The 128,023-nt window shown below is 36.7% G+C and overlaps 1 pseudogene; it reads right to left on the bottom strand.

The window, feature by feature from the left end:
- Nucleotides 1-11,349: 11,349 nt before the first annotated feature.
- On the bottom strand, nucleotides 11,350-87,598 carry LOC102433710 (annotated as a pseudogene).
- Nucleotides 87,599-128,023: the final 40,425 nt, after the last annotated feature.

The following is a 128,023-nucleotide window of genomic DNA, read 5'->3' on the forward strand; positions in this document are numbered from 1 at the left end:
TTCAGCTGCCTGGCTGCTGGCCCACCATCTTTGGTTTAATATGCAGTTAATTTGCATATTGCCCTGATAACCAATGGGAAGCATAGCGGAGGTACAGGTAATTACCCTTTTTGTCTTTATTAGGTAGGACTAGAGGCCCATATATGAAATTTGTGCATTCAGGGGGCAGGAAAATGGTCCCTCAGCCTGGCCTGTGCCCTCTTGCAGTCCAGGAGCCCTCGGGGGATGTCTGACTGATGGCTTAGTACCATCAGACATCCTTAGTGCTGCTGCAGATGCAGGGAAGGCTCCCGCCACCACCGCTGTGCTCACCAGCCATGAGCCCAGCTTCTGTGGGAGCACTATGACCACCAGGGGGCAGCTCCTGCATTGAGTGTCTGCACCTGGTGGTCAGTGCGCATCATAGCAACCAGTTGTTCCACTGTTGGGTCGATTTGCATATTAGCCTTTTATTATATAGGATGTTTATTATCTACTCAAAAAAGTCACTGATTAATTTTTTTAAATTTCTTATAAAGATTATACTATGACACATGGTGTAAGGCCAGTATAACTCTAGAAAATACATATTTATATCTAACTTTGTAGGTTTACAGTTGTAATATAAATAAATGATGCCATAATTAATAAATAATGAAGAATAAACTCTGTGTTTCATGTACTTGCAACTGTATACCTACTTTTGCCCACCTCTGTACTTTGAGATGGTAGCTTGCTGGTTTATAGACATTTATATTGTTCAGTTTGTTCACAAACTCATCATTGAGGAGCTATTCTTTCTTGAAGCAAGCGGGTTGAAGGATCATGAAGAGTCTGAAATGCACTCCTACACAAGAACCTAGAGTACACAATTAAACCCAGAAACTGAACTCATGCCTAAGTTCAATAAAAAAGTCCCACAGATCCAAACATTTACCAACATTTATACCTCCTTTAAAGTTATAGCCATTTTATACATAAAAAGAAGAAATGGGAATTTAATATAAACTATGGTTAGTGATTTTTTTTCTAATTTTGAAAGTGTCCAGGAATCCAAATAACTTATTAATTAATTTGATTTAATATTAGTCTAAATTCTTAAAGTTTATTAAATATTTAGAAATGTAATTTTTGTATGGCATTTAAGATATTCGCAATATCCCTATCCCATTTGGCTAGAGCCTCAGTCTGAGGAGCAAAGGGTCCTGGGTTCAATTCAGGTCAAGGGCGTGTACTTTGGGTGCAGGCTCCTCCCTGGCCCGGGCCCTGGTCAGGGCTCCTGCAGGAGGCAAGCAATTGATGTGTTTCTCTCACATCAATGTTCTCTCTTTCTTTCCCTCTCTCTCTAAAAATCAATGGAAAAATATCCTCAAGTGATTATTAACAACAACACCACCAACAAAAAGATATTCACAATAATAAACATTTTAGAAGATACCCCTGATTATCAATTTAGTCAATTAAACCCAATTTGATTTTTTAATAACCTGTAGAAATAATGTTGATTTACCTTAGAACTGAAATAGTTTAATAATATAAATCATGAGAACCTAAACTGAAATCTTCAAGCTAAAATGTGATAACTTTTTGTTTATGTGCTATGATTTATAGAAGTAATATATTCTGATTGCCATTAATTTATCTGATTTTTTATCATAAAAATCATCTGTGAGGGAATATGCATGTGAGGAATTCAAACTATTATCTATCAAAATAATATTGATATATCAGTCTTTAACAATTATTATATCAGGGATAATTCAAAGCTCTCACAGACAGGTTGAAGCATATAGAAAAAAACCTTATTAGTTTGTATTTAAAAACATTATTCCAGTATTCTTCTTAGACATTTTAGTAAAGTTGTATCTATTTGTTGAAAAGATTACATGAATAATATACACATTTTAAAAAGCCTAAATAAAAGTTAACATTTTCAATTTCCACATTAATCATGGCTTATTTTGTCTTTCATGCTTTTTAGTTAGCTACAGAATTTCACATTGTTTTCAAAACAAATTTCAATGAAATTTCAACCCAGAAGTCTATAATTTCAATTAATTTTGAGAAAAACTCTGATTTTTCATTCTTTTGTGTAATCTAAGGCATACTTACAAAATAAGAATCCTAGTCAGAAGGAGCTGGAAAAATATTTTTTTAATCTTGATCTAGGATATAATTAGTATTACAGATGTATTACCAACTTTTTGTGAATTACATAAACTACTTAACAAAGAGGTCACAGAATGTTCAGTAATCCAAATTTTGAAAGATATCAAATTTTTACAAAGATACCATTCTGGATGATACAATTATTCATCTAAAAGATTTAAGTGAATTTTTTTTTCTGTTAGCATTTGGAAGTTTTTCACATTCCCTATCAAAATATTAAATTCCCACTACTAGCCATCTTTTCATGGCCAATATACTAAACTCTGCCATTTCATCATCTTTAAAAATAAATACAATATTATTTCAGAAATATTTGTTTCCATTCCAATGTGGACACAGAATACTATTATCTAAAAGGGGGAGGGGACTTATTAACTACATTTTGGAGATATGAATTCAGTACTCAGTAATTTGACTTCTCCATTCAAGAGGTAATATTGAGATATAAACATGTAAAACACAGTTTGTCACCAAAATTAATATATGAAAATTTAAACCACATTTTCTTTGTTACATTACTTTGGCAACTAGTTGCCACCTAATCTTTTCTGTGAGAAGGTGTAATTTTAGGCAAGATCTTTCTTTTCCTCTAATGTCTTAGATTTGCATAAATAAAAATTTTATTTAGAATGTAAGCACAACTAATTGTATTATCTCTCAAGTAGTAATTTAAATTTGCTAATAAAGCATTTATATATAGTATATACATATATATTTAAACACACACATACATACACAACATATGTATTACTATTATTTGCATACCAAAACAGCGATCACAGAAAGAACAACAATAAAAGTATTTAAGTTCTGAATCCATCATAGATGTTGTAGTTTTAAGGAGTTTGAAGAAGTAGCTTTGTGTGAAAAGCCATCACGAAGTTATCTTACAATGGTTTTAATACCATCTTTTGCACTAAACTTTGAATATTTCCATTATAAAGTGAAATTAAAATGTTTTACATCATGCATGCTGAATAAAATAGTGTAAGCCTGACTCACTTTGTCAAAAGAAATGTCTTAAATGAGCCTGGCCGGGTGGCTCAGTGGTTGAGGATATACCCATGGACCAGGAAGTCATGGTTTGATTCCTGGTCAGGGCACATGCCCCAGTTACGGGCTTGATCCCCAGTGTGGGGCGTGCAGGAGGCAACTGATCAATGATTCGCTTTCATCATTGATGTTTCTCTCTCTCCCCCTCCCTTCCTCTCTGAAATCTGATATATATATACATATATATATATACATATATATGTGTGTGTGTGTGTGTGTGTGTGTATATATATATTAACCCTAATGTGAAAATAGACTGAATGGCAGAACAACTGAACAAGCAAACAGGTCGCTATGACGTGCACTGACCACCAAGGGGCGTGAGTGGAACATTGCAGGCTTCGGCCATGGCGGGATGATGGAGCAGGTGAACAGGACGCCAGACCTAGGAGGGGTGCCAGTCACTATCATTGGGGCGAGCCTCTGGTGGTTACTGAAAATTCTTTGCTTCCGTATGCAGCAGTCCTGCTTGGTGCTCACACCTGCTGCTGGCGCTTGTCCTGATCACTCGGCGCCATCAGCGGGTATGAGTAGGGCTGGCGCCACCTTCAACACATGGGACCAGCACAGGCAGGAATGGGGCTGCTGGCAAATAGGGAACCAGGGGCCATGGCGGGAGGGGCTGGGCAGGGGAGCAGAAAATGGGCCGAGACCCGCCCCTGTGCCCACCACAGCCTTGCGACCCACAGTTCCTTTCAAGGTGCACAAATTCGTGCATTGGGCCCCTAGTATATAATAAAATAATACGTAAAATTTTTTTAATTGCTCCTTCTTGAAGCAAAGCATTTTTAACATAACTGTATCATTGTATATCTGTATATATAGACCTGGTTAAAATACTATTATAAACTTCAAAATTATAGGTGATGCATAGGTATTTATAAATCCACATATTTCCCAGTAGGGGACATGCAGGACATGGCTAATCAGTTTCTCTCTCATCAATGCTTCCATTTCTCTATTCCTCTCTCTTCCTCTCTCTCTCAAATCAATAAAAACATATTTTTTAAAACCATGTTATTTTTAATAACTATCAAACATGTAGAATCCCATTAAAATGTTTTATAACTCTAGATATGTCTTTTAAAATTAAACTAACATGTTGAAATTTGAAAAGGATAAAAATATCCTTTTTTCTGAAACAAAATATATGACATTTTCAGAAGTTCAAGATATGAAAAAGAAATGGCATCCATGGCAATGACAGCCAATCAGCCCACAAGAGATATGCCATTTCTAAAGGCAACTCCAAGTCCACTGGACAGCTTGAGTAAACTGCTACAACGTCTCAAGTTTAAGTTTGACATTAGAATCTTGAAATGAGGTTAAAGAAATCCATGAAAATTAAAGATGTTTTATTCAGCTTTATGTCATCAAATTCTAAAATATTGTCATGGAATATTATCTGGAACATTGTCATGTGATTTAGGAAATTGTGTAATGACTTCCTAAAAAATTGTACATATGTGGATATATAATCCATAATTTCATGGTCATACTACATAATGCATAATTGGGAGTTAAATAATAAACGCATTATAAATGTTTCCTTAGGATATTTATTTCCACATTTTGAAATAAAATAAGCCTTTTGATATACTGTAACTATATACTGATATTAGGATGCTCTAGACTTTCAAATGCTGAAATCTTATATTTTATGACCAGTGAGAGAGTACAACTATCTATAACTATCACTTTATCTATGTCCATACTCTTATCTATATTCATATCCATATTAATGATATCTGTTTATGTATCAATAGCAATTATATTTCTTATCACCTATAAAAATGTTATTTAACTAGACCTATGATGCCAATATTTCTCCTTGAAAAAGAGGAAAATTTTTAAACCTATTGATATACATACTAATACATAGTTAAAAATATTTATATCAATCCAGATTCAGTGTCGGAAACAGAAACCTCCGGGGAAAGTGTGCAGCCTGGGCCTCGGACACAACCTGCCAGGAAGAGCGTCTTTCCCCCTTTTCCATCAGAGCAGTTTCCCTGTCCGTGCATGTCATGCACAAAAACCGCCACATCTTATCTAGAATTCTAGGACCAGAATCTGCATGCAAGGCGGTGTTTAGCTTTCCAGCTTCTGAGATACTGAAGTGAGCACAGAAGGGATTCAATAGTTTGCCAAAACCTAGTAGACGGCATGTAGTGCGGCCCATCTCTTTACCACTGAATATCAACATCCGCCTCTCTGCAAACACGCTGCCTTCCTCCCAACAAATGGCAAACGTCCCGAACATCCAAAGGAGCCCTCGCAGGTGCTTTCCCTCATTTGCTCTCTCTCCTTGAGACGTGAAATCCATCACCACTTCTTTGTAGGCATTATTTATGTTTCTTTCATTCTCTGTAGGTCAACTTCATGTAAAAGATGGTTTCCCCAGCCCTATGATTTCCTTGGCTAACATTTAGTAAGTTGACTCAATATCCAAGAGCCAATTCCTAAATTCCAGGAGTGAGACCTGATTAGCCAGCATAGGCCAAGTGCAAGCTGCCATGGTGCCATCCCTCTCAGAAAGGCAAAGAGAACTAAATCTCCAAATAATTAGTAAGCAAGAGGAGGGTGTCAGGTCAGAAAACATGATTGGAATTCCTACTGGGGGTAAAAATTATTAATGATTGGATCTGGAAGCACTATTAGACCTACTTAGAACCAAAATGTCAGTGCCTGGTAAAGAAATTCCAGTTAGATTGGAGAAATAAAAGCAAAATTCATAAGAATACTAGAATGATATAATCTTTCAATCTTGTTTTACAATTAAGAATATCTTTCTAGGCATAAAAATAAGACAACAAAATATATGGCCACATAAAATTCTCCAGTTTACAAAACAACATAGATGAAAGTAAAAGCACCATGGTGTTTTTACAAACTTACAGGATAATAAGATTCACAAATTATGTATCAAGTAAAAAGATAATATTCTCACTGTTAAGCCGCATTTACAAATCAATAAGGCAAAGTTTGAGGCAGATAGGAGAAAAGAAGAAATAGCACATTTCAAAAAGCACAAAATCCCATAGATGGCATATAATCTTATGATGATATTTTCTCTCACTTTTGATCTGATATTGTGATTCTATTACCAAGCAGAAATAAGCACAACTCCACAAAGCAAATAATAATATGTAGTTTTGTATTACATAAATACATAGAGTAAGAAGTCATATACTGTTGTTTAAACTGGTAATACATTTCAGGTAACACTTTAGGAATTTATTTAGAAAGCTATAGAAACATGCATGAACTGATGAAATAATTTTAATAGAGTGAGTTATTCCAATAACATGATAAGAAATGCAAGTGAACAAAGTTGTAAGTACAAGAAAATTATTAATCATAATACTTATAGTAAAAAAAAGTTGTCAAAAACAGGAAATTATTGACCCTATCACACATTCATACAATGGAATGACATAAAAATATAAGAGAAATATCTAATCAGTTTGAATTGAAAATATTCAATTAAGTATAAAGACTTGTCACAAAATAATATGTATTATCACCATATTATAAATTATGTAGTCAAACATAAATTTGGAAAGACATACATTGAAATGTTAACAATTTTTTGATTTATTGAACATGAGTGACTGGGTTTTTTTCAATAAATAACTTCAATACAGTTGTGTTAGGTCTAACAAAATGTTAAGAACATAGAGACTCTGTGGCATTAGATAGTCTTATGTTTGAATCTCTTCTTTACAACTCATCATATACAGAACTCTGACAAAGTTATTTAATGCTTTAATGGCTACTTTACTGTAAAATTGTAATATTAATGCCTTCTGATAACTAGTATGAATTATTGTGTGGCTTACATGGATTAACATATGCTGATTACAATGTCTATAATATAGTACATGTTAAATATATATTATTACTAATTTAAAAATACCATTTACATTACTTAAAATAAGAATGGTGTTGCTGCCTAGCTGATTTGGCTCAGTGGATAGAGTGCTGGCCCATGGACTGAAGGGTCCCGAGTTTAATTCTGGTTAAGGGCACATGCCCATGTTGTGGGCTCAATCCCCAAGTAGGGAGCATGCAGGAGGCAGCCAATTAATGATTCTCTCTCATCAGTGATGTTTCTGTGTCTCTCTCCTTCTCCCTTCCTCTCTAAAATCAATTAAAATATTTTTTTTAAAAAAAGATAGTGAAGATAGTAAGAGTAACATGTAAAACTTGGTTCTCCATACTGCATTATATTTGTATATTAAAGAGAGACAGGGCCCCTTCTTAGAGATGTGTAGTTCATAGAGTCACTGAGTCCAGTGGGCAAGTGGATACTGTTATTTAATTTGTACTTATTGTCATAATTATACCCTCACCAGAGGGCTGAATCCACTCACAGGAAAAGGAGTCTTTTTCTGTGTATAAGCATATTATATAGAGACCAACCTTGGTGAGTGGGTTTAGCAACAGTACATTAGTGGAGAGATTGGCCTTTGACAAACTAACAGGAGTGAAGGCTGAACATAAATGTTAATAGATACATAGACGTGAGGACAGGTGATTGGACTTCGTTTCTTAGCGAATTCAGAAGCCAGTTCATCAGCTAAATGTGAGTCTGAGAGGGGAGATGAAAAGCATTTGTAAAGAGCAGGAAAGATGCAGAATAGTCACTTAAAGGAGCAGGAAAAATATAAAAAATGAATTTTCTTTAAGGTCTAGAGAGAATTTAAAATGAGATCAGGTAGCATGGTTATGTATTTTTCTTGAGTTATGTCACTGCTTAGATTCAGGACTGAATTAGCAGAGTTATCTAACTAGGATTAGGGTATAACCAAGCTGTATATCAAAATTACTGAAGAGTGTTGTAGTTAATATATACAAGGGAGTCACTAAAACAATTGACCATGGAATTAGCTTGGTTTTGATGGAAGAAAAAAAAAGTTGAGGAAAAGTGAAAATATTGTGTTCTTAAAAAATACATATATACATCCTGGTGGCTATGCTGGCTTGGCAGGCTATTTATAATTCTTACATTTTCCATTTCATGTTAACACTCTCTTTTTCTTGCAACAAGACAAAATTACCTTAATTTACCAACCGTCATTTCAGAATATTTATTAAGAAGTTTACTGATTATTTTATGAGAGTTAAGAAAGTAGAAAACATCCCTCTTCACAACTTCTCAGTAAGATTTCAAATTTGTTAAAATAATAAGTCTGTTTCATCATCTGCCTATGAGGACAGAGATGATGAAAGAGCAAAGATGCACATTCCCCTAAAAAATTAAAACTCCATGCCTCACCTGGGATGTAATCCAGGAAAATAATTCGATTAAGATTAGAGTGATTGATGATGCATTGCTACCTGTAGGAAAAAGATAACTTATAATAACCAGATTGCCTGTGTAAAGCTAGGACTAGAGAAAAGTAGAATGTGGCTGTTACTCATACTCTTTAAGAGCTTATTACAAAGGCGATTTTAGTGATTGGAGGAACAATAAAATTTTGAAGTGTATTCTAATTATTAACCCCTAGCCTGTATGTATTTATTCGAAACTATGTAAAATTATTTGTTGGCTCTAAACATTATCTGAGATATAACTTTATGATATCTAATACATTATTTATATAGCGACAGAGAACTCAGATTCAAATAGCACTGCAGGTCTGCAAGGTTTTATTGATTTTCTGATAAAGAACTTCCTAAACTCTTAGAATGGTAGAATCATGTACTGCCCATTCCATTTCTGTATTATAATTTATGGCCTAATAAATCAGTTTACTTTCAGTAATTACCTGGAAATGATCTCCCTATTCTTGACATTCATTAGTCATTGAGAGTGAAAATGCCAAGGAAACCAATAGTGCCTAATTTAGAAGATATTTAAATGTTTATAGATTTCTAAGCATGATTAGAAAATGGGAAAGCTGCCTTGCCTTCAAGACGATCAATACTGACGTATATTAGAAGCCAGAACATCAGACCTCTCAAGGGCCATGATTTAACACCCCTGTAAGTGTGACTGAAACCACTGCTTTCTCATATCTTTATTAGCAGATGTGGAACCACAATTACAGATTTAAAATTAAAAGTGCCTAGTAAAATAGTAAATCACCTGGCCTGCACGGTTTGTCACCTTAATTAACAATTGGTATTTCAAATTATTGATTCAAGCTTTAATTCCTCAAGTTCATTGTATTCTGCATTTTATTGTAGTTTAGAGACTTGTAAAGACAGTATTTGAATTTACATGAAAGCAACATTGGAATTAAAATTTGATTCAAGACATTAAAAACTTTATAATAATTTCTCAGAGAAAAATAATTAATGATCAAAATAACTGTATGTTTTCTCAGATTGCATAAACATAAAAATATCCATAATTTGGCATGTGGGTTTGGAGAACAATGTTAAAATGTTTATTAAAATTAAAGTAATGACAGAGCCCTTCACAATATTTTATTTAGTTGTAAGAGTCTGTAAAACTATTTCTAGAAATCACACTAATTAATGCAATGATTTATTGCTTTATTCATAATTAAGACAAGTTTTATATAAATTTTTAAAATGACATTATAGAGATGTCATTTACATTTTAAATTTGAGTTTAATTTTTTAAACAGAAGTCTGTGCTAATACAATATTCAAAAATAAAATATTTCTGTATTATTACCTATAGTTGCAATCTTCCATAAGGAAAAGAAAAGGGAACATAAGACTAATTTTGTTGTTTTTGGTGGTGGTGGTTTTCAAATGACACTCCGGATGTTGATTATGCTGTTATGATCAGCAGCTGTTCTGCTTTCTTCTGAATTCTTATTGCAATCCTGTCCCATCTCCAGATTGCACTGATTGACCCTTCTTTATCTTCTGTCTTCCCTTCACTGTTTCTTCCCTTTATGCCTATAAGTATCTCCTTTGGGTTTAACTTATTTCTGTGAAATGTGGTCCCATTTTCACTGTCTGAGCTAGTTTATATCATCTTGTCCCTTCACAGACTTTTGGAAAGCATAATTGCACTCAGTACCATTTTGGGTCTATTTTCTCATTGTTATTTGCACATCTAAGATTGCACTACTTATTTACCACTGGATTGAAGCTGCTGTCAAATGTTCACCAACATCCAACTAATTAACAAACCCACTGTCTTCTCTCCCACTCTCACTTCACTTATATTCTTTAGAATATTTGACACCTGACTTTCTTGTCTGAGTTTACTAGCTTTTCTTTTCTCTCTCTCTCTCCGTCTTTATTCTCTATAAAGGTTTTACTTCTTCATTTTAAAGTTCAATGTAGTTATTTTTCAATGTTTTATTACCAGCACTCTTCTTTGCTCCTTCTCACTTTCCATAGATTTTCTCAATCATCCATCCTGTTTCAACAGTCTTCTGAATGTTGACCATCTTTAGATATGTCTCCTCTTACCTGGAATCATAAAGCACCCTTATTACTGTCCATCAAAATTTGGCACATGGATGTCCCACAAGGACTTTAAATGAATGCAATATATTCTCATTACCATCATCGGCCTATATGTCTATTCTCTGCTGAGTGACTGCATTTTCATCATGACTTTTTCATCTTTTTTCACTTTTCCATAAACCACCCATTTTTTATTTAGCCCCTTTGCATCTTTTATAATCACATTAAAGAAAATAAAACACAAAGACATAGCAGATGGTTTGGTAAAAATCCTCAATGAACTGAACCTTACTGTTTCAAAGGAACACATGATTGTCTACTTATTGTCCCTCACTGATTATGTTGCACACACTTCCACTAACAAACATTCTATCCATCAGCATGCATGTCTTTGAACACAACTACCACTCATTTGCAAAAATGTTTGCACTGTGATCAAATCACAGAGAAGGCACTAGGCAATTCATTTACACTCACATGCAAATTTGGCTCTGTTTCTTTTCCCTGTGGTTTGCTAATGTCTAGTTGGTCTGTTGGATACTGTTTTTCCTCATAAACTTGGCATTCTTCTGTTTCAAGCTCATCAGTTAGGATTCTCTATGGCAAGTTAAGGCAAAACGCAACTTGGACTGGATTCAATACTACAAAAATGCTCCTGATTTGTATACATCCAAACAGTTCTGGAAAAAGGCATGGTGTTTGCAACAGAGGCTTATGCTATCCAACCTTCCCCTTGCTTGTGTAGTTTTACTCATGTTTGTTCTCCTCCTCTACCAGTTTGTCCTCTAGTTGGTATTCTTCATGTAACCAGGTTTTTGTTTTGTTCTGTTTGCTATATAATGTGTTCCACAACATATTTGTGACCTGGAAAGTAGTCATATTGATACCCAAATGGCCAACCGATATTCTTCTTGGATCCTGTCTCACAAGCTTGAAGAATAAAATTTGCAGACCAGAAAACATGAAAATCCTATATAATAAAAGCCTAATATGCTAAGTGTCTGGTGGACTGGTCGGCCATTCAACCAATCAAAGCATAATATGCTAATGCTATGCTAAGGCTGCTCAACCGTTTGCTATGATGTGAACTGACCACCAGGGGGCAGATGCTCTGAGCTGTAGGTTAGCTTGCTGCTGGGGTCTGGTTGATCGGGACTGAGCAAGATGGGCCAGGCATACCCTGGAGCCCTCCCCTGGTCCCTCCCTGGCTGGTCAACCTCCTGTATCTCTCCCTGTCCCCAATTGTGCACCGGTGGGGTCCCTTGGCCTGGCCTGCACCTTCTTGCAATCTGGGACCCCTCAGGAGATGTCAGAGAGTGGGTTTTGGCCTGATCCCACAGGCCAGGCTAAGGGACCCCACTGGTACACAAATTCGTGCACTGGGCCTCTAGTTTATTATAAGTAGATACAAAATCCCTGCATGAGGAGGGGTTCCAATAACGGGTTGCCACTAAGGCTCACTTGTCTAGGGGTTTTATATTTACCCAAAGCCTGTTCTTTGTCTACCAGGGTTGCTTTCTGATTATTTCCCTCTATCTTCTTTGTCCAGCAACAATTTTAAAATCCACCTGGTGCTCCCCCTTCTCTAAGAATACTTAGTTCAAATTTTGATTATATTATTTTACTAATACAAGTCACTTGCCATCCTTTCTCATGTTTTTTCTGTGCAATATGAATTTGCTGGAAGAGGTCATTGAGAGGATATGACCACCAGTTGACCTGAAAACTGGAGTCAGGCAATAAGAGGCTCCTCACCACTCCCTATCCTTGAAATGTACATTCTGCCCAATGGTCTTATAGTTGGAGCTAAAGCCTTAAGACAACAATGTGTTATTGAGACTTTCTGGATGGTATATGTGACTGAACCCAATTAAGGCCTTTATATAAACAATGAAGATTCTGAAAGGGTAATGCAGAGATCTATTCTGTGGACCCTCAACAAAACCTTGTTTGTTGTAAGTTCTCTTGTGTATTAAACCTGCTACTTACCAATCTAGAGTAGCCTGCCTCTTTTTCCCACCTCTCCTTATCTTTTATGTATAGGGCCCAGTGTCAGACCACCAGGAAAACTCCTAAGATTGCAAGACAATAGGATTATAATAATATATTAAGCGCAATATTACTTTGAATATCCACGAATGCAAATGTGACCCTTGAACAGTGACAGACAGTAAGCATTCACAAAAATTGGTGACTATTATTATGATTGTTAATATTCACTCTTGGGAAATACTCTAAAAGCCAAGGTTAATTGATTTGCAAATGCTGAATTGCAAAATCTAGAATTAAATTTAAAGAATGGAATTTAGAGGTCTGAGCATAAAGGTAGACATAGAATGAATAATCATGTACTATAGTTAATATCATTCCTTTCACCCAAAATTAAACAAGATATTATCCAGCAAACAGGAAGAAAGGTTTGGAAAGCACAAGAACAGCATCAGGGTAAGAGAAGAAGCCTGAACGTCTGTCTTCACCTGCTTCTATCCAAAGATGAACCACAGGAGTGATAGCTTTAAACAGGTTTGGGGAATCTCAGTACATCGCCTCAGAAGATTAGATCTTTCTAGAGATCCTCTCCATCCCATATGGCACTAGACTTTCATGACAACTAGATTTTAACGTAGCTGAAGCTAGAGAAGATATCTAGAGGGATAGATATGGAGATACTGGGAAATGAAAGCAAATCTTTGCAAGATGACAAAAGGAAGTAAATAACTTCTGAGCTATAATCAGGAAGAGAACAATGCAACATACATAAATCTCATACCAGAATGCCATGGTGAGACATGGTGCAAATGTGTCAAGGCATGCCTGTCAAACACCCCAAGCTAAGCCTAACTGCAAAATGTAGCAGGGGCCACAGAGAGCAGGTGGTGGTCATGCTGATCCCCCAGTGACCTTCGGAAATACTTAGAGTCCCAAGGCATTCATTTTAACCCAGAGAGAATGGGGAAACTGGCTCCTAAATGTCTGTATTTTAAACTGGAAATGAAGGGGGTCAAATATATTGTGACAGAAGATATGACTTTGAGTGGTGGGCACACAACACAATATACAGATGATGTATCATAGAATTATACACTTGGAACCTATATGATTTTATTAATCAATGTCATTAAATAAATTTAATTTTAAAAGAAACTATTAGTGACAGTAAGAATTTATGTGCTCAGTTAAATAGCTCAGGTCCTTAGAACGTCATCCTGATATTCCAAGGTTGTGAGTTCAATCCTTGGTCAAGGCATATATAAGACTCAATCGATCTCTCTCTCACAAACTCTGTTTCTCTCTCTTCCTTCTCTCTCAAAACAATCAATCTATTAAAAAAATTAAATGCCCAAGTACCAAATTTGGTAAATCTGGTTAGAATTTAATGGGTGTTTGTATTATTAATTATTTGAAATATAAAAAAATTGAACATCACCATATGTAATACATATGCACCAACATTTTGCAGTATTAACTGCGTATTATCTGGTATAAGAAAAAAAACAGTTACAAATAGATTACATTCAAATTTTGCATGAAATTATTTTAATTAATGCAAACAAAAACCTTGAGCTGTGTCAGGCACATAATAAGCATTCATAAAAATTATGACTATCACTGTGATTATTGTGACGGTATCCACTCTTAGGAAATATACTAAAAGGTAGGGTTAATTAATTTGCAAGTGGTACCTGCGTAGCCATGAGTGAGTTATTTAGCTTAGTTGTGTCCTTTCTCATCTGTAAATTGGGATCCTATCAGGACCAGACTCTTGGCATTTGGGGGACATTAATAACTGGAAGCATGTAAAGGTCTGATAACAGTGCTCAGCTTATAGAAAGTATGTAATAAATATCATTTTATGTAACCTGAAATTATCTCCTATGCAAGTCAAAATTGTTGGTTATCGGCAATTTTATATGGCTTGACGTGAAACTTGTTTAATCGTCTTTTTAACTTGGAACGTTTCCTTGAAGTAGTAAGTAAAGTATAATTATGGAGTTTTGAAGGTTGCTTTCTTTTGCTGACTTCTGTTTTGTACATTTTCCACGTACCCTTCCAGATTCGCCATTTTCCTCACTTCTCTATTATATGCCCTTGGAAGTCTCCATATCTCTTCCTTTTATTTAAAATTAGGTTTGGCCACTCAGAAACTCCAAAAGATCAGAAGGAGGGAGGAAAATGAGGTTGACATATTTTTTATTGCCTGGAATTTTTTCCCATCCAAGTCACTACTAGCCATGTCCCATAACAGAAGGTGACTACTCCTTGCAATTATCCATCTCTAAATCCAAATCTACTTTCTTGGCCCCAGTAACTATTTCTGCTCCAAGTATGCAGTTAGAATGGTAAAAGCTCACTTATTATTAGTTCAAGGATACTATGATACTCTTCCTTACACTTTTGTAAATAGTTCTTTTATGAAATTTATCACCAATTATCCAAATTTGAGTAGGCCATCTGATTCTTACTGAGTCATAACTCTTACTGCTATATTTGTAACAGATGAGAGAGTCACTTTTCATAACATATAGACATGATTCTTTTTTACTAGTCAGATAGAACAATCGTTGACACTAGGTAACCACAATATAAAAACTTACGGGATTTCCATAATTGGAGATTCATTTATTCTTAAGATTATATTTTAGAACTAATACATGCTGAGGCTTATTTTGGTTTGTTTTTCTTTGTTGGTTTCTAAGGATTTCATATAAAAAAACTGAGGGATAAAATATCTCCAAAATTATGTCACTAAATGAGGTGGCTGTATTCTACAGTAATTCATAACAAAGTATTATTATATAAGGAATACTTAATTTTGAATTTAAAATAATTTTATTGAACTCTAATGCAATAATGATATGAATAAAGCATCAGCCTAAATACAGAATACACACACACACACACACACACACACACACACAAAACATATATTCCTAGATGATAAAAAATCTATATTTAGCCCATTGCTAACAAATTGCTAGATGAACAGAGAGTTTACAAGTTTGTGTGTCCTACCTCAGGACATTGTAGTAGCAAATTTCTTAAGAAAAAGAAAAGAACCAAGTGAAATATTTGAGATAAATATGATGGAAATGCAGTTAGCTTTATTTAATATGGAGACTATATTGTCTGGCATTTTATAGAATTTTGTAATCCCCATAGCTACCTGCTAAGAGTCTAAAAAGAATTAATTCATAATTACTAAATGTGATTTAATTTAGTAGGGTAATATCTTTCTTTAAAATATATTATATAATTTAGAAAAATATTAATAATACAATTTGTTTTATACCACAGAGAAATTATTAGTAATTATTTCATGTTCTAAGAAAGTTAATAGATAAATAATTTGGCTAATTACTGTTCTTATGTATGAGTAAGGTGACTGACTTCAGAGTATATAGAATAATAGAGTTTCTTCCTTGTATTTTTTATGAGTGGTCCCACATTACAAGGAAAATAATGTTTGAGCTGGTCATTTAATGCAAACAAGATTTGGGGGTGGATGGGGGACATTTGTAATAGTGTCAACAATTAAAAAATAAGTCAGTAGTTGGATATGTTGCTTGGTTGGTCAGCTAAAATGAATATATATATGTATGTATATATATATATACATATATATATATATATATATATATATATATGTATATATATATACACACATACATATGCAGATATTATGAATTTATATATATCCCAAACTCTATGGAGTATTCTTTCCTTTCACATTTGTAGGTCATCCCAGCTCAGTAGGTGACACTTCTCCCCGGGTAAACCAGTGCACCCCTCAAGTCCCCGTGCCTGCATTCGACTGCAGAAGAGGACAAACTATTTGCTTTAAAAGTCTTGATTCAGAAATCACTCATATCACTTGTATTCCCGTTTGCATGGCCAGAATCAATGATGTGAATACATGTAATTGAAAAAAAGCTGGTAAATATAGTCTGAAAAATAAAAAAGAATTACAACTGTGGAGAACAGCTATCAGCTTTCCTCACATTGGGAAATGGAAAAAAGGCATTCCAAGGCAGAGAAAATGGTGTTCAGATGAAGGCAGAAAGCATTATACAGAAGGAAAATAAGAACATGTTTGGTATTGTTAGAATTTTAGTGGATGGCTGTTGATTGAGAGATTCAGGGACTGAGAAAGTGCCATGGGCGATGATGCTACCATACTGAGAGAGGATGGGCATGATGAACCAAGGCCTTATTTTGTACTGTGGAGTGTGAACTTTGCCTCTAAGTGATGGGAGCAAACCGAAGATACCTAAGTGAGGTATTTAAGTGAGAGAGGAGCAACACTAGATTTTGTTGTAGAAATACAATATGTGGCATCTATAGAATGACCTGGTTTGGAACTATGACTCTTGTTTGAGACAGTAATTCCCCTACAAGTCCAGAAACTTCTTGAAGACAAATTCTTATTCAACTTTGTATTTAATATGGAACTTAGCATAGTGACTGTTATGAGTTGAATTGTGTCCTCCCAAATTAATGTGTTGAAGCCCTGAACCCCAGTACCCTCAGAATGTGGCTGTATTTGAAAATTGGGCCTTTAAGGAGGTAATTAAGTTAAAATTGAATCCTTTTGGTGGGCCTCAATCAATATGACGGTGTCCTTGTAAGAAGTGGGGATAAAGACACAGACAATATAGACAGAGGAAAATCCACAGGAGACAAAAGGAGAAAGTGTCCAACTGCAAGCCAAGAGACAGGCCTCAGAATGAAACCTGTAGACACCTTGCCCTCTGGCTTCTAACCTCCAGAACTGTGAGAAAATACATTTCTGTTATTTAATCCACCCAGGCAATGGTATCTTTGATGGTAGCCCTAGCAAACTGATATAGTCACATTTACTTACTATGAGTTCAACAAATGATCATTGTAACTGTTTAACCTAAATCTGATCTGTACTAACTAGTTTTCCCTTTGCTCCCATCCCAAGCCATCACAAGGGCTCTCACTTTCCTATCTGATTACCAAATTCTCTCTCAGTCTCAAATTCAAATCAGTATTAGAGTCCAAATACTAAGATCAAACACTGGAAAATTAATGAGTGGTTTAGGAAATTTGATTGTTGGTAATTAAGGGACTAACGCCTTGACTAATTATCGCTGTAACTTTCCATCTGTTTCTTTTTTTCAATGTGGTTCAGTAAACACCCCGAGTATCATGTGTGCTTAAGGAAATCGGATTGTATTCTAAAACAGGGTAATGTCACAAAGAGAATTTTGAGCCAATGTGTCTAGATTTTAGTTAGCCTCTATCATGTAATGGTTACAAGTTATTGAGCTATTTAGTTAACCTTTGGAAGCATTCATTTCCTTTGAATAAACATGATTATTTCACAGGGCTGTTATTCGATTAAATAAAACATATTGGTGGAAATTTCTAGCACAGTGCCTGGTATATGAGATGCTTTCTGGCAGACACCCTTTTCTCTTTAAATTGTACCAAACTGGTTTTAAACATTTTTCAATAAGAATTGTTAGAAGTATATTTAGCTATAATGTATGAGAAGTAAGCATATATATTAATGGTCAAATGGCATGTCTTTCCTTTAAACAGGGTTTATGAAAAAGTATAAATGTATCAAGAGAAATGAACACAGAAATTTATTGTCAATAAACATTTTTGTAACAATTAGTGTTTCTTCATATTGTATTTATAGAAACTTACCATATGGTATTTCTCATAAATGAAAGTATTTTGTTATTATTAAATAGAAAATTTAAAAATGATCAAAATAGTTAGAAACTAAGAGAGAGAGAAAAATAATTACTCGACATGACTGCCATTGTGGAGTTCAATCCCTAGGCCTAGAGGGTCTCGATTTATATTTTGGGTGTTGGTGCTATTTGCCAATTTTATATTCACTTCTGGCTCTCCATCTGTTTAACTTTTTTTTAATAACCTGAATTAATAAAAGGTTACTTATTCTAATTATATTAAGAATTAAATAGTGTCTTGCTTCTTCACAGGCTTGCGATATGGATTAAATCTGGGTTACAGGGAGATATTTTACACATGAGGAGCCCAAAGTACATAGATGACAATTGACTGCTTAAGGCCACAGAATGGGTAAACTGAGAAACATCCCAAGACACATGAGTAATCTCCCCTCAGCCTCACAGTCTTAGCACACTTCTCTCTGTTAGAAAACCATGTCTAGAGATGGCAGCCATGTGATAGAATCTGGAATCAAAGAGCCCAGTGCTGCCTGACCACAGCTTGTCCGCTTAAGCCTTCTGAAATTCACTTTATTCATTTGTAAATGGCAATGATGTCACTCAGCTCAGGCCAGGAAAACTGTACCAGTCAATGTGGGTAATGGGCTTAATGATACATTTACCACATAAAAAATGCCCAATAAGTTGAGTCTTTTATAACATAGCAGGGATTAATTACTAGTTTTCTTAAACTATAATTTAAAGAGCGAAGTGACTTCTTGAATCCACCTTCTCCCCCTCTGTAGGAGAGGAACTGGGAAGCGCAGCTTTCCCACCTGGCAGAAAGGCAGGCTTCTACAAGAATTTTGAATGAAAACTGTGCTGAGTGAGAGACTGCAGAGGGGAATATCAGTCTCCCTTGAGGATAAAGATTGGGTGAGAACAGACTCAGAAAAAGGAAGCAGAGCGATCAGGGAAGAGATGGAAGAGCACTGGTGTTATTTTACACTTCCCTCTAGAGCATCAATATTTTATAGGCTTCTCCCTTGGGAAATGATAACAGATTCTAGCTCCACTAAGTAAAAATGTGTACAGCTACCTTCGAGGGATTGCCTGTTACCTGGATGGAGAGGAAAATACTAATGCTTACACTTTTCAAGGAAATTCCTTTTTATTACTTGTTCTTGCTCTATTTTTCAATACATCTGAAAAACAATGCAAAAGCAAAACAGCAAAACAATGACTGAATAATTAATAATATTTGGGCACCACTATACTTACATGGTCTGTATTGGGAAAAACTCTGTCTGATAGTTTTCTAATTATAAAAAGTGGCAACTTTCAATTAATAGATTTAAAACTCCAAAATAATACTATTGCATTGTGTATACAGTTTTATTTCTGAAAGATTAGGATTGGTTAAATAGTGTTACTAGATTTAAGCCGTGACCTTGTATACCTAACACTAAGCATTTCTTAAAAATTATTCATATACTATTACTTCCATTGTCACTTAGTTGGTGCCATAGACTAATTTTAATTATTTACATTTTTAAATCAATTATTGAGTTCAGTTCCTTTTTCAATATCATTTTCATTTAGAGTAGGAACCCAGAACTATGTGCAAATCTTTTGCTGTTCACAGCCTTTGCTTACCTAAGAAATAAGCATAAAATATTCTTACTTAGTCATAGGAACTCAGTAGAAAGAGTAAAGTGGAACTACTATTGGGAAAAAAATTGCAGACTTGGAATTTAGAATGATGTACATTCTATCAGTAATGCATAACCATTTTTACCAATTGCTCGTAACAGTTCTTCTAAGAAAAAATACCAAGTATTAGTGATCAAAGAGTGAATATCTGTAACACTAGAGAAGAAAGAAAGTCCTAGAATTCTTGTTCAGAGCATTATGGGCACCTCTCACTGACACCAGAGAGGTGTCACCAGACAGGACAGCCCCCTGAGCCAGTGGGAGAGGGCTGTCCCCAATCTCCATTCTTTTTTAAATTTTTTTATTGATTAAGGTATTAAAAATGTGTGGTTATCCCCCCATTGCCCCCTACCCCCCCAATCCTGCCTTCACTCTCACCCTCTGTTGTCTGCATCCATTGCCCAACCTCCATTCTTGTCTTCTTATATAAATGAATTAATACAAGGGACCTTGACTGCGTTGTGAAAAGCCCATTTATTAAAGCAATTAAAGCATGCATCTTTATTGAAAAAAGCAAAAGAAAAGCAAGCAAACCTATACACCTGGCTCATGAAGCACAGACGGGCTCTGTAAACAGTTCCATCTCTGTAAACAATTTTCAATGTTTTATATATATAACAAAAGATCTGACATGTGTCATGCAGAGCATCCTGGGTGGGGGTTTGAGTGGTTATACACCCTCTTGTCCATAGGCTTCAAAATTCCTCCGCTGACTGTTTGGGTACAGATCAATCCTCAAGGTCCCTTCTTTTACTTCACTGTGGCCTTCCCAGCTTTATCTTGCCAAGCCTCGAGACTGCTGGCTTCTCTGCTTAGGGGGTAAAATGGCCCCTTTTCCCTTTCCCTTTCCCCCCTCCCTTTCTGCATTCTCTCATCAGGGAGTTTTTTGTGTGTTTTCTAACCATTTGCTCTGTCCTTAGCTGGGACCAATAATGTCTTATTAGTTACAAACTGGCTGTTATCGACAGTCCGGAGGATGAGGCCCAGAAATCAGGATTTTAAAAAGATTCTCAGGTTGAGAACCACTGGCACTGTTTGGCCTTCTTTTAGCTTTCCTGTCTCAGTTTCCCTGTTCCTCCTGCCCTGGAATCCTGTAACATTCTGCACCTGCAAAGATAAACATCCTTGCGGTTATTAGGAGCTCTGCCCTGCTGGGCCCTGCAGTTACCCCGGTGCTTTCTTCTTCCACCCCTTACCCTGTCTGCCTAACCCTGTTTCTAAATCTTCTCAATAGTTGAACATTTTCTTGATTATAGGTTCAATTTAATCTATCATATTTTTTTCATATAAAATGCATTCCTGTTTCCCAAATATTTATTTGTGTAAAATGAACTTTGCAAGATGATGTGCTGTGTTGATTCTAATTGTCCTGCCTGTTTTATGAGAGTTTTTGCCTTTGTAAAATTAAAAAACGGGATACTATTTGAGGTACTTTATTTTCTCTACTGTGCAGTTATTCTAAATTCTTAGTTAAGCCTCTTGAACTTAGTGTAAATAGAACAAATTTAGAATCGTGTTAGTTATTGTACCATAGAATTTGTAAATGACTTTTAACTTCTTTTCTTGGCTGAATATAAACTTGAATATTAAATGAAAATAATTAAAGACCTTCCCAGAGTTTTCATTGCTATAGCTTTGTGATGGCTATACTTTAATCTACCAGTTAATGAGCAATTACTATTGTCTGAGCACTATTCTAAGCAGTTTCATCACGATCTCATTCAATTACTGTAGCAATTCAATGAGATAGAATATGCGCTAATCTCCATTGTCTAGATCAGGAAGGTGAGACTTTAAAAGAGCTAAATAATTTCATGAGATCACTGACCTAGGAGTTTTTCCATGAACACCCATACTCTTCGGAGCTCTGTAAATTGTTACCAGTCTATCTTTCTAGTAGAGGCCTGGTGCACGAATTCATGGCCTGTGGGGATCAGGCCAAAACCGGCTCTCCGAGAGCCCCTGAGGGGTCCTGGATTGCGAGAGGGCAGTTCTTGGGTGATACACCCCAGAATCAGGTTCCCTCCTCTCTGGTTCCGTATGTGTCACCAGAGAACTGCCTCTGCCAAATCGCCACAGCTCTGCAGTTCCTGCGTTGAGCATCTGCTCCCTGGTGGTCATTGCACATCATAGCTACTGGTCAGACGGCCGAACTGTCGGATGGTTGCTTAGGCTTTATATAGATAAGAGGTGAGGAACTTATAAAAAGCTATATTGCTATTTGGTTTTATTTGAAGGTGTTACAATAAAATTCTATATATATCACTTTAAAACAGAAGTGATAGAATGATGGAAATTCTACCAGGAGTTAGAAAGCAACATGCATAGCAGTTGATACATTTCCTGGGAATGTACTCAAGACTCAATTAATTGATTAAGTAATCCTTCAGAGTGACCTATACTTAGGATTTTGATTTTCATGGTTTTAAGTTACTATGAATCCTATCCTATATAATGAAAGCCTAATATGCTAAGTGTCCAGTCGTCTGGGCATCTGTTCAACCAATCAAAGTGTAATATACTTAAGATATGCTAAGGCCACTCACCCGCTTGCTATGATGTGCACTGACCACCAGGGGGAAGGCAGTGGACTAGTCAACCAGTTGCTATGGCATGCACTGATCACCAGGAGTCAGACGCTCCAACCAGTAGGTTAGCTTGCTGCAGGGGTCCAGACAATTGGGACTGAGTGAGACAGGCCGGACATTCCCTGGAGCCCTCCCACAGTCCCTCCCCATCCCTGATAATGCACCCTCAGCCTGGCCTGCACCCTCTCGCAATCCAGGCTGAGGGCCCCCCTCCTCCCCTGACACCAAGTGCATGAATTTTGTGCACCGGGCCTCTAATAACATATATGTGAATATGTGTGTATATTTAGTACATTATTTACAATTGATTAATCATTTGAGCTCAAGAAAACCATCTTTTGTTTATTTTTAACATTGTTTTATTTTGTTAATCTTAATACATATTTATGAAGGAATTGAAGAAGTAAGTAAATATAAAATGATAAAACAGAAAAACAGTAAGAAGGATAAAAAGTGTAATAACTTTTCAATTTTCTCAAATATCTCTTTATCAGACTCATAAAATACCTTGTCCTGGGAAGGATAATAATATGGCTAATAATCATAAATCTCTTACTACTGCCAAGTGTAGTTTTAAGTTATTAATGTGAATTATTTAATATCATTCCCACAAAAACTATGATTTAGGTCTATTAACTTTGTATTATTAAACATGAGAGAAGTGAGGCACAAAGAGGCCATGTAACTTGGCTAAGGTCACATAGAAAGTGAGGGCACTGGAATCTGATACAAGAGTCTGAGTTCAAAGCAAACAAAGCTCATCACCAATAAAGTACTTTGCTTAACATGCGATTAAAATTATTGGGTAGCACATTTATATGTTTTTCAAAAATCAATACAAAAGAATTATTATAATTATGATTGTATCCAATTTCATTTTTCATGTCTTTGGCATGAATTCTATACACAACGAAATATGTTATTTGGAGGAGAGTGCTTGTAAACAGCAGCCTAAAACCATCTGTTTTATCAAACAACTTAAAAATAAAACTTAAAAATGAATCACTTGGTTCTTTAGAATATAAAATATTAGTAGTTACAGCCAAATTTCAAGCTAAATATAATGGATTGCATCAATCTCTCTTTATATCAATGTAATGTAATAATAAACCGTGTAAAATGCAGCAGCCAAGTGTTAAGAATTATAATATGAATAGCAAAAATCAGTTTTGTGCTCCATCTCCAGATTGCTGCATATTAAAAGCAACTACTACAATTTTTAAACTACTATATCTATTGATTTGCCAATTTTAGACATCATTTGTCAACTTCTTGTGGTAGGCAGAGATATTGGCTATTTTAACACATATGCTTCTGACTCCCACATCCCACTCATAAATTTTTGGTTAAAACATAGTCAAGGTTTTCATTTACATGACTATATAAAGGTTTAAACTTGTAGCATATGTTATCATTATTTTCCCTATAAATTTTATTGTTTTATTTATATTTTCTGCAAAGAAACAAGATTTTTACAAGATATGGAAAGATTCCAGAGTGTCTTGTAGACTGTTTAAATGACATAAGACAAGAAATTTAAAGTAGTTTTTATTTTATTTTGTGTCTAAGACTAAGACATAATACAAAATATTATATTTATATTTTGCAAAACTGTATTACTACAATTAGCATATTTTATTGAGGAAACATTGCATCTAAAAACTATATCCTGAGTATTTATCAGGAAATATATTTTTTACAAAAACAGGTCCTGAGGATAAACAGAAACTTAAATTGTCTTATTTTTAGTGCTCTAACATCTAACAATTAAATATATAAACAAAAGCAAGGTGGAATACATTGATTTTTCCACTGGTTGACCACTGCTTATTTTTGAATTAACTATGAATATTTTATCAAGAATAAATCCTAAACTCTTGTCATATCTAGTATTTGGATTTATCCTTCACAAAAGCAAATGCCACAAGTGTGTAAAAAGTTTTGAGATGTTAGTTACCATTTGCTTCTTGAGGGGGCAGGTCAGCAACTTTGGTGTCTTAACAACCAAGGCTATTTAAAAACATCTTCAAAGAAGTAAGGTTACAGTCACTGATTTTATTGCAACCACCATTTTCCTAGGGTTAAACAAATGGTAGCCATTGGAGGTGAGAATTCCCAGCTGATATAATTTGCTGTCTTGGATAATGTTCAGTATTATTCTAAGAGTGCTCAAAAATCATAAGAAAGCAAGTGAAGAGACAGTAATTGCTGCTTTGGGGGTTAAACAAAAATATATTACAAGAAAATTTCTTATTTAATTATCTCATTTTAGAAGGAAGGAACTGTAGAGCATTATGCTAAGTGAAATAAGCCAGTCAATGAAAGAAAAATACCACATGATCTCACTCATTTATGGATAATAAAGACCATTATAAACTGATGAACAAAAATAGATACAGAGGCAGAGCAGAATCGAACAGACTGTCAAACTACAGCGGGAAGGCCGGGTAGGGTTTGGCTGGGGGGTAAGAGATCAACCAAAGGACTTGTATGCATGCATATAAGCATAACCAATGGACAAAAGACACTGGGGGGTAGGGGAGGCTGGGGGAATGTCAAGGGCGGGAGAAAAAATAAAGGAGACATATGTAATACTCTTTGTAATACTTTAAGCAATAAAACAAAATTAAAAAAAAAGAAAGAAGGCAGACTTGTACCTTTTTTCCTGGACAACCAGTATATAAATAAAAACAATAAAAGGGGTTAAAATTGTGATTTTAAAATACAAGTCATGAAAGTGGATAGGCTATGACAAAACATATATACATATGCACATATACATATACATACACACATATATACACACATGCACATACACAAGCTTAACTCAATGTTATGATTAGTTATTATTAGCTGTACAATATATTGTTGAAATCTTCATTTGTAATGAATAAATCACTTGTGTTTTTGTAGGCTAAATTCAAAAAAATAAATAAAAGCACCAAGTGAAAACTCAGCTAAAGGCTTTACTCAGAATTTCTATATAAAGAAATAAAGAACTATATTCCAGTGTATTTACATAAAAATGAAGTTTTCCAAATTTGTACACATGTCCATGTGTTTAACAGAATCCCCCCTTAACCAAATATATAGGAATAGGCCATGAACATTGTAATATTATTTTATAACAAGACTCAAATAAGTGCAGAATTTTTCATACTAATTTTTATACATGGATATTTGTACAATGTGATCTGCTATTATATGTGCCTGTTCTAGGATATATTTGCATTGAGACAGCCTTTTTCTTTTTATATAATTTAGTGACTAAATATACTACCAAACTCTGTGATTAATGAACTTTGTTCTATTTAATTTATTCAACCTAAATAAAATCCTAATGCCTCTTTCATTCTCTCAGATTGATTTTTATATGTGGTATGACCTTTCTGAATATAGGAACACTCTATTAATTTTACATGCTTTCTTTTTCAATTTGCTCTTTTCTTCCAACCTAATTATTAGAACGTGTGTTTTCATTAAATTTTTGAAATTTCAGAATATTAAGATTTCTTAGAAGGAAGGTGAAATTCATAAAATTAGTTCACCATCTGACAAACTCATCTCTCTCTCTAGAGATGGATTAGACTGAATTGTCTTCCAATAGCTTAATGACAAATTAAGATTCATTTATGAATTTGTAAATTCACTTTTTATGATGACTTTATGATCTACTTTCTTGGAGAAGTTACTATTCACTTCAATAAGATCAACTCTCGCCCGGCTGGCATGGCTCAATGGTTGGTCATCGACCTATGAACCAGGAGGTCATGGTTTGAGTCCCGGTGAGGGCACATGCCCAGGTTGTGGACTCCTTCCCCAGTAGGCGTGCCAGAGGCAGTCGATCAATGATTCTCTCTCATCATTGATGTTTCTATCTCTCTTTCCCTCGCCCTTCCTCTCTAAAATCAATAATAAATAAAAAAGTTAAAGACACTTCTTTGTTGTTGAATAATAAAGATAAATTTTAAAAAGTATTACAGATGTACTTTTTCTATCCATTGAACCCCCGCACCCAGCACCCCCTCGCTCCCCAGGCCCACTGCACTATTGTCTGTATCATGGGTTATGCATAAATGCATATACGTTCTTTGGTTAATCTATCCTCCCCAAACCCCTGCTTCCCTCTGAGATTTGTTAGTCTGTTCCATGCTTCCATGTCTCTGGATCTATTTTTTATTCTTGATTGTTCCTATTATTTTTAAATAACCCATTGCATTATTTCTTTTTCTACTTTGCTTCTGACTTATTAAAAACATTTTCTCGGCTAAATGTCATAGCAGTTTTGAGGAAACTACTTAACAAAATATTTATTTAAATAGAAATTCTAAATTGCATGTATAAGTGACATATCTCATTTGTGACAACATCAATCAAGGGAGAATACAAGCTCCTTGATTTTTTTTCCAGAACTTATGCTGATTAATTTTGGGGTGCCTTAAGGGCTTTTTTGTTTTGTTGGTTGATTGTTTCTTCTTCGTATGAATTATTTTTTTCATTATTCTTTGAAAACATAACTTTTCCTTTTAGTGATGTGTTATTTACAAAACGACTCTCTTGAAACTTCTTATTTTAATCTTTTATATTGCCTTTATTTTATATCAGGCTATATTATAATCATGAATGGGTGAGGGCAGCCTTCTGAGTAACAGGTATTTTATTTTAGGAGCTGTAAAAATAAAACAATTATCTGTGTTGACTGTAAATTTTAAAATCAGGGTCATAATAGCAGTTTTATTAAACACAAGCTCTAAATTTCAATGAAAGGATATATTGAATTTCAAGTCACTTTACAAGGGGTATGTGTTTGTGTGAATGTATGTATTTGGAAACTGTTAATTTTTAAAAATCTCATCAATCTACTTTTACAAGATAATAGAGGATTATCAATGATAAGTGTTATTATTTCAGAAAGTAGAAATACAAATACATAAAAACACATACAATGACAGACAGTCTTACAACATGATTCCTAGATTGATAATGACATATCAGCATTGTTTCTTGTTCTTATATTTTTTTCTACATATTTGGAACTTTATTTCCTTGAAATTAATAACTTACTTTTTGAAATTCATAACTTACTTGTTTTTACATGTTGTGTCATTGTGTAGAGTTTTTAATTATGCATATTATCAAATGTTAATTTTTAAAATCACCCCGAAACCATTTTAAGATATTGGGTGAGGTTTAAAGAATCAAATAAACAAAACTTTCCCTTAGGAGTATATTTAGAAGACATATGTCATTGGAATTACTATAGTGTGAATCAGATAGTGGAAAAATGCATGTGACTATTAAGTACTGAGCAAAATGCTCATGATTGTCAAGCATTCGTTACTTTCACATGCCCTTGTCCAAACTTTACTAGTGCAAGTTCCTTGCTTTGCTATATAGGGAATGTTGATTTCAACTACAACATTAAATACAAAATTTTACACCATTAACAAACCATTAATATAAGTTATTTATGAATCTGTTACCCTATTTGAACATATCAAGTAAAAAATATCACCTCAGTACTGAGTGTTATAATTACAATATATACTTACATTTGTAGCAGTACTTCTGTGGTAACTTTTTTGGTACATATAAGTCTTTTCCTGTACAGAAAAATCTTTTTCTCAGACTAATTTTACCTCTTAACTAATTACTAAGTATTGATATGTAGCCTACTATATGTTGGGCTCAGTTCCAAGTGCCTGCAAGAAGAAATGAACACTGGGTTTCTCTTCAGGTAAGCAGAAATGTTCCATAAAGAAAAAAGGTTATGTTATATAAATTTATAAGAAACTTATGCTTATGCAATGCATCTTTTTACTGCATTTGATGCTACTACATTTGTTTTGGTTAATAGCTCTTGCATGGGTTTTATAACCTTATCTCAGAGACATAATATAATATCTACACTGATATACACAAATATATAGATGAGTTGATATTATTACTTTATTTTCATTTTATTCATTTTAGGCTATGGTTAAAATATTTAATTATTCAATATAATATTAAACATCCCTCCTGATGTTGAGTATGAATTTGCACTAAATTGCAGTATATTTCAGAGCAGGGTGTCCATGTTTGAAGGAAGCCTTGCTGTACAACATTATACTTAGATGATTTTGTTTGACATTTACTATGTCTGAGGATAGATTTCCTTGTCTCAAATGTGGAAAAATATTTCAATCTTGTGAGCTACTTGAAAGCACATAATTAAGAATATATATTCAGAGCTCAATTATTAGACCTAATGTATTGTTAAACAGACCTACTATTTATTTAATGGCTCTAAATGTTCGACGTTATTTCTATCCCCAACATACTAACCTTCAAATAATCCCATTTTACAGAAGAGGAAATCGAGGGTCAGAGAGACTGAGTGCCTTTCAGTAGCTATATTAAGTAAAATTCAAGTCAAAGGCTTTGATTTGAATCAAAGAATTGTTTTTTCCTCCATGCAATTTAATTTCCTGAAAGTAGTATATTGTTTCACATTTTTATTAATTTTAAGTTTGGCTTGAGTAATCCATTCCCACTACTTGTTCCAGTAAATTATTCTTTGTTCTCTTGCATTGCTGTTTCCAACTTCTCTCTTGCTAGTGTTTCTTTATTTCTTTCTCTATATGGAATTAAATTGATTCCATATTTTAGCTTCATTTTTATGTCCTTTGACAAGAACTTATATTGAATTCAGAAAAACAATTATAGAAGGGCAAACAGAAATGTTTTAATATTCATTTATTTAATTCTTAATTTTGTTTCCTTGATCTTTTCATTAGTTCTTCCTTCTAGCACAGAGTTCATATCAGATGACTGTATTGTTTGGGTGGAAAGGGGAAGCTGTGATCAGTGAGTTTTGTGTGTTTTGTTTAATTGCTTTCTCTGCTAACTGCCATGCTTTTCCCTTCTGAAAACCTGCTAATCTTATCGTAGACAAAGCGAGGCCCTCAGTAATGTTCTCTGCTTCTGTCGCATACCAGTATTGAAATGCATTTTCTTGTTAATTGAACGTGAACATTTTATAGATTGAATCTCTGAATAGTATTTTATTAATATAATTTAAACTAGATTATTCAGAGATCATTGAATTAGTCACTTAAAAATGACAATTATGTGTCTGCATATATTTTTAGAAAGAATGAAAGGCTATGGTGTTATCACAAGGGAACCATTCAGGTTTGTAGTGAATATTGATGCATTTCAGAAACTAACATTGTAGAAAGATCTTCCTAAACTTACAAATATTGCATCTATGATTGTATTTTATTACAAATTATACATTATTTAAGAAATAGACTCACATCTTTTTAAGTTACATTAATTAAAACTGTACTGTCCAATATGGTAATGCATAGTACAGTAGTGGGCATGTAATTGAAATGTGGTTAGTGCAACTATATGCTGACTTTTTACCTTTATTTAATATAGATTAATTTAAAATTTAATGTATTAACTGAAGTAACATAATTTTTTTTTCTGTTAATGCAACTGTATTGTTTTGCTTGGACCTCATTTCACTTGAAGTGTTGAAAATTTAGTGTATTTAGATATATATATATATATATATATATATATATATATATATATATATATATAATGAATTTTAGTGAGGGAGAGAAAGAGAGATATAGAAACATCAATGATGAGAGAGAATCATTGATCTGCTGCCTCCTGCATGCCACCTGCTGGGGATCGAGCTTGCAACCATGGTATGTGCCCTTGTCCAGAAATGAACCCAGGACCCTTCAGTCCACAGTCCAAGGCTCTATCCACTGAGCCCAAGTGGCTAAGCCAAAAATTCAGTATATTTTTAAATGATAAAAATTTGTTATTTTTATACTTAAAAATAAAACACAACTTCCACTTTGGGAAATATATATTTCACAGATTGTGTATATACGAGATATGCATATAGTTCCAGTTTCTGCTATATTTCTATAATTATATTTTTGCAAAATTTACATAATGTATTTTATACTATGGGAAATAGTTTGTGTATGCACACATATACATATTAGAAAAAGTGGGAAAAAAATGATTATTTTCTCCCCTTTCTAAAACATCCAACTCTTTATATTTTCAGATGCCACTAGTTTGGTCAGGTGATTGTCAGCAGGACAAAAGTTTGCAAAGCCCTGCAAGCCATAGGATTTTCCCGTCTGTATTACTGGCGAGAGTGGAAACATGAATCATTCTGTTGCTCACTCTGCAAAGCCCAAGATCCTAGTTAGCAACAGAATTCTCAAAAGCCTGCCAGCTTAGCCTAAAGAGTTCCCAGGATCCTCATGCTAACACAGTGCTTATTATGAAGGTTTTGGAAATCATTTGACCTCAGTCTTTTGGGAGAGAGAGAGAGGTGGTACTAGAGCTGAAAACTCTTAGATCAGGATTATTCAGAACAAGCTAGGGTGGGCTCTTAGATTTTTAACAAGGGTTGTTGCATTTGTTCCCTCTATCAGGTTTGCTTATTACACACACATCTATGGGAATTTTTAGTCTATAAATGTTAATAGCATATAATATGGAACCTTTGGTGTTTTCTGAATTTCTTGATTCAATATAATCTGAAGAAGACCTTAATGGAAAAAATATTAAATTACATGTAATCAAGAATAATGCCAATTAATATGGTAAAAGAGGTAATATAAAAATATGTGCAGCTTCTAACAGTTCTTTTCATAAAAGTAGTTTTTAACTTTAAGTAATTTTAAAATTAAAAAATATATATTGTTAAACATTTTCAATCAAAGACTGTGTCTCCCAGGTAACTGTTATTTAAATGTTCAACAAAATTTCATTTAAATTTTAAGTCTGTTATCGCATATAGTGTGTCCAGATGGTGATGCTCCCTGTAACCTACATACTGATTTCTGTGACATCATCCTGTTGATAATGATGGCACTATTCTTAACCCTGTCTTATCATGAAAACTCATTACCCTTTCTACACACTAGTTAAACATTGTCATGCTCTCCACTATGCTCACAAGCGCATATCTGTTATTACAAATTACATTCTGCAATTATGTGGCTTGTCAACATATTTTCAATACCTTGCACTTTTCATTGGTCTCTAGGAAAACAATATATTCAAAAGAGCATTGCAATAAAATAGTAAATTAAGAAAGCCTATTACACCAGTTGATCAGCTAGAATCCATGCTCCAGCCATGCAGAGACCAAAGACATCTGGAAAATTCAGCTAAAACAAAAAAGGAACACACATGCTCGATGTTCCACATTTCAGTAGTTCCAGAGGATCTCTAGCCATTTCCAAGTGAAGCAGGATTGTCAGCCTTTGAAATCTCTGAAAAAAACCCTGAAAAAATTGATTCTTTGAAGTACACCCAGGATGTTTCCACACATGTATGGGCAGTTACAAATAATGGTTAAGCTTTAATTTTTAAAGTACTTCAATGACTGATGTTTAGATATAATTTTGCTTTGAACATTTTGTCTTTTAAATGAACTCAACAGTGCTAACTTAAGCAACCAAACATAAAACTATCACAGGTAAAAAATATTTTCTATCATCACTCAACTTTTAAAACCCAAGTCTACCTTAGAATATTGGCTATAATATAGAGAAGGGTGAATACAACTAAATGTAGAAAAGGAAATCCTAAAGTTAATAATATTTGGGTGTTTTAAAAGAATTTTTAAAAGGCAGGCAAACGATAGCTCATCTAGAATGAGAGGTAGGACAACCACACCTCCTAGTTTGCCTGGAATAGTCGAGTTTATACCTGATGTTCCAATATAATTATTAATGGTAGTATCTCTGTTTGGATGAAAATTAAATGGTCACAGTAGCATTGATTGCGAAGGAATTGAATGTCTTGTAGGAGAATGGGAAGTAATGGGAAACTGCTAGTGGGTTGATAGTAATGGGGAAAAGACAGTCCATAGTGCAGTTAGAACACACAGAGTCATGAACATATGACTGGCGTTTGATTTAAAAAACAGATGAAATCAGTGCTGTTTGTAGTGGTTTATCTTTATTGTCTGATCTTGATTGTATTCACTCAGTAGGCCCTCCTGATCTCACCCCTTATGCTCAGTTCCTCCCATTCACTCTTATATGAAGATGATTCCTTTTATTACATACCTCCTCTGTACTAATTCTTCTTATTGCACAATACTATTATGTTGGTCTTCCTATAGTGCGTTACAATGATTGGTATCCCTTAAATAATATTCTACAATGATAACTACCCTGTACAGTGAAACTTGTGTCTTTCATGAATCGGTCAGTTACTTTTCAGCATTTTGTGCCTCTCTTCTCCAACTCTTTCACTCCATCTGTCCAGGACATCCCCATCTTTGCTAGTGTAAAAAATAATAATAATAATTCTCCCTCCTCTGATGAGGCAATTTCTGAAATTTAAATTGCCTACTGACAGTTCTACATCATCTAGTAATTGGCTAATTACTTGGTCAGGCTCCAGTGCCTTCATGTTTCCTATTTTTTGTCTGAACTAGATTAAATTTAGGGGATGCATAATATTTTTTCTTTGCATAGCTTAGGTTTTTAAAATTAAATGCATAGATGCAAACATTAACATAATTATTTCAATTGACATATTTTTACTGCATTGTATTTTATCTCTTATTTTCAAAATTATTTTAATATAAACTCCTTTATAAATCCTTAGCACTGGAAAAGTAAGAGTTAAATTTCTTTCTGCTAGCTGATCAGTAGGAATATTTTTCAAAATAAGTCTTTACTTAGTACAAGCCATTCTTTGTTATAGTTGCTGTTGATTCTACCTTAGTTGAATGGGAAAGTTCTCTCCCAAACTATACAGCACATTCAATTGTTTTTTACTTTCATGGTCACCCCTGTAGTTGTCTATTGTCTCTGGGCCCTCACATTTATTCTTTCTTTTTTAAAAAATCTTCAATTGCATGCCAGTGTGCCATGGAACTATTCTAGGGACTGAACATATAACATTGAAAGGAAGTTAGGCAGGAAAGAAAACTTAACATCCAAGCTACCCTTGTTATTGGGGGGTGTGGATACAATAGAAATGCAAATAAACCCTTTATGTAGTATGTGGTTAATGATGTGAAAAAGCTACAACAGGGAGTGGAGGATTGGGAGACAGGAGAGGTACACTTTTCATAGGTTGATTCAATGACCCTTCCTTCTTTAGACCCTATACTCACACCTCCTCCATATCACTGTATTCCTGTTCTTCCCCAGAACACAATTTCTGTCCCACCACCTCCCATCTCCTTATCTTGATCTTCTGGTAACATTTGGTTGTGTATTAGTTTGCTTGCCACGCCATAGGGAAATGCCACAGTCGGGGCGGCTTAAACAATAACATTTCATTTCCTTATATTTTTGGAGGCTTGAAATCCAAGATCAAGGTGTGGGCATGTTGAGTTTCTCCTGAAGCCTCTCTGCTTGGCTTGAAGATAGTCACTCTCTCACTGTCCTCAAATGGTCTTTCCTCTGTGTGTCCATATTCCCGGTGTCCTTTTGTGTGTCTAAGTTTTTGCTTTTTCTCAGAACACCAGTCAGATTGGATTAGGATCCACACTAATAACCTCATTTTAACTCAATCATCTTTTAAAAGGCCCTGTACCCAAATTCAGTCACTTTAAAAAGTATATATATTGTTATTGATTTCAGAGAGGAAGGGAGAGGGAGAGAGATATAGAAACATCAATGATGAGAGAGAATCATTGATTGGCTGTCTCTTCCACACCCCACATTGGGGATTGAGCCCGCAACCTGGGCTTGTGCCCTGACCAGGAATAGAACCTTGACCGCCTGGTTCATAGATCGGCGCTCAACCACTGAGCCATGCCGACAGGGGGAAATGCAGTCACTTCTTGAGGTGCTCTATGGGTTAGGGCTAAACATAGGACTTTCAGCAAGACACAGTTCCGTCTATAACAGGTCCTTTCAGTGTACAGTCAGTCATAAAGAATTTACTTGTCTAGGGTAGAATAATTGGCCTGAGTCAATTATTTACATAAACATTAACATAATCCCTTTGCCTGTTTGAGCTAAACTGTTGTCTTTTTATTCCATTGTGAGTTTTGTTTAAAACAGTTCATTTCTGTTATGTTACATTGTGGATGGATTTGTTCAAGCACCTATAATTAGGGGGAGGACTAGAAATTTTTTGTATTTACAAAATATAAACACTGTTATTTTTAAACAGATACCTTAACTTCTCAACTAATTAGTGACTATGTACTGAGTGCATACAATTAACTCACTATGGTTTCTTCCTTTAAGGTTGTTTTCAAGCTTTGGGTGAAAATGATGAGTCATTTTATTATCAAGCAATGCAGTGACATATGTATTATTATTGTAGTTTACAGATGATGGAAGTGAAGTGTAGGGTTTTTTAATACCTCCCTAAATCTCAAAACTTTAGATTCTTGGTAATAAATTTAAACTCAGGTGATTCTTCCTTTAGAGTCTCAATACTTAGCTGTGCTGCAGCAATGAGTTCAAAGATTAATGTCTAACACAATTTTGATTCATCCATCAAAATGTTACTAAATTGAAAAATATATTCTTAAGAGATGTTACCTTTTAGATTCAGCTATTTTCTTTGTGTTATTTCTTCCCTCATTTTGCAATGATATCCACTTTGTGCCTTTAGCCATCAATCATTAGAAGACACAGTCTATCTTTCACAGAAAGAAAACAATAAAACCCTTGAGATACTTTATGGAATTCACATATTGGAACATTTTGCAATTGCACCATCGTATTACCTTGCTCTTTTCAGGATCCATCCAGGAGGCCAATTTTGCTCTGGTGATTGGGGTCATCACCTAGGATTGGCTGGTTCTCCCTGTCTTTTTCTTTCTAGTTTTTCATACCAATTCTTCAAAAGTGAGGTTTAATTTAGTATTGATTTTCTGTATTTGTATAAGTACTATTAGAAATGTAACTTGTACATTTTTACTCAATGATCTTCAATGGCTATATATAGGACAGTGGTCGGCAAACTGCGGCCCCTTGAGTGTGGCTTTTCCACAAAATACCATGTGCGGGCGTGCACATACAGTGCGATTGAAACTTCGTGGCCACACTCAAGGGGCCAAAGAGCCGCATGTGTCTTGCAAGCCGCAGTTTGCCGACGACTGATATAGGAAATTGTTCTTTAAAATAAAATCCCATGTGCAGGCATGTAAGTAATTTTAAAGATACATTAAAATATAATCTTTCCAAAGACATAAGTATATGTGACATTAATAATTTTTTAAAATTTCCAATTATATGTAAATTGAATATATTTTCTCACATATTTGCTGAATATATCTTTAGTGTTTATGAGTGTCTTAGTATCTAAGTTCTATTGTCTAGCATTACCTAAAATAAGAAAGGGATATGCTAATTAGCCCAGATATGCATACGAGCAGTATGCAAATTGACCATCACTCCAACACAATAAGAGAGGGGTATGCTAATTAGCCCTGATATGCTAATTAGTTACGACCAGTATGCAAATTACCATCCCTCAAACACACAAGATGACAGGCCCCATGTGGTCAAAGATGGCCACCCCCATGTGGCCACAAGATGGCCGCCACAAGATGGCCAGCAGGGGAGGGCAGTTGGGGATGACCAGGCCTACAGAGGAGGGCAGTTGGGGGTGACCAGGCCTGCAGGGGAGGGCAGTTGGAGGCGACCAGGCTGGCAGGGGAGGGCAGTTGGGGCAACCAGGCCTGCAGGAGAGGGCAGTTAAGGGAGACTGGGCCAGAAGTGTTGGGCAGTTGGGGGCGATTGGGCCGGCAGGGGAATAGTTAGGTGTCGATCAGGCTGGCAAGGGAATGTTAGGGGGTGATCAGGCTGGCAGGCAGAAGCGGTTAGAGGCAATCAGGCAGGCAGTCAGGCAGGCGAGCAGTTGGGAGCCAGCAATCCTGGATTGTGAGAGGCATGTCCAACTGCCTGGTTAGGCTTGAGTGGGATCGGGCCTAAACGGGCAGTCGGACATCCCTCAAGGGGTCCCAGATTGGAGATGGTGCAGGCTGGGCTGAGGGGACCCCCCCCCCAGTGCATGAATTTCGTGCACCAGGCCTCTAGTAGTATAATAAAACTAACAGTTTCCCTGGCCAGTATATCTCAGTTGGTTGGAGCATTTTCCTGTATACCACAAGGTGTCAGGTTCAGTTCCAGATCAGGCACATATCCAGGGTATGGGTTAGATCCCAGGTGTGGGCATGTGTAGGAGGCAACTGATCAATGTTTCTCTCTCCATTCCTCTCTCTAAGATCAATTTAACACACACACACACACACACACAGACACACACACACAACCCACACAAAAAAAGTTTTTTATTATCCTATATTGTAAAATGTTTTATTTTTATAGTTTTTTAGCTTTGATTCAATAAATCAACATTGAATATTTTTCAAACAAAATCACTAGGCTTGACCCACGTTGATAGCATTTAATAATAATGCACTGATGTAGACTGCCCAAAGATGTGGAGTGGGGGGTATAACAGTGCCTATTTGTCTAAATGAACCATTGCTGACACTCAGCCAAGTTGTAGTGTTTACAGAGTCCTATCTGGAAAGTTCTTAGTAGGATAATATTTCTGGATGCTGTAAGAAAATTGAGTGGTGACAACTTTTCTATTGCTTTTATATGTTTAACAAAGTCATCTCAATTCCTTATTGATTGAATTTTTACTAGGACAACCTCAGGGTAAATGAGACACCTAGGCACTGAGAGCAGTGAGCAGTGTGGTTTCTTCTTGCAGATCTGCAGTGGGCTAGTCTAACTCTCATGATGGCTGTAGGATTGCAGGGCAGTGAACTGCAGAGAAGACCTCACTGTGAGATTATATCGCATGTGCGTTCTCGTGTTATTAATTTCAGAAAGTTTTGAAATTGCACACACACTTAATTCTAAGTGTTTTATGGCTTTGCAGAAATTAATGAACATTGCAAAAATTGTTTTCTCATATATAGACATTGGTATTCTGACATGACGCTGAGACCAGCATAGCTCCCTCCCTGTCTTCCCACCACAGAACAGGGAACCTACAGCTCACGGCAGAACACTTTCTCATGGGGTGTGTCTGCACTGAAATCTAAAAATATCTAGACTGGTTCAAAAAAAAAGAATTATCTTAATTTATATCCAGCAGGAATGAAATTATGATCTGTGGACCCAAAAATTAACAAGCACTATTGTTATTGTGTTGTTCTCTTGTTTGTCTTTTTTTTTTAATCTCAGGGAATTGATATGAAGGACATAGTCTCTAGTGAAGGCCAAGGTGATTCTGTTTTTAAAGAATGTTCACATACATGCATAGATCAAAGCATTGGAAAACACTTTGATAAACTATTCCTGAACTTTTGTAGTCTCTAATACGTTGCAATTTTTCTTTCACTTTTTAAGTAATGCTAGTCTAGAAGAATAATGAAAGTATAGAAATCCTTTAGCTTACTACTATTAGTGCCAGTCTTATTGCATGTCGCAACTCTGCTTGCCAAACAACGTAAGATTAATTCTGACATCCACCCATAAAGTACGTGAATGCAAGTTTAACAAGAAATACCATTGTCTCGGTGCATAAATTAATGAACAGCAAAAGAAAAAGGTTACAAAACCCAGAACTTTGCTTTTCCCACTAAATGTTTTCCAGGAAACCATTTAGCTTAATTAGTAAGAGCACAGACTAACCGTAGACACTTTCAAGATATCCAGTCCTGTAATCTTGCAAAAAATTACTACTCAATTCAGTTCCCTGGGCTTCAGTTTCCTTATCTCTAAGGTAGCAATTTTCAACCTTTTTCATCTCATGACACATATAAAATAAATACTAAAATTCTGCAGAACACCAAAAATATATTATATTTTTTATTGATCTGACGAAACAAAGAATAAACTTTATTCATTCACACCAGACAGCTATTGTTGTGTTGGCCATTGTTTTTTTGTTTATGTTTTTGTTTTTTTTAATTTGACAATCTAAGGGAAAAGAGGTCAATGCCCTTGACTAAAAAGTTAGGTATTGCATGTTTTACAAATTCTTGTAGCCCAACAGTTGGAAATCACTGTTCTAAGGTAATAACAGTAACTATGGCAAAGGTTGATAGAATAATTAAAATAATTAATTAAACAGACAAATCCATTAGAATGATGCTTTTTACATATGATGATGGCAATGGTGCTGATCATGCTGATGATCAACCAATTTATCTGGAGATAAAACTTTTGCCCTGACCGGTTTGGCTCAGTGGATAGAGCGTCTTCAGGCCTGTGGACTGAAGGGTCCCAGGTTCGATTCTCGTCAAGGTCATGTACCTTGGTTGCGGACACATCCCCAGAAGGGGGTGTGCAGGAGGCAGCTGATTGATGTTTCTCTCTCATTGATGTTTCTAACTCTCTATCCCTCTCCCTTCCTCTCTGTAAAAAATCAATAAAATATATTTTTAAAAAAACTTTTATCCATGTTGTTTTAAGCAGAGACAGCATCAACTACCTACTGAGAAAATATTTTAATCATCCATATCTCCATAAATAAAAGGCATTAATAAAAACCAGAATTTCCACATTAAAAAGATATTTTACTTTTTTTATTTATTGTTCTAGGGCATTTATTTCCTTCTTACTTCTAACATCAAATTATTTCCAAATTAGTGATGACCACCTGGTCTATTAATAGCCAGATAGGCAGGCAGTACAAGAAGGTCTCTGCTACTTAGGCAAGGCAGGGAGTGACCGAGTGTGGCATCGGATGAGATACTATCAACACAGAAGCAAGCATTTTATTTGCTTTCCTATCTCGCCTCCTCATATCTCTGCATTGGCCTTCTTTTCCCAGTGGAATAGGGCACACTTGGAGTGGTATTTTCCATCAGAAAAGATGACTGTGTAACATAACACTTCACAATAAGTGAAGCAAATGAAAAAACTGGTGCCTGACATTGGAAACTAGCATTTTCTGAGAAAAGAACAACAATTTACCTCTGCAAAGATGTTAAGTGAATTGCCCTTTTCCATTTTATTGGAATAACATCTCTCTAAATTTTATTTCTTTCTTGTTGCTGTCTGCAATTAGTGTAGGATATTTATAGTGACATTTGAGAGACAAATGTTGTCAGCTAATCTTTCTTTTCCCCCTGCGTGTAACAGCCAAAACAATTTGGATTCAATTCAATAGAGACTACATTTCCTTATTTTTTTAGCCATTTAAGCCTACATTAGAGTTTAAAAGACCTTCAGTAACTCCCCCCAACCTCCCTCCAAGAGAAAAAAAATCAATTTTCCAGGATTTCTATAGCTCCTTTTTGGTTTCCATAGCAGTCAAGGGCAAGCTGAGAAGGAGAGAGAGAGAGAAAAAAAAGATTTATTTCCAACTCTAGCGAAAGCTGAGTCCCAAGATAAAAGAAAAAGCCAAGCATAATGAGCAAAAGGGAAAGTAAAAGAAAGCAACTCCTATAGATCCATGCAGACTATAACCTTTGTTCTGGAAACTCAAAGAGTAATAAATTATAAGAGAACCGAGGACATCATCTGTGTCATTGAAGCTCTACCTATGGCTTGACTAGGGAGCTGAGCGGCAATACACAGATGGAGGGCAGTGAATTCATGAAGGCCTGTGCCAGCTCCCAGCATCGGGCTTGAAGTGTGCACTTGCTCTTGGCGCCGGAACTGAGGCTTTGTTTGCTCGGATGCCAGAACTGCATGCTCACACTCTGCTTTTGGTGCCAAAGTTAGATGCTCAGATTTGAAAGCTAAAATTTATCAAGTGTTAGCACTGCTCTCCAAAGCCAAATGATAATGGTATAAGAAAGGTACATGTTTTTCCCTTCAATTTAAAAAGGACTGCCACATTAAAACAAATTCACTCTCCTTGACAAACTTAGGTATGAGATATTTTCCTGTCAATGAGCTCATTTGCAAAATGCTAGAAAGCTTTTTCTCTCTGTTTTGGTTTTTCAGCAGGTCATACGGGCTTGCGCCAATTTCTTCTGGCTTTTAGATTTAGATATATATTTATTCCTATGTCCTAGACATTAGTCACATTCCCTGATCTTAAAAACTGCTATAACACAAATAATAAGTCTTTCAAATAAATTAAGGTGACCATTTTTGGTAAAATAGTCTACAGACATTTTTTTTAAATGTGGTTCTGTTGTAAGCCACAGCCTCACTATTTCATTTTTTCCTGTGGGCATACAATTATTTTTTTTTCATTTTATTGTACTGAAGCTCTGATACATGGGCACATCATGCTAATAGTATAAAAGACCATAAAATCATATAATATTCTCTATAATAAGGAATACTTATAAAGTGCTCCCGAATGACATTTCTGAAGTTCTAAACTTCATGTCAGCATTTCTCATTCCCCTGCTGCACTATCACCATAGAACCATCTAAGGAACCATGTAAAAAGTACCCCAGCCCACCCCAGACCGATTAAATCAGAATCTCTGAAGGTAGTGCTTAGACATCACTGCTCTCTACAGCTCACCAGTTGATTCTAATGTACAGTTGGAGTGGGGAACACTCTTGTATGTAAAGGTCTATCCTTTGTCCTTGTGAAAGCAAAGCGAGGCTGTATTGAGGAAGCACAACCAAGTAAAGGGTAATCCTAAAGTCAGTGATCCCAACAGACAAGAATAGACATTGCATTTTATTTATTTATTTATTTATTTATTTATTTATTCATTTATTTTTAATATATTTTATTGCTTTTTTACAGAGCAGAAGGGAGAGGGATAGAGAGTTAGAAACATCAATGAGAGAGAAACATCGATCAGCTGACTCCTGCACACCTCCTACTGGGGATATGCCCACAACCAAGGTACATGCCCTTGACCGGAACCGAACCTGGGACCCTTGAGTCTGCAGGCCGACGTTCTATCCACTGAGCCAAACTGGTTAGGGCAGCGTTCTATTTATTTTTATTGATTTACTTAATCTTGCTTTCTTTTTTATTTATTAGATTTATTGGGGTGTAATGGTTAATGAAATTATGTAGGTTTCAGGTGTATAATTCTGCAATACTTTATCTGTATACTGTATTGTGTGATCACCACCCCAACTCAAGTTTTTTTTTTTCCATTTATCCCTCCTTTATCCTTTTCTACTTCCCTCAAAATTATCTTTACAAATAGTATACATTATGGGTAACATTTATACTACAGGAATAAGATCTAGATAAATTGGTTTTAATATGGTATATATTCAGATATAGGATGTCGATGCATAATCATTGTCCAATATTTAGTATTTAAAAGTCATTGAGTTGAGAATCTGAAAACATGTGTTCTAGTGTCTGGACCCTCAATTTTAAGTCCCTTAGGGAAAACAACTTCCTCTTCTTTATTTTCAATTCCTGTACAAGCTAAGTCCATATTAATACTGAAGTTGCTCAACAGTTCTCTCAAATATATACACCCACATATGAAGTATATATCCTTGCACAATATATTCTTTAAAAAATATATTTAAAAGTAAAATAGTTGAACTGGCTGAGCTATAGAAACCTTTTTAGGCCTACTTTTTTAAAATTTCTGAGTGCATGTGTGTGCACACATACTCTTATAAGCCTGCTGTTTGTTTACTTTCCTACCATGACTAGGTAATTTCAATAATTATTTATTTAGGTTACAAATGATAATGATATTAATTTGTGTATTATGAAAAATACTAAAAACGATGAAAGTATATCCTGATGCCAATGGTGCCTACCCTTCATTACAGAAGAAACAAGAGGATGGGATCTTGGAAAGGATGGCTAAAACAGGGTTCTCCCTCAGCCCTATGAAATATGAGCTGCATCACCTTTATAAAGTTACTTAGGGTTTTTTATTTGTTTGTTTATTTTTAGAATTTTAGTGTCCTTATCTGCAAACTGTACATGCCTAACTCAATATTCTATCTGAGATTTTTTTCAGGTGCCAGGCCCAGCAGCTGGCACATAGCAGTAACTCAGTCCTGTTCACCATCATGTTAAAAAATGGTCATGGCACAGAGTGATGAATGAAGGGATGTAGGTACATAACTGGTGCTTCATAAACTGAAAAGGGGAGCATTTATTTCTGACTAAGATGAAGAAGGATCTGTCTTGCATTAGTCAGAGTTAGGCATACAAAGGAAGGGTGACTTGTTATGCAGAGATGGCTGCCTAGTCCCATGATATACAGCAGTAGGAAAGGTTGGGAAGCAGGGACCATGGGAAGAGCAGGGATGATACCAGGAAAGGTAAAGTTGTAGTGTTGCTCTGGAAGATAAGAGACACAATGCAGACTTTTAAGCAGGGCAGTGACTTCATCTGAATGCAGTCACAATTATTTTCACAGTCACTGAGACAAATTAGAAGTGTTGAAATAGAAGGCAACTGAAATAATCCAGGCCAGGGAGAAGTGGACCTACACCATGGGTACAGCATCTAATATATAAAGAGGTCGTCACATCCGAAACAACTGAACGGATGACCAAGCAGGCTGAGTGGGGCAACAAAGCTGGCAGGGGGGTTAGTGAGGGACAACCAAACGACTGAACAAGCAGGCTGTGTGGGGCAACCTGGCCGTTAGAGGTGGGCAATGAGGGGCGACCAAATGACTGAATAGCAGGCTGTGTGGGGCGACCAGGCCAGCAGGGGGGTTAGGGATGATCAGGCAGACATGCAGAGGGGTGCAGTCAGGGGCAACCAGGCCAGCAGGGGGGACAGTTAGGGATGATCAGGCAGACATAGTTGGAAGACAAAATAAAAAGTAAAGCCTCCCTTGGTCACATTTTCACCATAAAACTGTATGGCCCGGTATTGTCACTACTCTTTCTTAGTACTCTAAGCTCCTTCTCACCCCCTTTTTTTGCCTTGTGCATCCACTTAAGTCCAAACTTAATTTATTTCAGCAACTTTTTATTTTTCCCAATTCTATCTAAAGATTGTAGGATATCAAGGCATATTGGGTTTAAGGGAAATTTTTGGACTAAAGATAAAGACGTACAATACTCAAAATAACCATTAGCAAGGGGAAAATATTCTTCTCCAGATCTAGATTTCTTCGTTAGATCTATATTTATAATTTCTTTCCAGGAATCACTATAGCAATGTACCTAAAAAGAAAATCATTATCATTTCTCCCAAGACAAATTTTCTCCTTTTTACTTACCAACAATTTATTCATCCACCCAAGTTGAAGGCAATACCGTCATATTCAACATATAATTTTCAAATGTAATTTGATGGCCCTGTTAAAATAAGAGGAAATGTCAAATTTTTGCTATTTGGGGAAGCTTGAGTAAGAGGAAGGGAGGGGACTATAATTTTGTATTTGAGTATTTACTTCAAATGCTTTCCTGGCAGTGTATCAATGTATGATTGATTATTCTTTCCTCATATTATTTCTCATCTACAAGCTTCTTTTCTTTATCCCCATTCCCATTTAACATTAGAAATGGTTCTCCAATGTGCTATGTATTCTGTTTTTGTTTGTTTATGCTTGTGTCTTTCTATAAGTGTAGTGAATGTTACAAGTTGTATGGCTAGCTCTGAAAAGGGAATTGTCTCTAAACTGAACAAGAAAATTTAAGGTAAAATAAATGTTTATTATTTCTATATAACTTAATTACATTCCTTGATTTTTTTTAAATTTTTTGCTAATATACCTTTTGGAAAGAATACATAGGTACAGTTCCCTTATTTATTAGATTATCAAATATGTATAATTGGCATTGGCATGAAGGCAAATAATAATTTATTTCTCTCATATTATTGGTCTATAATCATTTATGATTATCTTTGAGCTACATTTGTATTAAATGATTTGCTGGTATTTTTTATTTTTCTAGTTTATTCATGCTTAGTAATATTTATTGAGTGTATACTATAAGCCACATTTATATTTTTAAATTTAAACTACTTTATTCACTGTAAATAACCTAAAGTAATGTAGTTTAAAATAATTTGAAAACAGGCATGGTTAGATTTAAAAAACTATATACTGGTAATGTTAAGAATAAATTAGAAAATCTACATTTGTATTGAAAACCAAAATATACCAATTTAGATCATTGTTTTCAATATATTTCCTTTTCCAAATAGCTAGTTTTATGAGGGTAATATACAATCAAGGTGATTTAATTATTTGTTCTCTGTATTAAAGGTAAAATATTTCCAAATTAAGCCACATTTTTACTAAGTATAGGTACATTTTTTTACTAAGTATAGGCACCTTCAGTGTATTTATTTATTGTTTTCATGGTTTGAATATGAACATATATAAAATCTATAAACAAATAGCTCAATATCTTATCAAGTTACAGCAGTAATCTACTTGAGGACATTAAATTTTCCATTTAATTTTTCATGCTACATGTATATGCTATCATCTTCTTTTGACTTAGAATGACTTCTTATTTATAAGCTGCTCTTTAGTAATTAATTAATATACTGATTTTTTAGTCTAGAGTCTGATAACATAAAACTCAATGTTATCTATCTTATACTAGCACAAAACACTTTTGGAGTAAATCCTTCAATTTCTTACTAAATGACTGAACAATTTGCAATCTAAGTTATACTGATGAAGAGAATTGTAGAACTAAAATTTGATGTAATTCCTCTACTTTCTCTTATTAGTACTGACTTCCAGATCTTTAAATACATATTCTTACTATATGCGAATTTTAAAGTTTCTTAGTGTTTTGTTGTGTGCTAATGTAGTAAAATACATTTATTTATAATTATATACTCTATTAGGGTGTAAAAGTATGTCTTTGAATGGGTATGATAGATTTAAAATCCATGTGGGTGGGTAGGGCAAATGCTATTTTTGTGGTTTCTGCTGTATATTTCCTAATTTTAAAAAAGTCCTACAAAGGTCTCTATACAATTTCTAGCTATATAAAATAACAATAACAATAATAATGTAAATTTTGAAGCAATCATCTATAAAAGTGGCAGACTTTGACAAATAGAAATTTGATAGCATATTTAATCTGCTAATTGTGTCATCTTGAACACATGCCCAACTGTTGTGATGAAGGAAAAAAAAACAGGCTTGATGTTATTGTTTTGATTCCATTTTAACAAATATTTCACCCAGAGCAGGGATACATGATGCACATTGTCTTATTTAATATCTTGCCATTTGGCATCTAAGCCCTGAGGCAGAATTCCAAGCAAATTGTAAGTAGGAATGATGCCAACCTAACAGATGAGCGGAAGGTGCCAACGCCACGAGTCCATGTTCACATATCAAATGTGTTTACCTAGGGCAGGATTCCTGGTGATAAATCTTTAAATAAGTTCAGAAAAACTGTGCCAACATAAGAGGCTTCCCCATCTTGAATCCACCCAGAATAAGGAATAACCTTGAATGTATATTTAGAGATGCAAATTAGCCACAAAGGTCTGTTATCTTTTTAAGTTGGCAAAAGACTAGCTTATATTTTATGCCTTTAATTGCTCAGTTCATTTTTTAAATATGTTTTGTTGATTTCAGAGAAGGAGAGAGAGAGAGAAACATCAATGATGAGAGAAAATCATTGATTGGCTGCCTCCTGCACGCCCCCAACTAGGAATGTGCCCTGACCAGGAATCAAACCATGATCTCCTGGTTTATAGGTCAATGCTCAACCACTGAGCTATGCCAGCCCAGCAATTGCTCAATTCTTATTCTGCTGATCATCTTGTGGTATATTATGGTTACAATAATTTAATGCCATGAACCCAAAATTTGGTATTAATTGCATTCATGCTAGACCATTGTTCATCAGTGATAAGGTGGCATAACATATAGGACTAACTTGTAATGGAAGGGATTAAGAATTCCCTAAATATTCCACCAATATTCACCCAAACTTGTAAGCATGGCTATAATTTCTAACAAACATTTGACCTTTACAAGAAAGTGAAAATTCATGTTTCATTGGGTCATTTTATTCATAGATGATTATTGGTGAAAAAGTATGAATGGGACAGGTTGCAAATATTTTATAGAGAGACTTAGTACTGTGGTTCTTAAAATATTTGAACTTTTTAAAAACATGTAACTAGGAAATGTTTTAGAAAAAACTATTGGACAAATACTGTGTTTGATAAAATGGACTGATATGTATTCCTATTAGAAGTTTAATGGATGTATATTAAAACCTGCTGAAATTGAGCCTCTCTCACAAAGGTAGTTAAAACAGACATTTACTATTCTCTTCATATAAGTCAGCAAATGACAGGGGCAAATTTCAAAGATGGCTCAGTATTTATTTATCTATTTATAAAAATGTTTAATGTTGACATAATGGTGTTCCCCTTTCCCCTCCCCCATTGCCCACATCCACCCACCCCTATCTCCCACCTCCCTTGGCCTTTACCAAAGTATTGTCTGTGTTCATGGGGTATGTATACATGTACTTTAGCTATTTCCTTCATCTTCTTTATTCAGTCACCCCCACTCTCTCCCCGCGGGTACCCGCCAATCTACTCCATGTGTCCATGCCTACAGTTTTATTTTGTTTGTCAGTTTATTTTGTTCACTAGATTCCACATATTAGTGAGCTCATATTGTATTTGTCTTTCTCTGACTGGCTTATTTTGCTTAGCATAATGCTCTCTAGGTCAATACATTGCTGTCTCAAAGTGTAAACGTTTCTTCTTTTTACAGCCATGTAGTTTTCCATTGGGTAAATGTATTTAAAGGTCACAGTTCACAAAGAAAATATGCAAAAAGAGGAAGATCATTCATTTAGCTGTTTCCATGTGGGAACAACAAGAACTATCAAATGGCAAAATGCTATAAAAATAACATTTCCAAAGGGTTCATATTCTATATGAAAGTGAAATTCTAATCTCTAGATTCTATTACTAGATTACCCCAACATAAGATATAATTCATATAAAAGCATATTATTATTACATTAAATAAGCAAGATATGCTAATAATATAATGGTAGACAACATAAATATTCACAAAGAAAAAAGACTAATACATTACTTCAACTCTAACATTTGCCTTAAATAAGACAAATATTTTGTGCATATTTGTATATGTGTGTGCATTAAAATGAGACCACACTAGATGTTTAGTATTGAAATACGTTTTCTTTAAAAATTACAATACATTGGTACCATCTTTTAATTAAAAATACCCATCTGTTGCATAAATGTCAAATAAACAGTATATTTCAAGACATTTAGGTTACTTGCAGTTATGTGCCTTTAAAACAAACAAACAAACAAAAACTTTGTGCCCTAGCTGGTTTGGCTCAGTGGATAGAGCATCGGCCTGCAGATTGAAGGGTCCTAGGTTCTATTCCCAGTCAGGGCACATGCCTGGGTTGTGGGCTCGATCCCTAGTAGGGGTTGTGCAGGAGGCAGCCGATCAATGATTCCCTCTCATCATTGATGTTTCTCTCTCTCTCTCTCCCTTCCTCTCTGAAGTCAATAAAAATACATTTAAAAAAATACTTTGTGATCTCTTTAATATATAGCTTGGAGTATGTCTGAAGGTTTTCTGATCCTGCAAGTGGCTTTAGGTGTCCAAATGTTATGCATTTCTCTCAGTATTTTGAATTTCCCTCTAGAACGTTTCTTCTAATGAAAACTCACAGCAACAATGCTTGATGAGGAGTTCCTCCACAAACCAAAACATGATAATCAGAAAATGTTATCATTTATCATCCCATAAGAAACAGTAAAATGCCATTTACAATTTTATTTTTTCTGTGATAATAGATGACTTTGAGTTATTTGGCCTAGATTTGATTGCAAATTTGTCTTATGTGAATTTCTTATTTGAGTGTAAGATTCAAGGTTTATTAGTTTGTTAGAAAGTTTGTTAGTTTGTTCAATTTTTATCATCAGTATCTAAAACAATTTCTGTGACATAGGGGGCACTTACCTTCAACTATTTTGTGTAAGGTAATAATTTTAATATATTTTGAATTGTCATTTCTGTTCTTTGTATGATTTTCTATCAAAGCATTTGGTGCTTGTGCATGTGCGAGTGCGAGCGTGTGTGTGTGTTTGGTGTGTGTGTGTGTGTGTGTGTTTATGGCATTTTGCAGGCCTCTTTCCTTCCTTCTCCTTCTAATTATATTTTTAATATCCACTGTTAAATAGCTCAATCTGTTTCTTTCTACGTTGGAGTAATACATACCTTTCAGGCAAGGGTATTGTAATTGAAAGAGAAAATAACCTCCCATTTATGTACAGGGCATGCTGAATTCACACATGAAATGCTGCCTGCAAGTGAGTGTGACATTTTGAGGAAGATAGGTCAAGTTTGGAAAAGCCCAGAGAACAAACATGCAATGATCAAAGGCGTGAACATAGCTGCTTTCATAGGAATGTCACTGGAGTTGCCAGAAGTGTGTTGTGGAGAGAGCCAGACCACTCCCCCCGCCCCGCCCCACACACACACATTTTAACACAGACAAATGACAGCTTCTCAGTCTTTTATGAGGTGCCACATTAACACTGCAAAATCTGTCGCTTATATTAGTCTGAATTGTCTAAGATGCAGACCTCAATAGGGAATTAGATCTGCAAGGAAGAGGGAAAGAACTGGAGAAGTCTGGAAGATATTAGACCATGGTGGAGCTTGAACCCTTAAGAAAAAATAGAGGAAGTGCAGTGTGGTTCTTAGAACATTCCAGCAATACTCTCAGTCAATTTGGGGGAATGGCCCATCTTTAGTAAACCAGTCATGAGTAGTCATTACCTAGGAGCAGCTGTGGGAAACATATTGTCCATGTGGATGGGTTCAGATCTCACAGGTCAGCAACTGAAACTGGTCATGGGTGTAGGAAATCTGATGGGTGAATTGTCATGGCAACCATCTCATTTCACACACTGCTTTTGTCCTTCCAATTATGATACCACCACTACATTTCTTCTATGAATAATTTCTGATTCTTTACTGAAGGGTAAATTAAAGAGATTAAAGTGAGAATGAATACATGATGTTATATGACTAGAGCCTGTCCACAGTGTGGATAATGTAATAGGTAGTTTGGATAATATATGTTTTGAATAATTTTAACATAAATGTGTTTATAATGCATTCCAAGTAAGGATGATTCCCTCCATTTAAATCAGTTAATGTGAAATTTAAAAGTAAATGCGTTGCCCAACCGGTTGTGCTCAGAGGTTGAGCAACCATCCAGGAACCAAGAGGTCACCTGTTTGATTCCCTGTCAGGGCATATGCCTGAGTTCAGGCTCAATCCCTAGTGTGGGGCATGCAAAATGCAGCCAGTCAATGATTCTGTCTCATCATTGATGTTTCTATCTCTCTCTCCCTCTCCCTTCCTCTCTAAAATCAATAAAAATATATTTAAAAAATAAAATAAAAGTGAAATCTCTTTATGTAACTAGTTAGTAAAGTGCCATTAACCGCTTTTATGCTAAAATTTTAAAAGCTTATTTTACTGTATTATTCAGAATGTTTTGTTTTATTGGGGATTTTAAACAATTGTAAAAGCAATTTTGAAAGCTCTGTGTCCAAAGTAGATGAGTTACTTTAACTTCTGATAAAAAATGTATATAGCACACACACACACACACACACACACACACACACACTCTCACACACACATGCGGACACATATACACATGCACATGCACAATCATACACATGCACACACGCTCACACACATGCACTCACACAGATGCATACATACACATGAACAACTCACACACATATACACTCACACATGCACACATTCTTACACACATATGCACACACTCATGCACATGCACACAATCACACACATACATACACATGTATACACACACAGTATGTGCTCTATTCTGTCAAGCTTCATTCACTGAGTAAAATGACTTTGAGATTTATTCCTTTGTCATGTGTATAAATAATTCATTATTTTTAGTGCTGAATCATATTCCATTTTCCATTTTCCACATCTACCAAATTGTGTTTACACACTCTTAAATTGTTGGGCAGTTTTTAGATTTTAGATATTGTGAAGGATTCAACTTTGTAGCTCAAGGAATCAGAACACTAAGCATGTTTCTCCTGAAAAATAATATATTTAAGTAAATTGACCAAGAAACACTTAAGAGCTGCTGAGTTGTAATCATGGTGAGCAGGGGATGCTGTGCTTCCGGCCTAGTGAAGCCTGGCTAGTTTCCATCCATTCTTCAGCCCCGTGGGAGAAGGGATGAAAGGATTCAGGACTCAAGGTGCAGCTGATACAAAGTGCCAGAAAAGACAAATTATAGCTTTGAAGAGCTGGGAAATAGTCACAGAAATGAACCACCCATGCCTAGGTGGTAAAGGCTGATTGCTGCGCAATAAGCAATTCCAGAGAGACTTTGTCACTAAGAGGCTGAAGGTTGGGAACAAAACATTAAGACAACTTCTGACTGACAGCTGAATTTCAGGTGAGCCAGAAGAGAACATTCTAATAAAAGACTATTTTATGATTAAAGTAAATTATATATATGTATATATATATACACACACATATATATGATTTAAAGTTAATGCACTGCATATATATTTATATTTCTTTTTAAAAAAATATATTTTATTGATTTTTTAATAGAGAGGAAGGGAGAGGGATAGAGAGTTAGAAACATCAATGAGAGAGAAACATCAATCAGCTGCCTCCTGCACACTTCCCACTGGGGATGTGCCCGCAACCAAGGTACATAACCTTGACTGGAATCGAACCCGGGACCCTTCAGTCCGCAGGCCGACGCTCTGTCCACTGAGCCAAACCGGTTAGGGCTATATTTGTATTTCTTTGTGACCTTGTTCTAGGGGGATTATAGTTTCTTTTTATTAATTTTAAGTGTACGTAATTTATTATATATTTTAATTAAAACACAAGAAATGGTTCACAACACCCTGTTAATAACTTAAATTATAATAAGTTCAAATATCTGACTTACTGAAAAACAATCTCTGAAAAGGCTCATGCTACTAACAAGCACGTGTTTGCAAACTGGAGTCTTGAACACACAATTGGGCACCTATAGGAGAGATGCCAAAAGTCATGTATGAGGGACAAAAGTATGCATTCCAGTGCAGACATACAAGGCCTAGATAAATCACATGCCTTCTGTGTATAATATTTTCAATGATTAGGGTAAAAGTAAATGAATTGAAGAGAAAATTTACCTCATTACTATTTGTGGTGTATTTAAAGAAAAAGCCGTAAGGGCTTATAAGAATTTTCATCCCCATTATTGCTTATAAGTAGAATTAATTTTCTTTATCCAAATTTGTAAATTCCAGCTTATTATAGCAAGAAGATATTCAACCAGAAAAATGCCTGAATAATATAAATGTATAAATTACATTAATGGCATTGATTTAAATTAGAACATTAGGTGCCTATGTATATATAAAATATAATATTAAGATAACTATGTATTTATACACTTAAATGCATGGTTAATGTCAATTTTGACTGCATATTTTTGGTAACAATGCAGTGGAATATGGTGAAAAGGACATGGTTGTTGAAGTGGCATTGATATGGTGTGAAATTTTCTATTTACTGTCTATTCACTTTCTGGATCCTGTCAAAACTCTGGTTCTCTAAGATTCTGTTTCCCCATCTACACAATGTAGATAATGATAACATTATTGTAAAAATTGGAGGAAGATGTCGATGCCGGCTTCTGAAGACATCAGCAGTCATGTAGTAATTATCCAATAATTGCTTTCCTCTATATTGCTAAAGGAGATTAAGTGCCACTTCATAAGCTTCTTTTAAAGTCACTCTCTAGTTAAGTTTTGAGCTTCAGCTTCATAAAAGAGGTGAGGAGTTTTCCTTGCTTCGCTCTCACTGCGAGTGTAACTTCTTTAGAAAAGATCCCTTCAGAGAACTTGCTGGGTTCCATGCTTTCCAGTGCTGCATAAAAATGTTTGAAATATCATAGCAAACTGGCACCAAAATTAATATATTATCTCACTAATGGCCATCTAGTGCAGCAAAACGAAAGGGCAGCCCAGCCACTGAGCCCCATGTTCACACGGGACTTCACGTCATCACCGTTATATGTTGACACTACTAAGCCTTATCTTTCATTTGCTGTAACTGAGTTTTCACATATCAGCTGCTCTCCCCCAAATTCTAAGATACCTCCTGACATATTATTCTTCTGTCAGAGTTTAAAATGTCTGCTTCCACAGGATCCATGAATAATAATACAGATTCTTATAGTGATCTCACATAGGTGAATCCACAAAAGTCAAGAAATTTGGCAATGTCAAGTCATCAGTGCATGAAGAATACTCATGGTATGAAAGCCTGCACAAGACAATTGACCATGATTGGTTTTATATATATTGGCAAGCTAGGGATATGTTAACCAAATATTAGTACCTTAGTTAAGTGATATTATCTTATATAAGAAAGAGGTAATATGCAAATTAACCCTCATACCCTCACAAGATGGCTGCCTACACCCAGGCCGGCAGGGGGCTTAGTGAGGGACAACCAAATGACTTAACAAGCAGGCTGTGTGCGGTGACCAGGTCGGTGGGGGGACCCATGAGGGGTGTCCAGGCTGGCAGGGGGGGAAGTTGGGGATGACCAGGCCAGCAGGGGGGAGCAGTTAGAGGTGACCAAGCTGGCAGAGGGAGGCAGTTGGGGGCGACCAGGCTGGTAGAGGAGACAGTAAGGGGTGACCAGGCCGGTGGGGGGGGGGACAGTTAGGAGCATCCAGGCTGGTAGGAAGGGGACAGTTGGGGGCAACCTGGCCAGCAGCGGGAGCCAGTTAGGGGCAGCCAGGCAGGCAGAGGGGGGCAGTTGGCGGTGACCAGGCCGGCAGGGGGGTTTAGTAAGGGGTGACCAGGCCAGTGGGGGGGCAGTTAGGAGTGACCAGGCTGGCAGGGAGGGGACAGTTGGGAGCAACTTGGCTGGCAGCAGGGGCCAGTTAGGGGAGAGACCAGGCCGGCATGGGGGAGCAGTTAGTGGTGATCAGGCAGGCAGGCAGGTGAGTGATTAGGAGCCAGTTGTCCAAGATTGTGAGAGGGATGTCCGACTGCCGGTGTAGGCCTGATCCCCAGTATCAGCCCTAAACCGGCAGTGGGACATCCCCTGATGGGTCCCTGATTGGAGAGGGTGCAGGCTGGGTTGAGGGGACACCCCCATGCACGAATTTTGTGCACCAGGCCTTTAGTAGATAATAATGTTATTGGCATTGATCATCAGAGAGTAGAATATAGTCTAAATAGGGGAGTGTTATTTTTCTGGTTCTATTATTTACTAACAATGATATTTTTGGAAATTAAAATATTGGGGATTTTGATTGCTCTGGATTAAATTAAATGAAACATATCAGAAATTGTATGCATTAAAATCACTGATTTTTATTTTTCAATGGGTATGCCAATAAAAATTCGGGTGCCTTTAATTTATAACCAGTATAAGGTATTATTATGAGATATTTTTTAGCTTTAAAATGCATTGTTTTCTAATATAAAAATAAACATTAGAAAAGGTCAGTTAACAAGGACATCCCTTTATGGGGCCTTGTCTTACCTTTAGAAACCACTTATCTAAGTGTAAGAACTCAATGTAAGAGCTCAATTTTTTATTTGGAGCTAGACTTCACTAATTCTTCTCCTGGGCTGGATGAAGTATATCAGAAGGATATATCAGGCTGGCTTGCTTGAACTGCTATGCATGACACTATATGTGAAAATGTGAGAATAGAATTTTCTGTTTCACATTTCAAGCTTTATTATATTGGCTTTAGTTCATTTTTTCATAAAGGATCCAATATTGAGTTGAAAATATGGTGCATACACTAGTTCAGTGATGGCGAACCTATGACACGCGTGTCAGAGGTGACACGTGAACTCATTTTTTTGGTTGATTTTTCTTTGTTAAATGGCATTTAAATATATAAAATAAATATCAAAAATATAAATCTTTGTTTTACTATGGTTGCAAATATCAAAAATTTTCTATATGTGACACGGCACCAGAGTTAAGTTAGGGTTTTTCAAAATGCTGACATGCCGAGCTCAAAAGGTTCGCCATCACTGCACTAGTTGTTCTATGTTAATATTTCTCTAATTTGGTTTCATAGCTTTGATATAATGAATTCTGAATTATCTTTGGAAAATGAGACATCTGCAATAGAGTGTTACCTGTGAAAAAAATAACACCTATTAAATTTATAGATAAGCAGCTAAAACATTGTATCTTGTCATCTTTGTGAATTCCTGAAGCTTGATATACTGATATTACATCCTTTTCATGTCTTTGCTTACTATGAATACATAGTCCAAGAACTTCTCTGCAGTGATCTGTTTTATCTTGTCTCTAATGCCTGCTGGATCAAACACTTTTTTCATCAATAAGATGAAAAGATTTTTCACGTATTATTCTCAATCTAAAAACAAACAAACTAGTATATTCAGAAGATTAGAGGCAAAAGAAAAAAAAAAGCAGATACTCCAGAGCATTCAATGAGTGCTGCATATTTATCAGGGTGTATATTGCATATGAGTTTGAAGCCCATCACACTAAAATTTGATCTTTTGTCTTGAGAAAGGCAGAGTAGCATATGAAAATACTTATCACCAAGGTAGTGATGATTAGTGTAAAATTTCGATGATAATATCAAAGAAAATAAATTGAAGATGACCTTTAGAAGTTATTTTTGCTCCTTATGACACCATTAAACCCTTCTATTCATTTATATATGACACTAAGTATAAAATCATAGTATATAAAAATATCAATTTTTAATTTTTTAAAATTTTTGATTATTGCATGATAGCTAATTTTAGTCACTAAGGTTTTTATTTAAATCTCCAAAATAGAATATAATATTAGTATAGATGAAATATCTTCTAGAAAAAAACAAAAAAAATCCATTCATTTGCGGAAAAATATATATGGTTTCTAGACAGTCTGTCAGTAAAATAGTAAAAGTTCCAGGGTATGTGTCAGTGGTGAGTTTTTGTTTTGTTTCTGTTTGTTTTCTGGGGATGAAGAGCCAGGAAGGATGGCTTCTATGCTTTCTGCCTCCCGAGAAAAAAGGGCCTGAAAAGTATGTCCCATTTAACGTCCTCGAAAATGTACTTATGTCCAGAGGCTAGCAATGTCCTGTCTCTGCATGTACTGGTTCCACCCACTTTGTGTTGTCTTGTATTTCATATTTCACTGTGAATTCTTACCTTTTTTAAAGCAGCTTTTTCAGGATGGTACAGGTTTCATTTCGTCCATTACACTTCAATCATCTGTTCAGTTTCTTCCTGGGCTCATTTTATGTCAGGCTTATCCTTTATTTGCCATAGCAAAAATGGTCTCCTCACACACATATCCAGCCAGCAATCTCACACCTAGCAACCAACATAAACGGATAAGAAAATAAATTTTACCTTGCTGCTCATGGGCACCAAGACTTCAGTGATCTTGTATTAATTCATTTGATTATTTTATGTCCATGTCTTCTTGCCAATCTATATTTTGCATCATTATTTTCTCTTACATTGTCATTGTGTACAAGGCAAATATTTTCCTACATGTTTATCGAGTGTTGCAATTAAATAAATAATTGATGTTTTGTCCTTGATGAGGTTTTTGCTCCATGTTATCTCACTTCATATTCAAACTAGAGGCCCGGTGCTCAAAAATTTGTGCACTCGGGGGTCCCTCAGCCCGGCCTGTGCTCCCCGGGGGATCGGGCCTAAGCTGGCAGTCAGACATCCCTCTGGCAGCCCGGGAGCCCTCAGGGGATGTACACTAGCCAGTGGGGAGCAGGCCTAAGCTGCAGTCGGATATCCTTAGTGCTGCTGAGAAGGTGGGAGAGGCTCCCGCCACCACCGCTGTGCTGGCAGCCGTCAGCCTGGCTTGTGGCTGAGCAGAGCTCCCCCTGTGGGAGCGCACTGACCACCAGGGGGCATCTCCTGCATTGAGCGTCTGCCCCCTGGTGGTCAGTGTGTGTCATAGTGACCAGTAATTCCCAGTCATTCTGCTGTTAGGGTCAATTTGCATATTACCCTTTTATTATAAAAGAAGTGTTTGAGAGCTGAGGTTAGATGTAAAAAACACGGTACCCGTTGTTAGGGTCAATTTGCATATTACCCTTTTATTATAAAAGAAGTGTTTGAGAGCTGAGGTTAGATGTAAAAAACACGGTACCCGTTGTTACACATTTATTAGTACATCTAGTTTGAATGAAGAAGGAGTTCTTTTTTGTCACACAGCAGCAATACAATCTTATTCAAAGAAACAGTTGGTAATGTATGTGTTTATTCATTATGCTCTTCATTATGTTAATATTATATCTATTTTGGGGGGGGGGGGGCTCTAAAAAGCTCCCATGCATAATTCAGATCTTTTTAAGCACCATGCCTCAGCTTTCTCATTTCTAAGATGGGGATTTGTTAAAAGTATGTATAATCACTTTTTAAATATTTATTCATAATATAAAATAATGTAGAAAGGAAAACTGATGTTCATTTCATATTTTGTTTTGGTAAATCTCTTTTAACCTTTTCCTACTTGTGTTTTAGTAGCTTGATTATGCATTTTAATTATCATTTGTTTGCTGTACAAGTATTTACTAATATTCTACTATGTTTCACTCCAGTGGTAAAACTCAGAACAATAATTTAAAGACTAAATTGAAGTGTGTCTATATCAGATGATAAGAGAAATAAAGAAAAATAAGGGAGCTATGAGGCTTAGAGACTGATAGGGCAGTGAAAGCTTTTCATTTCTAATAAGAAGAAACCAAAGAGGAACAGAGAGGAATCAAGGGTATCAGTTTGGAAGCTGCCACCCATTGGCCGTTGAGAAGGAATGATGGTATGGACCAAAATGTCAGTTGGGTCAATGAGAAAGGCTGATTGTCAATGTGTTTTGAAGATAGAGATGACAATATGTGTTGCTGCATTTAATGTTGGTGAGAGGAAGAGAGGAGCCTAGAATATCTGTAGGTCTTTAGATCTGAAAAAAAGGAAGAATGGAGAGGCCCATTGTTGAGATACTAGGGGCCCAGTGCATGAATTCATGCACCTTAAAGGAACTGTTGGCCACGAGGGCCACCAAGCTTTGGTGGGCACAGGGGCGGTCTCGGCCCATTCTCTGCACCCCCGCCTGGCCCCTCCCACCACAGGCCCCCAGTCCCCTGTCTACAGGCAGCCCTGCTCCCGCTGCCACCGCTCCCACACACTGATGGTGCCAGCCCTGCTCGCACCTGCTGATGACATGGAGTGATTGGGGCCGGCGCCAGGAGTGGGGTGTAAGTGGTGGCACCTTCAGTGGGTGTGAGTGGCTGCTGCTGCCCCAATTGCTACTCAGGAGCAGGGGTAGGTGGAGAAGCCCTCAGGCACGATCAGGGCCAGTAGCCGCTGCTTGCACCTGCTGACAGCGCCGAGCAATAAGGGCTGGCGCCGGACACCAGCAGTGGGTGTGAGTGCCCAGTGGGACCACAGCGCATGGGTGCAAAGAATTTTCAATAAACACCTGAGGCTCACCCCGATAACAGCAACTGGTACCCCTCCTTAGTCTGGCGCCCCTGCTCATCTGCTCCACCATCCTGCCACAACCGATGCCCACCATGTTCCACGCTCTGCTGCCTACTGCTGACACCCGCTATATTCCATGCACGTTCCCTGGTGGTCAGTGCACATTATAGAGACCGGTTGTTTGGTTATTCAACCGTTCGGTCTATTTGCATATTAGGGTTTTATATAAATAGATAGAAGAAGCCATATTTGTGTGTGTGTGTGTGTGTGTGTGTGTGTGTGTGTGTGTGTGGATGGTGGTGGTGTGTGTGTCCTGGGGGAGGAGAATTGGTAGAGTTTCTTTTAATAATAACTTTAATCTAATTATTAGATATAAAAATCTGACATCTATTCTGCTATCTTTCTTTTCCTTATAAAACATTGGATGTCAGGGCTTTTGATTCTACACTTAGCTCTCTGAAACCCATGCCTCCTTCCTATTTTTTACTGACCTTACTTTGTAATCTTTCTTGCCTGAGTTATTAAAATAGCTTCCTGTTCATCTCTTTCTTTCTCATCATTGGTCTATCCCGTGCCTCTTAAAGCACCAAAGTCAATATTAACACTTTTAAAATGCAGTAGTGATTCCTCCCACTATTCTTCTCACTATTCCTCCCAAAGAAGCACAAAGACTTTTCTTCTCTTTCCCTACCCATGTTCTATCCTGGAACTCAATGTACCAGTATGCCAGAATTGGACCCCCAAGAGATGAGTCTTTTAAATTCATTTGATATTCTTGCTCATCACAAATTAAAATTCTTTAAGTGAATTGTACCTTATCACAGAAATCGCCAACATCATCCTTACCCTTCCATCTATATTCATTTTACCAAACTCCTTTTTATTCAAGATGTAATTCTAATTCTCTCTCCTTAAAGATATTGTCTACTTATGTCCATGAGTTTTAAATTTTATCCTTCATACAAAGTAATTGTTTCAGAGAAGTTCCTGCTTGGTCAGAAACTTTATGGTAGAGATGGATCCTTTAGGGCCAAGATGTACAAATTACTGCACAACATTGTAGTAACTAGTGGCCCTTACAGGCCCTTAAATATAACATATTTAAATATTTAAGTGCATTTAAATATTCAAATGTGTTACAGAGATGATCAGATGCATAGGGCCAATGAAATTGATGCCAAATGAATTCTTAAAATATTGAATCCTTTATCTTTTAATCTCACTTGTCCCATCTGACTTGAAGAAATGATATTGTATATAATATCAATAAGACAATATTACCTTTAAAATGTAAAAGGTATTTTGATCTCATATACCTGTATTTATACTCATAAAACAATACATTTTCTATAAGTGTTGTTATGGCTAACAACATATTTTCATACCTACTATATAGAGGTCTAACCAATTTTGGTGCTGATTTATTTTTCTTAGATAATAGGCCTCATGGTCAAAGGGAAGCATGGACCTAAGTGTTTGCCAGGCACAACCTTTTATTACAAGAATTATTTTAAATGTCTATTCTTATCATGAAAGAGTCTAAAAAGAGTAAAAATCAATAAACCCATTTAGGGATGGTGAAAAGACAAATCAGGTAGTACAGTTGGGGCAGTTGGGGAAGATGGAAAGACTATGTTATTCTGAGAATAAAAATGTCAACTGCCCTGTAGTTTGAAATGTCACTAGGACCAAACTTGAAGTATATAACCTTTGAGCAAAATTCAAAGTTATATATTCTAACTTAAAAATAATATAGTTCTAAAAATGATTGAGATCAAATTTATTGGACAAAAGTCAAATATATAATCATGTTTCTAGATAAACTCAGATAATAAGAATGTCAACTAAGGGTTTGATTAAACAAAAGCAAATGTTACCCATTGCAGACTAGACCTTGTGGGCAGTAGGGCTTGCAGATGCCTGCCATCCTCATTCTCTAGATCCCTCGGAGGTGCATGCTTCAGCAGAGAGACTTTTCCCATTTTATCTCTTTGTATGAGACAATTTCAGAGTGTTCTTAGCAATCCATCAAAATATTATGAATTTAGGCATCAAATAACCAGAGCTGGGGTATCAAATACTTAAATGTGTTACGGAGGTTACCAGATGCATAGGGCCTTGAGACTGGGGGGGAGGTGGCTCAGCTGCAGTTCCTCCAGGAGCAGGGAGGGAGAGCCCCAGTCTCAATGATCACATTGTCGGGAAAATACACCTGGAGTCATTCTGGACAACCAGCTTGTCTATCTACTAAGTGCTCTGAAAAATGTCAGAGTCAAAGTTGTGGCTTGATATCATGACCATGCTACAAGATAAAGGAGAAAAACATCAGTGTGCTGGAATGTTGAATCTACATTAGGCCTTTCAAAAAAATATATATATATATATTACATATTTATTGGCCCAAACAGGTAAAAAAGCTAGCAAATGGTCATTCGGTGATCAAATCATAGTCAGAACATTGGCAAGAAGTCAAATTACTTTACATCTATATATATAAAAGGCTAAGTTGATTCGTGCATGTGTGATATATAGAAAGCTCTTGCTGGCACCAATTGCACGAATGTGTTTCAATCTGTCATTGTCAATCATGAATTTGGTTGACACTTCTATTATAGAGAAAGGGCTAATAACGATATTAAAATAGTTCTTCTAATTAATTTGCTTTCAATGTGTATGAATTCGTGCACCAGGACACTAGTTATACTATAAAAGAGAGAGAGAGTGATGGGGTGGAAGGAAAAGGAATACAAAAATAGCTATTAGGAAAATGCAAATCAAAATTAAAATGAGATACCACCATAAACCTATTAAAATTGCTATTATCAACAATAAAATTAAACACACATTTTGGAGAGGTTGTGAAGAAAAATAAACCCTCATTCACTGCTGGTGGGAATGTAAATTGGCACAGCCACTATGGAAAACAGTATGGAGGTTACCATGTGACCCAGCAACACTTCTTCCTGGTATCTACCCCAAAATTTGAAAACATTTATTTGCAAAGATATAAGCACCCCTATGTTCACTGCAGCATTTTTCACAGTGGCCAAGACATGGAAACAACCAAGTGTCCTTTGATAGATAATTGGATAAAGAAGATGTAGTACATATACACAAGTCATAAGAAAAGATGAAATACTGCCATTTGTGACAACATTAATGGACCTTAAGAATATCATGCTAAGCAAAATAAGTTAGACAGAAAAATTTAAGAACCATATGACTTTACTCATATGAGGGATGTGAAACTAAAAGAAACAAATGAACAAACAAACAAACAAAAAGCCCAGCCAGTGTGGCTCAGTGGTTGAGCATTGACTTATGAACCAGGAGGTCACAGTTTGATTTCCAATCAGGGCATATTCCCAGGTGTGGGCTTGATCCCCAACATGGGGCATGCAGAAGGAACCTGATCAATGATTCTCTCTCATCATTGCTTTTTCTATTTCCCTTTTCCTCTCCCTTCTTCTTTGAAATCAATAAAAATATATAAAAAAATAAAACAAAAATTCATAGACACAGACAACAGCATGGTGATTACCAGAGGGAAGGGTGTCACCAGTGATAATAAAGGGTAAAAGGTAATCAAATATATAGTGACAGAAGATGATTTGACTTTGGGTGGTGGGCACACAATGGAATCTGTAGATTGTGTATCATAAAAATGTACACTTGAAACCTATATATTCTTATTAACCAATGCTACCCCAATATATTTAATAATAAAAAAAAAAGTTCTCACCATATAGGTACTGTGGGGCTAAAAAATACTTTTCCTCCAACTTTCTAAGTTCTTCCAGCAGGGCTAATCAAATCAACATATAAGGATAACAGGAGAAAATGTATAAAGTTTTTTATGGATGTACATACTGGAGGTATCATAAAAATGAGACCCGAAATGCATTGAGCAGTTGAGGTTTATGTGCCATTGTGGACAAAGGAAAAAAGGGTAGCGGTCTGAAATTCTAAAAGGAATTGGCAATTTACAGTTAGCTGAGCAACAACCAAACACATATGGCATGCAAATTTCTTCTAAACAACCAAGAATCTGGTGGGACACAGGGGTGATCTAGTTAACAGGCCCCTGCTTGGAGCCTTGCTGTCTAATATATTAAGGTGAATATGCTAAGATTCCCTTCCCGGAGCTGGTCTTTCCAGCTGAATCTCTTAAGATTAAGTGTTCTTTCTGTGTCTTTTGTTTCTTAGTAACCAGCTTAAAATCAATATCCCAAAATGCACAGTTCTATGGGTGGCAAAACTTTGGTCCCATCACTATTCTGTTTTAATCCTATATAATAAAGAGGTAATAAGCAAATTGACCATCACTCCAACACACAAGATGGCCGCCCCCATGTGGACACAAGATGGCCAGCAGGGGAGGGCAGTTGTAGGCGATCAGGCCTGCAGGGAAGGGCAGTTGGGAGGGACCAGGCCTGCAGGGGAAGGCAGTTGGGGGGGACAAGGCCTGAAGGGAGTGAAGTTGGGGGGACCCAGGCCTGTGGGAGAGGGTAGTTGGGGGGAACTGGCCTGCAGGGGAGGGCAGTTAGGGGTGAAGAGACCAGCAGGAGAGGGCAGTTAGGGGCAATTGGGCCAGCAGGGGAGCAGTTAGACATCAATCAGGCTGGCAAGGAGTGGTTATAGGGTGATCAGGATGACAGGCAGAAGCAGTTAGGGGCAATCAGGCAGGCAGGCAGATGAGCAGTTGGGAGCCAGCAGTCCTGGCTTGTGAGGGGGATGTCCAACTGCCTGCTTAGCCCCGATCCCACAACGGGCAGTCGGACATCCCTCGAGGGGTCCCAGATTGGAGAGGGTACAGGCTGGGCTGAGGGACACCCCCCCACACCGTGCACGAATTTCATGCACTGGACCTCTAGTTGTATATAAAAAGACAAATAAACAGGTGACTTAGACAAATTCTAGAAATCCAAATCTTGTTCTTCTATGCCTGAATTTCCCAGAGAGAAGATAAATGTTAAAGGAAAATACTTTCCAGATTTAATTTTTACCTTATCTTTATTCTTGGCTTTAGCCCAAACTTTTGTATCCCTGGGCCAGAATTTTTCAAAGTATACTTTATAGAATTTAAGCTTTATGACATGCCAATATTAATAATGCCTTTTCATAAAGCACCCTGTGGAGAACTTCGTAGGAAGCTAATATTTTACTTATGAATTTATTGCCCCATTCTACTTCTATAATATACCAACAAGCCTCAAAAGTTTACCTTTTGATTATTTAACTGTACAATTACTTCAGCCATAAGTCTTCATTAGAAAATTCTGAAAATTAATGTAAGCAATCATTAAATTTATAATTTTATTTATATAGATGTAATAAAATTCTGATGTAGTATAACACATAAATTTTTTTATGACAAAGATCTATTTATTGCTTTATTTAATTTTTTATATTGTGGGGTTGCTAAGAGAAAGCTACTTTTTTATTATTTTAACTGAATTTTAGTTGCAAGTGTTCTATTTATGAGAAATGATATTGATCTTAGCAAATATTACTGCACTAATATATCCAGAATCTAGTTTAGTGTCAATGGCATGTGCTATCTGAAACACGTATATATTAACATTATGAGTGCCATTAACTTCCCTACTTCTCTGGAAACATGAGAGCATATAAGCAGGCTGAAATTCAAGGTTTATTCTTTGTCAATATTTTCCTAGAGATTATTTAGCAGAATGTTTAAGACAATATTATTTAGTTCAGTATCATTTGTTTCTTTTAGTGCTCTCTGTACTTTAGACACATATGTAGTTTGATCAAACAGAAACTTTCATAAGTTGAAAGTTTTAAAATGCAGATATTGGAACTACCTAAAATTCAATATGACTTGAAAAGGAATCGATCAATAATGATCTGTTATTTGTGTGCCTTTGTTCATCCACTTAGTTTCTGACATAAAACCCTCTGTTTTCACTGCCTCTGACATGCATTAAGACACCCTGCATTTGCAAGTCCTCACTGAAACCTTTTGGAAAGTTTCCTGGCTAGTAGAACCTACTTTAGAGGGTTGGGGTGGTTATTGAAGTGGTCTATATTTATAAGGTTAAACTTAATTTAGAGGTTAGAGGAAAGAGCTAATATTGTTAATTTTTGATAGCTATAAAATTTGTTTAATATGACCTATATTTTTCAAAAAATAAAGCATGGTAATAACTCTGAATTCTAATTTATAATGTAACTAAAACTATGCATCTGCAAATATAGTATAATTCATTCATATAACTGAGTTTCTAACCTACTTGATCTAGTGTTGTAAATATGGGTTATATTATATTTACTCATCCATTGTCCCAATACTCATGTACAGAGCATATGAAAATGTGTTTTGACTCTATAAAAAAAGTGTTTGCATTGTGAGATAATTTAATCTACTCTTTTATGCATTGAGGGGTGATGGGTTTGGTTTCTCCATTTAAATTAATATGATATATTTTAAACAGAAGTAGTTGGTTTTAAACATCCAAACTTCTAACCATATTATTTTGGCAATGGCAAAGCCAATAGTGGTAAAGCAGGATCAATGCTTCAACCTTATTTCATTAGTATATTGCTTGAAGGGCTCTAATTTTCCTACTTTCCATGAGGTTAGCTATATATGCATTTCTAGTATATAGAGCTTTGTGCTATGGATAAATGAATTAAGATATTGAGCGCCAAAATTGTAGATATTGTGAAATAAAATAAATTCTTATATCTGTATTACATTTTCTATTGAGTCTCAAATGCTTGCAAATAATTACAGCAAAAAAGTGTTTAGAACAGCAATTGCTTGCTATAGTGCTTAGAGAAAAATATAGGAGACATTTCAAACACATAAATACAAAGGATCTAAGTTGGTCTATTACCATAGTATTCACTGGATTTTGAGGAGAAGGGTTTCTCTCTGCATTTTATGTGCACCAAAAAGTCAAAGGATGAGAATGTGATAAATTAGTTATAAATTTTTAATTTAAACTAAGCTTGAAAACTTATGTTATTATCTCTGTACCATACTGAATTTCAAGCACATAAAATAAACACAACACTACTCTTGATAAAAGCAGCCCATACACTGTTTAATGCCAAGTGCATTCTCATGAAACAGAATGGCATCGTTTGTTCTTAAAAATGTATAATATTTTCTCTTAAAGGTGGATGCTCTGTCATTATAAAAGAAGGACCCAATTTAAGGAGTAAAGAAAAAATCTTGAAATTGCCCTCACAAATAGCACACTCCCACGTAATTATTAGGTTTACAAACAGAGGCCCATTTAACATTAGCACAATGCTCTGCATGCTGCACAGCTAAGTTTTATTCCAACAAGTGATCTAGGATTTGAGATATGTCATCTTAGTGATTACAGCTAGTCTTAAAATATGTTAATTTCTCCAAGCTGGGCTTGTTTGCAAGGGCTTGATCCTTTTCATTCACCTGGTGAATTACCTTTAAGTGCTTATGCACATCTGAGAATAAATACAGACTGTCGTCTGACAAAGACTTTCTGTGTCATGGCTAACTTCAGTCTGCTTTGCTGTTGACCTAGTCCATTAATGGCATACTCCTTGTTGCACCAAAATGATATTCGAATCAGATTTTTATATTAATTAAAATCAAGATTTACTTGGAATGTTTTGACATGCATGTTACAGAGGAATAAAAGTTATGGGCAAATGTCTCACAAATTTGTATTGATTATTCTATTTACTTTAAATAGCAATAAACATTTCCTTATGAAGACTATATTTTCAAAGTGTCACTCTGAAAACCAAAACAAAGCAGTTAGAATTACTCTGTCAAGCTACTCTTTGTCAACATCTTTTGTTTTTTGAAGGCTTATTTTTGGCTCTGTCTCAGTTTAGAATCTCAAATTAATAACTTAGCTTTACTTTTACAAGGGAGTCCTGTTTAAAATAGTTGAAATTGATCGAATTGTATAATTGTATAGGGCATGGCTTAGCACTTCAAATAAGCAATTCCCTTTATCATGACCATGACAATATGATTGACTGTTAACATGGACATGGAGGAGGAAGAAATTGAAACTTTGAGATTTAAGGACATTTCCCAATGTCATACATATAATTATGAAGTTGAACCTTTTCCCCTCTTTACAAAAAGCAATGATTTCAATATATTAATTTATGTACAACAAGGTAGGAACAATTTACACTTATTTTCTGAGGAACTTGGATTTTAGTATGTTTTTCTATTGTGGGCAGCAATAGTTATAACAGTAATTACTATTTCTACAATAATCAGTGTTTTGAGTGCATTGAGACTTTTCATGTGGACTGAAATAAATGGTCCCTATTTAGTGGTACAAGATGTAGCATGGTTTCCTCAGATTCTTCTATGTTTACAGTAGGAAGATAGTATCTATTTTTCAAAATGTACTTGTTTTCTGCAGAAAATATTCAGCCATGAGAACTTTTGTGCGCACTTTGCAGTTAAAGTGTATAATCCTGCAGAGTTCCTCATAAATCACACATCTTTATGCAGAGTCAAAAAATATTTAGTCTTAAAAGATAAATGTATGGAATTCATAAGCTTAGGATAAATTTGTGAAAATGAACTTATTTGTGCCATTTGAGGAGATGGGAAGAGGGTTGATAATTGGTGTTGCTTGATGATAAGTAAATAATCTTTTGGCCTTTATTAAGTCTTTATTAATGATTTTGAGTACAACCATCTTCATTCTTTTCTTTGCTTTCACTTAATGCAGAGGAGAGCATGGCTATGATACTTTCAATAACATACCTAAAGGAAACAAATAGAAAAGAAAGGAAAAAGAAAGGAAATGAAAGATGAGTTGAGGAGAGAAGGGAGAGGGGTGTTAAAGGAAAAAAGAAAAAACATAGTTTTACGGGAAAAAGGAACATTAAAATGTAAATTTTTAAAATCACACAAGGGGAGGGAGGAGGGAAGACTGTACTTTTTATATAAAAACAAAGGTCTTTTTAAATTTGAGATGACATTTCCATCTGAGGGTGTTATGAGTAGAAGTGAAGTTTTGGGGATGCATAAAGGAACATAATTTCCATAGGCCTCCACGGGAGGATGTTGTTTGTGGAAAGCTTTATGGATGCTGTAAAATTAAGGGGGTTCCACTCCAAGCTTCCATCTCCATCCATCTTGCCGTGGAAGAAGTCCAATCTTGTCTTTATCTGGGCCACAGTTAAGGCCACTTCCCAGAATTTCTGTTCCATGTTCAAGTGCTGATCAGCCCAGCATCTGGCTAGCTTAGCTTGTGTTCCCAGCTATCGTCCATTGCTAGTGGGGCACGCCTGCCCATGGGCCATGCTGCTGCTTAAAGCCACATGGCTATGGAGAGGGAACAGGTGAGTACACATGTGAGTGCATGTCAAGGCACAAGAGAGTGCAAGAAGCAACAAGCTCCAGCAAGGGAACAAGAGACAGGGAACTCTTTGTCTGAGGATTTGAACCTTCCAAGATTTAGCATGTTTCTGATGGGGATCACGACCTAGCCAATCCACGGTTTTACCCTGCTTTTCCCCAGTGATCTGAGGGAATGGACAGGTGGTTCCTTGGGGAGCATAAAGCTGTAGCTTCCGGGTTAAGCTGCCCAGATAAGCATGCTTATAATGTTGGCCTTCACCTTTTCTCTCTTTCTGTTATTAATATGAATAACTAGCTAATTATGCCAATAACAATGGGATACTTTTCTCATCTAAGAGTTTCTGCTTAGCTTTCCCCGCCCCCCCCTCCCATGTGCCCCAAGCTAAAAGGGAGTGGGAGGCAGTTTACAGCTGAGGACAAGGAAAGCAAATCCCAAGTTTCATCTTGTCCTTGGAATCAGATGAGTGAATTCCAAGTAGAGTTAGTTGCAAAGGAAGCAGACAAGGCAAAGGATCAAAGAGATTTGGAGTCTGGATAAGAGGGAAGTTTGGAGACCAGTGCTTTAGAAGGACAGTTCCCTCCATCTTTCTTTCCAAGCTGGAGAAAGCTCCAGGGAAAAATTTTGCTTTAACATTAAATGTGCTTCTATGCACAAGAAATTTAACAACTATCTGTTGACTAGGCTTAGCTATAGAACCTGGAGAATAGGTTTGACATTTCCAGGGCAAAAAGACAAAGCCAAGGGGAGGTGGAGGGGGTGATGGAAAAAGAGAAAATACCAGTCTGGACTTCTATGAAATATACACCAAAAATCACTGCTTTTCATGATTTGCAAGAAAGCCACAGGTGGCTTCTCATGCATCCCCAAGCAGCTTCCCGAGGCTTCTCAGAGGCCAAAAAGGTTCTCTTCCATGGCAATGTGGAGCCAGCTGCAGACTGATGAACAAGGTTCATCATTGTTCCCCCTGGTATCATTAGATTGGGGGGAGGGGATAATTTTTCTCCAACCTTTGAAGTTCTAGCTGGGCTAATAACCAAATTAGCAGAGACAGATTAACAGGAGATGATGTAGAATGCACATTTGGGATGCCATCTGAAAATGAGGCCCCCCAAACAAAAAAAAACATCGGGCGCTCGAGGTTTATGTGCCATTATGGAAGTAGAAAAAAATGGGGGGATTGTAGGGAGACTGATATTTCAAGGGACATAGGTAATAAATGGATGGGTAGTTGAAGAAGAGCAGAACACACTGGCAGGCACATTCTTGCTGGGCAACCCAGAAACAAAGGGTCCCCAAGGGTGATCTAGTTAACAGGTCCCTGCCTGGAGCCTTGCTGTGCACCATACTGAGGTGAATATGCTGAAGCTCTTGGGCAGAAAAGGGGGAGGATCAAACATTCTTCCCGAGTCCTTTGTTTCTTTTTTAAAAAATATATTTTATTGCTTTTTTTTAACAGAGAGGAAGGGAGAGGGATAGAGAGCTAGAAACATCGATGAGAGAGAAACATCAATCAGCTACCTCCTGCACACCCCCTCCTGGTGGATGTGCCCTTGACCAGAATCAAACCTGGGACCTTTCAGTCCACAGGCCGACGCTCTATCCACCAAGCCAAACCAGTTAGGGCTCGATTGTTTCTTAATAACCTACTTAGAATAAATATCCCCAAAGGCAGTTTTAGGGTGGCCAAACTGTAGTCCCCTCCAGGATCATGGGATCATGGGATCATGGGATCATGGGATCAGTGGACACAGCCTGAGAGGAAGAATGGGACATGGCTCCCCCTATGCCCTCCAGCAAACATCTTAGACACAAAGGACCCTGGAGAAGTGGAGAAATCTCAGGAAGAAATTGTGGACAGTGAGTGGATGAAGATATTTGAAGTTGACTGATTTTTTTTTTCCTAACTGAAGCTGTTTTAAATAATGGGAGTGACTAGAATACCTTATAATAACAATATTAAATTTTCCTCTACCAAATAGAAATGGTTTCCAAAAAGAAACTTAGCTTTTGTTAGGGAAACATAGTTTTTGGTTTCACATTTATTTTCTGTGGGTTTTTTTTTTACTGTGCAATTCATCTGTTACATTTAGACACTGCCATTTCTTTTTGGCTCACTCAGCAATGCACAACCTAGTACTTTCTGTGTGAAAATGCAGAAATGGTCTTATTCTTTGATTTAGAAAAGAGTTTTACTTTGGGTTGACTTTATCATAGATAACCAAAGATCAAATACTTGAGTGTTGTAGAGCTTCATGTGTCAAGTTAAGGCATGTACATTGCATCTGGTTAGATGGGAATAGTTGACGCATCTCTTGTAGAGGAATGGCATAACAAAGGATGAAGTAAAAAAAGATCACTAGAATCAGAAAAAAACAAAAACATAGCAGTATCAAAAGAAAGTGATAAAACAGAACAGGATAGTTTTCATAAGATGAACAGGTACAGAAGGATCTAGAATGTGCAATGTTACTCCAAGCAAGGCATCCTCAAGCACAAGAGAGAATTTCCACACACTGGGCTGTGTGTGGAGCAGAAATCCTGGAGGAAAAAGGCAGAAAATCTGATGGTGGAAAAGCACTTTCAATACATTTTACTACTTCACATTCTAGTCTGGGACACTTGGACTGTTTCATACAGACTTGTATGAATACGTGCCAGTGATTGTGTGGAGAGTTTATAAATAAATTCCTGTTTGGGAGAGTGAAAAAAATGAGAAGGAAATAAAGACCTTGTAACTGCTCTTTCTAATGTCGCCCTCTTTTGTGCTTGGTAAGCTTAAATTTTCCATTTTCTCACTTAAAGCTAGACCAGCATTTCCCAGAATTCTGCAACTATTACCAGAAACTAATCAATGTTACAAAATAAAACAAATCGAACATAATAACTACAATATTGATAGCACTACCCTGATCAATACTATATAATAAAAAGCTAATATGCAAATTGACCAAACGGAGGAATGACTGGTCTCTATGACATGCAATGACAACTAGGGGGCAGACACTCAACCCAGGAGCTGCCCCCTGGTGGTCACTGCGCTTCTACAAGGGGAGCGCCACTCAGCCAGAAGCCACACAGGGAGCGGACCTCAGCCAGCAGTCGAACATTCCCCGAGGGCTCTCTGACTAGGAGAGGGTGCAGGCCAGGCTGAAGGATCCCCTGCCCCAAGTGCACAAATTTTGTGCACCGGGCCTCTAGTAAATTATAAAAAACGGATTTAAAGCAAAATAGTTTCCATTTTTACAGTACTTACAATGCCTTTAATAAACTAGTTTTGCATTTTAAGGTCCAAGCCCAGAATATATCTTGCTACATTTTCCAAAATTACATGAACATAAATATAATTTTTTATTTTTAAATAGAACATTGAATGGGGTTAGGAATTCTCAGAACATATTCTGAAATGCTATAATAGAAACACTGCCATTTTCATCTTCCTTATAAGAATATGCTGACTTATGTAAATAACTAAATACTTATGAACTAGAAAATTCAGAATGGGCACATGGTCCACCTAATAGTTTATTGTAATTAAAGTATGTTGTTGTCACCATCCAAGATTATCTTTTTGATATCCTATCTAATAAAAGAGTAATATGCAAATTGACCATCACTCCAACACATAAGATGGCCGGCCCCATGTGGACACAAGATGGCCGCCACATGATGGCCGGCAGGGGAGGGCAGTTGGGGTGATCAGGCCTGCAGGGGAGGGCAGTTGGGGGTGACTGGGATGGCAAGGGAGGAAAGTTAGGGGTGGCCAGGCCAGCAGGGGAGGGCAGTTAGGGGTAATAGAGTCAGCAGGGGAGCAGTTAGGTGTCAATCAGGCTGGCAGGGGAGTGGTTAGGGGGTGATCAGGCTGGCAGGCAGAAGCTGTTAGGGGCAATCAGGCAGGCAGGCAGGCAAGTGGTTGGGAGCCAGCAGTCCTGGATTGTGAGAGGGATGTCCCAGATTGGAAAGGGTGCAGGCTGGGCTAAGGGACACACACCCCCGTGCACAAATTTTGTGCACTGGGCCTCTCGTCTATTTATATAAAAGCCGAAGTGACCATAATGACCAAACAACCAGAATGACCAGTTGACCAGTCGCTATGATGCACACTGACCACCAGGAGGTTGACACTCAATGAAGAGTTGCCCCCTGGTGGTCAGTGTGCTCCAACAGCCAACCTCCCATTGCCGGCCGGTGGTGTCAGCATCCAGCATCTGACCCTTCCGCACCCAGTCCAGCGACCATCGCTTTCTCTCCCAACTCCACTGGGGCCTTCGGGCCCTGGGCTGGGATGGGGAATTAGGGATGGGTGGCGGCAGATGCAACCCCTTTCCCAGGGGGGCCAAGGGCCGGCTCCCTCCTTGGGGTCGGTGGCCAATCTGCTGCGCCCTTCCCTCCCCCCTGGCCAGCAGGCCCTGTTCGGCCTGCAGTCCCTCCCTCTGTCCCTACCTCCGGCCGGCAGGCCCCGATTGGCCCGTCCCTATTCAGCCCTGATCGCTGGCTAGGCCTAGGGACCCCACCCATGCACGAATTCATGCACCAGGCCTCTAGTATTCACATAAGCATAGATTTCACTTATTTTTTTAAGTTCAATGAGCCTTGTTACTTGAAGCCCATGCTATTTCAATTGGGAAATTGTTTATACAAAACAATGAAGGTCATTTTGCCCCTATAGATATTTGTCATAGTAAAGTATAATACTTGAGATGTAATTAGTAAATGTATTATATCAAATTCTTCCTTTTAAAAAGTCAAAACATAGAAATAACATGTCTTTTAAAGATAGAGCAACAAACAAAAAGTATTATCCTCTAATATAAAATTTTAAATAGAGGTGTCCTTATTTTGGAATAATCTGAATTCTGCCTCCAAGACAAGGGATATGAAACTACATTTAAATAAATGCTTATTTACACAACTGTGAGCAAAGACTTATGCTTCATTTAGAATTTATTCTGCTCTAACATTTGCTGAAATTTAAAGCGGTGCACAGAAATTTATTGGTGATTACATGTCTCTCTGAAAAAGAGGATAAAATTTTCTAAACAAAACAATTTAATTTATTTATGATAGCATATCTCAGACAAAAATAGCAGGCTAATAATTTATTATTTTCTACTGTTAATAGAAAGTTAATTTTGCTGTCTAGACATTGGTTTGATTTTCTTTTTATTAAACATGAGGCTGTATTCTGATGTTTCTTATAAGATATTTATATCTTTAAAACTTTCTACCATTCACAAAGAAAAGAGTTCCTCAAAATTGTTACTGAGATTAGTAATCAATACACAGATATCCAGCAATGGAAATATAGAATAGCATACACTTTAAATTTTCTCTTTAAGGCAAAACAGAAGTACACAAACTAAAATGCTAAAAAAAAAAAATACATACAAATAAAATGCTAGCCATGCTTCTCTCTCCTTTTTCTTTCTTTCTCCCTGCCTCCATTTGTTATCATATTTCTCTTCTACCATCTCATTTCTCTTATTTCCTTTACAAACTCAAAATAGATGTAAATTTCCAAATTTATATATAGGGTTCAATTAATGCCTTATCTGATTACAAAGCCAAAGAATTTTCAAGTTAATTCAAATTTAATAAACTTAACAGCTTCTATTTGCAGGAAGAACTGTCTCATATTACCACCATGTTATTTCATTAAATTTAAGTAATTATGTGTGTTGTACAAAATAAAGTTGTTTTTATCTTTAAGGAGATAACAGTAGCTAGCATTGGAATAATTTTAATACTATGATATTACAATATTTATTTAATTACTAGAGGTCCGGTGCATGGATTTGTGCACAGGTGGAGTTCCTCGGCATGGACTGTGGGGATCAGGCCGAAACCTGCAGTTCAACGCCCCCTGCAGCTCCTGCTTGCTGCTCCCACTCATCCTGGTGCTGCTGCGCCTGCCTCAGGCTTGCACCCAGTCAGCTCTGATCAGGAGAGGCTCCCGCCACCACAGCAGCACTTGCCAGTCGTGAGCCCTGCATCTTGACCATTGGTCAGCTGAGTGGCGATCCAACTGTGGGAGCACACTGGCCACCAGGGTGCAGCTCCTGTGTTGGGAGTCTGCCCTCTGGTGGTCAGTGGGCATCATAGCAACCGGTCATTCCGCCCTTCGGTCAATTTGCACATTAGCCTTTTATTATATAGGATAGATAGATAACCACAGTGTCATTATTACTTAGCTATAATGTAATAAGAGAAGTAAAATTACTATTTCAGCTGTTTCTTAATTTCATCATTTCTAACATTTTTAGTCACTTTATAGTGTATTTAATAGAGTTGGAGGGGGAGTATGTAAGTAAGGCTAAAACAGAAGCTGAAACAAATTTTAGTTTTTAATTTTGTATTTCATATAGTATTAAAATAATTACGAATATGCATAATAATATGGTTACTGTCACATTTTTAAAATATGATTTCATTAACAAACTGGCTACTTTATGGGCAAACTAGAGGCCTGATGCTTCTCTCTGGCACTCAAGACCCAGGCTTCCCTCCTGCTGCCAACAGGCACCCAGGATGTGGGCTTCTCTTGCAGCCCCAGGTTTGACTGGACGGTCGTCTGGCTGTCTGGTCTAATTAGCATATTATGCTTTTATTATTATAGAAAACGTTCTATGATTAATGTTAGTTTTTGAAGAGAATAAACATAGCTCATGAAAAACATCATTGTGAGATACTGTTATTTTAAAAATAAATTTCTCAATGTTTTTCTATAACTTCATCTAGAAATTATTAAATAGTTTCTGACTGCTGTATGCATGTGTGTATTAGTTTATAAAATTCAACTTAATATATTCAGATATAATGTTAAAGAGAATTAGCATGTATTTCTTAATATTCCCATCTATCCTAAAAGCTTAATCTCTGTGGAAATGAGTGCTGGGGGGGGAACCCTAGCGGGTTTGTCTCAGTGGATAGAGCATCTGACTGAAGGGTCCAGGTTTGGATTCTGGTCAAGGACACATGCCCAGGTTGCAGGCTCAATCCCCAGTAGGGGGCGTGCAGGAGGCAGCCAGTCAATGAATCTCTCTCATCATTGATGTTTCTATTTCTCTCTCCCCCCCTCCTTTCCACTCTGAAATCAATACAAATACATTTTGAAAAAATGGGATTAATGTTGGTAGTTCTGATGAAACACAAAACCACAGAACATTTATCAATAACATAGATAGACACATATCAATATCCCAAAGTTGGCAGTGCTTTAATTCACTTTTACTAAAAATAGTAGATAACCCATAGTTATAATAGGAAATTTGTACTGAAGTTTATGTAGTGTATTCTGATCATTGCATTTTTAGATAAAAAACTAAGTCATAAGAACCTAAGACCATATACATTCTTAGTAGCAGATCTAACATGGAATTGTGGAATTCCAAATTCTAAAAATGAAATAATTGCTAAATAAATACATTTTAGATCAGTAACTAATAGGGGTTCTATATATTACACTGATGGTTGAGTTAGATTATCCAGAAACTCCATGAATTATTTGTGAAAGTTTATACATATATTTTGAAGAGAATTCACATATTTCATCATATTGTCAAATGTAGCCATTACACCAAGTAAACAATTATTATCTTAATGAAAAAAAAAATGGTAGATGCATAACTCATATTTTGGCAGTATACAAGGGTAGCCTTTTTGGAATACTTACTATTATCTAAAAAATTTGAAAGATAATTGTACATATTTCTGTATATATCTGCATATATCTGTATGTACATACATATAGTTATATATGTGCATATATCTATACACATATACATGTGTGTATAATATATGTATATATTACACAAATATTCATATATACACATATCCTATCTAATAAAATCAGAATATGCAAATTGACTGTCACTTCACAACAAAGATGGTGGCGCCCACAGCCAATAAGGAGGGAATATGCAAATTGATGCGACAAAGATGGTGGTAGATGGGCTGGGATGCTTGTGTTGTTGCCATGGCAATGACGCAGGTGTTCCACTTCGCTCCGGCCGCTCCAGGCTTCTGGGCAGCATGTATGCAGGCGGGGTGGGGCGGGGCAGGACGCTTGCTATGAGCGGGGGGGCGGGGGGTGGAGGGAGCTACAGGAGGGTGACAGGCCCAGAGCAAAGGCAGAAGGCGGTGGCCAGAGCGTAGGCCTGGGTCCTGGGTACCAGAGGGAAGCCGGTGCCGGCAGCCAGGGGAAGGAAGGCCTATTCTTGCACGAATCTTCGTGCATCGAGCCTCTAGTAGGTATATGAATATATAGATGTTATATCTATATATCTATATATGTTTATATATCTATATGTGTTTAATGTATATGTATATATTTATGTGTTACACATATATTCATATATATATATGCATACATATGTATTACACGCAAAACAGAAAAACAGAATAAAGCATATTCTAAACTTTTGTACTATTCTTCCCTTCATCTCTTAGGAAGAGGCACTCGGATAAAAACTTCCTGCTAAAAACTTTTTTTAGAATATTCTTCTGGGCAGTTTCATACCATTTTTCTGAAAATATTAAGCAAGCTCTGTTTTATCTAATAAACAATTTTAGCACCAATATAATTTTAATACAATTCAGTACCACCAGATAGATATGTGCTGATTGAAAAACATGTATAAACTAATATTTATTGATTTCAGAAAACATGTAAATGTCAAACTTCCTTTAGACCAATAAAATGACAGATTAATAGGTTTCTATCATACTCCTGGCATTAGTGTTAGAGTAAAAGGGAGGGGACTAGTTAAAAGGGAGATGGCCAAGTGAGAACTATCTTGTGGAAGAAGAAAGCTCTTTTGTTCAGTAAGGCAACATGTTTGGGTTAAATGAATTAATAAATTTAATAGACAACCTTTTTTATACCCAATTAAAGCTCTTAGGTATCTGATAACTGTATTAATTATATAACTTACACTCTAAGTGTTTAAATTGAAAACTTGATCATGCTGTTGAAGTTAAACAGGACATTGTTTAATCAAAACAAAATTATTGAACAAGAATGTCAATATAATAATGAATATATTATCTCCTAAAGCATGGGAAAGATTCATTTCTTTCTTCAACAGTGTTTTAAGTGCCTGCTGTGTATAAGACATTGCTCTGGCACTGGAGATTGTAATTACCCTTGCTGTAATTGGTGAAATCACAGCTTTCCATTGAAGAAATAAAGAACTTATAAAAAATAAAAGTTAAAAATGACATGAAGGATAGCTCAAATTTAGAAATATAGAAAAATGTGAATAACTCTCAGATTTGGGAAACAGCATGAGGCATTTTTCAAGAGGAAAATGTGGTTTCTCAGGATCATCTAAGCCATCTTTGCCACTGTAATAGAAATTATGACTTGGGGAGTCAAATGAAATGAATTTCCATTGGATCATTAAAGGATTAACAGCCACAGAGAAAGGACTTTGACCTTGACATGGCAGACTTTAGAGAGACCTGAAAATTTTCTGAGGAAGGGCTAATAAGTGGTATGAAAGTGAGACAGCATTAGGGAGAGTAAGATTAGAGCATGTAAATTATCAAGTGCTGATTGGCTGCTGCTTGAATGAACAAGTGAGCAAGTTATCATTTCTTCATCAAAATACCAAGAACCTAATAATTAGTAAAAATTCAGAGTCAAATGCTAATTCATGTGCATTTTGTCTCTATTCTCTGTCAGCTTTTACTTTTCACTTAAAAAAATAAAGATAAGAAATAATGTGGCATCTTGCCAACTTAATTCTAGAAGCTAACCATCAGAGTAGAATGAAAGTCAAGATAGGGTCAGAGTAAGCTAGGTTATGCCACAGAATCAAACAACCTCAAAATGTCAATGGTTTATTACAATAAGTGTTTATATGCATGTTGCCTATCACGTGTCCATGGTATTAGCTGATAATTTAATCCCTGTGTTCTGCTGTTACCCAAGCTAATGGCATAGCCATCACCTTGTATGTTGACAGTTGCAGTAACAGAGGGAAGGAGAATGCTGACAATTAAGTATAACATGTCACATCTACTCAAAACTCAAGGGACATAACTATTTGCATGGTTGCACACATACACAAGAGAGTAGAGAAGTATAGTTTTACCATGTACTCAGTAAACAAGGAGCTGAAAATATTTTCTAGGTTTCTACAATGTAATAGAGAAGACTCTTTGAAAGAAATAGGACAGATGGAAATATTTTATAATTTCCAGGGTGCAGAATATATAAAAAATTGACTTTGATGTCTAATGAATTTAGCAACTGTCTTAAAGTGTTTGCAAAGGATGATTTAATGTTTTTATTCATATGTAAATTAGGGAGTTATAAAGGGACTGAGGTGCATATGCGGTTGTCATTGAATATATTTTATAGATTTTAGTTACAAAATGGTAATTTACTAAAGTCATGAGCACCCAGAGAGACCAGCAGAAAAGTCTAGGACAGATTTTCAATGACCAATACTGAGAGAATGAGGTAGAGGAATGCCAATAGACAAAAGAGAAGAAAGAGTAGACAGAATAAATGGACAATGCATTCAATGTATTGTAATTAAAATAATATTTTCAAGAAGAAGCAGGTGTATGCCCTAGCTGGTTTGGCTCAGTGGATAGAGCGTCAGCCTGCGGACTGAAGGGTCCCAGGTTCGATTCCGGCCAAGGGCACATGCCCAGGTTGCAGGCTCCATCCCCAGTGGGGGGTGTGCAGGAGGCAGCTGATCAATGATTCTCTCTCATTGATGTTTCTATCTCTCTCTCCCTTTTCCTTCCTGTCTGAAATCAATAAAGAAATATATTTTAAAAAAAGAAGCAGGTGTCAAAATGTCAAATACTGAAGATGAAATAGGACAAAGGAGAAAATGACATTGGACTCAACAAGGCTAAATGATAACTAACATGCAATCAACAATTACTCTGTCCCAGACTGTATGAACTCATCTCATTTTAAAACTCTTTATGACAGATAAGGTACAATGAATAAGAAGGGGGGGAAAAAGCTCAGGGTACCATGACCAGTAAATTGCAGAAATAGGATTTTAACTGGGCATTCCAGCTTCAGAATTGTGTTTTTCTCTTGAATCAATTATTTATATCCTACTGTTGGTTGCTAGGCATTAAAAAAAAATAAAGCTGAGGAGTAAAGGCTGGATTACAAACTAGTAATAATGGTAAATGAGGCATGGAAATAGCAAGTATGGTCTATGTGCTTGAGGAGTTTAAAGATGAAAGGCCACAGAGAAATTTTATGTTATTCAATGGAGGTTATGGTAAGAAAAGGTTGAGCTTGTTCATTTGTTTGTTTGTTTGTTTTTTGACTAGGTCTATTTTTAGAAAAGAAGATACCTAAACACAATTAACAAAAAATAAAAGAGGAAATTGAGTTAAACTTTGCAGAACACCCATTATTTGTAATGTACTTAATAATTTATATGCATTTCCTTATTCAATCATTGAAATATTAGATATCTTCCTCAATTTACAGAGTAATCAATCACATTTCACATTTGTATTCCTTTGACTTTTATATATACATATACTAGAGGCCCAGTGCATAAAATTCATGCATGGAGGGGGGTCCCTCAGCCCAGTCTACACCCTCTTTCAATCCGGGACCTTTCGGGGGATGTCCAACTGCCGGTTTAGGCCAGATCTGCCCCTAACCGCTTTGCCTGCCTGATCGCCCCTGACCGCTCACCTGGCTGCCTGATTTCACCCCTAAAACTCAAGCTTCTTCTTTTTAAAAAATATATGTATTTCTTCTTTATTTTTTATTTTAAAAGTCAAGCTTCTTGAGAACATGAGGCGTTTAACATTATTCTATATTCCTTACAGAGAGCTAAGCATGGTAAACACAGCAAATACTTAATACTTATGGGCTTCTATAGAAACACTTCCCAACCAGGAATGTTTAATAAGCAGTCTCCAAAAACGTGAACTGGAAAACCTAAAAGTAGAGTGCTCAGATTTCAGGCATCAGGTGCTAATAGCAGGATTTTTATATCAAATAAACTCTAATTCTTAGCTCTCAACAGTCTGGACAAACTGCCTTTCACTGTCTCCAAAGTTTCTTATTCATTACTATCCCATTTTCCTTTTTTTTTTTTTGGAGTTCAATGTTTTATATCCACATCAGTATCAACATACCATACAAAACCCACCTACCAGCCTACCTGGGCAGGCAGGAGGGGGGTCCATGGCAGCATAGAAAACCGGGGTTCTTGTCCAAAAGAGGAGAAAATGGGTTTACAGTCAAAGGAACAAAATCAGAACCCAACATGATCAAGGAGAAGCCTTGAAACTGCATCGAGCAGAGGTGCTGTGGGCAGCAGTGCATCGCAGCTGCCCCAGCAGTACATGCAGCAGCCGCGGTTCCTGGGAAGCCTGGGGTCAGAGAGGGCCCAGCTCCTGAGGCTATTTTTAATAATTTAGCTTTTGGGGGAGGAGGGCTTCTGGGCAGCAGCTCCATGTGGGGGTAACCGGTGTGGGTTTTACTTCAGGGTTTGGAGGGAAAGTTGGGTCTGTGGGGTATCGGGACCCGCCCGGCCCCAAATGTCACAGCTGAGGTTCTTGGAAGTGGCCCAGCAAGTTCCTTCCTGCCTTCTTCCTGCCCTGACCCCAGGTCTATGACTTGAAAATCAGGGCACCAGGCTGGTGCTGAGCACCCCAGGGGCCTTTGTAAACATGGCAGGGACAGGCAGGGGGAGCTTGGGGGAACTGTAGGAACTGGTGGGGGCAGCCAGAGCCAGGGGAGGGCAGTGCCCCTGGGGAAAGGGGGCATGGGAAGAGGTATGCTCCTCTAATAGAGACTTAGAGGTACAGAGACTAAGGGAGACAGAGAAGACAGAAATGGGGATAGAAAGAGTGACAGGAAGAGACTCAGAGAAAGCAAGAGAGAGATTGAGACAGAGAAAGATTCACAAAGAGAGACAGACAGACAGAAAGATGGAGTCCTGCTCTGTATGAGTCAGTGGGGGCGGGGGGCCCCAGGTCTCGCACAGGATGTGCCAGTGTGAAGGTAAGTGCATGTTGTGTTGCATGAGGGAGGCGTGCTGGTCATGCAGCACCAGCTCCTTCAGAGACCCGTACAGGCTGTAGGGCTCCGCAGAACCCAAGCCAGTGGCCGTGCGGTCGATGACATGGTGCTTGGTATCGCCGTCCACCACCACAGAGCAGGCATAGCAGCCCCGCTGGCTGCTCTCATGGATGAGGAAGGTACCCTCCTTCTTGCTGTTCAGCATTTCTTCAGCCTGCGTGCGGTTGATCTTGCCCATATACCAGGTTCTTCCTCAGGTGAGGGAGGTCACCCTCATCCTCCATCAGTGCATACAGGTCTTCATCTCATTTGTCACATTTGTGATTCCCAACCACTCGTTGATTTTCTTCTGCCGGGCGCCTTTCCGGGGGAGCCATACCAGGTACTGGTCTCGGATCTTGCGCAGCTGCATGAGGTCTGGCTTCAGGCTGTTCATGGGCTTATCGATCTCCCGGTTGTCCACCGCCTGTGTCCGCAGCTCCTGTTCCAGCTGCAGGCGGCTCTCGGGGATCTCGGGGACGCGGGACTTGAGCCGTTTTGTTCAGCAGGATCCTCTGCATCTCGTTTTCATTGCCCGCTTGCCCGAAGCGCTCCAGGTACCCCTTGCTGCACTTCTCTTGAGTCGGGCCCTGCTCTTCGAAGATCGTGATGGCTTCATTGCAGGCTTGGATTGCGGTGGCTTCACCTGCAGCTCCTGGGAGGTGCGTGTGTGCTCCTGGAGCTGGTCGTACTCTCCGCTCTTGTCCTCCGCTTCAAACCAAGGTAACAAGTGAAGCCTTTAATTCTGATCTTCCTCACCGCAAGGGAACAGCGAACCTCAGTAGAAATAATTTCCCACCAGAAGTCACGTCCAACTACTGCGAGACTGAGGACTATAGGGCTGACTATGTACATGCGCAATAACAGGTTCACGGTCAAGCAGCAGGGGCCCGGCGGCCTCCACAATCCCACAATCCTCTAGGCTCCCAGGTGGCCTTCTCAATCCCACAATCCCACAAGACTCTGGTCGCACACTTCCGGTTTTTCTAGCTCCTCCTTAAATGGTGTTTCCTTCAGTGGCGTTGCAAAGTCCAGGGCCTCTAGTTGCAGAGGATTTGTCTGTTCTTTGACGTTATAGCTGTTTACTATTTGGAATCAGTGAAGTTTCGGGAGTCCTGCCGCTTGCCATGAGCATGTGGGTCCCAAACGCACTCATGAAACAGCCGCCCGTTCAGGCCATGGCCGGTTCGTCCTGGTTGCAATGAGAAAGGTACTGTGCTGAGCCGTTTTCCAATCGGATCTTCCTCCTCCTTCCCCAGCACACTCCAAACTATTCCTGAGCAGTTACTGTGTGTGCTTGTACAGGTATGTTTAATTTTATTATGAATGTATAGCATTCCCTTTCATTTAACTAAGCATTTTAGATTAGAGCTCTCTCTCCAATGTCAACAAATTAAAATATCACCCAACTTTTTGTTCCTATGTATGAATTCATAATAACCTCATAGAATTGAAGGGTTACCTGTGACCACTGTGATCCCAGAATATTATATACAACCAAATGTTAGATCATAGAGAGAAATGTATGTCTATAATAATTGTCTATAGATAATTGTCTATATCTGAGTACCATTGACTGTGGTTTCCTATGCATGAAGTACAACAGTGCTAACTATTCAAGGCAAAGTGATTTAGTACACTAAATTCTTAGTTTTGATTTAGAAACAATACAACTTTCTTGGCAACTTCTTTGTTGCTTTCCTCTTCTTTTTTTTTAAATCCTCACCCAAGGATATTTTTCCACTCATTTTTAGAGAGAGTGGAAGTGATGGGGAGAGACAAAGAGAGACATCAATGTGAGAGAGAGACACTTTGATTGGTTACCTCCCACACATGTTCTGACCAGGGAACAAGCCTGCAACCTAGGTATGTGCCCTTGACCAGAATCGAACCCGGGGCCCTTCAGCCTGCAGGCCTACACTCTATCCACTGAGCCAAACTGGCTAGGGTTTTGCCACTTTCTAATGGTTATTTGTTTTCTTTTATCATATTTTATTCTTGGTATTTTAAAAGCTTATTAGGTAAGTGCAACTATTTTCCCTCCCTGTTTTCATTTTTATGCATAAGCATATTTTAGAAATAGAACAGAAACTCTCATTTTGACTTTTCAATCTTTCAAATTTAACAGATTTAAACTCTGTAAACAACTTGCTGTGAAATATAGTTTGAAAATCAGTCAACAAAAGCAGCAGTCTTCAAAGACCTAAATATAAACAACTCTAGGCATGTGTAATGTATACTGGTTTTAAAGGAAAAACAAGTGTTTTTATCTTAATATGCAGTTTTCATCTAAAAAGAACCCCCAATTTAACAAAAGGCAATAAAAACTGTTTTCACCTCCAAATTAAATAAACCTGACTTTCTATTGATCTTTATATCTGTGAAAAATATGGATATTTAAGGTTAACATAAAATTAAAACTGATCATTGTGAAAAATGATGATCAGATAATGTTTGACCACATTAGGGAAGATTAACATTGTGAGGGGTATTTAGTGAATATTAGGGAAGGTTTTGAATAATGATCACATTCTATCCTATTGCTTCATTATAGCTTGAGATATCTGTTGCTATTGTAAAAATAAACATCAAGGGAAAGGAAATGTTGTTTAGTTTCTTTTTGGCTTTCATTTCTCAATTTTTACTCTTCAATTGGTAGGCAGTGTGTGTACATGAAATAGAATGCAAATATTTTGCCTTAATCTCTTAAGGAACTACTGCTTTTTACCTTAAATATGTGGGAATTATGTAATGTCCTACCTAGTGCTGTTCTATCTTTAATTTGTATGACTGTTTAGGGTCTTGTTTTCTTTGAGAGAAAAATCTATAAAAAATATTTTCCATGCTGGATGTCTCTCATTGAGAAAGTATGTGAGGCCAGACAGGCCATTATCTATATAGATAAAACCCTAAGTGACTGGTCCAATGTTTGACCGTTCAGCTGTTCGACAGTTCGACCGCTGTTCGACTGTTCGACCAGTCACTATGATGTGCACTGACCACCAGGGGGCAGACGCTCACTGCAGGAGCTGTCCCCTGGTGGTCAGTGCCCTCCCACAGCAGGAGTACAGCCCAGCTGACCAACGGGTGCCAGACGCCGGGCTCATGGCTGGTGAGCACAGCGGTGGCACAAGCTTCTACTGCTTCAGCAGCAGCAGAGGCAGCAGGCGCCGTGGGGCCAGGAAGAGCAGGAGCAGTGTGGTGCCAGGCCCTGGCTCAGGCTCCTCCCTGGTCGCCTCTTCACATACTACTACATTCCTCGGGGGATGTTAGACTGCATGCGAGGATCCGGCCGAAACAGGCAGTCTGACATCCCCTGAGGGGTCCCAGATTGTGAGAGGGTGCAGGCCAGGCTGAGGGACCCCACTGGTGCACAAATCCATGCACCAGGCCTCTAGTATATTTTATAAACTACTCAATAGGATACTAAGAGATATCTCCCCACCCTCTCTCTGTCCCTTCAGAACTATTCTCAATACTAAATACCAAAATATTTTAAACAGGAATCTCTTGATACCACTCTCCTACCCAAATCTCTGCTATGGATTTTCCATTGCTCTTTGGATAAAAGACTTCACATCATTTCGTACTCTCCTTAAACTTGCCCTTCAACCACACTGGCTTACTTCTTTTTGATTTTTGTAAGATGCCACACACCTCCTATTTTTAGAATTCATTATATTGTATGATTATTGTAATTTTTAGGTAACTTTTTACATTCCAAACACTAAAATTAGACTCCCTCTCACATGTTTTCAACACATCTTGTATTTTCCTCATAACAATAAAAATTGGTAGATACATAGTTGGAGGATGATTTGAGTCATTCATTTGCTACAGTTAGGATGTAATCTCAATGAGGGTAACCACTTTATTATTTTTTCTCATTCTTTTATCCCCCATATCAAGCAAATTTATAGACCAACAATAAAGGAATGTTTCTTAAATTAATAAATTTGACATATGTGTATATCACTAATCTTATATTCTATATTTCTATTTAGATTTATGAAGAATGTATCTCTTGGGGATTGAATTTCTACAACTTTTTTTCCAAAAACATATATTTTATGAATTTTGCTGTTATATATTGCTATTATTTCATATGGTCTTTTACAAAAGCTAATGATTCTCAGAGGAATGGAGGAAGGGTACATGGAAGGAAGGTAGAGTAGAATAATAGAACTAGCAAAATTGTCTATATGCCAAAGGTTCCTGGCCTTTGAAATTTTGCAGGTCAAAGGATTTCTAAGGAACAGTCATAGCCATTATAATACTACCACTTCTACTCATCAGAATAAGGATACAAACAATTATTTCACTAGAGGAGGGATTGTAAGTATGAAAGTAAAAAAAGAAAATTGCAATAAAATAGTGCTTTCATAGCCTCTCCTAGACCAGCACACTATAAAGGTAGCAATTTCAGGACTTGCTTATACTTTTAGAGAAGGTCAATCAGCTAATGTAAAAAACATAACATGTTGGGAAGAGGAAGCTCCAGCTGGATGGGTGGGGGCGTATTAGGCACATGATTTGTAAATTTTAAAATTTAGCAATCACGCAGAAACTAAATAATTCAGCATCTTCAGCTATAAATTACATTTGCAATTCAATTTAATAATTGTCTTTTTAAAGAGCTTTAGTAAGTATATTTTAGACATGGAAACATCACAACCTCAGAGTCCATGACCAAAATGCAGTTGTGAGTGTCATGTTCTTTCAAATCCCTGTCTCCTCTGCCTGGGCTGGGCTTGGACAGTGGTGAACACAGTTGACCTCGCTTTATTAAAACTGTGTCAATGTTGTGTGCCGGAGCACACTTTATCCCCAATTCTCAGATAGAAGTCTGAGAAGAGTCATGGGTCAGAGCCAGGTGGCTCCTACGTCTGTAACAAGTCCTGTACATGTTTAGTGCCTGTAGCCCTGTGTGATGCCCTGAAGCTTTATATTGCCTCAAATAAGCAGGGAAACTTGACTGTGTCATAAGAAATATTTGTTCTTATACTGTTCACTTAGTGCCTACATAGCCTCTCCTAGACCAGCACATTGTAAAGGTAGCAAGTTCACAATTCCAGGATTCTCTAGACACCTGGCATACTTAGACCTTAGAATACCAATGCACATCCATGTTTTTCTTTGAAGAACAAAGAGAGATGGCAGAGATACACTGCCACTTCTATCCCAATGCATGGAAACGTTACACTGTTGTTCAGACAGAGCCATCATACGTAAAGGAGTCTGACGTGAATGATGATGATCCTCCAACAATTCTCATTTTGGGAGTTTTTCAACCAATTTGACTAGACCAAATCTTGGTAGGTACTTTGAAATGTAAACAGTAACATATAAAACCTTGAACTTTATGCTCTATATTCAGGGGGAAATAAGCACATTAATCAGAAGAGGTTTAAGACAGTCTTCCACCTCCTATTAAACACACACCTCTGTGGTTCCCCTCAGTCCTTTTAGGCGTGTTCTACAAAATCTGTCCAACTAGAAAATGTGAGGGACCCATGGTTTAACTGTCTCCCCAATTGGAATTTCTCTCAATACAGACATCGTATTTGATTTACTAGAAAGATGCTGCGCCCTGACATTTCAAATCATTCTAGTCGGAAACTAATTTAGTGTTGGGCTAAAGTGCATAGTCTCTAACATATATAGCAATTAGATGAGACAAATCATATCAGCACAGTATCAAAAGCCAAGGGTACATACATGGAAGGTAGAGTAGAATAATAGAACTAGCAAAATTGTCTGTATGCCAAAGGTTCCTGGCCTTTGAAATTTTGCAGGTCAAAGGATTTCTAAGGAACAGTTTTAGCCATTATAATACTACCACTTCTACTCATCAGAATAAGGATACAAACAATTATTTCACTAGAGGAGGGATTATAAGTATGCAAATAAAATAATTTGCAATAAAATATGACAATAATCTCATAAGTCTGAACATTTTAAATCCCAGGAGTCATAAAGTAGCAAATGCAAATTAAAAAGAGTTCTTTAAATTGAAGCATGTTCTGCATTTTTCCTTTATTTTTGTTCCCCATGGACCATGGAAAACTGGAGCCAGAATTAGCATTTGTCTAGATCCTTGGTCGGCAAACTGCGGCTCTCGAGCCACATGCGGCTCTTTGGCCCCTTGAGTGTGGCTCTTCCTAAGCCTTAGGAGTACCCTAATTAAGTTAATAACAATGTACCTACCTATATAGTTTAAGTTTAAAAAATTTGGCTCTCAAAAGAAATTTCATTCGTTGTACTGTTGATATTTGGCTCTGTTGACTAATGAGTTTGCTGACCACTGGCGATAGACTTTCAGAAAACAAGGCTCCGAATAGTGGTCTCCAAAACTTCTTGATTGCATTCAGACTCCTTTAATCAGCAAGAGACTGAACATCTTCCCCCAAATACATATATTTTGTAATGATAAATTATGCATATATACTGCTATACTAACACATTATTCAAATTAATAGCCTAGGCTGAAATGGAAAATTTTAAAGGGTGAATTGAAATGAATATGTTAAAGTTCTAATATATTTGCAGGCATACCAGTGGGAAATTATAGCATTCCCTATTGTGTTCAACCCAAATTGGAAACCTGTCTGTCCAAAGACTCTGCCCTTACCTTGTAAAGAAGTATTGTGCTTCCTCAATAGATGTTCATGGAAGGAGACACCATATAACAGAAAGTCCACCATCAGACTGTCAGAACTACATCAACTTCTCTAATAACCCATTTCTGTGTTTCCCACCTCTTTTTTTTACACTCCTAAAAATGTTTTTTCTAGTGTAACTCCTTCAGTTTTCTTTGTTAAAATGAAAGATGTGTGCTCACATTAACCTTGTAGGGGTTTCACATTTTACTCGTTCTACAGATTCCATGGAAGCATAAATTGTTTCAGTAGCTCTCTGCCTGAGATGGAGATAAAGACATGTTTTGAAATAAATTCACTCACTTAAAATAATTCATTTTCGTAAAGAGGAGTCTTACTGGATGTTAGCCCATGACATAAATCTAGGACGAGTCAGATGTTAGGAACTAATTGGATTTGGCAAAAACCAATACTCTATTTTCTTATATTACCAATTTTATTCGTGGCAAAAATAAATACCTCGAGAAATCATACTTTCTTCTTCATCCTTATCACCACTTTCAGAGTTTAGGACCATGTTTTCATTTATCATGTCTAGTTCAATATCTTCTTTGCATCTAGTCTTGCCTTAAGTTTCTCCTACATTCTCCTCCTAAAACTAGACTCTTATCAGATTGTCACTGTCTTGAAATTTTTCAGTGACTCTCATAAGCAACAGAGAATCAAGTTTGGTTTCTTAGGATGACATATAGTTTAGCACTCTCCTGACCCGGTTCCACATCTCCAATTCCTATCTTGCAATTTTCGCATCTGCTTTTTAGCTTTTGGCTCTTGGACCACTACTGTCATTTTCCAATGTAGGCAAACTTCCTCCAGCTGCCATGGCTTTGAACATGTTACCACTGCTGGGGCTGGCTTTCCATTGAAGCATCCTTCACTAGGTGATCTCCTAAGATGTGTGAAGATGCTGCAGTGCTTGTCAGGACGCTGCTCAAATATCACCTTCCTGGGAATGATGACTCCCTCTTGGTTTGATGAGGTGTCTTGATTTGAGAACCTGCATCATTACAGTTAATTACTTGAGATATGCAACGGCAGGGCTTAGGCTTTATTCACTTTTGTGACCTCAGCATTCAGCTCAGGGGCAAGCCCAGAGCAGACATTTAAATATTCATTGAATAACAAAGGCCATCTCTGCTCTTCCCCACCTCAGACCTTCATACACATATCTGACTGCAGAGCTACATCGGCACTATGGGTGCATTTCTTATTGTACCACACAGCAAGCCTGCTTTCTTTGATGTCAGGTCTGTGTGTTGAGCAGTGATTCTGAAATGTTAGTGTGTATAGGAGTCACCTAGAGACCTTGTTAACACAGTGAACTTGGACTCCTCCCCTGAGCTTTGAATTCAACAGGTTGAGGTAGGGCCCATGGAGTCCCAACATGCTCATAGGAGCTTCTGCTTCTGGTGGTAGCAGTGTAACTCTGAGAACCACTGGTGTAGAGTACGTTGAGAGGGAAGGAAGAAGTTATTTTCCTTTGGGGAAACGCCAAGCAGGACATCTGAAGTCCTTTCTATGCAATTATGTTAATTTTCTTCATCTTTGAAATCCCAGAATAAGATACATTTATTCCAATAATCTTATGGGCATAGTGGGGATATTAGCATCAGGGTTGGGTGATGAAGATATGAAAATAGAAAAATCTATCCATGTAATTTTTTTCTTTAGGCTTCCTTTTGCCTATACCTTTTTAAATGCGTTACATTTTTTCTCTTCTGCTGTTTCTACTTATTGATAGGTCTTCATTGAACCTATAGGTTAATGTGTATCTAGTCTACTGTGTTGTCTTTTGTTTTACTGCCACTACAATTTTAAATTTGAATGCATTTTAACACTCCGGTGTGGGGTGAATTTCCCGCCAAAATATAAGATGGCTCTGTCTTTTGGTTTTGTTCCATCCACCAAAAGGGTGGATTACAAACAAATATTTGGTAATACGTTACATTTTTTCTCTTCTGCTGTTTCTACTTATTGATAGGTCTTCATTGAACCTATAGGTTAATGTGTATCTAGTCTACTGTGTTGTCTTTTGTTTTACTGCCACTACAATTTTAAATTTGAATGCATTTTAAAATGCACTTTTAGAAATACTTTTCTTCTAGGTCTCACTTGATGTTACCACACACTAGTAGGTTTAACAAATTTGACATTTTTATGGTTATTTCACAAATGAGGGAATTGAGATGCATAGAGGCAAAGATGCTGACTGCGGGCCTGGGGTTAGAAAGTCTGGAAGTTGGTACTAAATTAGCTGACTGTTGCCTAGTGTAGTCCACAGCTTTTAAGTCCCGCTATCAGACATAATGGATGTTCACAAACATTTATGTAGATCACAGTGGCCACAGCTCAGGTGGACACCGACACCTGAGGTGGCAACATTTCTAGTTGTGGAGAAGAGGACTTTTCTAGCTAGACTTTGACAACTCAGGTGATAGCTCAAGAAATTACTACTAACTATATGTCATTAGAAGAGTGAGTTAACATCTCATAAGTATCTAATGATTATCATATCATAACAATCACTTGTAAAATGAAAACAAGGTCTGTTGTGAATATTAATTACTATATAGATATTGTGGAATGCAGCTTTTGGGCAGATTAGCCAAAAAATGGGTAATTCTGAGTAGTAAGGAGAACAATTAGTTGAGGATAGCATCTGATGCCACAGTAAGATAGAATGTGGAAAAAGTTTGACAAGATACAGGTATCATGAACAGATACACAATGAAATGTTTGCAACATCCCTGAAAGTAGTATCAATTGAAAAAACAGGACTACTTGAATATAGAAACTAGAGGCTCAGTGCATGAAATGTGTGCACGAGGGGGGGAGGGGGGTCCTTCAGCCCAGATTGCAAGAGGGTGCAGGCCAGGCCAAGGGATACCACTGGTGCACAATCGGGGTCAGGAAGGGATGTGGGAGGTTGGCCAGCCGGGGAGAGACTATGGGAGGGCTTCAGGGTGTGTCTGGCTTATCTCTCTCAGTCCCAATTGGCCCAGACACCAGCAGCAAGCTAACCTACTGGTCAGAGCGTTTGCCCCCAGTGGTCAGTGCACATCATAGCAAGCAGTTGAGTGGCATTAGCTTATTACACTTGGATTGGTTGACCAGACAACCGGACGACTGGACACTTAGCATATTCAGCTTTTATTATATAGGATGGTTAACATCTAGAAAAGTAAAATTGAGTTTAGAAATGTGAAGAATCAAAATTAAGTTTCCTTACTACCCTTTGCTTGTTTGTATTTTATATGTTTAGGTCTCTCATTCTTGACAGCCATATTATTTTGATGTCAAGATATACCAACTTATGTGCCATGAAATTAGGATGTGGTTATGCTGTGCTTAGCATAAAAATAACAAAAGTTCTGATCAGGAGAAGGGGGAAATGGCCCAGTGCCAATTATTTCACATCACTTGTCACATTATTTTTACTCTGGATTTAGAAGGAAATACTTGTATTTATTAAGGAGTTTTATTTCAACTGAATCTTCACTATACAGTATTTTAACCTTGTACATTTACTTTCACAGACACAAATCCTTATGAATGATTTTTATTAGAGTTAAAGATTTCTGTTGTCTGAGAAGATGCAATGCAGTGGGATTCTGCATCTGAATTGGTACAGTTCATTCCTTTTATATTGCAAAGTATATTCTTGCAGAAAGGGAATTCATGCCATCGTTTTCTGTGTGGGTTGCATGGCATTTGATCCGTAGTGACAGAAAGAAATGACTACAGGAAATCTGCAGCATATTTGGGTGAATGTTAACAGCAGGTTCAGATGTGTTTTATTTCTGACCTTGTGAAATGCTTTCTTGCTTATGCAATGCTTTATACATCACATACACAAACTGCTATGAGGGCTCAGCTGCTTGCACAAGGATATATTTCTGAAAACAAATATTCAGGTCAGTTTCACAAGTGCCATTTTTCTTCTGTTATTCCATGACATGAGGAATGCATGATGCATTTTCTTCTGTTTTACATGTGGTACAGAGAATTCATAACACTGATTTGTTTCATGTGAGTGCTTCTTGTCATATAGTGTTAAGAAAAATACCTTCCAGCAATCAAATCATTTAACATTTCCAATCAGAGTTATAGAATACTGTGTCTATTATTACCCGTGTATTGTAATTCAATATGTGTGTATGAGTCTGTGTCTGAGTATGTGTGTTTGCTAATGGTATACTGTGTGAATTGAAAATCCAAGTATCTCAACAATGTAAACCTTGCAGCAAAATTCTGAGGCTGTGAGCTTTTAATATTTGCATAGGTTTGTTATATTTGCATTAGTTATGTTGAGAAAATATTTAGATTCTAACAGAAGCAGAAGAGTTTTAATTTACTTTTGAAACTTACAATAAACAAAAGCAATCATATGTTAGCATCAGAGACACCTGTGGAGAAGGAGTTTTATCCTTCAATTTGAATTTGAGTCAATATTTTTTAGATCTTTCAATATGCCTAGCATTCTAAAATGTGTGACTCAAAGACTAATCAGTTTTGATCTGGTGATGATAGATCATAAATAAAGTAAGTTGCACTTTATTTTAAAGTATTATTTCAGAGTTAGTAACATTTTCTACAATTAAAACAAATTACATCTCTACGTGCATTATTTTTGCTAATACAGTTCAGTCACAGTAACTCCAAGGAAATTTTCCCAAAAAGAAAACATGGTGAAAAGGTAGTCCATAGTTGCAATGAAATATCAGGAAGGGACTTTTCTCATTTAATTTTCAAAGGGACATATTCAACTTAAGTGGAGAAAAAAATATCAAAAGCAATTGTCTAGTCCAGTGATTTTCAACCTTTTTCATCTCATGGCACACGTAAACTAATTACCAAAATTCTGAAGCACACCAAAATTATATATTTATACATATTTTTCCAATCTGGCAAAAAAATAGGTATCATTTTGATTCATTCACACTGGATAGCTATGTTGTGTTGGCAGTTATCATTTTTTTAAATTTGACAACCTAAGGGAAAAGAGGTCAGTACCCCTGACTAAATAATAATGTATTGCATGTTTTTAAATTTCTTGCAGCATGCAGGTTGAAACTTGCTGGTCTAGCCTGTAGAATCTCTAAAGAATTAATGCAGACTGCAACTTTTGATGAACACTGTGGTGCAGGTGAATGGCTTTGATTTTATCCAATCAGCATCCTCAGTGCTCAGCTACTGCGGTATGTGTTTAGGGAATACCCAATATTCCCTTAACAGTTTTAATGAGCTGGACCATGAACTTGGTCACCAGAGATGAAGGCAGGAAATAAAGAAATATTGTACAAGCTGGTCTGCTGAGTCACTTTCCCCTCAGGGACCGCATGGCAGTCATTGATATTTAGAAGAAAATGCCATAGATCTATACAATTAAATTAACACAACACCATTGGGAAATGGTTAATGCACACCAAGATTTTGAATATTATCCCAACTAATCATCCCCAAGAAAATATCTATAATTTTTCTACCAAGCAATAGCAAGGTTTATATTTTATGTATCAATTTTTCTCATTTAAATCGTACATGTGCTTTTTGCAATCACAATATATAGTATGATAATTTAGAATACTAGCATCTTTGCATATTTTATCAACATAGAAACCATTATTTTCTAATTAGCACAAGTATACCAATAGTTACTAGCATTTAGCTATTATTGTAATGGCAGCTAAAAGATTTATATATCTTATTGAAAACTACTTTTATATGTTTCAGATTATCTAGTTAAATGTTGAGCTGCCTCCATTAATATTATTTTAATTTTTAAAATACTTTATTGAAAATAGTGGTGAAGTAAACACAGTTTATAAACATCACCCAAAAACCATATCTATATTTTATGACAGAACTAGTATATACGTTGCTTATAACTGTTTGATCACTTATTTGTTTTTCATTAGACTTTGGGCTCCCTAGTACAAAGATGACATATATTTAATATCTTTATTTTTAAATATAGTTTATATTGATTTTAGAGAGAGAAGAAGGGAGCAGCATACAGGGATAGAAACGTATATGAGAAACATCATTGTCTACGGCCATACCACCCTGAACGCGCCCGATCTCATCTGATCTCGGAAGCTAAGCAGGGTCGGGCCTGGTTAGTACTTGGATGGGAGAAACATCATTAATCAGCTCCTTCCGGCATGCCCCCTACTGGACATTGAGACCATAACTTATGCATGTGCCTTAATCAATCAGTGACCTCTCAATTCATGGCTCAATGCTCAACCCTGAGCCACATCACCTGGGAAATATCTGTATCTTTAACATTACATACAATATGTGGTATGTAATCTACACTAATAATAGACAAAGATGCTAATTGACCGTACCTTTGCTATGCCCTAAGCCATGCCCACAAACCAATCAAATCAACTATATGCAAATTAACCCATCAAGATGGTGCCTGGTAGCCATGGAGCTGGAGCAAGCAGGAGGCTTGGTTGCCCAGACGATGGAGGAAGCCAAGCTTCCCGCCGGCCCTGAGCCGGCAGTGGGTGGCTTTCACTCATTGCAACAAAGTTTCAATTATAGAAGCTAAATAAATCCCAGATACCTGCTTCCAGCCAGCCTCGCTGGGAGCTTGGGTGTCTGGGGGTTGCAAACAGCCATCAGCCCCTCACCCAGGCTGGCCACACCATCATGGGGTGAGGGTCCCCACTAAGGGGCTTAGCCAGCCTGAAAACGGCTCTCAGTCCCTCACCCAGACTGGCCAAGCACCCCAGCAGGACCCCCCACACTGAAGGGACTGTGGCCAGCCTGCAAACAGCCATCAGCCCCTCACCCAGGCTGGCCAGGCACTCCTATATAATAAAAGCGTAATATGGGGCTTGGCTAGCCTGCAAACAGCCAGCAGCCCCTCACCCAGGCTGGCCAGGCACTCCTATATAATAAAAGTGTAATATGCAAATTGACCCTAACAGCAGAATGACTGGGAATGACTGGTCACTATGACACACACTGACCATAAGGGGGCAGATGCTCAATGTAAGAGATGCCCCCTGGTGGTCAGTGCACTCCCACAGGGGGAGCTCTGCTCCGCCACAAGCAAGGCTGACGGCTGCCAGTACAGCGGTGGTGGTGGGAGCCTCTCCCACCTCCTCAGCAGCGCTAAGGATGTCTGACTGCAGCTTAGGCCTGCTCCCCGCTGGCAAGTGGACATCCCCCAAGAGCTTCTGGGCTGCCAGAGGGATGTCTGACTGCCAGCTTAGGACCAGTCCCCCAGGGAGCAGGCCTAAACCAGCAGGTGGTCATCCCCTGAGGGGTCCCAGACTGCGAGAGGGCACAGGCCAGGCTGAGGGAACCCCCAAGTGCACAAATTTTTGTGCACCAGGCCTCTAGTAGGTAATAAAAAGTAAATATATATGTCAAAAATCTCTGTACAAGGGGAAATGAAATAAATATCTATCATAATAAAAGCATAATATGCTAATTAGACCAGACAGCCAAATGACCTTTCAGACATCATTCTGGACATCCTTCCAGACGAAGCTGTGTTGGTAGGGGCCGAGGCAAAGGCGGTTAGGGGTAATCAGGCAGGCAGGCGAGTGGTAAGGGGCGATCAGGCAGGCAGGCGAGTGGTTAGGGGAGATCAGGCAGGCAGGTGAGTGGTTAGGGCCGATCAGGAAGGCAGGTAGGCGAGTGGTTAGGAGCCAGCAGTCCCGGATTGCAAGAAGGATATCCGACTGCCAGTTTAGGCCCAATCCCACAGGGGTCCCAGATTGAGAGAGGGTGTAGGCCGGGCTGAGGGATTCCCCCCCCCCTTACACAAATTTCTTACACCAGGCCTCTAGTATTAATATAATTTCATATATTATTAAAAGCAATACCATTAAGTGTGCTGACTCAATTGCAGAATTAAAAGACAAAATGGGTTTTCTTTATCTTAATGACCTAACTTAATCTTTAGGAAATTCAATTCTCTAGATAAAGTGTGTAATTGAAGGGTCTAGGTTATCACTGACATTGGTGCACATTAATTACAGCAGAATATCCATACTGTATTTTATTTGTGCAGTAACTACCACTAGAAATCTAAATGTATGCAAAAGTGCTTTCTCTATGAAGTCTCTCTGGCTATATTATAACTGCACAAAATGCAGAAACACTTTGCCTAGAAAGAACAGCCTCTATGATGAATTGGCTCTCAAATTTAAAATAAAATATACCAGTATGCATGCTTTTTTTTCTGTATGAATTTTTTAAGTAATTCATAAAATTGAATTCTAGTACAACATTACAAACCATGTGATATCCTTAAGAATTAACTTTGTACATGATGACTAACAAACAGAATGCAGTTCACTGGCCCCAAATGCAACCTGACTTCTAATTCTTACATTGCTCTGTGAGATTCTATAATAATTAGTCTCTGATAATTGATGTCATAAAGGTGTTAGTTAAAAATGTTAGTTAAAAAAGAGAACTCCCTGGTTAGATCAGCAGGGTCTCTGAGAAAGTCATTAGTCAATGGGGTCAAGTTGATTTGTAGACTGGGACCAAGTGTTGTAAGTGCAGGACAAAATTTAGTTTTTGCCACAGAACATAAGTTAATTGGTCTTAAGGGAGTGATTGGCATAACTCAAAAGGATAGTAAAGCCCAACACAAATGTCAATCCTTCCTGAGGTTCCAGTGGGTGGAATAAATGACTCACAACAGGACCATGCGATGCATGTTGATTAATCAGCATGTTTTCTGACTCTTAGAAATCTAGTATTATAAACCCGAATTACAGTCTTAATGATTCTTTTTTTAAATTGAATTTTAGACAGAGAGGAAGGGAGAGATGATAGATAGATAGATAGATAGATAGATAGATAGATAGATAGAAAGAAAGAAAATAGATAGATGATAGATAAAAACATTGATTTGAGAGGAGAACAATGATTGTTGCCTCCCATATGTGCCCCTACTTAGATGGACCCCACAACCTAGGCATGTGCCTAGATTAGGAATCAAACCCACAATATTGAGGTGCATGGAATGACACTCCAACCAAATGAGTCACCTGGCCAAGGCTGTCTTAATGATTCTTAATTGGCAGAGAATGAGAAAATTAATTGAATGATGTTAATGGAAAATTTCATAAATGGGATATACATTCTGAGGTTTGAACAACATTTCTTCTCAGGAATTTTGTGGAAAACTAACTTTTAAAAAATCATCTTCAGAATTTTTTTGATCAGGCTTCATACGGTCTATTACCTATTAGTAAACACAGTTTATTTAGATATTCTAACATTAATAAAGATATATTGGTGTCTTCAAAGTGTGTTCCTTAGAATACTGTATGGGAAAATGACAATAAACATGGCAAGAAAATATAATTTATGGTCAAAAGGTTTGAATTAAAATTATTGCAATCTGTACAGTCCTCTTTGAGAATAACAATGCAATGTTCAGCCTTGCATTTTTTAAAAAAACAGAAAACATAACATTTAATGTTATTTAATAAAGTATTTCCAAACATTTTTCTATAAAGTGTGGAACAGTTGTTCCCAGGACACATGGTAACATCCTACAGTGCAATGATTTTACTCCTAGAATAGAGTTAATGTAAGTCACTGAAGCTTTTTTATTTTTTTTGCCTTTGCATGTATTAAAATATCCATATTCTTATCAAGTTAGCTTTGATATAGCAAATAAACACATTTGTTTTTGTTTGCTAATAGTTTTGTTAAGTGTAAGCAACATACAAACTGCATGTATTTAAGTTTTTCAACTTGGTAATTTTTGTGATTTGTACACATCCAAGAAACCATGATCACAATCAGGATAATGAACATATTCATCACCTCCAAAAACTGTCTATGTGCCCCTTTGTAATCTCTTCCTTCTGACCTTGGAAAACACTGGTCAGATTTCTGTCGCTATGCATTTGATGGACTTCTAAAAAAGTATATAAATTAAATCATGCAGTAGTTTGATTTTGTTGCTGTTGCTGTTGCTGCTGCTGCTGCTGCTGTTGTTTAGGTAGAGCAGAGGCTCTGATTATTTCATTCACTATAATTATTCTGAGATTCGACCATGCTGTTTATTTGTTTTCATTGCTAGGTTGTATTCCACAGTACATATAGATATACCATAGCTTGTGCATTCATTTGTTTGTGGCCATATGTTTGGTTGATTGTTCTAGTTTTGGGCTATTACAAATAAAATTCTTGGACATTTGTTTATGTCTTTGTTTAGACATATGCTTTCGTTCTCTTGGATTAATGCCTAGGAGTCGAATTTTTGAATCATACTGTGCAAGAATGATACACTTTCTAAGAAACTATCACAATGTTTTAGAATATGTTTTCACTATTTTTTATTATTTTGAATTATAATTTTTACTTTTAAATTAAATTAATTTAATTTTTAAAATTTTATCACAATTTATATCCCCTATGTCCTCCTCCACCTCACCCTCCCTACCCCCTGCAATCAACAGTGTTGTCCATGTCCATGAGTTTTTCTCTTTTCTTTTTATTTTTGCTCAACCCCTTCACCCCCCAGGCACCTTCCCCATGAGCGGCCAGCCTGCTCTCTATCTATGAGTCTGTCTCTGTTTGGCTTGCTACTTCAGTTTGTTCATTAGATTCCACATATGAGTAAAATCATATTTCTGTACTCCATTCATTATAAAGATCTACTTGGTTTTCCTACATAAATACCATAGTGTCTTGCCTACTGTAGCTTTATACCACTTGAAACAGATAGTGTTCATATTCCAAATGTGTTATTTTTTAACGTTGTTTGCTACTTATGGTCCTTTGCATTTTCAACAAGTTTTAGAATATTTTGTCAATTTCTACCAAAAAATAAAAACGTCTACTGAAATTTTTATTGGAGTTAAATCTATAATCAATTTGAAAAAGTTGATATCTTTCAAATTTTGAATATTCTGCCACATAAACATTGTATCTCCATTTATTTAGGGTTTTAATTTCTCACAGCAATGTAGTTTTTATTTTAAAGATCATTCACATGTTTGTCATGTTTTCCCTAAGTATTTCACATTTATTGCTATATTTAATGATACTGTGATGTTTTATTTTGATTTTCATTTGTTCACAGTGTATACCAATATGATTGATTTTTGTATGTTGATCTTATGTGAAGCCTTGCTAAACTCTATTAGTTTTTATAGCACTCTGCCATTTTTCTACATAGAAAATTATGCCATTTGCAAATAAAAAACAATTCTGTTTCTTCCTTTCCTGAATGTATTATTTTTAAAAAAAATTATTGCCTTATTCTATTAACTATTATAGGCCATGTTGAATAAAAGTGATAAGTGCAGACATCCATCTCCTGCATGTAATTTTAATGAATGGGAAGGCATTCAGTCTTTTACCATGTTGGGATATAGATATTCATTTCTATTATTCTTATCCCAAATGTACACATAAAGTGTTCTGGATTGGAGATAGGCATACGAATTTCCTAGCTCTTTCATAATAAAGTACCACAAACTCAGAAGCTTAGAAAAATAGCACAGTTCTGAAAGCTAGAAGTTCAAAATCAAGGTAGCAGCAGGGCTCTTCCCTCTCTGAAGGCTCTAGGGAGGAATCAGTCTCATGATTTTTTCCCTTAGCTTCCAGGGTTGCCTACAATGATAGACACATCACTAAAAAGCCTGCCTCCTTAGTCTAGTCACATGGTGTTCCTGATGTGGGTCTACATCTTTGTCTCTCTCTCTCTTTTAAAGACATCAGTTATATTGGACTAGAACCTAAACTAACAAATTCATCATAATTTAGTTAAATCTCCAAAGATCCTATTTCCAGAGAAGGTTACATTTGCAGGTACCTGGTGTCAGGATTTCAACATATGTTTTTAAGACATAGTTCAAGTTATAACCTACTTCTGCAGATGGTTAATTTAATCCATTTTATATGTAATGTCCTGGTATAACTTTGAGGTTAGCACTATTTTCATTTTTTATAGTCCATCATGGCAGTGACCTCTTACTGACAGCTACTGATAGACAACTGACACCCCAAATAGATAAGCTAACAAACAAATAACACTAACAATTTATTTGTAAGAAAGATAAAATATGTATTTCATTGAACTTACATGGTGAATTTTTAAGTTTTAATTTTTGTCAAGGTTTAATAATTCATAATCCTATATAATAAAAGTGTAGTATGAAAATTGTCCCCTGGACTGGGAGTTCGTCCAGAAGTTTGACCAGGGGGTGGGGCCGGCCAGGAGAAGGGAAGGAGTACCTAGCCAGCAGCCAGCAGCCGCTAGGGTCCCTACCAGTGCACAAATTTCATGCACTGGGCCTCTAGTCTGGGCCTCTAGTCTTTACATAGAAAACTAGTTGTCACATTAAATCTGAAATATCCATGAATGGGCAATAGTGGTTCTTTGTTAATTTTTTTTATTGATTTCTGAGAGGAAGAGAGAGGGAGAGAGAGACAGAAACATCAATGATGAGAATCATTAACCAGCTGCCTCTTGCATGCCCCCTACAGGAATTGAGCCCATAAACTAGGTATGTGCCCTGACCAGGTATCAAACCATGTTCTCCTGTTTCATGGGTCGAGGCTCAACCACTGGACCACACCAGCCAGGCAATAGTGGTTCTTTATTACAGGTTTCCCCTGCTATCTGAAAGTAGAGCATTTCAATGAAGTCTTTTCATAGGAGAGGTGTAAAGCAAAAAGGCAATTACCTAAGGACATATTTTGCTAACAGATGCACAAAATAATTCAAGATAAAACACAGATGCTCACAGACACAGTTCAAAGCTATGGTGGATTGATGCTGAGATGCTGAGTGTAGTTTCCGGGGAAGGAGCTTGGCAGGCCGCTCTCCCTGCTCGGAGTGCATGCTGCCTCTAAATGGATTGCTGCAAAACAAACACCGAATGCTATTTTCTCTTTTAGCCATTTTTGTAAAAGTGCAAATCATCAGATTTCTTTTGGTTATAGCAAAAACAGGAACTGATGTAGGTCTTTGGTAAAAGTGAAATGGCGCAAAGCAAACTTTTGCAAAGCATGGAATACCTACACCTCATTATATACATCAATTCAAAGTAGTGGTGACTGATACATGCAGTCAGTAATTTGGTCTCCAAATCACTATTTTTTCTATTTATTTATATTGCTTCTTAAAACAAATCCACTTCGTTTCCCCATATTACCTACCTCAATATCATAGGCCCATGTGCTCTTTATTCTAGAGTGTATTAGCCTGTGAGCTATTTAAACATCAGAAACCCACAAGGGCCACAGACTCTGCATCAGAAAAGCCATGTTATATTAATCTTTATGAATAACATGTTGACTACCATAGTCTGATAATTGTTTGTTGATTGGTAATATCTTTATTTACTCATAAATAAATAAATAAGTTGTATTGCCTCACATTGTAATTAACAAGCCCTACATTAATTAATAGAGAACAGTTGAAATATAATAATAGAGATGCTGATTTTCATTTTAATCTAATAGTTGCTTTCCAGTTGTACTTTTGTACAATCCTAAATGGTTATCTGTATATAGCAAATTGTTTCAATCCAAATGGTTACATCTATTCATTAGTTTATTCTTGGTGTTTGTCTAGGTATATTCACTCTCTTGCATTTTCAGTAGAATTTAGCTATCACATTAAAATAATTTGACATCAGGTACTATGAACTAAAATGTTTATGACAAAGCATAATAATGGCCATTCATAATTTCTTGGAAATCCTTGCCGTATTTACTAAAGTTAAATTATTATATTTACTTTAATTGTTGTTTACTTCCTATAAACTGTTTAATGTTTTATGTAGGGTACAGAATATGCAGAGGTAGAATGGTGCAGTGGAAAAAAGAGAAGGGCTTTGGAATAAGACAGACTGAGTACTATTTTCTAGCATGTTGCCTTAATAGCATTACTTTACATTTCAGCTTCTTTTATCTTCTCTATAAAGGGAACAATATTATAGGCTTTTTATTAATATTGTAGTATTCCATTTGATTTTACTCCAACTGACAGGACTTTGCTGCTCTACTTTCTTTCTTCTCTACTTTCATCCCATTGTTCTACACTATTTCCTTGAAGTATATGAAATGTTTTCTGGTCTCATCAAAAAAAAATTTTGAAAACTATATCCACTGCATCTAGATATTATGTTAAAACCATCCCTTCAAATCAAAGCCATCCTATTTGATACAAAGCAAACAAACAAAAACGTTAGTCATTATCTTATCCCATTCCTGCTGCTATAATAAAGTACTGGAGACTTGGTAGCTTATAAACAGTAGAAATGTATTTCTCACTGTTCTGGAGGCTGAGAGTCCAAAATCAAGGTCCCAATGTGGTCTTGTTAGGGCCCTCATCCAGGATGCAGGCTTCTCCTGCATTCTCCTATGGCAGAAGGGGCAAGGAATGTCTCTGGATCTCTTTTGTAAACTCACTATTCCTACTCATGAAATCTCAGTCCTCATGACCTAATAACTTCTCAAAGGCCCACCTGCTAATATCATCACCTTGAGCATTTGGTTTTCAACCAAATGCATTTTGGAAAGACACAAACATTCAGATCATAGCATTCTGCCCCTGGACACTCCAAATTCACCTGCCTGTTGCATGCAAAATACATTCATTCCATCCAAATAGGCTCAAAAGTCTGAACTCATTCTTGAGTTAAAAAGTTTGCCTTAATATAATCTAAATCAGATGTGGGTGAGATGACTCATCTGAGGCAAATTGTTCTCCAACAGTAAACCAGTGAACTTAAACAAGTTACATGCTTCCAATATGTGATATTGGGACAGGCATAAGATTAAAAAGAAAATGAACTCCTACTCCAAAAGAAAGAAATGAAAAAAGAAGAAAGAAAGAACAGGTTCTGAGAAAGTTTAAAAACTTAAGGTCCACTGGAGCAGAGGTCCCTCTTTCTGGACACACTGGAGAATCACCACTCCCAGGGCTTTGGTGGGGACAGCCCATACAAGCAGCTGGAACAAGGTGGAATTACACACAGGTGTTTCTGATGGTCTGTGTCACAGGATTCCCCCAACCCCATTCTTCCACTAGACATTTTCCTAGCAAAGGCTCTCTGCAGTGGCCTGGCCCTCAAGTCAGCCCTTTGCTTGGTTCTTATGCCTGCAGCTCCCAATGGTCCATCCTTAGAAATCAAAGTGGAAGTAACCATGCCCAGGCATCTCAGCTGGGGAAAGGTCAGTTTCAATAGGTTTTGGGTACAAATTATCTGGCCTGTCCACAGCCAAGTACAGGTCCCAACCCCCTTTCTAAGAGTTTTATTTAGACGTAATTCACATAGCGCATTGTTTAACTTTAAGGGGTATATAAGGTATTGATTGGATACATTTATACATTGCACAATGATTACCACCATAGCATTAGCTAACACTTTCATCACATCTCATAATTATTTCCTTTTTGTACGGAGGACATATAAGATAAAGTCTCTTAGCAATTTTCAAGTTACAATAAAGTATTATAAACTATAATCACCATACTGTGTATTAAATTCCCAGAACTTATTCATCTTATAACTGGAAGTGTGTACTCTTTTACCAACATTTCCTCATTTCCTCCATCCCCTAGTCCTGATAACTACCACTTATTCTCTATTTCTAAGAGTTCAGCTTTTAAAAATTCCACATATAACTGATACAAACAGTATTTGTTTTTATCTGACATTTCTTCCCTCAAGTTTCATCCATTCTGTCCCAAATGGCAGGATTGACTTCTTTCTTATGGCCAAGTAATATTTCATTGTATGTATATATGGACCATATCTATTTTATCTATTCATTCCTTGATGGACACTTAGGTTGTTTCCATATCTTGATTATTGCAAATAATACTGCAATGAAGGTACATAACTCTTTCAGAATCTGTATTCATTTACTTTGCTTATATAACCAGCAGTGGGGTTTATGGGTCATATTGAAACCAAAATTTGGGGTTTGAGTCTGATATCTTTGCCTCGAGAAATCGAAGAATGAAGTCACAAAAACGATAAACAGGTGAAATTTATTGAGAGATGCCAGTCCTGGAAAAGGTGTAGCTGGGGTTCCAGGAGCAGGCCAGAGTCCAGAGCTTCCTTTCCATGTTGCAGTTGGGAAAAGTTTAGTATCCAAATGAATTAAAGTCTAATAGTCCATGGCTTATGGCCATGTGGGCACAGGGGAGTGCATCTCCTGCCATCAACCCAAGAATCTAGCATGCTGGGGTGAGAGAAGGGGAAGTGGGCACACTTTTTTTGTATATATGCTCGTTAGTTCTTGATTGGTCCTTTCAAAGAATATTGCCTTAGCAACATCCTTGGGATTGGTTTATATGTTTTACTACCTTGTGATGGTTTAGCTGCAGGCTGCCTCTCTTAGCAACATTAATACATTTTAAAGCTCATGCCTCTTGTCTGTGCCCTTCCTTCCCTACCCAGTTGGGGTACCTTAGGAACTCCACCTAGTTGGGTTCCCAGTTCTATTCCCCACCCCCATGGTCCAAGTCCCTGTCTACCTAGCTTTCCTCTGTCTCCTCAATATAGTAGTTGCATTTTTAACTCTTTGAGGAGCCTCCATATTGTTTTCCATTGTGGCAATACCGATTTACATTCCCCAAAATGCTGTGCAAGAATTCTCTTTTCTCATCATCCTCCCTAACACTTATCTCTTGTCTTTTTGACAATAGCTTTTCTGACATGTGTGAGGTGATATTTCACGGTAGTTTTTATTAACATTTCCCTGATGATTAATGGTGTTGAGCACCTTTTTCTGTACGTATTGGCCATTAGTATGTTTTCTTTGGGAAAAAAATGTCTATTTGATCCCTCTGTTCATTTTTCAATCAGATTACTTTGTATATGCTATTGAGTTGTATCAGTTCTTTATAGATTTTATATTAACCCCTTGCCAGATATATGACATGCAAATATCTTCTCCCATTCCATTGGTTGCCTTTTTATTTTTATTATTTTGCTCTGCTGAACCTTTTGAAACTGAGGAGACAGCCCTGATGATCACTGAATCATCTTTGGGGTCCATCTTACCTTGTCTTGAAAAATAATACACATTTGCAGCCAAGAAACTTTGTGGTTCCTTCCTGCAAAATCTAAGTGGAACATTTCTGTCTCCTTCCCCTTTAACTCAAAGTGGTTATTTTTCTGCTGAATGTCTGATTAAGTTTTATGCTCACACCCAAATCAATATCCTTATCAAAAGTTCACTTGGCCACACCCCTAGAATTCTCTTTCTGATATACTTTCTCTTATATTCCAAATTTTAAAATTCTGCTTACCTTTCGATTAACAATTTCGTTTTTAAAACTTTTATCTCTTCTGTCATTTTAAAAAAGCTTTCAAGAGAATCCAACCACACTTTTAATGCTTTGCCTAGATATTTCCTCAGCCAAATATCCAAATTCATGACTCACAAGATGTATCTCTCACAAAACACTAGGACATAAACACAATTTGATCAAGTTCTCTGCCACTTTATAACAATAATACCTTTTCATCCATTGTCCAAATTACCTATCAGTATACTTATTTTCTTCTTTTAAGTTTTATTAATTTTTAATTCATATATATAATATAAATGTAACCTTAACTCTCTTAAAAACTTTAAAAATCTTCTATAAATTTACAAAAGTTTTGACACTTTCCCACTCAATTTTGAATTAAGTCCATATTTTTTTTTCCTTTCTACAATCTCTTGCATCCCTCCTACACTTTATTTCCTTGACCATTTTAAACTGGTATTTTCATCCTCAATGCTTCTCTAACAAATAGAAATAGTATATATCCAGTTAATTACAAAACTCCATAGCTGTTCTTAAAGATATATTTTTCTCAAGGGTGTTTGGTTTTTCCTCCCACAGAAGGCAAAGCACAATTACCATTCCAAAAAGAAGGAAAGAAGGAATTTCTTCTATTTTCCTTGGACCTTTTCCTCTTGACTTAATATATCCTGATATGAATCTTCCTTCCTTCATATGTTTCTCCTTATCACTAGGAAATCATTCTTAGGAGAACTAGACATCCCAATAGATTTGTCAATCAGTGAAATGAAGAATTTAGACTCTGCCTGATGAATATCTCAACTCACATTCAGGCTGTGCATAGAAATATCCTCCTGCCAGTCAAAGATGCACTTGTCATGTGTCATTGTAAAGCCACACATTTTTAATGCCAAATATTTAAAATTTTTAAAATATAAGACTTACGCTATTAGGTATGAGTTTTTTTAGAATAGTTCATTGTTGAATACTCAATAGGTCACTCAGAAAAGGTTATCTAGCTAACAAGATTTCCCTATTTTATCAAATTTCTTGTTCTTATGTCTAATTTTTAATGTATTACAGAGACAAATAAAATAGGCATATTATCAGTTACCAGATTTAAGTGATTTAAGGGAGATCAAGGTCTTTCTTTGAGAATCAGCATAATAAAAGGTGGTAATAATTTTGATATTATAGTGATACATACACTATTAAATACTTTCATAGTTAATTAATATTTACATTTCTTTTTAGAGATTAACAGTCAAAACTAAAAATTATCTGCTGAACTGGTTGTATCATAATTATGTTAATAATTACAATTTTTACTCTTTGAGGTAATTTAAAGCACTTTTTGATTAAGAACTTAATCTGTAAACTAGAAAAAAAGGAAATCAGTATCATCATTGGCAATATTCATTATTTCACTGAATATTTGTTGATGATTTGGTTGTAGCATTTAATCTTGAGGATTATCATATCTGTGATTAGCATTAAATAGCCCAGGCAAAATATTATATTAAATTAAAATAGTAATGAGTCTTTTATAAAGCATCAGTTTAATGGTTGCCTTTTGAGCATTTTGCTTTGCTATTATTGTTTTAAAATATTTACATTTTAAAAGGCATGTTATAATGACTTGCTTTTGAAGCAGTAGGATTAATATACAATTGATTCTACATATGATATATGTTTATATTTTTATAATTAAGTAGAGAAAATTAAACGAATCATGACCTTTTCCTCGGGCAGTAGGAGACAGTAAAATAACTCAAATATGACGAAAATTTTCAAATCCCATTCTCTAGCATATGGACAAACAGATGGATGGTTTTTGATCCAGTAGAAACATGAAAAATATCCAGAAAAAAATATGAGTAACATTTGTAGTAACACTGGGATTAAATTCCAAATATAACTGGTATATTTACAAAATAACTGAGAAAATAAGAGGAAGTAACTAAGGGAATAAGAAGTACTTGTTTCTTTTTTTAAAAATTATTAATTTGGGAAACATTTTTTGGCAAGACCAAGAAAACAAATGCATAAATTTTCTTCTTTGAGGTCTTTTTTTTTTTCTGGGACTATAGTTTTCATACATAAGGTCTTATTGTCTGAATTTCAGTGAAAAAAAATGTGAGTAATGCTTAAATGTGACAGAAGAGGAGAAATTTAATGGAGAATACTTTTAACATCTTTCTGTGTCCTTCACTTAAGACTCACACAGAAAGACAAAAAATGAATTTAAAAGTGACTTTTGTGAACATTACAAATGTATTTTCTACCTAATGGTTTAAAAGTTTTCTTATTTTCCCAGCTTTAAAATTCATTATCAAAATTACCTTATCTCTCCACCTAAAAATGAGATTCAGTTTGACTGAAATATTTTGGAATTAAAATAAGTTTTAAGATCTGGGGAAATTTACATGGAGAACATTGTGAACTGATTCTGTATATACTTATGTCATTCTTTTTGAACAATGTAATTTCAAAACATTATTGCATTTTTTATTTTACTTTTAGACAGAATATTACCTTTATAGGTTATAGAAACTCAATAAGAAAGAAAAAAGCAAAAGAAAGACTATTGGCTGTACTTTTCTTTCAGATAGAAAATAGAATCTACACAGTGTTCCCTGCTAAGGAAAGGACATGCAATTCTGGAGATGAAGAACAGTGGCCCATTACACTCTATGACATCTTGTTATCATTTCTACGGCATCTTCTACCCATAGCAAGAGAGCAGCCAGTGTATCACATATAACATCATTAGACATTATTCATGCAGAACATGCATGTCCATATTTAAACCACATCATTTATTCACTCCTTTATTAACTTTTAAATAAAATATTTAATACCTAAAATGAATACTTTAAAAGCTGTAATGAATAAAGAAGAGCAAAATTGTAATTTCTTTATCCACTGAGCTGCTGAATCTCTATAGGTCACTCTCCAATTTCATTCCCATTTCTCTTCAATCAGTAAGCTGAATTATGTGTCAAAATGTCTTTGAGCCCAGCTGGTGGTGTTCAGTGGTTGAGCATCAACCCATGAACTAGGAGATCATGGTTTGATTCCTGGTCAGGGAACCTGCCTGGGTTAAAGGTTTGATCCCCAGTAGGGGCATGCAGGAAACAGCTGATCAATGATTCTCTCTCAGCAGTGATGTTTTTATCCTTGACTCCCTCTCCCTTCCTCTCTCTGAAATCAATAAAAACATATTTTTAAAATGTATGTGCTATTCCCTGTAGGTTTACAAAACTATATGTGAAACTTACACGTGTATCTTTTATACATATTTTCTTTATGAACTTATTCTGATATTATTACAGTTGACATATGTAGCAATATTTCTTGAACTTTCACTGCTTTATAGATTATATTGCATAATTCTGCCACATTAAAATTACATTCCATACTATGAATATATGTGTGGTTTCTAACCAACTGAATCCTGTTCTTTTTCTATTAGTGGATTTGTAGAGGTCTTTTTACCTACCATTATTATTATTATATTTTTTTTTTTTACTATCAATGCCACTGAAAACAGTAAGTGCAACATTTAATTAATATGAAAAGAGTTTTGACCTCACATACCTACTGATAGGATCCCAGGGGTTTCCAGGAGTCTAGTGACCACACTTAAAGAAGTATGTCTTGCCTTAGCTGGTTTGGCTCAGTGGATAGAGCCTCAGACTGAGGACTGAAGGGTCCCAGGTTCGATTCCGGTCAAGGGCATGTATCTCAGCTGGAGGGTTGATCCCCACAGTAAGGTCAATCCCCGGCCCCTGGTCCAGGCTTGTGCAGGGGGCAACCAATGGGTGTCTCTCTCATATTGATGTTTCTCTCTGTCTCTCCCCCTCCCTTCCACTCTCTCTAAAAATCAATGGAAAAATATCCTTGGGTGAGGATTAACAAAAAGGAAAAAAAGTACAGTCTTTATGAAATTGTCTTTTCACATTCTCAATACCCTAAATTCTATGCAAATACATCATATGGAAAAACAACATAAATTTGGCATAACATAGACAGACATTTTAATGAATAATATTATACATAATTATTACTCTCAGTAATTATGTCTCTTCCAACATTGCAAAAACACATTGAAGGGAACCAGTCTAGTTATTGCTTGGTGAGCCCTTATGCCAACGCTACTAAATCATTGTCATTTAAGAATATAATTAGCACATCTCATTAGCTAATGAAGATAATGACCATTAAAAGTCCCAATTTATGGTTTCCCTTTTATCAAAATTTAACAACAATGTTCTTTCAGGGTAATAACAAAATTGGCTGATAAATGACCCTTATGCTAATAAACAAGTGGCACCTTGTTTCAAGGAGCAAAGGATTATGTATTCATTTCACCAGTAAGTTTATTATGTAGTGAGGTTCTGTTGCTGATGACTTTCCAATGTGAGTAAGAATGTTCTTTTTAAACATTGTTATGTTGCAAGTGCAAAGCCAAGCCACACAGAGTATGGCTATTTTCTCTTAGCAATCCTTAGTTATGAAATAAAGTTGAATTCTACTAGTAAATTCTAAGTGTTAAAGGATGAATTCTAATTCTCAATGCAAATAGTGTTCTATCAGCAATATGATCTTATTTTAAATTCAAATGCTTTATTTGTTCAAACTTCTTGTTGTTTCTCTAAACCTTCAATTTTCCTGTGTATTTTTTAATGAAACATTTAAGATACCTGAACTTAAAATAAGATAATAAACTTACAAAAAAACAAAACAAAAAACAATTCCACTGATAGTTATTAACATTCTACAAAGGATAATACAGAAAGAAAAAAGACCTTTTGAGGTTGGTGAAATAAACACATTTACATTTAGCAATATAAATCAAAAAGCTGAATCAGAAATTGACTGATTCCTAGTATCAGTTTGAGGGTGGTTTATCAGTTTTCTATTGCTGTGTAACAAATTGCCACAGACTTAGATTAAACTATCTACTTGTTACCTCACAGTTTCAGTGTATCAGGGGCCCAGGCCTGGGCTCTCTGGCTCTCAAAAGGCTGAACAATGAGTTGGTGGGGACTGTGCTCCCATCTGAAGCACAGGGTCTTCTAAGCACCCCGCCCCGCTCCCCGCCTTTTTTTTTTTTTTTTGAATTTAGTTCCTTGAAATTGTAGGACTGGAATTTCCATCTTCTTGCTGGTTGTCAGCCAGGTATCTTCCTCGATTTCTAAAGGTGATACTCATGTTCTAACGAAACATGGTGGGGAGAACAGTTTGACAACAAAATACGCCTTTTTGGGATATTAATTCTTTTAAGCTGGCTATTTTTAAGAAGAAAAACTAAAGCAGGTCCTTTTACCTTCCTGAAGGAATGTGGATAGAAAAGCCTGCTTGGGAAAGAGAGCTACCGCCTTACAATGGTTCTCAACCTTCTGGCCCTTTAAATATAGTTCCTCATGTTGTGACCCAACCATAAAATTATTTTTGTTGCTACTTCATAACTGTAATGTTGCTACTGTTATGAATCGTAATGTAAATATCTGATATGCAGGATGGTCTTAGGCGACCCCTGTGAAAGAGTTGTTCGACTGACAAAGGGGTCGCGACCCACAGGTTGAGAACCGCTGCCTTAGTATAACAAGAACTATGTGTGGGAGACAGAAGGGAACCTAGCAAAATCTCTAAGTTAGACTCTCCACTGTTTCTGGCTGTCACTGCAAGAAGTTCTTTACCACATGTTTGCTCTTTCTCCTCTGAATTGTCTACTTTTTCTTTGAAGTCCTATACTTCTGCCTCTCTCTCCTTAGTCCAGAAAGATACATAACATACCCAGCTACCTGATTTGCACTATGTCTCATATTCTTATAGAACCCTCATGTGTAAATACATAATAAGTTTGGCGATGTCACCGTGTAAGAGGGACCTCCTGCTATCTAGTTTTTAGTAATATGTTCCTCACTTTCTTCTGAATCCTTCATGGTGGCATCTTCCAAATCCGGATATCTAACCGTTTGTTCATGGGGATTTAGGCTTTCTTTCTCGTATTTCTTAAAATTATTTTATTCTCCACCAATTTCCTAGTTTCAAAGCCACTCACACATTTTTTTCTCAAGTAATTTTTGTTGTTGTAGTAGCACCTCATTTCCAAGTACCAAATCTCTATCCGTTTATTATGAGCAATAAATTATCGCAAAGCTTCATGGATCAGTTTCTGGGCATAGTTTGACTGTATTCTCTGCTCAGGCAACCGTGGAATACCATGCTGAGGACCTGAGGACCAAAGGGTCCCTGGTTCCCATTCAAGGCAAAGGCATGTACCCTTGACTGACTGAGGTTTGATTGCAGGCTTCTCCCGGATTTCCCTAGTTAACATCAAGGTTTCAACTGGGGCTTGATCTTAGGATCAAAATACCAGGAGTTTACTTTGATGACTAATGCAAGCTTTTTCTGAGACCTTTAGACCCAAACCAGCCAAAAGCCATCTCTCGTATATTCTAGTATTTAGGGCTCTATTTCTAATAGTTATGATATTGGGCATAAGTATGATAATAATAATAACCAACATTCACATCAAAGAGCCTGAGTATGCATTGAAATATAATTAAAAGCTACTATAACCATGATTACCACAATTAATTTGTTTATGAATTGCTTAGTGGATTATTGCAAATTCAACATAATATTTGAATTATTCATTTAGAAGTTAAATAGAGTCTTAATTTATTCACGTTAATGTGCAGTTTTAACATTACAAACACAACTTTCCACTTGGCAGATTTGCCCATTCTGCTATTTAAACAGTTATTGAAATGCTGGCTAAAACCAATAGAGATGTTTCTCAAACGAAATGAGAGAGTAACTAATGAGGAAATAGTTTTACCTCTATCTTTTTCTCCTCTGTTGAAAAAAATATAGATGAAAAATATTTCTCTTGTATATGTGCTTTCGTATTATGAAAACTTCTCACCCATCTGATAAGTCGCCTTTCTAGGGGAAACAGGTCCATGAAGCATTCCCTAACATTTCCTCCTCCAGCAATTCATACATTGTACTTTGTGGTTTGCTGCTTTATCACCATGACATTGTGATACCCTTGAGGATGAATGCTGTCTTGACTTCCTTGTATATACAGGTCAAGTCATCGTGGCTGGTACATATTAAGTCGGCCATAAATATTTATTGAGCATACATATGAATGAACTAAAATATATACAAGTAAATAATTTTTAATGTTTAGCATTCAGTGTATTGATAAAGTACAGGGTGCTATAAATCTAGGGTAGCATCTGACCTACTTGAGTTCTCAAATGGACTAGTTACTTTGACTCTCAGGTTTGCTTTCCTAGAGATAAATGTGCTTATTTTATTCTCAGATTTACCATTCTATCTTCTGCCTCCCTTTAAAGGGGAATTTCACTTAAGAAAATGTTACTAACCTCTATTCTTACTCTCTCAGACTTTCACCCCATTTCTATGGCTGTCTTATTATTTTTAATTTGGTGCACCTCTATATTTACACCTATGTCAACAGCTACCAATGTACTAGTTCTCTTTATATGTCTGCATAGAGATATTTCTGTCTTGAAAAATATTAATATTTCTGTCTGTGTCTGTCTCTGTACACACACACACACACACACCTACATTGTATTTCCAATTCTCCTCTCTAACTAATGAACTGCTTTATTTCATGGAATTAATTTTTTTTTCCATTTCAGTCTTCCTTGCCTAACAAACAACTATGTAATAGAGAACCTTTGTTAACAGAAAGATACTTATTCTTCCTTTCTGCAAAGTTTTGATTGCTATCACCATAATTAACATAGCCATTTTTTCTTCCAATTATAGTAATAATGATACATATAATAATGATTTTTCTAACTCTTCCTGTTCCCTCTTCCTTCATACGTATACCATGTGTCATGTTCCCATTGATATTTATATATATTTGGTAATTTAATACTTCAGAATAGTTTACCCCTGACCTAAATTATTTGATTAGAGAGATAATACAGTTTATAAATTATTCGTACATGTAATTAGGTACGAAGAGCTATAACAATAATTTAATCTAGAAAACAAATGATGAAAAAATCTTTCAGAAAAAATAATCTTACATTAGGGACCTGCCCTATCCGGTTTGGCTCAGTGGATAGAGCGTGAGCCTGCAGACTCAAGAGTCCCAGGTTTGATTCAGGTCAAGGGCATGTACCTTGGTTGCGGGCACATCCCCAGTAGGGGGTGTGCAGGAGGCAGCTGATTGATGTTTCTCTCTCATCAATGTTTCTAACTCTATATCCCTCTCCCTTCCTCTCTGTAAAAAATCAATAAAATATATTTAAAAAAAATTAGGAACCTGGCTTTAGATTAAAAAACAATCCTCTTTTCACTTTGCCAGTGTTCCAATATTATTTTCCATTTCTCTTTTCTTTGATGCTTCATCCATTTTCCCCCCTGACTTTTTGGGAGCATTTTCTTCCTTCTATAAATAATATATATTTGTAGGGATTAACTATGTAATATTTATGTATACTTGCTTCATCTTATATCAGACATATTTCCCCCATGTCCTCAAAAAATTTCACAGATATAATTTTATTGGCTACATATGACCATGCTTTAAGTTTGAGCATTTTATATATTTTTAAATTTTCTCTTTATCACAAAATATTCTCTAATGGATATTTCTGTGGGTAAATCTTTGCCTGAATTTCAAAATATTACTGTGGGAATTCCCTCATTAATTAACACCAGAACATATCAATGTTTCACATTTTTACTTATGTCCATGACTCAACAGGCTCATATAGTTGATTAGGTTAGGGTCATTCAATGTAGACTCTAGGTCAAAGAATCAGGGTTTACCACCCTAACTGGTTGGCTCAGTGGATAGAGCATCAGCCTTGGGACCGAAGTGTCCCAGGTTCAATTCCGGTCAAGGGCACATACTGCCATTTGGTTGCAGGCTCCTCCCTGGTCAGGGCACCTCATGTAGGAGGCAACTAATCGATGTGGTTTTCTCACATTGATATTTCTCTCTTTTTCCCTCTCTCTTACACTCTTTCAAAATCAATGCTAAAATATCCTTGGGTGAGGATTAAAAAAAGAATCAGGGTTTACCAAAACAGAAAAGGTAACTAACTTGCTGACAGTCATTCAACTAGTATGTGCATAAGTTGAATTCTTATGCAAGTGATCTGACTTCAGAAACTATTGTCTACCTATCATATGTGCACTAGCAGAATATTCAAATTACCCAACTCTTAAGAATTACCCCTTGGAACTCCTTGCTTCTCCTCAGCTCAAATCATGCAAATGAGTAGCAGGAGTCACATGCATCATGCACAAAAATGAGTCATTCTAGGTCCTATAACAGGACACCTAAACACCCTACCACCACTAGTTCCTAAAATCAAATGTAGAAATTGGTTACATGAGGTTCTGTTTACCTCTTATTTTAGAAAAAGCCATATTGAAAAGGTCATAATTTCAAAAATAACCATGAGAAAACATTCATGTAGGCAGCCTAGGGAGCCTGAGCTTCTGAGTAGTATGAATTCTAAAGAAATCTGAGATTATTGCTGAGATAGATAGATGATAGAAGGATGATAGTGATATGGAACTTTTGGACTGGAACACACGGTGTTCCCCTGGACTGGAACCCATATTCTTTGTCCGCTGGAGTCAAAGAATGAATCCACAAACAGAAGGTGGTATGGCAAAGGTGGAAATTTATTAAAGAACAAGTACAGACTCCCATGTGGGGAGGGGGAAAGAGTTCCACTGAGTTCTTTTCCTCATGGCTTATAAAGGCTGCGATCCTGGTGCCTTGATATCCCCTCTGATTGGTCACTATTACCTTGGACTGGTTACTATAGTAACTCCTGGGCTCAAAGGTGGGACCTGTAAGGTTCTCCCTACTTCCTTCCTTATTGTTTTCCTATTCCCTTTGGGCTTTCTTCTTCTCCATCTGGATGAAGGGCTTCCTTCCCTTTATTTCATAAATATAGACCTTTGGCTGTTCCCGGTTCCCTTATTCTATGTAAATGTACCTGTTGCAGCTTTCCAGCTCCCCCATTCTATGGAAATATACCTTCTGTTGCTCTGCAGCCCTGTGCTTCCTCCATGGTCCCCTTAATTTCCAAAATTTCTAAAATTTCCTAAAACCTGTCTTTTTCACCCCCAAAAATTCCTGTTTCAATAGATAGATAGATAGATAGATAGATAGATAGATAGATAGATAGATGATAGATAGAGATTGAGATCTCCAAACTACATCATCTCTTTTTCTTCACAGTGCTTCCAGAAACATCACACCACATATTCCTAGTTTTCATTTCTCAATAATTTCTCATTCTCACACTCCTGATCTTAAAAGGTTTACTTCTTAACTTTTACTTTTTAAAAAAATATTTTATTGATTTTTTTACAGAGAGGAAGGGAGAGATATAGAGAGGTAGACACATCGATGAGAGAGAAACATCCATCAGCTACCTCCTGCACACCCTCCACTGGGGATGTGTCCACAACCAAGGTACATGCCCTTGACTGGAATCGAACCCGGGACCTTTCAGTCCGCAGGCCAACGCTCTATCCACTGAGCCAAACCGGTTAGGGCAACTTTCACTTTTTTATACCCCATCCATAGCTGATCATTTCCAGACTCACTGTACATTGCCAAATATTCTCCATCAGCTCCAGGTTTTCTCCTGGATGACATTGACATCTATCTTGATATGTCACATCTTGGATAAATATAAAATTATTAATCCTTTTCTGTCTTTATTTTTATAGCATTTATGATGACATACAATACATACTTATGCATTTGGGCATTTATTTTTGTTTGTCCATCCCTCTGCTCCTCCAAAATGTAAGCACCAGGAGGGCAGGTGCTTTCATCTCTTTTGTTCTCTGCTGTATCCCCCGGACAAATAATAGATGAGCACATAATAGGTACTCAGCACATCATTGCTGAGTGAATAACTTATCTCTGTTCTCTTCCTAACATATTTGAGACATCTGTTTGGACCATATAAATGTCATTTTCATCAATTTTAGAAATTGTCAGCTAAGGATTTGTTCAGCTGATTTTAACTAAGTATAAGAATAAATCTTATGCCATTTGCTTTTAGTTTCTGAAAAGCCTTCATTACTCTCTGAGATCACACATTTATCTTTTATTTGGCTTCTTTCAATATTGCCTTTTCAATGTTAAATCTTCAATACGGCTGAAGTTATGTTGTTCACATTGTAAAATATAAAAATGTTATTAGTTTACTCAAATATCCAAATTGTCAAAATTCTAGTACTATATACTTCTTAATTGAAATATTTTATTTCCATTTAAAATTACTACTAATACTTTATATTTTAATATTAACTGTATTAGGCTCAATGCTAAATGCTTTAAATGGATTACAATACTCGATACTCAGATCTAGTATATCAAGGGCATATTATATTTCTTAGTCAGTTGAAGTAACAATAGTTCAGTGAACATAACTAAGTTGTCTAAAATCATACAGGTAACAACTAGAAGAGTTGAGATTCCATTGGCGCTTCTGTTTCAAAAGACAATGCCCTAAAATAAAAATATTGAGTTCAAGCCACTCAATATTTTCCTCTTCAGAAAGTGTATTTGCTATTCATCTTCCACTATGTTTTTATGAGTAGGATTCTTGAGTGATATAGAGAAATCTATATTAACTATGTTTTATATTATTTATAACTATGCATATATTTATATGATATGAGTGATAACTTTTTTCATATTTTTTTCTGCTTCAGAATCCAATCTCAGCAATATATAAAAAGAAAATAGATCACCAATCAAAAAGCAAATTATAAGGTACAATTTTCTGTGCAATTTTTATATTAAAATGTCTTACTATATGTTAAATATATATTATATGTCGTGGTCACCTGGTTTCTCTTAAAATTTTTTATAGCTTTACTGAGATATTTTGAGGTTTGGCAGATTAATTTTCTTCTGTATTTTGGAATCTTTGTTTTTTTTTTTTAATATCACTATCCCATTATTTTCCCTAATACGATTTGGAGTTCTTTCTTATAGGCATGCTGTTCATATGTCCTAGAACTAGCAAAGGTACATTTATATTAAGCTGGCTTTTGTAGTTGTTTCTAAATTTTCTTTAGAAAGAAGAAGAAGAAAGCTCAAGAAGAGGTTGGGATCCCCTGTTAAAGAGAAAAGGGACCTCAACTTTTTCATTGCATCTGCTGCCATTTGTTATGAACTTAGAGTCCATGGCAAGGAAAGTTTGTGCAATGTCTCTAGGATGAATTTTTTCTCTTGTCACATAGCCTTCATAGACTTCTGAGCACTTTCTCTCCCCTGGGAGACAGAATCAAGCTGGCAGTTTCTGAGGAAGAATGTGATTATGTACTTTGAAGTTTCTTTCACATTTGTTGATAAACAGCATTATTCATGTTGCTTAAAGTTAAATGTCTACCCCTATTGCTCCCTCAATAGTGTCATTAACTAAAACATCTTATTGAAAGAAAGAAGCTTTCTTCCAGTCTGCATTAAAGCTATCACTTTAATATTTCGTCTCACCAAATGCTTCAACTTCTTAAAAAAATAACCTCAAAAGACAGATTTTCAATTCAGTGATCACACACTTGAAGTTTAATTTATATAAATCCAATAAAAGCATTTAGTGTATATAAATACATAATTATACTTTTTTGGGGGATAAAATAAAGAATTATTTCAAAAATGAGTGAATCTTTTGAAGCATAATGCCTTCTTTAAGTTAACTGTACATTATCTTAAACTTTTCCTTTTCTAAATATTCTACTTTCCATTTTAATTAATTTTTGTTTGTATAATTCCTAGAGGCCCAGTGCGTGAAATTCATGCATGGGTAGGGTCCGTAGGCCTGGCCAGCAATCAGGGCTGATCAGGCCCTTCCAGCTGCTGGCTGGGGCCTTCCTTCATTCTACCCCACACCCTGGTGGTCAACACATGTCATAGCGAGTGATCGAACTCTCGGTCTCTGGGTCGAACTCCCGAGGAGACACTTTGCATATTAGCCTTTTATATATATAGATTGACACTGTAACCTAAACCACCAGAAGTTTTCTTTTCCAAAAAAAAACCCCCAAAAACTTATTTGACTCACCTCTTATAAACGCTTATTACCAAGTCTTTTATGTTCAGAACTATAGTTAGCCGATTGTATTCAGGAGAGTGGCCTTAAGGTATTTGTGTTTATATTTCTCCTTTCTGCCTCCAGTCTGAGTAAAGCACATTAAATACTAGGCATAAAACAGGTTAGTTGTTGTTTATTGAATTGAACTAAGGGTTTAACGTGGTGAAGAGCTCTTTTAATAGAAGATGACTCCTCAAAGGCACAAAGAAGTCTCAAAGAGCAAAGGTTTGGTGATAGCTGAGGAAGAAACATCTTGACTTTTGACTCATTAGCACAAACTAGCTTATTAGATTAACAAATTGTGAGGCCAGATGGTTGGGAAGGCATTGACTGTGAAGGAATGAACTTTGATTGACATGGCTTCACTGGATGAGAGGATAGGGAGAATACTAGAAGGATGTCAGGGGAGGCTGACCTGAGCTCCTGAAGCAGAGCTGTTTTCAGGTGTCAAGTAACTGGTTAGCCTACCATATGATATTTGCTTAATTAAAGAAAAAGTTTCCAAATGCTGGATACTTTCACTTTATGCATATAAATTATTTGATATCTACTCTAAGCCAGATACTAAATGATTGAGATACAATTTCATTTAATATTCAGAATAACCCAATTTTATTTTCTTCATTTTATTGTTGAGGCAGCTAAACCTAGATAGATTGTGAGTGCTTCTAGCACAAACTCTTTGCTGTTAACCATCAGCAATATTGGGGTATATATAATTTATTCATGCAGATATATAGCATTGTCAAGGCACTCTGGTATTTAGAATCGTTGTTTTTTCTAATTCTGAATTCATTATTATCTTCTTCATATTTTAAAAATATTGAATATATTGGGATGATATTCTGTATTAATAAAAGAGTAATATGCTAATTAAACCGGACATCTTCCAGACATCCATCCAGATATCTTTCTGGACAAAGCCACTGTGGTGAGAGCCAAGGAAGAGGCGGTTAGGGATGATCAGGCCAGCAGGGGAGAGCAGTTAGGGGCGACCAGGCTGGCAGGGGAGGGCAGTTCGGGGTGACCAGGTCAGCAGGGGAGAGCCGTTTGGGGCAATCAGGCAGGCAGGCAAGTGAGTGGTTAGGAGTCCCAGATTGTGAGAGGGATGCAGGCCGGGTTGAGGGACACCCCCCCCCATGCATGAATTTCATGCACCGGGCCTCTAGTTGGTTAATAAAATTATATAGGTTTCAGGTATGCAATTCTATAATACATCATCTGTTTATTGTATTGTGTGTTCACCACCCCAAGTCAAGTCTCCTTATAACACCATATATCCCTCTTTTATCCTCTCTATCTAAACCCCTTCTCTCGGATAATCCCAATATGATTGTCTGTTTATGAGTTGTGGTTTTGTTGCTTAAACTCTTCACCTTTTTCACCCAGCTCCCCAACTGTTCCACTCTGACAGCTGTCAGTCTGTTCTCTGTATCTATGAGTTTGTTTCTATTTTGTTTATTAGTTTATTTTGTTCATTAGATTCCACAGATGAGAGACTTCGTATGGTGCTTGTCTTTCTTTGACTGGCTTATTTCACTTAGCATAATGCTCTCCAGGTCTTTGCTTCCTGCTTTCTTTCAAGTAAAATCCTAGAACTTTAATAGTAAATCCCTTCAAAATATGAGCAAAATTTTGTTCCTTTATGCATTTTTTATGCCTAGAGTTTGCATGTCTTTCATGAAATTTTCAATAGATCTGTGACTAAAAAGGGCGTTATGTAAATAAAAACAACAAAAAGATAGAAAAAAATCACACTCCTATATAGATCAGTAGGAAAACACATCTGCAATTGTAAGTGGTTTCCTAATTACAGTATGCAGTCATTGATATGCACAATAACGAATAGTCACCTGAATCAAGTTTGTAAAATCTGAGAGGGAATTTTTATGGCAGTGTTATAAAAGCATAATACGTCTTTTGTCTTAAATGTTATGTGTTTAATTATATATTTTATAGAATTAACTCAAAGCCAAACTATAGTAAGCATCTGTAGTATGGAAATAACCACCTTTTGTAATAACTGTTATGAATCTACTAGAGGCCCGGTGCACAAAAATTTGTGCACTGGGGGGGTTGGGGTCCCTCAGCCTGGCCTGTGCCCTCTCGCAGTCTGGGACCCCTCGGGGGATGACCACCTGCTGGCTTAGGCCCGCTCCCCGGGGGATTGGGCCTAAGCTGGCAATCAGACATCTCTCTGGCAGCCCGGGAGCCCTGGAGGGATGTCCACTTGCCAGCGGGGAGCAGGCCTAAGCTGCAGTTGGACATCCTTAGCGCTGCTGAGGAGGCGGGAGAGGCTCCCACCACCACCGCTGTACTGGCAGCCATCAGCCTGGCTTGTGGCTGAGCAGAGCTCCCCCTGGGGGAGCACACTGAACACCAGGGGGCAATTCCTGCATTGAGCGTCTGCCCCCTGGTGGTCAGTGTTTGTCATAGTGACCAGTCATTCCCAGTCGTTCTGCTGTTAGGGTCAGTTTTCATATTACCCTTTTATTATATAGGATAGAGGCCTGATGCATGGGTGGGGGCTGGCTGGTTTGCCCTGAAGGGTGTCCAGGATCAGGGTGGGGATCCCACTGGGGTGCCTGGCCAGCCTGGATGAGGGGCTGATGGCTGTTTGCAGGCTGGTCAAACCCCCACCAGTGGGACCCTCACCCCATGGAGGTTTGGCCAGCCTGGGTGAGGGGCTGATGGCTGTTTGCAGGCTGGCTACACCCCCTTTAGGGTGGGGGGTCCCCACTGGGTTGCCTGGCCAGTCTGGGTGAGGGGCTGAGGGCCGTTTTCAGGCTGGGCAAGCCCCCCGGCGACAGAAGCTCCTAGCCTCTCCTTTTTTTCTTTTTCTTTTTTATTCTGGGATTTATTTACCTTCTATAATTGAAACTTTGTAGCCTTGAGTGGAGCTCAGAGCTGGCCAGGGAAGCCGAGAAGCTTGGCTTCCTCCATTACCAGGGGCAACCCAAGCCTCCTCCTCGCTCCAGCTCTGTGGCCACGGCTGGCTGAAAGCAGGTATCTGGGGTTTATTTATCTTCTCTAATTGAAACTTTGTTGCATTGAGTGGAGCTCAGAGCCGGCCACGGCAGGCGGGAAGCTTGGCTTCCTCCATCACTGGAGCAACCAAGCCTCCTGCTCACTCCAGCTCCGTGGCTGCCGGCCGCCATCTTGGTTGGGTTAATTTGCATATAGTTGATCTGATTGGCTGGTGGGCGTGGCTTAAGGCATAGCAAAGGTACGGTCAATTTGCATGTTTGTCTTTTATTAGATTAGATGGATATTTTCATAATTCCATATACTGCTGCCCAACCTTAAACTTCCCAACATTTTGACAGTTATCCTCCAGTTCACCACTCAGCCACACATCCCAGCCCATCACCGAAGCTCAATATTGCCATGTCCTCTTTTCTTAAGGTCTTGTTTTGGTGAAGCCCAGTGGTTATAACATTTGCTGTTGCTATATTAGCGATCTGTTACTGCCTTCTGAAATTTAATTCTGTATTGCAGTGAAGATTCAGAGCTCTCTAAGCGTAATTGCCAAGAAATGACTCAAATGCTACCATCTTATCTTCTACAACAGACCTGTGCTTTATATGTGTATGTGTTTGTGTGTGTGTGGTTTGGAATTTTTAAAGAGGGGCCATGGCTTATCTCTTCACGTTATTCAACCTTATGGGTTATTGCATAATTAAGTCATGCACTGTGACAGACACTGCAGTGTAGGTTAGTTATCTCTCTGAATGTTCGCCATAATCTAATAAGGTAGATATTAATATCCTCATTTCTTCATTGAAGAACTTATTGAACAATTCAATCTAGATCAAGTGGGCATTTGCACTTAGGTTTTCTGGCTATAATATTAGAACTTCCTCTTACATTGCCACTGGCCCTGTTTGGAACCTATTCTTTTTACTTTCTTTCCCCATTGCTGTGCTTTTTATTTTATCTCAGAAAAATAAGTCGTTTTGTAGTCACATTTATTTTGAGATTCAAATACAGACATATTTATGGGGACATAAAAACATTTGGGACCTCTTTTGATACAGCTTTCCTTATTTTAAACTAGAATATACTGCAACATAATGCTATCTACTGCAACTTTATTGCAGAAATGGTGTATCCATATTGTTTTGTAAAATGGTAAAATAAAGTCTGGGGCCAATTTTAGCATGGGTGCAAGTTTTATTTATTAAGCCTGCTGTGCAAGGACAACAAAAGCCTTTGTGCAGAGCTGAAGACAGATCTGCTAATAAACGGCTATTTAGTTCTGGTTTGATGTCAATCATAAGCACCAGTGAGACACTGAGACAGAACATAAGATCTTTAAGTTTTGATGTTTCCTGTCAAACTGTTGCTTTATGCAGTTAGACATTAAATCTGTTGCTTAAAGGCTGAATAAATTAAATAAATAGAAGATGACTTTTTTTTCTCTTGGATTAGCCTTCATTTGGGAGATTACCTAGATGCTGCATTTATCCCACTGGTATTTGATTTTCAAAGTTGGGTGACAAAATGTACTTGATAACATTATAATACCATGTCAATTTAACTAAATTCAATTAACTTTCCTTATTTCAGAAGTTTTGAAAACCATAAAGTATCAAGAAACATATAACATTTGCATCTATTTATCATAAGCAAATTTATTACGTTTATTTTTACCCAGTAGAAATCATGAATTTATTTCAATTTCATATACTTATATTAATTTATTGAATCTTTAAGACTATCAAAAATAGAGATTTGCTTATTGTAGTAGAAGTATGCAATTTATATGAATGTCTTCTGGTTATTCTTTTGCACTCTTAAAGTCATGAAGATGATACCATATGTGTATTTGTAGCCAGTACATCGCTTGCAAATGACAAATCTGATAGGCACCCAGCAGTACTCATTATCATATTGGAGATTCTTTTTTGAACAGAAAAATATTAAGTGTATACCTATGTTCATCACTTTGATTGACAGTTTGATTCTGAAAACTCCATTGTTATATTAGGTTAGATAATATAAAATGAAATTTCAAACCTAAGATTCAGTCCCCCTCAATAGAGTTTATTAGATATTTCGTAGCTGGTAATTTATGGTAAATGATATTTACTTGCTTTTGTCAATCATATGTTGAAATTGTAATATTTGAGAAAGTATTTATATCCTGAACAAAACACCTAAACACTACATAATGCTCACTATTTTAAAGACTGGCCATACTGACAGCATTTCTGCCCGCTCTTTCTATTGACTCTTTTTAGCAGTGTGATCTTGAGTAACTAACACATCCTGTCTGTCCTCAGGCTCATCTATACTAATAAAAGGGTAATATGCTAATTAGACCAGATAGACCAGACCTCTCCCAGATACCCTTCCGGATGTCCTTCCAGACAAAGCCACGATGGCGGGGCTGAGGCAGAGGTGGTTAGGGGAGATCAGGCCGGGAGGGGACAGCAGTTAGGGGCAATCAGGCCAGCAGGGGAGAGCGATTAGGGGCAATCAGGCAGGCAGGCAGAGTGGTTAGAGGCGATCAGGCAAGCAGGTAGAGTGGTTAGGGGCTATCAGGCAGGCAGGCAGGTAAGCGGTTAGGAGCCAGCATTCCCAGATTGCAAGAGGGATGTCTGACTGCCAGTTGGACATCCCCTGAGAGGGTGCAGGCTGGGCTGAGGGACCCCACCCCCGCCCCCGCATGCACGAATTTCGTGCACCAGGCCTCTAGTTATTTGATAATTATTGGTGGAGTGGAATGGAGGTTCCCAAGTGCCAATCCTTGAATCGGGTCATTTCTTTACAAAGTTTCACTGGTCCAGGTTACAGTGATAAGCATAATCATTAGGTATAGTACAATGATATATTTATTTCATTTAAGAATTTTACCTTATTTGGGTTTAATATTAAATCCTATTGAAGTTTAAGAGACCGTCTCAATCAAGTTCAATTCAGGGACTCTGGATTCTGATTGGAGTAACAAAAATGTAAAAATATATTTAGAGACATATTTCTATTTAGAGTGCTAGATGGTAAAGAAACTAATCATTTATACTTGTAAGAAAATATCTTTACTTTTTAGAGGTTTATGCTAAACTATTTAGTGGGGAATTTCATCATACTTAGGATTTTCTATAAAAGTGTTTATCAAAATATGTAGTTAAAATATATATATGCCAAAATGTTCATAATTATTAAATCTGAATTATGGATTTTACACCGATGTTCCTTAATGAAGTTTTAATGCTGAAAATGGGCCCAAACAGGGACTAGACATAGTTGACACCTTTGCAGTCAGGGATTGCACTGAGACAGAGTCTAGCATATGCAATGTATCCTATGTATGCCCATGAGTAGAGCTGTACCTTTCATCATCCCAACTTCTTGATGACTAATTTTTTAGAAATCAGATTTAGGTAACAAAAATTTATTGAGAATTTCAATGGTGCCTTTAAAAACATAGGATATATATATCCTATGAGGAAGGGAGGAAGGAGATATATATATATCAGAGAGGAAGGGAGAAGGAGAGAGAGACAGAAACATCAATGATGAGAGAATCATTGATCGGCTGCCTCCTGCACGACCCCCACTGGGGATCGAGCCCACAACCTAGGCATGTGCCCCTGACCAGAATCGAACCCGGGACCCTTCAGTCCGCAGGCCAATGCTCTATCTACTGAGCCAAACTAGCTAGGGCAGGATTTATATATTTTAAAATGTGACAACTTGTCTCTGGAGAGCTAGGAATGATACTTTTATGGAGGTTAAGACCTAATTTTTGCCATCAAAGCATCTATAAGGCTTCATCCCTAAATTATCGCTCAGCCAGGAGAATAAGCGTGTAACACATATACTCACACCATGTGCAGACACTCCATCAAGCGTCTCATCAGCTTTTAGGACAAATATAATGCAAAAATGATATGCTTCAATATGGGCTTTGGTGTCAGAGTGACATGAGATCTGGGTTTAGATCTCTGTCCTGGCACTTACTAGCTACTAAAGTTAAGAAAAGTGTGGCCCAGCTGGCATGGCTCAGTGGTTGAGCATCAATCTATGAACCAGGAGGTCACGGTTCCATCCCAGGTCAGGGCAAATGCCAGATTTGCGAGCTTGATCCCTAGTGGGAGACATGTAGAAGACAGCCAATCTATTATTCTTTCTCATCACTGATGTTTTTATCTCTTTCTCCCTCTCTCTTCCTTTCTGAAATCAATAAAATATATATTTTTAAAGTATATCTTAATTATGCCATCTACAAAAACAAACAGACAAAAAAAACACACTTCAACAAAACAGTGTTTGTTTTGAGAAGTTAATAATATAATACTTGGCACATAAATATCTCTTTAAAAATATCTCTTTCTAACATTTTTTACCATCATCTGTTACCCAAAGGTAGAGTACAAATATGATATTATCATGTGTGTGTTTTTCAGATTTCAAAGAAAAGTATAAATAAAAATTTAAAAATTGCTCTAATTTGGTAGCAATGTATTTAACATAAAGGGAAAAAGAGAGAAGTCCTAATAATTTTCAACCTAACTAATTTAACATGTACATATTACTTTATTTAGTTCTTTGAGCTTTGGATTTTTTTCCATATTATTAAACTTTCCCAAAATACTTTTCTACTCCTAAGATCATATGAAATAGGTCTTTCTTTTACAAACAAGCAGAATAAAATAGAGGTCAGAATTCAGATTAAAACATTAGTTTACTGAGTCCTGAATGGATTACATATATTCATCCCTCACAGAGTAGAGCCCCTACAAATGTAAGACAGCATGCTTCAATTACTAGTTACATATAGTTTCAATAAAAAATCATGTTAAGAGCCATTTTTTCTCATTGCCAACTTATTTTTTTACATTTTAAGTTTGCTGATTTTTTTAGTTTTCATGGTAAAATGAAAACATATAGCTTTGTCCTAAAAACCTAACAAATTAAATCCACACTGTATAATCTTCTTTTATTTTGTTTTTCTTTAGTGTGAACAATTATTGTTTTTGTCTACTTTTCCTTTTCATGTTCAAATCATATTAAAAATACTAAAACAATGTCTGTTCTTCTAATACATACTCACTTAAGAGTCTTGCATCACTTTTCATGGGTTATATTTTCCTGTCTCTTTTCATTCCTAGTAATTCTTAATTGGATTCCAGGGATTGGGGATTTTTCCTTGTTGGTGTTTCATATTTTTGTATTTTTATAAATATTCTTGAGCTTTTAATGTGATGCAGTTAAGTGACATAGAAATTGTTTCATTATTTTTTGTCTTGATTTCAAAATTTGTTATGTGAGTCCATAGCAGCATTTAGTCTAAAGCTATTATTTCCTACTGCGGAGGCAACATCCTTCTAAGGTTTTGGCTCATGGTGCGTGAATCATGAGGATTCCAATGTGGGTGACAGGGCACTGTGCTTGGGCCTGTGTGAAAGTCCTAACGGCTGCTTCTATTTCTGCCTGCTGATAGTTTCCTTACAGGAATGTGTTTATTAATTTTTTAAGTATATTTTATTGATTTCAAAGAGAAAGGGAGAGAAAGAAATAGAAACATCAATGATGAGAGAGAATCATTGATCAGCTGCCTCCTGCATTCCCCACACTAGGGACCGAGCCCACACCAGGACATGTGTCCTGACCAGCAACACAACTGTGACATCCTGGTTCATAGTTTGATGCTCAACCACCGAGGCATGCAGGCCAGGCAACATGAATGCGTTTATTGATGTTCAACTAATTTCCCCAGGGCTACCTGCTGCAGATTTCTGAGGTACTGCTCTTGTGTAGCTCTCTCCTCAACAGTACGCTGGTCTTCAATGTCTAGCCACTTTGTTCTCCCTGATTTCTTAAATCTATGTTCTTCTTCCAGAGAATTTCCCGGGCTTCTCCCGCTTACCCTCTCCTTGAACACCTTGAATTCCTTGAGCTGTTGCTTTGGAATTCTCTCAAGACCATTTCTGTGCTTACCTTGTTTATTTCCATTATGTGAGGGATCACTGTGGTTGATTAGTGATGTCTACTATTTTGAAAATGATTGCTTCATAATTTTTCTGTATTTTTGGTTGTTTCAAAGTGGAAGGATAATCAAGTCACTATTTTTCCTGGATTTTAAATCCTGGAAAATAAACTTTCAAAAGTTAACTCTTTTAGAATTTTTAAAGTGGTTTTCTACTTATTAGAGGTTTGAAGAAAACATTGTCAAAATTCAATGAATACCTTAAAATGTAGGTATTAGAAGAGTGAATTTCTCTTCTGGTGGGTAATTTAAACCAAAGTGCATTTTATATCAAGTTCATATATAACTAGAGATTCATATTCAGAAAACATCCTCAGTTTCTGTCTTTTATCCTATGACTTAGGTTTTGCCAATATAGGGTTTATTATTTTTTCCTTATTTTTCTTTGATAGTTTTGAATTTCAAATGAGAATAATAGGAATGATGTAAAGAAATTTTAATTAAACATATCTTACATGGGAACTCATGATAAAAAATATAGGCACAGTAAATTACCCAGAATATATCATTTAGAGACAAAATGACAGACAGTGTGAAAAACTAATTAAGATAAATGGAGAATTTGGAGAAATAGGTGTAGATTATAATGAATAGGAATGCCAAAGGAAAAATTAGAGAAAATGTTGTAGAAAATATACTCAAAGAGAAAATGAATAAGGATTTAGCAGGTGTTTATAAGTGCTTGGATGTTCCTGTAAACCTGAGCCTGGATCACCTTATTTAATCTGGGCTCATTCATCCATCTGTGATCAATTGATGGGTCGGCTGAGAGTTGACTGTTATAAAATTGGCTCACCTAAGACTCATTTTGTTCCATTTTTTTATTCCCCTGTAGTATGGCAGTCTTATTCTTATGGTATATGCACATGAGAGAGAGAGAGTCAGGAAGAGAGATTGAAGTGCTCAAAGGCTTTTGATGCCAAGGTCAAGTCTGAAATGGCATCACTTCTACCATATTCTATGGACCAAAAGACTCTCTACACCAGATCTGATTTAAGCGGATAAAAAAAGTAGACATTAAACTTTATAGGGAAAACTGCAAAATTACATTTTAATAATAAGGATTCAGGGATGAATGAGAATTAAGTTTACAATCTATCTAACACTAAAATTTTTATGATAGTAGAAAAAACAAAAATGAAGAAAATCACCATACCAAAATTGTAGAATAATATCAAGCATGTTTAGAATAAGGAAAACAAACCCATTCCTAAATTTATATCATGAAACTATACCAAATACCAATCAACAAGTTATTTAAAACAATCAGAAAATAAATGCATTGCATACAACTAACAAGAAAAAAAGAGAAAACAAGATAATAGAAGAATATTTACTGTTTTTATAGGCAATATTTGTCAATATAGAATATCTAACTAGTTAAACAATCATTAAAAGAGAGAAATAAAAGTTCAAAAATAGTATTTTGCTGTGTATACTTACTAAAAAAAACTATAGAAACACTGAAATAGAACAAAAGCAATACAACATACAAGGGCATTAATCTAGTAAACCTGTGAATAGGCATAGATTATAAAATTATTATTCATATAGACA

This window comes from Myotis lucifugus, unplaced genomic scaffold, assembly GCF_000147115.1.
Source record: "Myotis lucifugus unplaced genomic scaffold, Myoluc2.0 scaffold_0, whole genome shotgun sequence".
In the NCBI taxonomy this organism is placed as follows: domain Eukaryota; kingdom Metazoa; phylum Chordata; class Mammalia; order Chiroptera; family Vespertilionidae; genus Myotis; species Myotis lucifugus.